A 121,945-nucleotide genomic window follows, 5' to 3' on the forward strand; every position below is an offset into this window, starting at 1 on the left:
TCGTTTCTATATTCTCATGTTCATTATGATTTTGCCATGCATAAATAATGTAATTTGCTTTCAGTATAATTTTGTGCTTTATTTTTACTCGATATAACAAAATTTATTTTTTTTAAAATGGCATTTCGTGTTTGGACTCGAGAAAATCGTGCCCTAACTTACTAAGTCTCGATTCTCTCGATAAATCTAAATGTACGAATCTTTCTAAACTCAAATTTTAGATGACCTCGGGATTAAAAATCACGTCCTAACTTACTGGTCGCGATCTCATTTTTAAATCCGAGATGGCTAAAATATCTTTTAAATAAGCATTTTTCATTCGCGTATCGAGAATTTGAGATATTGTATGCTAACTTACTGGATATGATTCTCTTCCTCGATTAACGTGAAATATATTTCTTTTTCCAAAAATTTTCATTTTAATACAAGGATCGTATTTTTAATTCTTTCAAATTCTCAATTTTCGACATCAAGACATTAGGTAATCAACTAGGTACCAATTTCTGGGCGTTACGAGGGTGCAAATCCTTCCTCGTGCGTAACCGACTCCCGAACCCATTTTCTAAATTTCGTAGACCAAAACCGTTGTTTTAATAAAATCAAATTATTTATTAAAAACAACCTTTTTCCAAGGTGACCCAATCACACCTCAAAAAGGATTGGTGGCGACTCCCTTTTTCATTTTCAAAACCCAAGTCGATCTTGTTTTTCGATCAAAAAAATGGTGTCAACAGCTTGGCGACTCCACTGGGGAGACCGATAAGAGGGTCAAGCCACGTGGTAATTACTTTTTGTCTTTTGTCAAAAATTGAAAATTCGGTTTAAAATTATGATCCTTTCATCACATTTTATCTGTCTTTATCATAATCATCATCAGTGGGGTTTATAATTGCTCTGTTTGTTTAAATTTTGGTATCTTTCCGTATTGCATTGCATGTCCGTTGGTCACACCTTTTTAAGTGGGAGTGAGAAGCTACGCCTTCGTGAGGTTTTCACCTCCGCATGGGATAGTGAATCGCTTTCGGGATATATCCGTACCTATGTCTTCGTGAGATTTTCATCTCCGCATGGCCATAGGGAAATGTATCCCCCTGAATCGAACTCGGTCCGTATGAGCCTATAATGGGTGAGGATCGAGGAATCTGCTGGTTCAGGTACCCTACTTTAGAACCAAACCACATGTAATGAGCCATAGGAACTGACCTAGGTAGAGCTACTCCAAATTTTAGTGCTTACCTAAATGAATGTTGTATTTATTGTCGCTTATTTTAAATCTTATTCTGTGTTTAATGCTAATTTACTTTGTTTGTGATTGCATGGCATCTTCATTCTAAAAGAGGTGTCGATTTACGTTCAGTTTCTTGGTAGAAAGCTTATCATGGAAAAGGGGTTTGTTGATAAAGTAGAGGATAATGCGGCTGTGCGAATATGGGCTGAAACGACACAGCGAGAGAAAGGCGATAGTCTTACCGAAGGGTATGTGTCAGAATTGTGGGATTTTAGTCGTATCAGTGTAATCCAGAATGACCTTCGAGAAATGAAAGAAGTCTGGGATCAATGGGATGTCGAGGCCAAGCAGCTGTTCTATTGTAACTACGGTGACCTACCTTATCTGCTTAGTGTCAAAGTGGACAAGTATTTATTCCGAGCCCTCGCTCAGTTTTGGAATCCTGCCTACAGTTGTTTCACTTTTGGGAAAGTAGATTTGACGCCTACTGTGGAGGAGTATACGACCTTGCTTCGGTGCCCAAAATTCAAGTCGACAAGGCTTATTCCAGAGCTGTCTGTGTCCCTCCGTTGTTAAAGAAATTAATGAACATCACTGGGATGAGCGAGCAGTGGGTCGCTGCCCGGATCCAACAAAAGGGCGACAGTAAATGTGTTCCTTAGAAAAGTTTGCGAGACTTGGTGCTTGTACATCCTGACTTAAAGAAAAGGGTCGATGTCTTCGCCTTAGGTATCTATGGACTAGTGGTTTTCCCCAAAGCTTTAGGACACATAGACGAGGCTGTATCTGATTTGTTTGATCGGCTTAGTAAAGGGGTTACACCGGTTCCGGCAATACTAGCTGAAACTTTTAGATCCTTGAATGCGTGTCGAAAAGCAGGGGAGGGAAGGTTTATTGGATGCGCGCAGCTCTTATTGGCATGGTTCCATAGCCACTTCTGGAAAGTCGAAAAGGTCTCTTATCGAGTATTCTCTGATAGCTACTCCCCTCTAGGAGAATTGGTGGCCACGCCAAGACGGGATGATATTTCAGAAGGAAAATGGATAGAGATACTCCAGAATCTCCAGGATGAAGATATTGAATGGAGGGCCCCTTGGTTAATTCCTGATGAGATATTGTACCGATGTGGAGATTTTGATTGGGTTCCGCTGCTCGGGATATGGGGAGCTATCGGATATGCTCCTCTACTCGTATCAAGACAGTACAGATCACGACAATTCATACCAGCGACGCAGGGGTTGGCCTATTGTGATTTTTCCTATAGGGAGGACAATTACAAGAAGAAGGTTCGAGAAATATCTAGTGCCTAGAACCAGACTCGTCGAATGAAGATTTTAGCCGTGGGTCCGACAATTACCCCCGAGTATAGTCAGTGGCGTGATCAAAGGATCAACGACAACATCCCGGCGCCAAATTCAGAAACTGCTCGATCTTTAGAGGAACACTTACAAGTTTTGCCTTCTGAGATAGAAATCATCAAACAAGAATTTAAAAAAAATGAGTTTAGAATTGGGGAAGAAGATAGAACAACTAGAGGAAGAAAAAATGCAGTTAGGACTGGATGTGGACATTCAAAGATTAGAGGCCGATAAATTGAAAAAAGGAAATAACAAAGTAGAAGAAGATTTGGACAGCCTGAAGACAGATTACAAGAAGTTGCATAGGTCGATAAGAGCTGCTGGCTTGGGTAAAACACCAGAACAATGGCGACAAGAAATTCAGGAGGAAAAGACGAAAGCTAATCAATGGGAAAAGAAATTCCAGGATACTCGGGCTCGAGAAGTCGCCTTGGGAAAGAGTCTACTAGTTTGCCAAGACGAGAAGACGGAGTTGAAGGTCCGGATAACTGAACTAGAAAGATCGCTTCACCAGTACTGTAATCGTAATGCTGCGGTTGAACTAAGGGCGAGCTTAGACAAAATTGAAGAATTAAAAGGACAAATAGGAGGGCTAGAGAATGCATTGCAAAGTAGTGAAATCCGGATAGAGCTTCTGGAAGAAAATAATGAGCAGTGGCAAAGACAATTCCGTCGGTCTCAAGAGCAGATTAGAGAAAGTGATTATATTATGGGAGAGGCGGTGGCTCAGGTGCGCGAAGTAGCTGATCATCTGCAGACTCTAGCGGTTCAGGCTGATCTATTAAGTTTGAAGTATGAGTCAGAGTCGGACAGGGGCCGAGAATTAGCTTGGCTTCTTAGAAAGGTTAAGGCTTTGAGTGTGAGGGCAAAGCCATATATGTAGTCTATTTTATGTAAAGAAACTCTTTATCTAGTAAAGTTTTCTAATGAAGTTGAATTAGAATCAGTGCCTCTTTTTCTTCGCATTCTTTTCATGCATTACATCACATCATATGCATTAATGACCATTAAAAAACCTAATCGAATAAAATCATTTCAGTTAACCTGGAAAACCAACAAAGTTACGGCACCCGAGCTAAGGCAAAAATTATGGACCAAAGGTTGGAGAAGCTAGAGCAACTTCAAAGAGAAATGCAAGACCAGTTGCAGGCGCAAATGAAAGAGCAAATAGAAAAGATTCAGCGTGACATGGTGCAAAAGATGGAGGAGTCCCAAAATGATCTGGTGGCTAAGATGACGCAATTATTGAAGGGAGTAGATAAGGGTAAAGGTCCTGTGATTGTTAGTGAAGAAGAAAACAATGGTGAACCACTTTATCCTCCAGGTTTCACGCCTCCGCATGCGCAAGTACAGACTGAGCTGCATCCGCGGAGACCCTCGGTGTCAGTTAGGCCCCAGCAGTTCCAAGGCGATGCTTCAATCCCAATGAATTTTCAACCCGGAGCGGGCCTTAATCCCGGTGATAGCCCGAATAATATTGCTGTCCCAGATCTTGACGAGATGGTTGAAAAGGACAAGGCGAAGGAGGAATTTCCAAAACAATTTGAGGAGAAATGGAAATGGATAGAAGAGAAGTTTAGGGCAATAGAAAGCATCGAAAGCTATGGAATAGATGCAAAGGATCTGAGCTTGGTTCCGGACTTGGTGCTCCCTTACAAATTTAAGATGCCGGAATTCGAGAAATACAACGGGACTAGTTGCCCAGGATCCCATATTACTATGTTCTGTAGAAGAATGACGGGGCATATTAATAATGATCAATTATTAATACATTACTTTCAGGAAAGTCTTACGGGAGCGGCGTCAAAGTGGTACAATCAGCTGAGCTGAGCTAAAATTGCTACTTGGAGGGATTTAGCACAGGCTTTCCTGAGACAATACAATCATGTCTCAGAAATGATGCCTGACAGGATAACTCTGCAAAATTTAGAGAAGAAATCGAACGAAAGCTTCAGACAATATGCGCAGAGGTGGCGAGAGGTGGCGGTTCAGGTGCAACCACCGCTTTTGGAAAAAGAGATGACGACGCTTTTTATTAATACTTTGAAAGCCCCGTTCATCACTCACATGTTGGGAAGCGCTTCAAAAAATTTCTCGGATATAATCATGAATGGTGAAATGATTGAGCATGCCATTAAAAGTGGAAAAATAGATGGAGGAGAAAATAATAGGAGGGCACCCCCGAGGAAAAGAGAAAATGAAGTGAATAATGTGAATACTTATGGTAGGTCAATTACCGTGAATCAACCAAAGAAAGTGGTTGCTAATCAACAGGGATCATCAAGACAAGAATCGGGAGCTAGGCAAACTACTGAAAAGCCCCAATTCACGCCAATCCCAATGTCATACAAGGAGTTGTATCAGACTTTATTCAATGCACATGTTGTTGCTCCTCGTTACTTGAGTCCCCTACAACCCCCGTATCCAAAATGGTATGATACGAACGCGCAATGTGATTATCATGCGGGAATTTCTGGGCACTCGATAGAAAATTGTACGGCCTTCAAGAAGGTAGTAGAAGGACTTATCAATTTAGGTGTTGTCAAACTTGACGACTCACCTAACGCAAAGAATCCGTTACCTAACCACGCAGATAAGGGGGTGAATATGGTTAGCGAAGGTACGGGAGAAGAAGTCAAGACTGACATTGCTGAAGTAAAAACTCCATTGAAACGGGTCTGGAAAGAAATGGCGAAAAGAGGGTTGGTTATTTCAGATTCTGAGGAAGGGCATGAGATGGGAAATTATTGTGAATTTCACCATAAAACAGGGCATGAAATCCAAGAATGTGAAGGATTCAAGGCTTTGGTTCAAAGCATGATGGATAACAAGGAGATGAGGTTTTACGAAGATGCGAAAGAAACGAGGAGCATATGCGCGACAGAGTTGGGAACAAAGGCTCCAAAAATAAATCATCCTGTGGTCATTATCTCACGCCCTAAGGGTAATGAGGTTAGGGCTCAGGTAACACCGAAAATTGTAATCCAGAAACCATCAAATTTCTCTTATAGGGATAACAAAATGGTGCCGTGGAATTACGGGTGTAATGTGACCATTTTGGGAAAAGAAGCAGAAAGAAATCAGGAAATAGGTTCTTACACGCGCAATGGAAAAAGATATGACGCTCAAGCAGAGTCGTCCAGGGAAGAGAATTGGAAGAAAGAACAGAGGAAAGGGAAAGCAGTAGAAGTTGAGTCATTGGTAAATGAACCAATAAAAGAAGAGGAGGCAAAGGAGTTTTTGAAGTTTTTGAAACACAGTGAATACAGTGTTGTGGAGCAACTGCACAAACAGCCAGCCCGCATTTCTGTATTAGCTTTACTCCTAAACTCAGAAGTACATCGGAATGCACTTTTAAAGGTGCTAAACGAAACATATGTGGCTGACGATATTTCGGTAAACAAGCTGGATCGGTTGATCAACAATATTGGTGCTGACAATTTTATCTTCTTCAATGATGATGAAATACCATCTGGAGGAAGAGGTTCTACTAAAGCCTTGCACGTTACTGTCCGATGCAAAGGGTACACACTCCCGGGGGCCTTGGTTGATAATGGATCTGCACTAAATGTATTGCCTTTGTCCACTCTTAGTCGATTACTAATAGACAGTTCGCACATGAAAGCATGCCAGAGCATAGTAAGGGCATTTGACGGAACAAAAAAGGAGGTTATGGGGAGAATTGAGGTACCATTAAGGATTGGCCCAGTCACCTATGAGGTGGATTTCTTGGTAATGGATATTAAACCCTCCTACAACTGTCTATTGGGGAGACCGTGGATACACTCAGCAGGGGCAGTACCTTCATCATTACATCAGAAGGTGAAGTTGGTATCGGAGGATCGGTTGGTAACAATAGATGCAGAGGAGGATATTATCGCAATGATGACTAGCGATGCACCTTATGTGGACATCAACGATGAGGCACTAGAATGTTCTTTTCGGTCGTTAGAGTTTGTGAACGCGATGTTTATTGCGGAGGGAAATAGAATTCCAGTACCGAAAATATCCAGGACCACTGAGATGGGATTGCGATTGATGGTAGGAAGAGGAGCCTTGCCCGGGAAAGGATTGGGAAAATATCTTCAGGGAAGGATTGAGGCACCAATGCCGAAGGAAAAGATTGATAGATTTGGTTTAGGGTACAAGCCAGACATGAAGTAGAAGAAGAAAGAAGTAGAGAAGAGACAGGAGAGAAGAAGGGCGCGTTTGAATGGACACGAAGCTAAGTGTGAGCCTTTAACCTTTCCCCACATATCTACATCTTTTGTGTCGGGAGGATTTATTCATTCTGAATGTGGAGTGTCCGGTAGCGGCGTGGGAGGAATGTTGGAAAACGTTTATACCAACGCCATAGAAGCAACGGAAAGGAGGGCCTTGTTGGAGATCTGCCCGTATGAGCCTGGAAGCGAGCTAAACAATTGGACTGCTGAAGAAATCCCTGTAGTCTTTAGGGCTTATTCAGAGTAATGCTCAAAACATTCCTGTTGTTTGTTGGCCTAGAAACGATATGAAATCTTTTGTGAAATAGGCATTGGGCCTAAGTATCATTATTTTAATGAAATACGTGTCTACGTTCATCTCGATCAGTCACTTTTTTTTCTTTTACATTTTTCATTTGGTTGATTGTCTTACAAATAATTCTTTCATTTGTAATTCTTTTGCACAAACATATTCATAAATTTATATATTCTTGGTATATTCTTTGATGTGCCCTCATAGGTCTTCAGATATCAATAACATGAGTGACGCTGCCTCAAACGCGGAGCCTATTTTTGAGCAAGAAGTGTGTTTAAAGGGATCCCGCGACTTTGAAAATGACGAAGATTATGATGCATCTCCGGACTTGTTAAGAATGGTGGAACAAGAGGATAATCATATCCTACCTCATAGGGAATCATTAGAAATAGTGAGTCTAGAGGATGGAAAGGAGGTGAAAATTGGAACTGAAATCACCGCAAAGACAAGGCAAGACCTCATTAATTTGCTCCGAGAGTTCAAAGATGTTTTCGCGTGGTCGTACCAAGATATGCCTGGGCTAAGTACTAACATTGTGGTGCATCGTCTGCCCATAAAGGAGGATTGTAAACCCGTTCAACAGAAGCTAAGGAGAATGAGACCTGATATTGTGTTGAAAATAAGAGAAGAAGTCAAAAGACAATTCGACGCTGGATTCTTACAAGAGGTCAAGTATTCGGATTCGGTAGCCAACATTGTCCCTGTTCCCAAAAAAGATGGAAAGGTACGAATGTGTGTGGATTATAGGGATTTGAACAAGGCTAGCCCAAAGGACAACTTTCCACTGCCTCACATTGATACTTTGGTAGATAACATGGCGGGCTATTCATTGTTTTCTTTCATGGATGGTTTCTCTGGATACAATCAAATAAAGATGCACCCTGGAGACATGAGGAAAACCACATTTATTACCTTATGGGGAACATTCTGTTACAAGGTAATGCCCTTCGGATTGAAGAATGCGGGAGCAACATATCAAAGAGCTATGGTGACTTTGTTTCACGACATGATGCACAAGGAGATCGAGGTCTATGTTGACGATATGATCGCGAAGTCTAGAACAGAAGAAGAGCATGTTCAGGTCTTGAAAAGGTTATTTTTGAGATTAAAGAAATTTCAGCTCAAGCTTAACCCGGCCAAATGCACGTTTGGAGCCAGATCAGGGAAGTTATTAGGCTTCATAGTTAGCAAAAAGGGGATCGAGGTTGACCCAGACAAAGTAAAGGCAATACGAGATTTACCTCCCCGCGCACTCAGAAGGAGGTTCGAGGTTTCCTAGGGAGGCTGAATTACATTGCTCGGTTCATCTCACAGCTGACAGAGAAATGTGATCCAGTATTCCGGCTCTTAAAGAAACATAATCCGGGTGAATGGGATGAAGAGTGTCAGATTGCTTTCGATAAGATAAAGCAGTACTTGGCTAATACCCCAGTCTTATCACCTCCAAGTCCAGATAGGCCATTGATATTGTATCTAACAGTGTTGGAGAATTCCATAGGATGCGTATTGGGCCAACATGATGAGACAGGAAAGAAAGAAAGGGCAATATACTACCTCAGTAAGAAATTTACTGATTGCGAGATGAGGTACTCATCAATTGAGAAGTTGTGTTGTGCTCTAATCTGGGCAACCCGAAGACTGAGGCAGTATATGTTGTACCACACGACTTGGCTGATTTCAAAGTTAGATCATTTAAAGTATGTGATGGAATCGACTACTTTGAACGGGAGAATGGCTAGATGGCAGATCTTGCTCTCAGAATTTGATATAGTATATGTCAGTCAGAAGGCCATAAAGGGAAGTGCAATAGCCGATTTCCTAGCTAGTAGAGCCTTGGAGGACTATGAATCTTTGAACTTCGATTTTCCAAACGAGGACTTGATGTATGTGGCGAATACTGAAGAAAATCCTCAAATGGATCGCGTATGGAAGTTAAATTTTGATGGAGCTTCAAATGCTACGGGTAATGGAGTTGGGGTAGTTTTGGTATCCCCAAGTGGAGATCATTATCCTGTTGCTAGCAAGTTGGACTTCGATTGTACAAATAACATGGCAGAATATGAGCATGTATTATGGGCATTCGTGCAGCCATTGAACGGAACATCAAAGTACTGAGAGTATACGGGGATTCAGCGTTGGTGATATACCAACTCAAAGGGGAGTGGGAGACTAGAGATCCTAAGCTAATCGGTTATAGAAAATTAGTTCTTGAATTGGCTGAGGAGTTTGACGATATCACCTTCTATTACCTTCCACGGGAGGAAAACCAAATGGCTGATGCTTTGGCTACTCTAGCTTCGATGATTCAGGTGAATAGACTTGATGCAATGAGGCCTGTTCAGATGAGTATCTCTGAGACCCCGGCTAATTGCTGCAATATTGAGGAGGAGGGAAAAGATGATTGTCCTTGGTATCAAAGTATCCTACAATATGTGAAAAATCAGGAATACCCTGATCAAGCAACAGAGAATGACAAAAGAACTCTGAGAAAGACAGCCATTGAATACGTCTTTGATGGAGAAGTGTTATATAAAAGAAGGAAGGATCAAGTACTGTTGAGATGTGTGGACGCTGTGGAAGCCAAGAAGATTTTAGAAGAAGTCCATGAGGGTATTTGTGGGACGCACGCCAGTGGTTTCACGATGGCCAGACAGATCATAAGATTTGGGTACTATTGGCCCACCATGGAAGGAGATTGTATTGATCATGCCAGGAAGTGCCACAAATGCCAAATTTACGGAGACAAAATACACGCACCTCCTTCACCTCTTCACGTCATGACCTCTCCTTGGCCGTTTTCCATGTGGGGTATGGATGTTATTGGGCCAATATCACCAAAGGCTTCTAATGGGCATCGCTTCATCTTCGTAGTAATTGATTACTTTACCAAGTGGGTGGAGGCTGCTTCATATGCAAATGTCACGAAAGCAGTAGTCAGCAAATTCTTGAAGAAGGAGATCATTTGTCGATATGGAATGCCTGAGAGGATCATATCCGACAATGCGATGAACTTGAATAATAGCACAATAGCTGAAGTTTGTAGCAAATTTAAAATTAAGCATCATAACTCATCGCCGTATCGTCCAAAATGAATTGTGCAGTGGAGGCGGCCAATAAAAACATTAAAAGAATTGTGGGGAAAATGACTGAGACCTACAAGGATTGGCATGAGAAATTATCATTTGCTCTCCTTGCCTATCGAACATCAGTTAGAACTTCTACTGGGGCAACGCCTTTTTCTCTGGTTTATGGAATGGAGGCAGTAATACCCATTGAAGTTGAAATCCCTTCTCTACGGGTGTTATCTGAGCTACAGTTGGATAAAGCTGATTGGATCCAATCTCGGTACGATCAGTTGAACCTAATCGAGGAAAAGAGGCTAAGAGCTATTCACCATGGGCAAATGTACCAGAAACGAATGATGCGAGCCTATAATAAAAAGGTTCGCCCCCGAGAATTTCGTGAAGGGGACTTGGTACTAAAAAAGATTCTTCCTATGCAAAGAGATTTTAGAGGAAAATGGATGCCAAATTGGGAAGGCCCTTATGTTGTAAAGAAGGCCTTTTCTGGTGGAGCTTTGATCCTATGCGAGATGGATGGCAAAAGTTTACCAAATCCTGTAAACGCAGACTCCGTCAAGAAGTACTTCACTTGAAAGAAAGGGGAACTAAAGTGAAAACCCGTGAAGGGCGCTTTGCTTCCTAAAAAACAAAACAAAAAAAAACAAAAAAAAAACAAAAAAACTTTGGAGAGGCTAAGGTGAAAACCCGTAAAGGGCACTTTGAGACCAAAGAGGGCTTAAGTCGAAAACCCGAAAAGGGCGACTCAAGTATTGGGCAGGATTGGAACATCAGGATTTGAGCGGATCAAATTTTGATCGGGGGATATGATGATCTTGCTTTACTTGAACCAACAAGAAAGGATATGCAACGTCTTGAAACATTGACAGAGTATTGCAGATCTCCTGAACACCTGTCAAACTCAGAAGGGTCTTCGGAAAGTTTGTACAGAGAAACTCAAGCTGCGATAACTGGGGCACCTAGTTCTTATGTGTATTCTTGAAAATACATTCTTTTATTTTATTTCTTCCTTTCTTTTTGTGAAAACACACATTCTCAATCCACTTCTTTGTTACCTTTCTTTCGCCATCTTTGATGTTTTATTTGAGTTATGATCAGAACCAACTTTATTCTTATCCATTGTTATGACCTTTTTGCAAACATGTTGCATTGGAATAATGATTAATGGACTAATAAAACGTTCACAAAGGAAGTTTTGCATATTACTCTGAAAAGTTCTAAATAATATAGGAACCTGAAACAGGACTATTGTTTAGAACACGCCAATTTTAAAGGTTGGAAATTTGAGAAGGAAGAGTCTAAGTTTGGACTTTCTCTTTGGATTTTGTCGTCAAATGCATTGATTGAACAAAATGACGAGATGTTATTTTAATGACAAAGCTAAATAAATAAGCAAGCAATGATTATCAGGCAATAGGAAGAGGTTACCTCGGAGAAGAGATCATTCATTTGCACATGAGTACGACACATTGAGAATGGTGTGGGGAGCTAGAACGATTCAGGTCATGTATCCTCGAATAGTGATAGGAGAAGAGTGAGGAAAAGCCACATATTTCTACCCTTGGATTACAGTGGGAGAATGATGGTACAAATTTTAGCACCCCAATGGATTAAACTTTGAGGTTCACAGTGGGGACAGTCTGGCTAAATGTTTCTTCAGAAAAAATCAGTCAAGCGAGAAGGCGTTGTAGCACGTCAGTCACAAAGCCTTAATAAACTTCGAGTAATGACAACCTGAGCAGGATCATTCTCGAAAAAATAAAATTTTACATCATGCAAACACCATTTACACACGTCTAGTTAGGAGCATTTGATTCATTTAGATCATGCCATCCTAATCATTAGGCATAATCAGGTTCATTACACAGGTCATCTTCCCTAGAGAACAGATCAATGAAGACATCAGATCCTGCTGACTGCGAAGCAGATCAAAGATAGAAGATCTTGCCTTCCTGCATCGATAACGAAGTAGATCGAAGAATTTCAGATCTTATCTCCCTGAGATTACAGCGGAGCAGATTGAAGATAGTAATCCTATCTCCCTGAGATTACAGTGGAGCGGATTAAAATAAGAGATCTTATCTCTCTGAAGTTACAGTAGAGTAGATCGCATCAGGTCTTATCTCCCTGAGATTACAGTGGAGCAGACCGAAAGATTTCAGATCTTATCTCCCTGAGATTACAGCGGAGCAGATTGAAGATAGTAATCATATCTCCCTGAGATTACAGTGGAGCAGATTAAAATAAGAGATCTTATCTATCTGAAGTTACAGTAGAGTAGATCGCATCAGGTCTTATCTCCCTGAGATTACAGTGGAGCAGACCGAAAGATTTCAGATCTTATCTCCCTGAGATTACAGCGGAGCAGATTGAAGATAGTAATCATATCTCCCTGAGATTACAGTGGAGCAGATTAAAATAAAGGATCTTATCTCTCTGAAGTTACAGTAGAGTAGATCACACCAGGTCCTATTTCCTTGAGATTACAGTGGAACAGACCGAAGAATTTCAGATCTTATCTCCCTGAGATTACAGCGGAGCAGATTGAAGCTAGTAATCCTATCTCCTTGAGATTATAGTGGAGCGGATTAAAATAAAGGATCTTATTTCTCTGAGGTTACAGTAGAGTAGATCGTTTCAGATCTTATCTCCCAAAGTGGAGCACATTGAAGATGGCAGATTTTACCTCCTTGTGATTACAGTGGAGTACATTGAAGCCAGTGATTCTATCTCCCCGACGTGGTGGAGTGGGCAGAAGCGCCAATGCCTATACCTCTGAAGTTGCAGTAGGTCAGATCAAATCTATCATAGCTAGTCTTATCTCTCTGACGTTACAGTGGAGTAGACTTAAACCACCAACCTCGTCCCCCTAAAGTTGCTGCGAAGAAGAAGGCTACAGGACGCATCTCTCTAAAATGCAGTGGACTGGAATGAAACTACTTGAAATGGAGAAGTACCAGAACAAGTCAAGACTCGGCGAGACCGGGCAAAATGGGCCTTTCTTAGTCTTTGCTCTGTTATCGTTACACGACAATGAGCAAAGAGGGGCAGCTGTTGCAGGCCCATTTACCCGGTGGCCCACTACCCGTTACAAGCCCAATTACAAAATAAACCAAACCCATCTAAAACCTAACCCAAAACCCGAGCCCAATTCCCCCCTAAAAACCCAACTAGGGTTTCAGAAAATGAAACCCTAGCCGAACCTAGCGCCGCATCCATCCCTCTGCTGTTTGCCTTGTCCCATCGCCACCCACCGTGCCTAGTTTCATCAACACCTGCAAAATGGCAGAAAAAGCCGGAGCACACAACAGATAGTGCAAAGAATACAACTAAAAAATATAATGTAAATTGGATATAAAAGCAAAACAATATCTCTATACATTGAAAAGGGAGCAGCGTTTTGAATGAAAAAAGAAAAACAGATCAAAAGGTTGACTCCAATCTATTCTTCTCTGTTCTTGTTTCTTGTTTACTTTACTCTTTATTTATTGTTTATTTTTATTTTTTTTCGCATTCGTTCAACAAAGAAAAAGGAATTGAAAGGGAGAGGAGAAAATACCTTACCGCTTCGACGGGCTGGTGTCGGAACCCCACCCTTATCGTCGTCGGATTCGAGCCGAAAGGGGCATCTCATCCCTTTTCCTTTTGGTCTTGCGGTTGAGAAGGCTTAGCCTTCGGGGACACAGCAAAGTTGGGAGGCTTAAAAGCCTTTCTCGCGCAACTCCGGCCATTGGCCATGGAGGCGGAGATGGCGGTCTGAGCTTAAGGGGTCGAGAGATGTAGGGGGGAGAGCATTCGGCTCTCAGTTCTCCTTTTTTTTATTTTTTTCTTGATTGCTCAGAAAATGAAATGGAGGCTGCCCGATTAGGGTTCTTCTTGGCCCTTGCTTGATGTGTGAAACGACGCCATTTGGAGTCTGATCAGTGGCTCCAAAACGGCGTCGTATTGAGCTCTGACCCGCGCGGTGACCCGACCCAGGGGAAGGATCCGCGTGTTTTTTTTAAATGGGATATTTGTGCGCGCAGTCCCTCCGACTTTGTAGCGCGTTGCAATCTGGTCCTATTTCGCTATTTCCTATTTTTCAATGTAGCCCCAGAATTCTGTTTTTGTTCTAATTTGACCCTATGCTGCACTGCGTTTTGGGGCTTCAGGGCATTTACCATTTTGGTCCCCCTTTTTTTCACGCGTATTACATCTTGATCCGTTATTCTGTTTTATTTTTGATTTCAGCCCTGAGGTTTCGTTCCCGTTTTGAATTAGTCCCATTGTTATTATTATTACTGTTATTATTATTACCTATTTATTTATATTGATTTTATTTAAACTTCCGGTACATATATATATTTTATATTTTACAACTTATGTACCTATATATATATCTATACACACATTTTCATTTTCATAAATACATACATATTTATATATAATCTTTATAGTCTAAAATACACCCTTTTTTATTTGTTTATTTTCGCATATACATACACATTTTCAATATATTTTTAGTATGTATATAAATTAACGTATTTATTTGTATACATATGTATATTTCATTAGTTTTAAACTTTTGTTTGTACATATATACTTTTTCTTTTTTTTACAATATATATACACTTACTTTTTATATGTATTCCTTTATCTTCGTATTCCATAGTTTTATACACCTATATGTACATATTTTTACATATACGCATATTTATTTATCTTATATAAAATATACTCTATATATTTTGTTAATTCATGTATACACATATCTTAGTTCATGTCTATATACATCTTTTATACTTAATCGTATTTGCTATTTATTTATTTCATTTTTGTTATTATTTTGAATGAATGATTTAACTTTATTCGTTTTTTATTTTGTTATTTTGTATGTTGTAAGTTTGATCGTTCATATTGATTGCTATAGCTTGCATCGTTTCTATATTCTCATGTTCATTATGATTTTGCCATGCATAAATAATGTAATTTGCTTTCAGTATAATTTTGTGCTTTATTTTTACTCGATATAACAAAATTTATTTTTTTAAAATGGCATTTCGTGTTTGGACTCGAGAAAATCGTGCCCTAACTTACTAAGTCTCGATTCTCTCGATAAATCTAAATGTACGAATCTTTCTAAACTCAAATTTTAGATGACCTCGGGATTAAAAATCACGTCCTAACTTACTGGTCGCGATCTCATTTTTAAATCCGAGATGGCTAAAATATCTTTTAAATAAGCATTTTTCATTCGCGTATCGAGAATTTGAGATATTGTATGCTAACTTACTGGATATGATTCTCTTCCTCGATTAACGTGAAATATATTTCTTTTTCCAAAAATTTTCATTTTAATACAAGGATCGTATTTTTAATTCTTTCAAATTCTCAATTTTCGACATCAAGACATTAGGTAATCAACTAGGTACCAATTTCTGGGCGTTACGAGGGTGCAAATCCTTCCTCGTGCGTAACCGACTCCCGAACCCATTTTCTAAATTTCGTAGACCAAAACCGTTGTTTTAATAAAATCAAATTATTTATTAAAAACAACCTTTTTCCAAGGTGACCCAATCACACCTCAAAAAGGATTGGTGGCGACTCCCTTTTTCATTTTCAAAACTCAAGTCGATCCTGTTTTTCGATCAAAAAAATGGTGTCAACAAAATGGATCAATTTTATTCATATGCTTTTAAAAATGAATCAAGTCAGGCTAAATTGTAATGGACTAATGAGACACTGGTACTACAAGATACTAGAGTTCAACTCGAAAAAAATTTGAACTCGATTCGGTAATTACTGAGCTGAGCTCGAGCTATAGGTCAAGCTGAATTTGAACTTAATAATATTTTACTCGAATAGCTCACAAGCCTTATTCAACTTTTCATATTTTTATATTATCAAATTAAATTATCGTCCTTAATATATTATTAACCTAAGCTTAATTATCAAGCCGAGCTCAAGTTTGAGCTTGAGTACAAAAATTGGTAAACAAGCTTAATTGAGCTCCAACTCGAGTAACTCGATTACATCTCGAGTCAAGCTCAAGCTTAAAAATAGATGTTTGATCGAGCTCAAGCCAATTATTGAACTATGAATTTTGAGTCCAGCTTGAACTTAGCAATATTCAGGCTTTGCTCAACTCGATTACACCTTTAGACATAACTTTTTTAGTTGTAGTTCAACTTCAAGTAAAAGATTCTGTTTGTAGAATATAAAAAAAAGCTTTCAAGATATTAGCTTTGTTAAAACTAAATGACATTCTTTAAATGTTTAGCGACAAATTTAGCTCCTAAAGTTTACATGTCTTGTCAAAATGGTCCTAATTGTATTTTTTACTTTATTTTACCATCAACTTTTATTCTTTTTTTTAACAGATTTGATGAGAGTACCGTTAAAAAAGTTAACGGGATGATGTGGAATTTCATACATAGAATACTTTTAATGAGATGTAATTTATTACTTAAATAACGCAATAAGATAATTACATGTGGAAAATAATAAAATAAATAATTCATGAAGTTAAAAAAATTACTCTCAATTTAAAGAAATTAATGTAATTATCTAAAATAATGTTTCAAAATAAATGCAACCATTCAATATTTTCATTTTGGTTAATTAATTATCTTTTCGAAACCTCTCAGGAAACAAACATATGCATTCATTTTGAAACTTTTTTTAGATAATTACATTTATTTTCTTTAAATTAAGAGTTTTTTTTTTAAAATTTCATGTATGATTTATTTATTTTATTATTTTTTACATGTAATTATTTTATAGGGTTACCTAAATAATAAATTAAATCTCATTAAAAATATTCCACATTATCCCGTTAATTTTTTTAACGATACTTTCATCAAATCAGTTAAAGAAAACAGGTTTTTTTTTTAATTATACGAATAATACATTAAAGTATAAACACAAGTCCAAATCTTGCACTAATAGAATCGAACTATTACGGTATTACCGAGTACAAAAATATCTGAACACAAAGAAGCAAATTATTACACCACAAGTCTATGCAAATCACATTTCAAAAGTAATGTTCATATATAAAAATAAAAAAAATAAAAAAAATAGTGATAATTGTATGTTAATATATCAAAAGCAATTTTCACCATCAACTTCCCATTTACTGTGCAGTTGTTGAAAGGCAAGCAACTTTCTTCTTATTTAAGAGGTCCCTCTACTATGTTTCATAAGAGTCCCTCTACTATGTTGCTTGATTCTTCATTTTCTTGAAGTATTCGTATCTGATACCTGTGTTTAATACATATTAAGATATGACTACTAGTTTAATTACGAGGGTATAACCCTTCAAAGACCCTTAGAAAAAATATATTCTTATCAGACACATACCCGACTCCGAGTACCATTGAGTCCACTCTATAAAGGAGGAATGTTCACAGCTTTTCTGATCTCTCCTTGCCAGAAGTGCTTGAATTTCAGATGTTTGATTTTCTGTTTTATCAAACAACACCTTAGTCTATGCTCGATTCGAGAGCTTCCATCATGACATCCTTTTCCATGTAACTGTTGAGGCAGGATAGACATTCATACATGATCTTTGATTCCGGGTGTGAATTATCTTCTATGAAGAAAGGATGGATCCTCCGGTTGACCTCAATCCAACTACAACCCGGGTTCTTTTTCAGTCCTAGTTCCTTCATCTTCAATCTCACTTCGCGTACTTTGTTCCATTTCTTAGCAGAAGCATACATATTTGATAAAACGATATACGTAGATGAATCATCAGGATCTTTCTCGATAAGCAATCCTGCAATTTTTTCCCCTAGTTCTAAACACCGGTGCAAACGGCATGCGGACAATAGTGTGCTTAGCAACTCAACATCCTCTCTAGTTTCCTGGGTACTTTGGAGAATCTTGTATGCTTCATGTAATCGACCAGCACGTCCAAGAAGATCGATCAAGCATGAATAATGTTCTCGTTGCGGTTTAATATTATGTTCATTTATCATTTGATGGAAATAAGAACAGCCTTCATCAACCAATCCTCCATGGCTACAAGCAGATAAAACCGCAAGGAAAGTAACTCCATCCGATTTTGTATTGGATTTCTGCATTTTATCAAAAAGATTCAAAGCCTTGGAAGCTCGACCATGAGAACCGTAAGCAGTGATCATAGAAGTCCAAGACACAAGATCCTTCTCTGGTAAATCACGGAATATTCTGTATGCTTCATCTACGGCACCGCATTTTGCATACATGTCTAGTAGTGTTCCCATAACAACTTCATTTCTTTCCAACTTGTTCTCAATTATAGAACCATGTATCTCTTTCCCTTTTTCTAAAGCAGATAACTGAGAACAAGCGGCTAAGACACTACTATACGTTACTGCATCCAGTTTTACACCAGCTTTTACCATACTATCATAAATACCAAGAGCATCAAAGCATTTTCCAACGGAAACATACCCTGAGATCATAACATTCCACGATACTACATCTGTCTTTGGCATTAACTTAAAGACATTTTCAGCTAAATGAACATTTCCACATTTGAAGTATAAATCAATAAGGGAATTGTTAACAAAGATATCGGTTTCGATCATGTTTCGTATCATGTAACCATGTGTGAATTTCCCGTACCGAAGTTGGGCTGATCTCGAACAAGCCATTATGATGCTGCTTAAAGTAGTTAAAGAAGGTTCAATACCTTCCATATTCATCTTCTTAAAGAGTTCAATACAAGATTGGCTATTACCTATTGAACTATAACCAGCAATCATGGTATTCCAAGTGATCCCATTCACATCCTTTTTCGGTATTTGCTCGAAAACCTCTCTAGCTATCTCTATACAACCACATTTTCCATACATATCAACAAGAGCAGAGCCAAGGAAACCATCCAAACCAAGCCCCGTTTCGACCAATTCTCGATGAATCTTCTTCCCTCTTTCCACATCCATAAGTCTCGCACACGATGAGATAACAATCGTAAGCGTTACTAAATTTGGTTCGAATCCATCGTCTCTCATTTTCTCAAACAATTCCAACGCTTTTTCAGCTTTCCCGTCTTGATAATAACAAGAAATAACAGTGTTCCAACAAGCAACATCTCTCTCAGGCATTTCATCGAACACATGGGTAGCTTCCTCAAACATATTGCATTTTGCATACATGGCTACAACAGAGCTTCCAATAACAACATCAGACAAAAACCCAACTTTTATCAAATGGGTATGAATCATTTCACCATACCCAACAGCCCCCAATCCACCACAAGCTTTAAGCAAACTGGGATAAGTAAAACCATTAGGCTTCAACAAAGAGTATTTCCATAACTTATCGAAAAGCTTAACAGTTTCAACGAACATGAAACTCTTAGTGTAAGCAGCCATGAGAGTGTTCCATAAAGAAATGTCTGATGGGTTGTCGATGGTATCGAAAACACGGCCGGCCGAGCAGTGCAAATTGCAAGAGAAGTAAAAGGTGATGAGGGTTTTGCATAACGCAATGTTGTTGTGGAAGCCTGAAGTGACTATTTTCTGGTGAATGAGCTTACCCTTTATTAAGGACTTGCAGGTTTTTAAAAGGGATAATAATTTTACAGTGCCCATTTCAAAAGGGTGATTGAATTTTTATCATTGAAAACGAAGAGGGAGACGACTTAGTTTAAGCACTTAAAAGCTGGTGTTTTCGGCGGTTGAGGTGCAGATGGCTATGTTTTCCGGTGGTAGTTACTAGTTAGGGAATTTTGGGTTATGAGTGATTTTTGGTTCGAGATTTCAAGTGGAGTCATACATATTTAAATTATTTTAAGTTTGTTAATTGAAGGATTGATTTGGTGGTTGCTTGAATATAAATTTATAATTTTACACTTAATGGGTTTTGAGAATATTATTTTTGTCAATTCATCCGTTATTTTGTTGTCCTCTCTAAACATATGTATTAATTATATCGTCTAATCTTATTGAAGTAGGTCTTAATGGTGTGAATCACTATTGAGCAATCCTACTTCTATCCAGTTACTTGAATTTCTTAAATAGCCTTTTTACTATTTGTCTCAGGGATCGCTTTCTTCATGCCAAGACTCCATGCAATTTGGAGTCCATCCCGAATACCCCACAACTCCGCCATGGTCACTGAACAACACCCAATATTCATAGTAAACCCCACAATCCAAAAACCAGCAAAATCGCAAACAACTCCACCCACAATAGCAATCCCAAAATTCTAATACACAACACTATTCATATTCACTTTTATCCAACCATCCCCAAGTAATTTCCATTAAAAATCAACGTTCTTTAAACCGAACTAGTTAAACCATTAGTTCGATTAAAAATTATTAAAAATTAAAAAAAATTATTCAATTAGTTTATATCGATTTTCGATTCAACAGATTCAAAATCATCCTCTAGATAGATATCTCAACTAATTCCCGATCTAAACAATCCAATCAGATTCAAGAATCCTTACTTTAAATACCAATTTGAAACCCCCAAAAAAAAGGGCCAATATGAAAAATATGTAAAAAAAAAATCTCCTTCAAGAACCAAATTATGCTTTAATCCTATAATCAATTATATTATTATTGCTTTGTATTTATTATATTTATAAGGCTAAATGCTCAATTTAGCGTTTAATTTTTTAAGGGTTGCTTGTAGAAAGATCAAACTTTTACAAAAATGTTCAAATGAGCTTTTCACACATTTCAACTTAGTTTGTAGTAAAAATTAAGTGAATGTTGTCGTGTTTAGAACAGAACACATGATAATTAAAACAAATATTACTTGAAAAGAAAAAATAAATAAAAAAAACATAATTTAAGAACCTGATATATGGTACTTAAAAAACCTTTATTTGAGTAGATTTGAAAAGAATCGACCCTTATTTGATTATTTTAAATTTTTTGGTACATTTAAAAAATTTTAGTTGTCAATTTTGAAAATTTTGATTGAACAATTCTTAAAAAGTTAGGTCCCAATTTGCGCATTTAACCTCTTTATTTATAATATAATTAATATTTATTCTTCATAAAGAATAACAACTATGCTTTATTATTCAAGATTAGTTTTTTTATTATTTATAATATCTTCACAAAAATATTTGTTTAAATAAACAAATTCATTTAATTTAAACAAACTAGTATACATAATTTTAATTAAATAAATAAATACAAAAATAATTTTAAAATTTTTAATCAACATAACCAAATTCAAACAAACATGAACAAAAACCCGTTATTAGTTCAAGCTCGATTCATTTATGGCCGCTAAATATACTATACATACCATCAGCATAACTAAAATTATATAAACCCCAAAAAAATGAAAAACTTTCATTTTTCCCTGCAGATTTTAACTTGCTTATGAATTTACATGGCAAATTGCTTTCAACAAAAGCCAGAAAACCCTAATAAAAATTTACATTTTTTTTTGTCACCCCTCAAATCCAATCAAGTGGGAAAAAAATGATCCAAAAAAAAAATCCCAAACAAACTTTTCTAAGTATCTTCCTTTATACCATTATTGCTTCCCTTCAAACAACTCTTTGATCAACAATGGTGTTGTATGGTTTTTGATCAATCGAAATCCAGATATTGGGATCGGAATCTCAAAAAGACTATTGAATGTACAATCATATAGTTACTACTTTCATTGTGTTAATGAGCTAACTCCTCGCTCCGACACCGACACTAGACTTGTCGATTGTCCGGACATTGTATTGTTCGTATACTCTTGCTCTGTTCTCTGCCCACCATTGTTCCGCTTGTTTCTCACTGAACCGCTTACGACTGCATTCAAAGTTTTTACCAAACCGTTTAATTTTTCACCAAATTACAGCCAAACCCTCCAGTAAAAGTACTATGGAGGTCCTTGTACTAGGAGTCAGATTACATTCTGTCTCTCAGATTACATTCTGTCTCCTCTACTAAAAAATGAGCAAAATTAGTCCCTATACATTAGACCAAAAAGCAAACTGGTCCAATTAAAAATTTCATCCATCTCTACTGTTAAAAGTTGATCCATGTACGTTAACATGTCATGTGTTACTGTCTAGTTATTCTATCAGTCACGCCAGTTTTTAACAGTAGATTTGGATGAAAAATTTAACTAAAAAACGAGTTTGCTCTTTAATTTAACATATAGAGACTAATTTATTCATTTTTTTAGTAAAGGAGACAAAATGTAATCTGACTCCTAGTACAGGACCATCATGGTACTTTTATTCAAACCCCCATTATTCAGGATTATAGCTTGTCAATGCAATAATGTACCTGAATCGGACTCGTTTGAGATCCTTGGCACCACCTGGCAGTGAGGTAAGTGTTATATACACACCAGGTTCATCTTGCTCAACCCATTCACTCTCATTTCGAGGTTCGCTTTCTTTTGATCGGCCTCCACTTTTAGTAGCTGGTTCACTATGACATTGCTTGGTATGGCTTGTACTACGATTACCGGTGGTGTTGGACCCATTAGAAAGTAACTGGCCGCTTGATACATTTGAATCTGGTTCTTGGTACACTATTTGACCATTCGGTCTTTCAAGAGAAACACTAGAGGCATCATTGGAAGGAGGGCTAGAGCCAAACGAAGTAAACGAAGGCGACTTAATGTTCCGTGTGGCCCCAACAGGCAGTCTTTCAGCCATATCCTTTAACTGTTCGGCAAATCAAATATAATCTACATCAGTATAAAGACATGATGAATGTATTCGAAGTCTAACTAACCGACATGCCCGGTTTGTGACTAAAGGCAAGCAAAGAGCTTCAAACATTAATAAGAAGAACCAAAAGTATAAAAACCCAGAACATGGAAGACGGAAAAATTAAATCATCTTACTTGTGCAGTAAGCGACTTGATGACTTCCTTTGCTGCTTTGCATTTTGCAGTCTCCTCCTCTGCGATTGCAATCGCCTCTTTCAGCTGTTTGGTTGTCCTTTCCAGCTCGACTTCTTGAAGTTGTGCTTTACGTGTAAGATTATCGACCTGAGAGATAAAAGATTGGTGATGCTCAATAAAATAAAATCCTAAATAACCTTGCAAACAAGTAAAGAGCTTTGCTTTCTTTGCTAGACAAAGGAAACGAGTTAATCTTCTAAACCATAAAAATATCCGGCTGAAAATAACGCTTAGCATCTAGCATTGTAATAGGAAGCCAAATGTTGACTGTTGTTTTGAAGGAACTTGGAATTTACTACACCACATTGCAGAAGCACCATGCACTCACTTTAGACGAAATCCATTGTGAGAACTCATCGGTCAAGCAAAATGAGCATTTGAGAAATCCATGGATTTAAAAAGGAAAATGCAAGGAGCAATCACACGGAGCCTTTGTTAAACAAGCATATAAATAAATCTCCAGAAGTGTATTGGAAGTATGGAAGAGAAAATACCTGTGCTCTTAATCTAGTGACCTCTTGATTAAGGCCATCATTGGTCCTCTTAGCATCATCCACAACTATTTTAGGGGAGGTGAGACCTCCGAGTGTTGGGGTTGGTGTTGTTGAACGAGGAGGACTAGGCCGTCTTGATATTGGAGATGTCGCACGAGAAACGATTCTTGATCCAGGAACAGAAGCCGAGAAAAATTTCTTGGATGATCCAAATACCGGGTTAAAAGACTTAGAAATATTAAGTGCTCCCCTTTGAGAGCCTCCATTTGGAACTGGTGAGACACGACTACTATTAAATTCTAGCTTCTTGTTTTTCTTTGATCGGCTTTCCCCTTGCTTAAACGACTCCATTGATGAAAATCTAGCAAGTTGAGCACGAGATCTAGAATCCAACTTATCATCTTTATCAACAAATTCATTAGTCCCATGGTTTATGCTTCCTCTTCTACTTACAGAAGATTGTGATGATGCATCAGTTTCAATGGCTTTCCTCAGTCTATTAAAACAATTGTCACAGACACGATAAGGTTTGTTGGGGTTTGGAGCCATGGAAGCCTTAAGGCACTTCTTACTGCTGCATGCATGACAAAAGACTAGTCCACAATTATAACAATTGTGACGTTTTCTTTTGAAATTAAATGGGAGGCGACACCCAGAACACATTGATTGATCAACGCCTGAAGCCCATTTGTGGAGACAGATTGCTGCAGTGAAGTTCGTGCCACAAGCAATACTTTTGACTTGCTTGTCTTTCAGAGCTTCTACCAATGTTGGGGAGTTCTTATCATCAACATTCCCATGACCTAATCGACCATTTGCTCCCTTTCCCCAAGTATAAACTTCAGTTCTCGAAGTCAAAACTGCAACATGATAAGCACCACAAGAAATCTCCTCAACGAAACTCTTAGCAAGCTTTCCTTCAACACGGGTAGGAACTTTTCCATCAGCTTGTGGATTTCCTAGCTGCCCATAAACAGGACTTCCCATGGTGTAGACATGCCCTGATGTTGTAAGGGCAACTGTCAGACTGTGTCCACAGGCAACTTGACAAAAGTTTGGTTCAACAAGAGCAGCAACACAAGTAGGAACAAGTTTTGCTTCCTTATCGCCATGTCCAAGTCGACCTTTATCCCCATCTCCCCACGTAAATAGCTTCCCCGAGGAACAGTTGCTAGAACTTGAATTCCCAACCATGACTTCAACAACTGCAGCAGTATGCCACACTCCACAAGCTGCTCGGACAGTCCGGAGCCCTTTTAAGGATTCCACTTCCCTTGGTATTGAGACACTATTCCGATCTCCATGACCCAAAACACCAAATGTGCCATCACCAAAGGTAAACAATTGACCTGCAGAGGTTACAACAGCTGTATGCCAAGGGCCACAAGATATTGACGAGACATGTATGCCCTCCAAGGGCCCATTCACTCGTTTTGGCACCCAATGACTTACCTCATTTCCATGACCAAGAAGACCAAAATTATAAGTGCCATCACCCCAAGTGTACAAATCACCAGAAAGTGTTACAGCACAAGTGTGGTACTCACCGCATGCTACAAGCTCAATGTTAGTATTACTTAAGGCATCAATAAGCTTTGGCTGCAAAACATCAGAGTCTACACCATGCCCGAGCCGGCCTCCAGATTCCTCTCCCCAGGAGAAAACCTCCCCCTGCTTGGTTACCAAGGCTGCATGTCGACCACCACAGGCAATATTCTGAACATCAAGTACAACCGCAGATTCTAAAGCTTTAGGCAGTAAAGAACCCGTTTTGATACCGCAACTGCTAACTTTATCAAGTCCGCCACCCAAAACACCATCCCCAGTGCCTTCACCCCAAATGAAAACATCACCCAAGGCATCACCATCATCATGGCCAGATCCTTGGCTTGATGAACTAACTGCACTTGAAAGACTAACCCTAAAAGCATCCATTGCCATTGTCTTCATGTGGCCATGTACACTATCTGATCCTCCTGAAGACAAAGAATGAACTGAACCACTAGCGGACTCTGGAGGAAAGAAACCCTTGGGAGGAACAGCATATAATATTACATCTGAAAACGCCTTACCAAGACCATTCTTTGGAGGACTTTCATATGGACTATGAAGGCGAAGGTGATCTCCACCATCCTGCATTTTAAGTAGAAAAAGGTCTCAAATTCACAATCTTGTAGTGTTGAAAGCAGATTTTGTAGATAAAATAGAACCATACCTTCTGCAAGCTATCATTACTACCAAAAGGAGAATGTAAGGGTGAACTTCTTCGCGTGTATGTTCTAGGACTATTTACTTCAGAAGGAATGCCATCACTTCTTGATTCTGTTCTCCATTTTCTTTGATGACTGCGAGAGATTAATGCTTTTAAACCACTAAACCAGACTTCAGCTTCATCCTTGTCCTTGCAGATCTAGAATAATTTTATTAAGAAAATAAATCAATAAAACTTTGACCTGTCTGTATACGCTACTGGAGAGGAAAAATGCAAACAATAAATAACCAGATAAACGAGAAGTCATGATTAAAAAAGAAGAAGATTCTTACCAAATCCAGTGATCTGTCATTATATATCAGTGAAAAAGACTGGTACTCTTTCTCAGGCCGAGGATACCGCTGAAAGATAGGCTGAAAGAAATATAGACCATATTTATGAGTAATAGCAGAAAATTTAAAAAAAAAAATGAATATAGTCATCACAGTGTCACCAAGACAAGAGAATAAACAGAAGCCGCTATGGTCACAAAAATACACGCATAAGACCTAGAAATAAAAAGTACCAAGTATAGCATCACAGTTTCAAGGTTATAATTGTCTAAATTCTGCTATCCAAATCCAAGTGCCAAAGTAACATGATCATAGCTTTAAAAACAAAGAACATGCAAATCCACATCATCATAGTTTTAAGTTAAAGATCACTGTGATGCTTTTAAAGTGATTCGAGTGTAGTTGTAATGAAATGAGCAAGCAAAAAATTGGAGTGAAAAGGAAAAACATATATTAATCAACTCAAATTGCAACTTCATTCGAAACTGGTGAACAAGGAAAAACATATATTAACCACTTACAGTGCGCTGCCCGGATATGATTCTAGATACGTGACTTAGTTTAAGATGTTTCTCCTCTTTCCCTGATAACCATATTAAAACAGACTCATCCTGAAAAAATAACAATCAACAATTTAGGCATTTTTAAGGAAAACATAACTCATATTCAGCAGCACAATGACAAGTACATGATCGACGATGCATATATACAGGCAAGTGATGGCATCCCTAGCTTCACTTTTTATCTTACACAACTCTAATACACAACAAGTCAATAAGAAGTGAAAATGAGTTGTGATGGCAAGTGGACTGTGCTCTCACCATTTGAACGAGAGTGAGGAAGGCAAAGGAACGATAGAACAAAGTTATAGACAAATATAATGTGTTATCATGCAGAATAGTTTAAAGTTCATTCGAGTATAATTAGTTTGTGTTTCCCAAGTTGGCAATAAGAAATACAAATAGTCTTCTTACCGGCAGTTTTGAACTTGATTTCTCTCTATCTAATACAAATATCTCAGTCAGTTTCAACAACAAAGGAATAGCACCAAAGAGTTCTAAACAGTAAACAACATAAAGGGTTTCCAAGCAGAATAAATAACTAGTTTGAACTTCTCAGGTCAACACTATGAATAGTCTTATATCAGCAACTTTGAACCTGATTTTCCTCTATATACCAGTCATTCCATAATTCATCACTTACAATGGCTAAAAGTAAAAACTACTTTACAAATATTGTTCTTGGCGTGAATATTGTTTAAATCATTCTCACATTTTCAACACAGGCTAACCGAACATGAAACATATTAAAAGAAAATTTTTTTAGTATGTGACCTGAACATATGAAAAAACTTACATTCGAAAGGCGGAAGGGGCAAAATTTTGGCTTCCCTCTTCTTCCATACTTAAGCAGGCAAGCCCCTTTCTTTAAAGCAGTAATTGCCTGTCACAAAGAGTACCCAATAACCTTAGCAATATTTAGGACATTTGCAGGCAGGAAACATGATCATAGCTTCAAAATCAATTTACAGGTAGCATAATGATAAATTAATGAAAATATCCAAGGGATCATCTAATTGTTCAGAAAATACTCACTCTAATAGAAGGACAAAAAGAATTAACGGAAAGAAATTTTAGTGATTTCCGAAAAGGAAAATGCTGTGATAATATATTAAAAAGTTATTTCTGGTCCACCAGACACTTTTTCATCTGCAATAGTAGCACAAGCACATAGTGGTACATGGGATTGTAATTGTCATGGACTTGTTAAAAACCAGGCCATGTTTAGAAATGCTAGCATATCTGAAATGCAACTGCGTGTAACAATAAATGTCATATATATATATAGCATAATTAAAGGGTTAACCATGTATGAAGGGTGAAACAGAAAACACTAATCAACCAAGAAGAAGTATCATTACTCGAGTTGCATAACTATGTTGTGGACTAAAGTAAAGCAGCAAGTTGACATAAAGTAGCAGCATAATAAAATACATACAAATTTTAGCAGTCATGGAGCATATCGATATTTCCATTGATTTGTCGCAAGAGCAGATTTAGCTACATAGTGACCCAACTAGAAACTTATAATATCATGGAATCAACATAATACTAAGATCAGCTGGTTTCCCCTATTTATTTTCATTTCAAAGTCCAAAAGTTACAGTTATAAGCTGACTAATATTTTCTTTTTCTTTTTTTTTTTCCGGTATGATCAAGGTATCATTTATGTTTGTTTTACAGTCCATGAAGACAAATCCTTTCAGGTTTCGTGGATATCCCTCCCAACAATGTTACCTCTAGGGTTTGAACTTAAGATGACTAATATTATTAGCAAGACTTCATCACTCCACTATTATTTCTACTTGCTCCTACAGTTAAGCATAATCTATACAGACACAACAGGAATAGGCAAAAAATGTCAAAATATATGTGAACACAAATTATTAATCAAAATTTATATGAATATATATTATGACACAAGAAACTATAGGAATATTAACAGGTCTAGCATAATCTACTCGTATACATCACTCAACAATCATTAAGCAGCTCAATTACCTCCTAAAAAAAACCCCAAATGAAAGGCAATTTCAAACAATAATCACAAGGACAAAAAAATCAACAAATTCGATCCAACAAGTACAAATAAATCAGCAAAAAGAATAAGGAAAAAAGAATACCTGCTCTATGTCTCTTTCAACGGGGCCAGTTCTACTAAGATCGGAAGCCATCCTATCAGTTCTTAACATAAACCAAAACTACACTAAAAAATATTCTCCCCAAAAAAAATGGGATCCAAAAGAAAATTAAAATCCAGTTAAGAAATGTTAAGAACAAATTCATCCATTTTCAAAACCAAACCCTTCCATCCAAAAAAACCCTTTACTTTTCCGTCTTCACCATAGCTAAACACTAACTTCAACCTCACAAATCCCATCCAATCCCCAAATAATTTGGATTCCACCATTAAGAGAATTTCACTAGCCCCAAATCGTACTTTCACTTCTTATACCTCTTTTGAAGTTTCAATCATCGTAATCTAAAGTAAAAATGGAGAAAATTTTAGCTTTTCCGTATTGAAAGTAGCTAAAGAATGGGAATGAAGTGAGGGAAGTGAAGCGAAAATGGGTGTTTGGAAAGAGAGAAAATCTGGGAAAGCGTTGAGAAAACAAATGTTTTTAAGTAATAATATTTGATCTGATTAAAGAGTTAAGAGACAGAGAGACAGAGAGACAGAGAATAAAGAAATGAGAGAAGAAAAAAAGGTGAAAGAAAGAAAAAAAAAAAGGATAATGCAAATTGCAAAAAATACCCACAAAAAATTTTAATCTGAATTTCTTTATTTTAAGACGCTTTTTTTTCATTTATTTTCCTTTGCTTAACTTTGCAGTGAATAATTTTTTTAATTTTCTTTTTTCTGTTTGGTGACTCAGAAAGTTGTTAAACAAAAAAAAAAGTAGAAAAGACAGTGAAATGTAAATAGTAAAATCCTAGTCAAACTCTTCTTAATAGGAAAAAGTAAAAATATAATTAAAAAAGAGTTAATATAACATTATTTTGTGTAAAAAATATTTTTTTAATATAAATAAAGGGTTTTATTTGTAAATTAGCCCCTAAATCATATTTTAATTTTTAATTTGGTCCATAATTTTTTTTCAAAAGAAATAGTGGCTAAATTATCCCAATTTAGCCTCTTATTTTTTGTTTTGCCCAACGAAGATGTCAGCCTTCGGGCTGGTTATTGCTTGCCTTTTTTTCCTTCCCACCAAACATATTTTTCTTTGTTCTTATCATTCACTCCACATGCTTTCTCTCTTTTTAGTTTGCGGATCAATTTTGTGGGTACTTTATTGTTTTCACGAATTGTAATGGACAAATGACGGTGTTTGTTGTTCACTAAAACTTTATCAGCTACTAGTAGTTTTTCTAGAAAAGTGGGTGGTTCTTTGTCAGCTTCTTAATATGTTTCTGTTTTGTATTTCAGAATAATAAATTATTGCACGAGTCGATTTGGACTCGTGTTATCTTAAGTTTTATATTATTTTTGTTTGTTTTTCGATTGTTTAATAATAAGTCTTCAATTTTATAAGTTTTTGTCTGCTCTTTTAACACGTTTTTTAGTCTTGCTTTTGCATGTAATATTCCTTTTGCAAGTGATTTTAATGATGATTTTGTTGTCGTCCTCTCTAGTTTGGTGAATATTCGATTCTTTTGTCGATTTTTGTTCGTCACTTTAGATCATCTGGGGCTGATTTTCTTATCGTATTAAATGCTTGCAATCACTCCAAAAATGCCGTGCTTGAGTTGTGACAAAGTCAATTGTAACGTGTCATAATGTTCTATTATGCTAAGGCTAAAGCCTTTGTTGTGTTAATGGAGCTTGTCCTTCATCATCTATGACGAATGTTGTTATTGATTCTCATGAACTGCATGGTTCCATTCATTGAATGAATTAATGAATTTACCTTTCAAAAAAATTATCTCAATTTATAAAAAAAAAAATATAAGTCAATAATGATGTGACACATCATTTATTTTTATTCCACGTTGTACTTTTTTTTATAAAATGAGACAAAATTAATAATTTAAATATCACTTCTAAAAAAACTTTAGTAATCGATTTGAGACTTATGATATATAGTTCAAGCTCAATTTATGAATAAAGCCTACGTTAATTTTGGTTAAAATATGTAATTTTAAAATTTTAATTTTAAAATATCTTTTATTTAAAAATTCCAGTCTAACTATCGGTATTGTTAGTCAAATTTTGCTTACTATAAAGTTTGTTTACAAAATTTATAATAATTTGCTTCTGAAGTCGGTATGTTTGTGTAAATATTTTTATGATAAATTTTGACAAAAAATACTAATATTTACGAATTTTAAATTACAAATATAAAAATATTCAAATTTTAACTTTTAAATATATGGATCATATCACAAACATCATTCGAGTAAAGGGATTGATTGCCAAATTTAAACCATAAAATTTCACATTTTTCTTTATTTAATTCTATCAAATCTCTCCCTCCAATTGAAGTGTTGTATGATTGAAACCATATTTGAATCTTAAATTATTTAAGTTTGTGTAATTAGATTTAATTAAGTTTATTTATTTAATAAAAATTTGATTTATTATTTATATTTATATTTAAATCTATAATTTGCAATATTAATTAGTAAAATATAAAATTATTCAAATTAGGTATTAGATATTGAAATTCAGTTTACTAAATAATTTTGAATTACTCCATGCTCGAGAATACTAAGAGGAGGTGAATTGGTATTTTAAACTTGTTTGCAAATTTTTTTTAAATAATCACGAAAGGAAAAAAAAAAGTTAGGACAATTCAATTTATAATGAATTGGCCATAATTGCCTACCTCCACTATCTTGATATATTTTCGCCAAGAATTTCTCAATTCATTGTACTTGAATTATTACCTTTTAAGAAAAAAGTACAACATTTACGATCTTTATTTTTTTCACAAAGCTTAGATAAAACCTTTTCCCCCTAACTTTTTTAGCTAAACTAGAATCGTTCTTAGATTTTATGGTCCACTTTACAATTAGTGATATGAAAGAAAGTAAATGGAGAGACCTCTACAAGCAGTGGCAGAAGTAATAGAGACCCACGGCCCCCTAAAATGGTAAAATTTTAAATTAATAATGGTAAAATTGCACTTTGGCCCCCCAAGAATGATAAAAATTTATTTAACCCTTTAAATTTTATAAAAATATGGGCTATTAAAATGATGAAATTGTATTTTTATTATCGTAAAAATATATAATTTAATTCCGACCCCCCCAAAAAAAATTTTCTCATTCCACCACTGTCTACAAAGTACATCTTTACAAAAAATAAGCTCTGGAAGAAATGAAATGTGAGTGATAAAAGATCTAACAATAAGCTCCTAAATAAATATTTGAATACGTTTCTCTTAATCTTGATGCTTGGATATATCTCTCTTAAGTCTTGAAGTGTTTTTGTAGTGTATTTATATCAAAGAACAAGTTTGTAGACATTTATGACTATTGGGGATAAATTCTAGTCATTAGAAGTATCAATTTCCGAGTTAAAAATTGGCTCTGCACGTCATGTATTGAGACCTAGCAAGATGTCTCAAGACAACAGCCCCTGGAGCAGAAATTTGCATCGATATTTTATTCTCTCGAGACATATAATCGTATATCTCAAGACTTGCATATAAAAATCCCTTAAAAAAGATTTAAACATCTTACAACGCTTTGGTATTAACCCAAAAATACTTAGATAAATTAAAACACATATAAAACATATAAACTTGAGATATCAAACCTAATAACTCGAGTTTGATCTCACACTAATTTACTTAATTTGAATGTTTTTCACATTAAACATGACTAATTTTCATTTATTTTTATTTTCATGGATGGAATCTTTTAAATATATAAAAATTAAAAATATTCTTAAAAAATGGGAAGTTTAGTTATATTTTATATTAATATTAAAATCCCTAGTGTGAAAAAAGAAAGTCAAAGTTTAGTTATAACTAATTATTTATATATATATGTATAAAATATGCATGAATAAGATTTTCACCTAATTCTTAAATTCTATTTAAAACTATCAATTAATTTATTAAAATTTATTTAAATGTATAATTTATAAAATATAACACTATTTACTATTTCTTTTGGTATTCTTCATATCCATTCGTTTATGTTCGGGTTTCGTAGTGTTTCTTGTGTTCAATTTGTGATTATATTTTTGAATTACAACATATACATATATCCGATAATATCTATTTTTTATTTATATATTAACTTTTTTAGAAGCTACAATTATAATTATAAATACAATAATAGCAGTGAAAAAGATCAATTGAAATATTAAAATAAACATACAAGAAATTATACTATATCATAAAATTAAAAACAAAATTATGTGTTTAAAAACTTTTTTTAAACAATCTCATTATAGGTTCTGATCATATCTGCTTTTTTTATAAAATGTCTAGAACTACCTATAGTCTCTCCCCAATCCATAAATTGGACTATAATGTGCTTCAGCGCACTTGAATCCGCGTCCTCCTATATTAGTAACAATTCCCTTGTCAATCGAATTAAGACTCAATCGAATATTGTTTAAAAAGTTAAATCGATGAATATTGAAAAAAATTGTTTATGCAAATAACAAATTTGAATTTGATAACTATTTATATGTTTAATTATTGTTTAGTTTTATATTTGTATTTAAAAGTTATATAATAATAAATTTGAATATTTAGTAGGATAATTATATATTAAAATATCATAAATAATATTATTTAATTATCATTAAGATAAATATTGTTTATCTTAATATTTAAATTTGTTATCATTAGATTTTTAAAAATTATCATTATCATTATCATTTAATTTAAATTTAAATTTTGTTTAAAATTTCAGCAACTCACCTTCAAATTTCTAAATTGCATATTCATAAAATTCAATACTAAATTACAATAAAAAATATTTTAAATTGACATGAGAATTTTTTTTAAAATATTAAAAAAACAAAATTTTTAAAAAAATTTGGTGAAGAAGCATATGGCAATAAAAGGGTGGGTTGATTGAAGTTTGTCATATTCATCCATAATGGCTCACCTTTGTTTTTGCAGCCCCTATTTGATTGAGACCAACACCACCCCTCTTTTTGAATTGGAAAAAAGAAAAAAGTGAAAGGATGATAAAAAGAAATAGCCACACAAATTTTAAAAAATAAAAAAAAAGTTTTTTTATGAAAAAAATTGAACACAATATAAATACACGTAAAGATGTAGTCACGGATAAATATATAGGTCAATCTTCACCCTAATAGCGAGAATATGATCATATTTGTTTTTTTTTATACTAATACTTAGAACTATCCATAACCCTTACTTAATTTACAAATAAGAGGATAATCTATCTTTTGTTCTTTCTATTTCCTCTTATTTATTTCATTACTTTTCAATACAATATTAATAGTCACTAAAATAATGGGAGGACCCTAGCCCGTCATACCTTTTTTCTAATTAGTGTTTTCATAATCGAATTGAATCAGTAACCAACCAGTATGCTAATCCGAAATAAGGTAATAAATTAATTGAATCGAATTTTTATAATTTTTAATAATTTATTCAATTTGAATTGGATGAATCAATCAGACCAAATATCTATAATATGACCGGTTCAACTATCTACCTAATTTAAAAAAATTAATTAGGCTGATGATAAAATATTTAAAATTTAAATTGGCCCAACATGACAAGACTACTATTTAATAGATAAAATTAAATTTTATTTAAATTTAATTATATAAACATTAATGTAAAAAATCATTCAATAATGTCTTATAAATTTGAAGTAATAAAAGCTAATTTTCGAATTGACAAATAAATAGAAAATTACATCAAATTGAAAAGATCAAAAGCACTCCTCGCTTTATCTTGTTGAAAGATGCCCGAGACTTCATAAGGGATCAAATCAAAGGTTTGAAGGCTTGATTTTTACATAAGACCCAATTTGGCAACACGATCTGCAATTGTGTTATCTTGTTTAGGTATATGTAATAACCACCATTATCCTTCAATTTTCAAGAGTCGTTGTACATTTTAAAATAAAAAGACAAAAATTAGATAATGTATCGTCCTAAAACCCACAACAACCTTCTAAATTAAAAAACAAAAAAAGCCAAATTCCTATCCTTTCTTCGCACATACTCCAATAGAAATACAGACGAAATTCTTCTCTGATCCAAGCCATGAACAGATCCTTCCTATCAAAAGAGAGAAATACGCTTTGGAGACCATTTGGGCAATAAAATGTTTAGAGGGTATTGATAAATGTTTTCTTTTTTATCTTCAAAAAAAAGTTTGTATACTTTGAATTTATTTATGTTTGGTCCATTTCATAGCTTGATTTAGGGTTACTTTTTAATAAAAATATCATATGTCAATGCAAAATATATATATATATATATATATATGTGTGTGTGGTTATGAGATAAGGATTGGTCCCTTGAAAAGGGGAAAAATTATGTTTCTTTTTTAATTTTGTTATATAAGAAAAATGATGAAACCCTTCTTTTATAAAGGAACCAAAATTATTGAGTTGGTAAAACATCAATTTTATTATAATTTCCCTTTTCTCAAAGAGTAATTTTTTTTGATAAATTTTATTTTATTTTTTTAATTTTTAATAAATTTTAGTTATTAATATATTCGTATTTTATAATGATTAATTCTGATTATAAATATTTAGGTATATATTATTTGTACTTAAAATTATACATTTAACTTTTTTTTTAAAATACTAATCCATTTTCAATTTTGTCCAATAATATGAACAAATTTAAATTTAAAATTGATGAGTTGAAATTGAATTATAAATTTTAGAGAGGTGAATATATAAATTTATCATATATTAATTTATGTTTTTATCATTTATAAAATGATTAAATAGAATTTTTTTTTCTATTTTAGAGGAGTTAAAGTGTAATTCTACCTTATATTAACTTATAATTTTATCATTTATGAAAGGATTGAATTGTGTTTTTTTTTTTCATTTAAGGGTTGGATTCATCTCTGAATATATATTCATTTTTGAGCTTATGGTATCCGAAAGCTACAAAAGTCTCGGCTCAATCTAGAGTCCAACCATGCCAAACTCCATTTTTAGAGACAAACTCTCTCAATGGTTTTTTTTTTCATTTACGATACTTAAACTCAAGACCTTGATTAAAAGGTATCAAACTCTTTACCACTCAATCTAATTGACAATGGTACGTTATATATTATATATAATATAAAAAAAAGAGTAAAATGTACTCAAAATTGCTAAACTATTAGTAAGTTTACATTTTGGTTACTCAATTTAAAAAAGTTACAAATTGATGACTAAATTATTCAAAAAGTTTTATTTAATTCACCAAGTTATTAAGTATCAAATAGTTCAATGACGTAATGTCTAGAATTACTTATAACCCCTTTCAACTCATAGATCAGAGGATAATACACTTTAGCGCACTCAAACTCATGCATTCCTGCATTGACAATAATACCCTCGAGTTAAGACTCAATTGGCCAAATTTCAACATTTTATTTTATATAATATATATATCAATTCTTAAAAAAAAAAAAGCAAAAGGCAAAAGATATAGGAAAAAAAATCTAAATTATATTGTCCAACAATTAAGTTGGATGGTGTTGAATGAAGGGTTGAACACTTAATTTTTGTCCTTTTGAGGACAACCCCACGTTCTAAGCATGTTTTTTCTATGGACCACCCATGCAACTCAGTTTTAAAAGCGATTTGTCCTACAAATTTTGATAATTTTATTTACTTCGATTTAATCCAATTTGATAATAAAAATTCAATTTTGAAGATAGGGTGTAAAGATCGAATTGGAATGGTGAATTGCACCGATTGAATTGAAAATTGATAGATTATTTGATTCCATGTAATATATAAGCTCGAAAAGATGTTAAGGCGGATTTGGTAGAAACAAAGGCAATTCCAGTAGTACTGTGCCTTTGCTCGTCTCGAGGGTTTTTAATAAATATAATTTTTATTTCTACTTATAATTTCTCTCAACTCATAAATCGGAAAAAAAATATGCTTAATCACGGTTGAACTCATTTCATTCTAATTGTTGCTAGAACAAAGATGCCAACTGCGTTAAGACTTAATATAGAGTATTTGGATGAGGAAATTTAGGGCACTGCTTTATGTAGTGATTTTCGAATTGAAACATTGTAAAATGGATCTTTCCATGACGAGGGCAGCACTTAGGGGGGAGCAAATTTCGGTTAAAATCGAGAAAATCAACTCAATTGGTTTAGTTGGTTTTGGTTTGGCAGTTTATGCGGTTTTTTAGTTATGGATTTGATTTTGTTGATTGTTTCGATTAGTTATTGATGTTTAAAATTTCTAATTAACTCGATTGAAAAAATTACTTAATTTAATATATATTTAATTATTTAAAATATATTTATAATTTATAATGCATAAAATAAATACAATTTATTTAAGCCCGATAATTAAAGTCAATTAAATCGACTAACCTAAAGTCAGTTCAATTCTTGAACTTTAAGTTGATCAGGTCAAATTTTGTAAATTATGATCAATCAAGTCGATTTAATAAAAATTTAACCAAACCAATATAAAAAATCGAATGCTCACCCTTAGTGACACTTAGAGGCAACCACCTCCATGCAATCGGACTTCTCATATTAAAAAAATGAAATTTTGATCAACTCGATCGATTTGATAAATTAAACCGATTGATCTAAAAATCAAATTTTCGTTTTAATTTTTTAAGATTAATATAAGTAATTACAATATATACCTAATTTGTTTTAATATTTAAAAAACATTAAATAATTATTTTTTAGTAATGGGTTAGGTTGAAGAAAATTGAGATTGCAAAAATTTGCAGCATCATTGGTCATGTGGTAAAGTGTATTTAAAGGTTTTCCCTATTTTTGTCACATGGTTAAAGCTTGTTTTTTTGGACAAAAAAAATTAGGATAGTCGGTACCGTTTCGATATTGGTTGTTCTGGTCGTTTCGGTTCGTATGTATTGTTTCATTTTTAATTTATATTAAGTAGTTTATGTTTTGTTTCGGTTAAAATTTTAAAATATTTTAATTGTTTCAATTAATATTAATTTGTGCCGTTGTGTACTGGCCCGTGTTGATAGATATAATATTTTAATATTTTAAACTAAATTTTATTTTTTTTAATTTTCACAATTTTAAAATTGAGGTATATTTTGCATGTATATTTCATATATGAAAAATATTTTTATAAATAACGATAAATATGGAATTGTACGCTAATATTAAATACGTAACGTTACAATACTAACTGGGGTAAACTATACCCAAGGTTATCAAACTACTAGTAAGTTTACGTTATGGTCGCTCAACTTCAAAAAATGATAAAATGGTCATTAAACTATTCGAAAGTTCTCATTTAAGTCATTGGATTATTAAAATCGTTGTTATATAACCTTCTTTGTTCGTACCACTTGCACCAATTGAAAGCTCTCATTCCCTTTTCTTCTACAGTTCAATTTTTTTTCATAAAATAACTTTGAATGTCACAAATTTGCAAACCAAAATTCAAAAAACTTTCTTCTTTGATCACCGTTACTAACCGTCAAATCAACTTGGATCTAAGGTATGTTATTTTATTCATCAATAAGTACTAATCTACCGCACTGATCGTCGAATCATAGCTTGGACTAGTCGAACTTCTTTTAAAAAAGAAAAACTTAACAGCCTAGTGAGTTAAATAAAAGCTTTTGAATAGTTAGTGACTTAATTCGAATAATTCAATGATCATTTTATAATTTTTTGAAGTCGAGTAACCAAAATATAAATTTACTAATAATTTAGTAACCTTAGTCCTATTAAATACCTCAAAAAAAATTCATAAAGAAATTATTTTAGGTAATTTATGTATACAATTTCTCTTTTGACAAAAGAATTCAAAGAAAATAATTAAATTACCTTAATAAGTAGGTGAACATTGATTCTTAATTATGCCCAATTGGACAATTGGGTTTATTTGGACAAACAAAGAAACAGACGGTAGGATTTTCAATTGGGTATGTTTGGGGAAAACCCAAAAAGTTTTTTTTTCTTAAGTCATTTTCGATAAATCGAAAATAGAAAACACGGGTTACTATATCATTTGGTACTTAAATTTAGTTTTAATGTTCAATTTGGTACTTAATTTTTTTTGTTTCAATTTGATACTTAAGTTTGGGTTCAATATTCAATTTGGTACCCAGACCAAATGGTATCATATGGACCAATGATGTTTGACACGCTTGCTCTAGTAAAAACAAATTAGGTATTTAATTGGGACAAAAAAAGTCAAGTATCAATTAAAAAAAATAAAGTACCAAAATGAACATTAAAATTAAACTTAAGTACAAAATTGGGACAAAAAACTTAGGTACTAAATTGAACATTGAGCCAAACTTGTGTATCCCTAAAAAAATATTATAAAGCTTCAAAATATAAACTAATTGAATATTGAAAAATTAAGGGTTTAAAAAATTAAACATAAAATATAATTGAATTGTTTAATAAATCTAAATTTTAAATTATGAAAAATAGTTAATTTAGATTTTTTTTCTTTATTGAAAAGGGACAATGTAACTTTTGCCCCTGAACTTGGCAAGTAAGTTCACATTGGCCCCTGATTTTTTTCTGATCCACTTTGACATGTAACTTTTGGCCATTGAACTTAGCAAGTAGGTCCACATTGGCCCCTGAATTTGACAATTAGATTCATTTTGGTACTTGTACTTTTTTTTTAGTTTTTTTTAACTCTTAAACTTGACAATTAGATCCATTTTGATCCCTGAATTTAAAAAATCTAAAAGTTTGATGATGTTACACTCTGAGTTTGGAAAATAAAAAGATTTTAGATGATGATGCAATCTAATCTCAGAATGTCATATTCAATGTTCTAATAACCGAATTGATGGTTAAACAGGTTAGACTACCAGTTCTTAATTCAACCACTTTAATGAGTTCGACCATTGGACCAACAATAATTAAATAATTAATTAAGAATTCATATAAACCCAATTTTACTTGGCTTTTAAGATTTTTATGATTTTTTGGCTTTTAAGATTTTTATAATTTTTTAATTATTTATTTAATTATTGTTGGTCCGACAATCGAACTAGTTAAATCAAGAATTAGTGGTCTAATTTATTCAACCATCAGTTCGGTTATTAAAATATTGAATATAACACTCTAAAATTGTACCACGTCATTATTTTAATTTTATTTTTATTTTTCACGTAATAATTTTAATTTTATTTTTATTTTTCACGTAATGATGCGATACTCTTAGAGTTTTTAAATTCAGGGATCAAAATGCCAAGTTTAAGTGCCAATATTTACATTATTTTAAAGTAAAATCTTGGTAATAGGATGTTAAAAAAATAAAATAAATTGAAAATATTAAAAACCTCATATCTTGCAATGTGAAGATGGGGATTTGTACATATATTAACAGCTGAGCAAATATACAAAATACAACCAACAAAATTGCTCTCTCAGCCTAATGTACAAAAACTCCATATGGCGATTTTTACAGGCCTCCGAGGGGTCGATATAATCCCTACCCTTTTCTCTACGAACCAGTCGGCCATACACGTTGTGTCAACCCGAGGATGAACTAGTGTCTGCGGTTTCATCTTCACTGAAGCTTGATGGTACATCCATGGAAGGTCTATAGCTGAAACATGTCAACACAGTCCAAAAATGTGGATGATGAATACAAGGTAATAAAAATTGATCGACTGGGGCAAGGTAAAAATGTATAACACGCTGACCTTTTAGTCGGATTCATTGACAGAGGGGATCTCGGTCGCGGGAAATCAACATTGACTTGCTTGGCAACCTTTGAGATACAAAAATATCAGTGCATGATATGCGTATTTGACCCAAAGCAAGGGCGAAGCCAAAAAGTTTTTCTTGGGGATGACCAAAATTAAGTTGTATGTTTTTAAGGGAGTTAAAATGTAATTTCACAATTTTAATAGCTCTTTATAATTTTTAAAGGACGAAATCAAAATTTTATCATTTTGGGGGGCCAAAGTATAATTTTACCTTTTACTAAATTAAAATCTTATAGAACTTAAAGAGTCAAAAGTGAAATTTTACATTTTAGGGGACCGGGGACCCTGCCAGCCCCTGGTGCCGCCCCTGACCCAAAGTCGACTAAAAGCTTGAACTTACTCTCGATTCGTTTGTTGGATCGGTTTTTACTCCTACAGGATGCTCCTTTTTTGGCCTCCGTTGTCCACCAAGTTTCTCCACCTGAGTAAAGAAAATGAATTTTCAAGCCAAAACATTCACGGCACAAAACTGTTGAAAGACGAAGCATATGTGAGGAGAAATACCTTTGCCATCCTTGCACCCGGGCACTCAATGCATCCACGTTTAGAATTTGAAGTTTTAGATGGGATTTTGTTCTTCGGGGCCTTATACGTACGATTATCATCGTCATGCAAACAAGTCTTTTCTTGTTCATTAACAAGTTTCCCAACACTGGGGCCAGGATGGTTAGTGAAAGAATCTGGTCTCATCCTTTCAACAGCAAGCTTAGAGCTCACCTTACTTCGTTTGCAATTGATGGTACCGGCATTTTCGGCCAAACTTCTGTGGATATCCGATGAAGAGTTCTGGCCCGGGAATGAGTTAAAATGGGACTTGTATAATTGATGACGAGATTTCTTGTTCTGTCTTTCGAGCCCGTACACAGGTTTGAAGGTTGCATTCTCCATATAAGGATCCTGAGAACTTGTCTTTGAATTATGTACTTCATTTACCTACAAGGGCATTAGATGAACAAAACGCCATATCATAAGACTCTTGACAGGATTTGAATATGACACATTAACATCATAGTTATTTCAAATACCGATTGAACCGGTAAAAATGAACTCTTCCTAGTTGTCAACACCGTTTAGCATGGCCATATTGTTACAGAATATAATGTAAATATAGTTTGCATATCCACTACATACATCAAAACATGAAAAAAATGCATCCAAGAGTCAACTTACAACATTAGGATTTGGCTGCTTCATAGCTCCAGAGATACGAGGAGAACGGGGCTGTTGGGGATGATCTCCAACATCTACTGGCTCTGATGACGCAAACACGAGATTCAAATATTCATAATTCTATAAAAATTGTGAATATAGCAAACAGATTTCGGTATTGGACTAACCACTGACCGCCTTGCTACTCGGGAATTCAAATGCACCATTAGGAAGTGAATCGAAATCAGTAGCAAGTAACGGACCATCTTCTATATAATACCTCCCGAGCTGCCTCTTGACAGCAAGAATAGCAGGATTTTCACTCTCACCCTTAAGCTTCAAATATCCCGATGGCTTAAAAACCGTGTTTTTAGTCGTCCTCGGGTTTATCTGTGTAATGGTTCCGTTTTGTCCCAGTTTAGTTTCATAAGGACCCCGATTTTCGGAAAAACGCATATCTTGTAAAGACGAACTACTTTCAGAAGATGTATCTTCCATACAAGCATCGTATGGATTTTGATGATTCCTACGGTCATATACGTGATCAGTAGCTAGAAACTCTTGGCTAGAAATCCTTCCACTTTCAACCTCCCTCAGATCGATATTCCTATAATCCCGTTCCTTGATACTACCAGAAGAATCTTGCCGGAGTCCACTACCACGATCCTGAATAATGCCACTAGAATGATCCAATCGCCTGTTAACATATTCATCTCTCTTTTTGTCTTTTAACCTTCTGTGACAAAACCAACTAGATATTTGCTTTTCAGTCAACCCTACTTGAAGTGCGATTTGTGCTTTCATTTCATCAGAAGGAAACCGAAGCTCTGAAAAAACACCCGAAACTCTATTTTAAACATAATGGATGAATAAATTTAAATAAGATGAGAAATGAAGAACTACATAATACCTTTGTAGAATTTCTCCAGAGCCATAACCTGAGCCGGTGTCTTTACGGTTCGTTTCTTATTCACATCTAGAGAAACTTTATTCTCTTCGGTCTGCACTTCACCTGAATTGAAAACGAGTGCATAGAAATAGAAAAAAAAAAGTAATAGATTCAATAACATTAAGCATAATATGAGAAGAAGTACAATGTATACTAGCCAACTACATAAAATAGCATAAAAGCGAGAACAAGGGCAATTCAGATTAACGAAAAGTAAAACAAAAACCTCATGTAAACTACTCCGAATCAGACGAACAATTTCACAATATTCCTTCTGCCATTTTAAACACCCATACTAAAACAGAACGAAAAATTGATATCTTCATTCTTAGATTCTTTCATATCATTATTATAGCTCCCTGAATGTAACATACAGAAGAAGTACAATGTATACTAGCCAACTACATAAAATAGCATAAAAGCGAGAACAAGGGCAATTCAGATTAACGAAAAGTAAAACAAAAACCTCATGTAAACTACTCCGAATCAGACGAACAATTTCACAATATTCCTTCTGCCATTTTAAACACCCATACTAAAACAGAACGAAAAATTGATATCTTCATTCTTAGATTCTTTCATATCATTATTATAGCTCCCTGAATGTAACATACAGAAAATAATACAACTAAACCTACGACCAAATACATGATCTTATGACCTTTCACGAAATTGCTGTTAGCTAGCATCTTCCCCATTAGAGAACTCTTGCAGTTCTCGTCCTGAATTCCAGAAAATGAACCAAATGAACAAATTCATGGATCAGTTGTCGGATTAGTGAGGTATACAGAACATCTCAAAATCCATCAACTGAACATATTCGTGTAAATTTTCAGACTTTTGCATAAAACCCTTAATCTGGATTACGCTCGAAACCTAAAACATGATTCAAAGACGATGTCATTCTTGATACAATCACCTATCCATACAAAAACAATCTAAGGTAACATGCAACAATTCAAAACGAATAGGCGGGTCATAGCACGAATAACTCTAGAAGGCCGCACTTTATCTTTCTCTCGAACTAATCTCTCACGTTCGAGAGAAATAACCAATGGAAACACGTAGCATTTTAAGCACAAGCATCGATAGTCCAAGCCTCTTGGATCCGGCTGTCCGTCAACCTCGAATATCAAAAAGAAAGAAAGATCGACATCTTCATTCTTAGATTCTTTCATATCATTATTATAGCTCCCTGCAATCTAACATACAGAAAATAATACGACTTAAACTTCCAACTAATACAAGATCTTATACACAATCTTCCCCATTAGATAACTTCTGCATTACCAAGAAACCACATGCATTCGTCCCATCTTCCAGTGAACCAAATGAAAAAATTCATGGATTGGTTGTCGGATTAGTGAAGTATTCGAAATATCTCTAATCCATCAACCGAACGTATTAGCGTAAATTTTCAGACGTTCACATAAAAACCCTTTATCAGGATTACCCTTGAAACCTAGAACACGATTCAAAGACGATGCCATTCATTGATACAATCACCTATCAATACAACAAACAATCTAAGGTTCATGATCTAATGGCACTTCCAATTTACAACATGCAACAATTAGAACAGAATACCGCGTATTTTCCTCGAATAACTTAATAAAAACAAGAGCTGCCATGTAGAATAACATCTAATCATAAGAAATTAAGATTATAAACAACATTTCTAAAGGAAATATTCAACCATGATAATAATATTTGAAGAACAAATGAATTATTACAAGAATAAATCTCACCTCCAAAACAAAATTAAATAATTGATAAAATAAAATCCAAGCAAATAAAGACAAAAAATAACTAAAAAATATATAAAAAAATCATAGTTTCTTTTTTAAATGCTGGAAAAAAAAATAGATCATCGCTAGAATTTTTATACTCCATTTTCTATTGAACCAACAAATATCAAAATTTCTCAGTGCATGCAACTTTTAAACACCAAAAAACTCAAAATTAAAAAACCCAAATCTCAAAAAAAAAAAAACTTTGATCTAAGCTTTGAGGAACTAAAGCATTTACCTTCCATGGGTTCTGAATTTTTCCCCTATTTTTTTTACTGGGTACCCCTTTGTTTTTTGTTTTTCCTTCAATATTTGGTCCTTTGATTCGATTTCAAAAAGGGAACCACCATTTCAGCGAATTCAAAATCTGGGTTTTCAATTTTGCAATTCTATCTTAGTTTTAAACATCATTTCAAGAGATGGAAAGAGAGAGGTGAATAGAAAGATTCTGATTGGAAAAATGAAAAGAACGAAGAAGAAGAAGAAGAAGAAAAAGAAGGGAAGTGTTTGTTTGTTTTTGGGGTGTTTTTTTTATATTTATTTTCTTGTTCATTTCCATTTTGTTTTCGATTATTTGAAGAATTTAACGGTTGTAGTTTTGTTTTGGTTTTGGATTTAATTAAAAACCCAGATTTGGCTTTTGGCTTTTCTTTTTTCCTTTTTCCTTTTTCCTTTTTCAATGATTTGTCCATTCTTTTTTTAGTCACCATTTTCTTCCCCAGAAAAATCAAATTTTGTTTACCAGTAGGGGTCAAAAGATTAGAAGTCTAATTTTGCTACTATTCCCTTTACTTTTCAAATATTTAAAATTTAGTATCTCCTTCAATTATGTAATTGATAACCCTGTTTAATTGGAAACCCTTGCACGAGAAGTCAGCTTGCATTTTAACTTCTTCACTAAAAAATAAATAAATTAACACGTTAGATGAAAGAGTAAATTTGTTCTTTCTATTAAAATTTGCATCCATTTGTTAATGACCTAAAAAATTTTACCCATTTCTACTATTAAAAACTAGTCTTTATATGTCAACACGAGGAGTATGCACGTGCCATTGGTTATTCTATCAAGCATGCCAGTTTTTAACAGTAGAAATTAATGAAATTTTTAATAGAAATGATCAATTTACTCTTTAATCCAATGTTCAAGAACTAATTTACTTATCTTTTTTAGTAGAATAAGCAAAATGCATTGTAACACTTAGTATAAGGACCTCCAGGATATTTTGACCCATCAATCGATTTTCATTCTACATCTCTAAAATAATATTAAACGATCTTATAATCCCGTATTCAAAGAAAAAAGGAAGTCCTTTTTTTATCCATTATTTGTGTTTTTTTTTGTCTAATGTCATATCTAAATTTGCTAAAAGTTATACATTTTTGTATCAAGAAGTAATTGTGTTAACATTTTAGTGTTTTGTTTGAGATGTTGATATGATGAAAGTTAATTGCTAATATTATAGGTTCGAATTTTTCATGATTTTATTAATAGAATAAATTTAGTGTTAATTGTGGATTTATTTATTTATTTGTGTTTAATTTGTTAAATATAATCTAATGGTTATGTGTGTTTTAGTTTTATGGTTAATTTTAGGGAAAAGTACATCAACAGTCACTGAACACTGATTAAAATAACATTTCAGCCACTAAACTTTTAAAAGTGACAAATCAATTACAAACGTTTACGAAAAGTGACAAACAAGTCACTCGAGCCCATTTTTTGTTACAAATGTAATCAAGAGTTGACGTGACCTTTTAAGGTGCCACGTTGGACATGACCTAATGTCCGTATCAAATGCTTTTATCAGTTTATAAGGATTACCAACTAAATAGAGGAACCCTAGCTGGAAGAAGGAGAAGAAAAAAAATGGAGATACCCACTGTAATTTTGATGTGCTACGATGGAAACTCAGCCAATTTAAGGACTTATTGGTCCAATGACAACCCAAGTAGGAAGTTTTTTGGGTGCAAGAAGTATGGGAGTGGGTTTCAAAATGCATGTCATTTTTTTGCCTAGGTTGATCCACCGTTGATGCTCCGCTCACGATTCATGTTGTTGGGTCTTTTGAAAAAAGTCAGAACAATGGAGGATGCAAGGAGGGAGAGAAAAATATGATTGATGATGTTGTTTTCTGTAATTTTGTTGTGCTACTCGTTACAATTGATAGAACACCTTCGGTTGGTTCTCTTCTATTAACCATTCCGACAATGTTGAAAATTTGCATAATGATTTCCCAATTTCGAATAATTTCAATCCCTTCTCCAATGATTCCCTTAAAATTTCAATCGTTTTTCTTTTTCTCCTAAACGATTTTTTTTATTTAACCAAATTGTTTTGTCTTGTCAGTTTCTTCTCATGCTTTAATTTTTTTTTTTTGCACATTAAGTGTAACACCCCTTACCCGTATCCAACACCGGAATAGGGTACGAGGCATTACCAAAACACATACACTTGTAAACATATTTAACCGAGTTATAAAATTTCATCAAAATTAAAACTTTCAAAATAATTAACATGTTTCTATAACTTTTCACAATATATCCTCAAAATATTATAATCATAATAATTAGGGCTTGCGAGACCCGATACATACTCATGCAATTTAATGCTTCATTTCCATTTCATTCAATTCGCAATTTCTCATGCTCATAATTTAAATCATATCACTAGAAATTTCCATTTAATTCACATACAATTCAATGACATCAAATTCAAAACTAATACGTATTTACCATTTAACTCAATGTTTATTGATTATACCATTCAATAACACATTTATGAAATTCTCAATTTAGCAATGAAAATATCACTTTAGTTTGAATAACAACATCGTCCTGATATAAATACACTACCACTTATCCATTTACTTTAATTCTTTTGGGTCCATTTGTCACTTACCATCCTTAATCAAATTAGGGAACGGTCACGGAAAATTGAGTACTTCACTTTCACTTTGCCATAGTATAACTATGGTCTTACGTATGATCACTTATCACTTGTCCCTGATCAGATAAGTGTAGCCACCTATCACTTTGTTTCTTGATCAGATAAGTGTAGCCACTTATCACTTTGTCTCTTGATCAGATAAGTGTAGCTAAAGCTATCACTTATCACTTTTCACTTGTCACTTGATCAGATAAGTGTAGCCGAAGCTATCACTTATCACTTTGTCACTTGATCAGATAAGTATAGCCGAAGCTATTACTTATCACTTTCCACTTGTCACTTGATCAGATAAGTGTAGCTAAAGCTACCACTTATCACTTTGTCACTTGATCAGAAGTACTCAAATCCGGCGTTCCGCTCAATTTGATCATTTATTCATATATCAGGCTTACCAACATGTGTTAATTCATAAACCATTCATGGTATTATTTCATGCCAAATCATTTACTGAATATACCATACACACATACTATGAAACTTTATTTTCACACATGAGCTTAAACCATGACCAATAATGCACAAAAATAAGCATCATTCATATTTCATCGTTTATGAGTTATAATCAAACATATGACCATTTATACACGAATCATTCATATATTTCCCAATTTTCCTCCTCCTCCTCTCCATTCCACATCCTTAATGTGTATAACACACTTAAACAACATTAACCATAATTTCAATATTCACTAACATGTATATTCAAAGCTGTTTATCCGAGTCAGAGTCACTAAATTATTTTTATCTGGAGCTACAGAGCTCCAAATTAAGATCCGTTAATTTTTCCTGAAACTAGACTCACATATCTTCATACCATAAAATTTTCATAATTTTTGGTTCAGTCAAATAGTACAGTTTATTCTTTAAAGTTTCCCCTGTTTCGCTGTCTGACAGTTCCGACCACTCTTCACTAAAAATTAATTATCTCATTGTACAGAATTCGGATGATGTTTTAGCTTGTTTCTTATAAAAATAGACTCATTAAGGATTCTAACCATATAAACTATAACTCATAATCATTTTTGTACAATTTTTAATGATTTTCCAAAGTCAGAACAGGGGAACCCGAATTCATTCTGACCTTGTCTCACAAAATCTATTATATCTCATGATTTATAATTCCATTGCTCACATCATTTCTTTTATAAGAAACTAGACTCAATAAGCTTTAGTTTCATATTTTATTCATCCTCTAATTCAATCTCTACAATTTTTGGTGATTTTTCAAAGTTACACTACTGCTGCTGTCCAAAACTGCTTTAGTGCAAAATGTTGATTTCTATTTTACCCCAAATTTCACAGTTTATACAATTCGGTCCTTTCTCAATTAACCCCTCAATTAATCTAATTTTCTCAATTAGTACTTTACTAGACATTATAAGTTGTTACACAACTATTGAAATTCAGAATTTCCACATATAACTCTATCTTCAAACTCTTTTACTATTAGGTCCCAAACATTCACTTTCTATTCAATTCTTTCAATAAAATCAGCATATGAACAATTTAAAGCTCTAATTTCATGCTAAATCATCATATACTTCCAGCACATATTCATATCAACTTTCAACTTCTTTCATAAAATCAAAAACTAATGGATTTAACAAGTGGGCCTAGTTGTAAAAGTCATAAAAATACAAAATTTCAAGAAATAGTCAAGAATTGAACTTACTTGTAATAAAAATATGAAGAACCAGCTTGAAGAAGCCCTTCCATGGTGTTTTAGCTGATGAGAATTCAGAAAAATGAAGAGAAATCTGGATAATTCCACTTGGGTCCTAACTTTATTAAGCAAAATTTGTAATTTTCCAATTTTGCCCTTAATTCTCCTTACTTTCTTGCTGATTTCATGCCTCTGCCGTCCAGCCCAAATAGACCTTGGGTCTATTTGCCTTTTAAGCCCTCTTCCTTTTATCATTTAAGCTATTTAATCATTTCCCAAAATTTTGCATTTGTTACAATTTAGTCCTTTTTGTTCAATTAATTATCGGAACTTTAAAATTTCTTAACGAAACTTTAATACTAACTTTTTAACACTCCATAAATATTTATAAAAATATTTATGGCTCAGTTTAAAATCCCCGAGGTCTTGATACCTCATTTCGATTCTAATTATTTTAATATTTATTTCTAGTGCACTATTCACTATTTCAAAAATTTTCCTAACTTCATATTTAACTTATACTTACTAAATTAATAATATTTTCTACCCATTTGTCGAATTTAGTGATCTCGAATCACCGTTCCGACACCTCTGAAAATTCAAGCCATTACATTTTTTTTTCGTCGGATTTGTGGTCCCGAAACCACTGTTCCGACTAAGCCTAAAATCGGGCTATTACATTAAGTTAATTTTTTTCGAATCACACGTTGAAAATTAATTACCCATTAAATGAACTTTTAGCCATGTCCAACATGGCACCCTAACAGGTTACATCAATTGTCCCATTAGGCTTGTAATAGAAAATGGGCTTGAGTGATTGATTTGTCACTTTTCGAAAAAGTTAGTAATTGATTTGTCATTTTTAAAAGTTTAATGACTAAAATGTTATTTTAATTAAAGTTTAGTGACTAAAGATTTACTTTTTCCTTAATTTCATGAAAATTAATTGCATGATAGACAAGAATTTCAAATCATTCTTCATATATCCAAATCTATAAAATTCCAAATTCTCTTTATTTATATATAAAATCAGAATTGATTGGTGGATTCAGATATTCGAATCCATATCCACATTCGTTATTTGGATAATCAATGCAGATTTAAATAATAGATATCTGAAACAATTATTTTCATCTGTCTGAATATGCAATAAACAATATTTTTTTTGAATAAAACTCGCCGGTATTATTATTGCACGGCTCAAGGCAACAGAAACGTCTGAAAAGATAGGCATTAGAAGAAAAAGGAAACAGCTGTCTAAGCAGGTAATAAATGAACTCCTAGAAAGCAGAAAGATAACATCTTGAGCCAAACCTCTTCATCTTCAAAATATCAGCCAAGCCTCTCTCCAAAAATTGAAAATCGGAGCCGAGTAAAGGAGAGAGCAAAAGCTTTGAACACCACGTTGGGGATTCATCGAACCTTCTCCAATTTCAAAGCCACCAAGGGGAACCCTAGAGACTCTGGAACCATGCCAATCTGTCTGCCGTCACAATCTTTTTCACCGATTCAGGAACGCCATTACCCCATCCACCACAAATCTGTCTTCTCCGGCCTTCCAATGCAAGAGTATAGGCTGCTCCGTTAACCATTCGGGGCACAAACAGGTAAGATACCTCATCAAAACTCAACCCCATTTTGCAAATATGTTGAGTAATAGGCCTAAGAACCGATTTGTCTTCCCCTCCCTTCTTAATGCTCTTGATAACTGACAATGAGTCACCTTCTACTAGCAGACGCCGAATGCCCATCTCAGCCGCGTAGACAATATTTTTAAAATTCAAGTTCAAATATATATTCTTAATCTAAATTGTGACCCCACATGGGTAGACAGTAGAGTTGTTCATAGTTCGAACAAAGCTCGGTTTCAAAAAAAATTTTATGCCCAAACTTTTTTTTAGGTCTACTCAACTTGTCTAAAAAGTTCATTTTAATATTCAAAAATTAATAAAGTATTCAAAAAATATATTTTTAATTGATATTTTATATATTTATAACTAATTTTAAATTTTAAAAATATTTTTTATTATTTAAATTGAAATCAAACCAAGTTGAACTCCCTTATCCAATCCAAGCTCAAGTTGAGTCGGGCCTATCGAGTTGGATGGACTACCCTACCCTTAAATAAGTTTGGTAGGCAACTATATAAGGCCAACCCTACCCATTGGGCCTCACTATACATTTTTTTTATTTGGATTTAAAATAAAATAAAATTTAAATATTCATTTATCATTAAAAATTAATAATTCAAATGGGAATCCAAACGGAATGGATTTTCAGTTTTCTTGATTTAGAGATAAGATTGTGGTTCTTATATGGGCCCATAATCCATACTCACGGCCCATTTAAACACAATATATATATATTCATGTACTTTATGTCTGATCAAATTAAAAAATTAAATATAAAATATTATAAATTTTAAAAAATAACAAAGTAAAGCCGAGCCTTGACTCATTTTTCAAACGAATTTATTTTTTTTCCTCAAATTCATTTTTCAAATTTAATATTTTTTCAACGAAGACTTCCCAATAAGACATTTTTATTTCTATTTTTGTAATTCTTCCATTTTGTTTGGAATTGGACATTTTTTACATATTGTATAAAATACAAAATTCCCAGATCTGGCATGACAGTCCGTGACTGACCACTGCTCTACAGACCAATCAAGCACTGACACGTTTTGTTCTATTAAACATACTTTCACTGACAATTTTCGTAGGCTTCCCTTTTTGCAGTAAATCCAATGCTACTTCTTACATCTTACTGTCCTCAAACTCGCCCACTTGCACGCGCCAAACTTTTTCCTTTTAAGGTAAATATACTCTTTTGCGCCTAAGTTGGCATTAATGTTCAATTTGGTACATTTATTTTTCAAATTAATAAAGAATTTAACTTTGGTCACACGTATAATCACAACATTAATATTTCCTGTCAATTGTAATAATTGGTGCGATAATAAATTTAGCCATTGATGTTTTATATATTTCATGTAGATATTGATAGAATTTGTAAACGTTACGGGATAGATTTGTTAAATCAACACCAAATGTTGATTGCTATAATTAAAATTTTAAACATTGATTTTTTTATATTATGTGTAAATATTGTGAGCTAAATTTATTAAATGAGATTAAATTGACAAAATGTGTAAACTTCGAGAACTAAACTTATTATCATACCAACAAAAAAATGGACAATTGACAAAAAAATCGTTAAACATTGTGACTAATTACCCTTAATCGTTCTCTTTTAAAAATTGATAGAAATTAAATTGCACTCATTATCATACTCAGGAGCGTAGTTGTGAGGCTGGTCAGGGCCTTGGTCCCTACTAAAATAAAAAAAAACTTCTAATCTATTAAAAAGGTGAAATTATATTTTTACTATCATAAAAATTAAATTTAATTTAATTTCGGCCACTTTAAAAAAAAATTCTAGCTTTGTCCCCTAATCATAACAACAACAAAAAATGTACAATTGACAAAAAAAATTTAAAGATTGTGGTTAATTACCCTTAATTATTCAATTTAAAAAATCGAAAGAACTTAAGATGCACTTTTTTTTATTTAAAAGGATCAAATATTTCAAAATTAAAATTACGAAGCACAGAAGAGGTAATTTACCTAATTAAAAATTAAGAAGATGACAAAGCAGGAGCACGTGTAAAAAGTGGGATCAAATAGCGAGTGAGATTGAAAGTAAAAGAGAAAAAAAGAAGGTTAGTACGGTAAAGAAAGACAAAGACAGTGAGAAGAAGAAAGATCTCGCGGGTTTTATGAACCGGTGTGTCATCTTCGTTGGGCTCGAGGTAATAAACCCAACCAATCTCTTTGTAGGGACAAAAAAAACCGAACCATATTAACCTCTACATGTGAACCCTAGAAAAACCTATTATTTCCCTATAAACCCCCTATTCTACATTTTTTTTTCCCAACTTAGATCTGTGCTGTAATACAATATCACCACGGCTCTTCTACTTTTCCTCCCCCACTTTCTCTTCTAAACGCGTGTCTTACCACACTCTCACTATCAGATACAACTGGTTCGAGTCGAATTTGAATTATCACGTGTTCCTATTAATAATATTGTCTTCAAAAGTCGAAGCTTGAGTTTAAATAATGATCAAATCGTTTGTTCAAGCATCAATTTTTTGTGGTTCACTTAAGGGCTAGTTTAATATTTTGTTCGAATAACTGATTCGATTCGATCTGGTTTCAACGACACTAATTTTTATTAAGGTCACTGAATTATTTGAATTAAATATTCCAATGTTGGAATTTGGGTCAATTAATAATTATTGAATTGAATTCGATTTTTTTTTAAATTAATAAATATAAATCTTTTATATGATAGGGGAGTTGTCTCTTTTGTGGAAGAAAGAGGGTGGTTGGGGTGTTGTTTGTTGTAGGGAAACTATGCCCATGACTATGGAAATTTATATATGTATATATAATAAATATGAAGAAATGAAGAAGAATGGGTTTTTTACATTAATGATACAGAAAATAATAATAATTATGAAAATGGAATAGATTACAAATTATTTTTATGAGAATAAAACATTTTAAATTGTAAAGGTCGATGTCCCTATTATGTTAAGCGACATCACTTATAAAAAATAATATTTTAATAAATATAAATAAATAAAATAATATTTTGATTATAAAAGGGTGCTGTAAACAAATAGTAACCCCTTGTTTAAATGTCACCTTTAATTTTTTTAAAGGTATAATAAGATATTTGGTCTTCAAATTTTACAAAAAGAATTAATTTAGTCTTTTATTTAATTTTTTGTGTTTTTTTATCAAATTATTCTAAAATTGCTGGAAAAATTAACGTTTTTTTAACTTTGAAGACATGACATACATATAAATTACAACTTGGATGAAATGTCAACGTTTAATTAATTTTTTAAAATTTTATAAATAAATTATGCATGTTAACCACGTGGCAATCTATGTGTATGTTACATCACTTAAGTTACCAAATGTTAATTTTTCTATTTATTTGGGGTGATTTGACAAAAATGTAAGTTTAATGGTTAAAAAAGACGAAAAATTAAATAAATGACTAAAATAATTTTTTTAAGTTGGAGGATCAAATATGTTATTATGTATTTAAAAATAAAAAATTACAAGTAACAATATCCTTTTTATAATTAAAATATTGTTTAGTATTGTTTATTTATTTTTATTAAAATATTTTTCTATGGGTGACGCCACTTAATACGATATCAATTTATACATTTCAAAATAACTCATTCTCGTAAATAATTTAATTTCTAGTGTAAATAAATTTTTAAAAGAAACAAGAAGAATGTAGCAAATCCCTAGAAAATGAAAATGGATGGACATAAACAAAATATTCTTTTATATCTGGATTCTGCAATATTTCTTACACATTAAAGAATATTTAAATACAAATATATGATATAAATATGTCTTTTCTTTTTTTCAAAATTTTATATATTTGAAATGAAATCCTCGAAATAACATAGTCGTAAAATTATTTGTTGAAAATAATGGTCAGAATTGATGAAATGACTTGATTGATATAATATCGATATTTTAATAATTTAGTTTAGAATTGTTGGAGCTGTATAACTCAAATTTATGTTAAATAAATAATACAGTGATAAAATTAGGGGGCTAAGGCTGAACAAGTGAAATCTATATAGAATTATATTTCTTCCATTTGATATTAATTAGAATAAGGTATTCCAACCGTACTATACTGCTTTTATTTGACATTGATTAAAATAAAGTTTCAATTTTTAAATAGATGTAGTCGAAACTTATCTTGTATTATTTGAATTCAACATTTGTAAATTTTCTTCTCCTCTACCCACGTAAAAATGTCTGTGTGTGTTTTTTTACTTTATTTTTTTTTTGTTTTGCGATCATTCTATTGCCATTAATGACTTTAGTTTTAACAATAATCTTTTTAAATTCGGATATAGTAAAAGTACAATGGAAGCTTTTGTATTAAGAGTTAAATTGCATTTTGTCCCTTCTACTCAAAAAATAAACAAATTAGCTTTTATACATTAAATCAGAAAATAAACTAGGCATTATGTTAAAATTTACGTCTATTTTTAATATTAAAAACTAATCTTTATACGACAACATAAGGTACATATAATATGTCACGTGAAATTGTCTAGTTATTTCGTCAGCCACACTAATTTTTAATAGTAGAAATGACGAATTTTTAACAAAAAAGGGTTGATGCACATAAATTAATATGTTCATATTTTAAGTAAAATAGTCAAACCGCGATCTAACTCTTAAAATGTGATAAAATACTATGTTATAACCTTTATTTAACTCTTAAATAGAATAATAAACGAGCTTCAATGTATTTAAATTTATATCGCCGATACTAATAATAATACCGATATCAATAAATTATAAGCAAAATTGATGAAAGATGGGGGATAAAGGGATTTGATTAAAATTTTAAATTTTATTTCAATGGATTTGATTTATTGGAAACTGTTTAATGGTCAACGGTGGAAAGAAGATGGAACGTTTGATGAGATATTTTGTTTGACATTTTGGAATTAATGTGTGATGTGATTGCCCCAATCAAACCATACCAGCTGGACTCCATCCATCTTTTGAAATATCTTCTTTCTTTCATGAAATCACAATGTTTAACACCTTGGCATTTGAAGGATTATTTACAAACATCAAAGATACCCTATCAGGGGTATGTTTGAATTTTTCTTTCTAAGGACTTATATTAAATTTTATATATTTATAAGAGTTGAAATACAATTTTATTGTTACGATATTTTTATAGTTTTTTAAAAAAATTAAATTAAAGATTTATTATATTTCGAGAAGTTAAATTGTAATTTTATGATATATTAACTTATAATTTTACCGGTTTAGTAGAATTTAAAGAACCATTTTTTATTTTAAGGAAGTTTTGTCTCTTCGTTAGAGGTTTTCATGAGTTGAATAACCTGCTTAACCTACTTTGAGCTAAATTTGAATTTATATTTTTTTATCTCATGTCGACTCAATTTAATCTGTTTTGTTATTTAGAAATATAATTTTTAACAGTCCCATTATCTATTCTAATAATATCTGACTCTTTTTAACACAATACTTAAAGCTATTCAAAACTGCTCTTTAACTCATAAACAGAAAGATAAAGTGTTTCAGTACACTCGAACCCCCCAGTTATTTGTGCGAATTTGAATGAATCTAAGTTAAAAAAATTAAAATCGAATCTAACCAAGTTAAAGAATCCTCTCGATTTCAGATAGGGTTCTGATCATATCTGTTATTTAATCTCTCTCCAGTCTGTAAATATCTATAAATAGGAGGATAATGCGTTACATTGTACTCAAACCCACATCTTTTTATATTGATAACAATATCCATACTAATTTAACTATGACTCAACCAGCAACTAATTATTAATTTAAATATTAATTATACAATTATATCAACCTCATCAATTTAATTTAATTTGGAATCACTCATCTATGTTCAAGAAATGGGTTTCCATGTTTAAATGTTTTGGTATTAATAAAGATGTGGGTTGATAATGTCATCATCAAATATTTTTGGAATTTCACTCTATTTATGTGTAGTCTATTTGAAGATGTGACATTCTTTGATGAAGTTTAAATGATTAATTAGGGTGCTTTTGTTTAATTAATATAATAATCATGTGATAATTGGACATATGTTTTGAATTAACTTAATTAAAACATGACACAATGGGTTTGTATTAAGTTAATTAAGACATGATTTGACATGTTTAAACTTCAGTGTGGAAAAAATGATTTCCTTAGGTTTTATTATGTGACCCACGTGCTCTTAAAGTTGATGAAATAAATAGATGGTGTTGATTAATTAACTAGCAATAATCTAATTTAAATCATAAGCTCACCTAATCTTAAGAATATATTGAAATTACGAATCATTAGGATAGTAATTACACCTCATCATAATTACCACGTGTTTAATTAATAAAGTTTATCGTGATGAATTATAAATATGTAATTTTCTCGATCATTAAACCCTCAGTGAGAATTTGATTAAATAATTGGGATACTACAATTACAATTAATTCAATGAGATTTACTAATTGTAATAGATACACAAACATCGTCGATTGATGGTGGATTTGGATGGGATGAATTTACTTGCAGATAGTATAAAAACAATAGTGGTAGTTATATTAGACATTGTAGGAATAATGTAGCGTGAGAAAAAAATTAAATTAAACGCGCTGCATCCTACTGCCCATCCAAACTCACCCTAAGTCTTAGTTTGATTGGTATGAGCATTGTTGTCAGTATAAGAGGGCGTGAATTTGAGTGTGCTGAAACGCATTATCTTCTTATCTATAAGTTGAAAAAGGATTATGAATAATTTTAAGTATTTTGTTAAAATATTAAACCAATATAATTTTAATTATTTGTTTGAAAAAGGATGGGTCCCCAACAATATTTTAGGGAGCAACATAGAAGCTTATCATTTGATTAAGCAATTTCCAAGTCTTTCTTAATTATAAGCACACCCTCTCTCACCGATAATTTAATTCTCACCTGTAACTCAAATCAATGGCATTCTTTTAGCATGAGATTTGCAATCTCTTTGCATCATTACACAAATGTTATCCTAATCTTAAGCAAGAATTAATACAATCATGTCAACTTTTTAACAATCTTTTGCCATTTTTTTTTCTTTTATTTTTTAAATCTTCAAATTAAAGATACAAGCATTCATTTTTCCATTTAAGTGTTTTCATGTAACAAATAATTATATTTTGGGTGGGTTTAGATAAGCGGTGGAGTATGATGCGGTGCGTTTAGTTTATTTTTTATCTCGCGCTACAGTATCGTTACAATATTTAATCTCATCACCACAACTGTTTTTACACTAACCGCAGCTAAACGCACTGTCCATCCAAACCTACCATTATGTTTTAATCACAAAGTAAAATATCAACATTGTATCGATTAAGTTATTTTACTTGAAATAATAAAATCTGAGCCACTCGATAAATTTTAAGTCGATATACCCTAAATAGACTCGATTTAAAAATAAAAACACATAAAGGTGGTGAGGTGAGTAGATTCCTTTTATTATTATCATCGTGGATATGGAACGATGAGTGTTCTTAATTACCCTGCCTTACCCCACTTAATAAAAATACTACTTTACCCTTGTATATAAAGATATGCTATAGAAACAACTTTAATTTTTTTCGTAAAAAATAATAATGATTTTCAAGATTTCACATCCACAATAAAACAAGAAAGGTGACGAGGCAAAGTATGTTTAATAATATAGCGATGATAGATTTTGCAACATCTGCCTCCACTTCATCTCCATTAGCATCTTCACTTTCATCAACTTAGCTGTATGCTTAGATATTGAATATAAAATCAAACACGATATTAAGCATATTCAAAACACGTGAATTAAAATTTAACCATTATAGTTAAATAGTTAATCAGATCTTAATTCAAATGATATTGTTGGCAATAACACGTGTATTTTTTATCTAAAAATAGGATTATGGGTAATTTTTTTTAATTAAAGTTATGGGTAGTTGTATATTTTATATAAAAATATATATTGTTGAGTAATATAAAAGAATAGATAGGAAAAAATGATTCCTTGTGGGTTGAATGATAAGACATGAGCAAATAATAAAATAAGTAGCATTGGTGTAATGCTTTTTCAAATGGCTTAGAAAAGGAAAACACACTTAAATGTGGAAGAGGCTTTAAAAATAAGTGCTTTCACACACTGAGAGAGAGAGAGAGAGAGAGAGAGAGGGGGCGTGCTTTCAAAAAGATAGACTTCGGCACACGGTGTGCCTACGTAGTGCGTAAATTGGACGGTGTAAAACGCATAAATATTTTAAATTTTATGTCACAACTTATTTTTTATTTTCGTATTCGTTTTACGGTTTACATTCTACTTTTAATAATATTCTATTTAAGTTCTGAATTTATGTTTTTTATCTATTGTGAGTAGAGTGTGCTTTATTATTATTAATGATAAAAAACCGGAATTTGATGAATTTTGACTCAATTCGATATTTTAGAATCATATTTTTTTATTAAATTTTGGATTTGGGGAGTCGAGTCAGGTGAAATTAAAAAAAAAAGTCGGGATGGGTCGAGACAAGATTTAGGTAAATCTGTCTTGTCTTGAAATACTTACAAAAATACTCTTGATATATACATATAATTAAGTTTTAAGTCTAAACTAAAAAATAATAATATTATTTGCTTCAAAATAATAAAAAAAACTAAATAATTAAACTAAATTCAGGTTAGTTTGAAGTTGAGTTAGATTGATCAAGCTTCAGGTTAGGATTGAGGTTGGGTCGGCAAAAATCTACCCCACCCCATTGTCATTCCTATTTACCAATAGAATTGTGCATGGGTTGGGCCGGGCCAAGTTCAATTAAAAATTTAGGCTCGTTTCCTAGGCCTAGGCTTGACCCAGCCCAACCATATTAATTTTTATATAGTTTAAAAATATATATAATACATCAAAAATACTAAAAATATCAAAATAAATATTTCCCAACAAATTGAAAATAAATTTTAAAAAAAATGTATACTTAAATAACACTAAGATAGATGCAATTTAACAAGTAAATGCCTCTAAAATAATAATAAAATTAATAATAATATAAGTTTTATACAATATCCAAATAATAACAACAAAATAATAGCAACATAATAGTAAAATTGTAACAAAATAGGGATAAAACAACAAGAGAATAATATTAAAAAACAAAAAAGAGTTTTTTTTGTCATTTAGTGAATTCGGGCTGGGCTAAAAATGCCTTATCCGAGGCCAGACTAATTTTTTAAACGGGCCTTATTTTTTTGTCTAAGCCCATTTTTCGGGCATATATTTTTGCCTAACCCTCCCACATTTCAGGCGGCCTTCAAGCCAGGCTAAATGGTCCAACCTATGAACAATTCTATTTATCACTGCACTCAATACTTGTAGATGGTAAAGGTTAATATGTGGTGTATCGAAAATAAAACATTTTAATTTTGCAAATATTGTCATATTCTATATTTCACTAGAGGTATGTTTCACTCTTTTGCTTGTAATTCGATTTAAGTGTAATTGCTTGCAATTACATTGTGATAGCATGTTTGGGTAATTATTATAATTGATAAGTCCTATCAAATTCTAATTTTTAGGGAGAGGGTGAGAATTGAAGTAATTACTTAGATAATTACTCTAAAATTTAATTTTAAAAAACTTATTCTTATAAAAGTTAAAAAATAGATCATAAGCACGAGCACGTATAAGTGTTTGGGATGATTGTGGTCAAATATAAATCCTAAAAAATTATATTATAAAAATAAATTATGTATTTTATAAAGATAAAAAAAAATTCTAAAGTTAGGGCTAGAAAGTTTAGTATAAAAATAAACATTCTAAAGTTATGACAAAATATTATACTATTTATAAGTAATGTTACGAAAGTTTTGGACAATTTATAATTTGATTATAAATTTTATATTATTTTAATTTATTTTGCATATTATAAAAATGGATATAAACTGACATAAGTCTTTCTCCAAATTAAGTTTATATAAGTTTTTATAATTAAAACTATACTTTATTTGAATCGTGAACTCAAATATTATAAATCTAATGCTAATTATGTAAATATAAAATGTTTTATTGCACCATATCGTGGGGTATGGTATCATTTGAGAGAATGGTGCGAGACACAACCACCATAGACAACTCACACTCTTTAATTCGAGACATTTGTTGTTCTAAAAAAAATCTCTCATATTAATATCACTTTTATATAGCATGAAAAATAAAGTTGTATCGTACTTGTATTGTGTATGTTTCATAACTTCAATCATAGGTGGAATTGAAATGATCTATATTTCGAATAGCATAGAAAATCTTATACCACACACATATTATCATACTTGTACTGTTATGTTCACTCACTATTTTCACATAATATTGATAAAAAGTCACGTTATTTTAATTAACGAATTTAATAGTTTTGAGTTAAAATTAAAATTTAAAAAATCGAAAAGCATAAAAACTTTGAAAAAAATAAATTCAAGAATAAAGACTAAATTCAACATTTATGTACAAATATTTTTGCATCAAACCGATGATTGAACTAATTAAACTAATAATTTATCAGTTGGATCGAAACCCAATTTTAGTGTTTTAAAAATAATTTATGATAATTTTTTTGTGTGGGTAAAATAATTTGTTGTTACTAGCAAAATAGTTTTGGGTAGTTAATGAGCGTGGAATACACGCTCCAGTAGGTGAGAAGCAAAAGGCCACGGTCCCAAGCTCTATGTTTTTTTTTTTAGTTGAAAGAGGAGTCTAACGCGCGACGGAAAGGACTGTGTGAGAATAACGCATGTAAAGGTTGTATCGAATCAAATCGGTTGATTAGAAATTGATTAAAATATCGATTCGAATAAAAAATTTAAATTGATTGGATTACAAATTGATATAGTTTGGATAAAAATAGGTTGAATTAATGGTTGAACCGTTTTTAATATTTTTATAAAATTTTTAATTATTTATTTAATTGAACTATTCACATATTAGTGACCTAATTGGTTTAACCATTAATCCAATTTTAAAAACCTTATTTGAATCAAATTTTAATTTCAGAATTGTCATTATTAGGAGAACTTTACTTGAATACCGCTTTCGACCCAAAGAAGACTAACCTTAATATACAAAAGGTACGAGGATACGAACAATTAATTTGGTATACATTATCAATTAATCGAATGATGACAAATAGTAAAATAAATTAAATCTTTTACTTCTAATTAGATCAAATTATTTGATTCATTGACGATGCATAAAATTATATACTTAATATAATAAATATCGACTCATTTGATATATTGATAATAAGAAATTTGTTTTAATACCATTACTTTTTTTATCACTTAACTATAAAAAATTACAAAATAATCAATTAATTATTCAATTTTATCTTTTTTATCATTTAATTATATTAAATTTTTAAATATTTTCATTTTTACGTGACTAAAAAAAATAATTGAATGATCATTTTATAATTTTTTATAATTATATAAAATAAGTATAATTAGGTGATCTCCACTTCAATTTATCCAGTTACGATACGTTTAACTTATTTTTTACAGATAAACTTACCTGTATTATAATCTAAAAAAAATCAACTTAAAATACAAAAATGATTGTTACTTGTAGAAAAACCCAAAGGAAGAAGAAAAGAATTGAGAAGTGCAGAGTTGAAAAGATGGCATAAAATGACAAAAACTAGAGGACAAAAACTCCTTCCTACTTTATTTATTTTTTCTCCTTCTTCTATAGTAAGTAGTAGTGATTATTGGAGAGAGAGTCAGAGAATCAAAAAAAAAAAAAAAGAAAAGAAAAAAGAAAGCAAGAAATAATGAAAGATAGTGAGAGTGAGTGAAAGAGAAAGAAATAAGATTGAAAAGAAACCCAAATTCATTTTCACTTTCTATCAAAGGAAAAAAAGAAGAAGAGAAGAAAAAGACGATGATGGAGAAGAAGAGAGATAACAGAAAAAGAATAATAGAGATAAAGAACATTAGAAAACAGGAAAAGGGTTGTTTATAATTGGCTTTATATATGTGTGTTTATATATACATACATACACTGAGCTTTTTTAGGTTTTTGTTTTGTTTTGTTTTGCTTTGCTTTGTTATATATTGTAAGATTGCAGCAGTTGCAGAAGAAGTATCTGCAAATTTTGCTGTTTTTCATTCTCAAAAATCTAATCTTTGTGACAGTATCTCTCATCAAAACACACTCTTTCAGTACCAAGTTGATTTGCTTGCAGAAGCTAAAGATATAAATATATACATATATGTATGTGTGTATATGTGTGTGTGTATATAAACACTGCTTGCTGCACTAATTGGAAAGGCACCCAACAAACAAGATCTCTCTTTCTTTTCTCTCTTTCCAAAAACCCTTTCTTTTATATCTTCAGCTACAAATTCAGAGATTTTTTTGACCCCACTTTTCCTCTTCTTCTACCTTATATAACACCCACATAGATATCTATGTATGTTTTATGGTAAGAATTTTTTTTCTTTTATTACAAAGGAAGGAATATATATTTTTGTTATTTTTTTGTTGTTGCCATTGTGGCTACCACAAGAGGGCAGCTACCGTCAGATACAGGAGGAGCCTTTGCAGATTGGGCGACATCATCGTCCACAGCAATTCGAGCTGGCCCCGATGATTTATTATCACTCGGTTTCAATCCCAACGCCGCTTCTACGGCGGCGACTGCGGCGGCTCCGGCTCAATGGCCTCCTTCTGCTCGTCCGATCAACTATGGACTTGCTGGTCCTGAGATGGGGATGGTTGGTCTACGGGACTTTGTCGTCGTTGCTCCTGCTGCTTCTTTTAACCATCATCATCATCATCACCATCATCATCATACTCAAGATCCCATCATGGTGAATGAACAAATCAACGGTCCGAGTTCCGCCGCCGCCGCTGCCACCGCACTAGGTGTCGGTGTTATCCCACTCCTAACAGCGTCTCCTTGTTTACCTCCACAAAATGTGGAAGACACTGGTAAGTTCAGTGGGATGCAACTATGGCAGAACCAAAGTTCTTCGCATTATCTTAAAAAACCAGCTTCCCTCCTTGATAATAATCCCTCCATGATGGCTGGTGACGGCGGTGGAATGGGTGGAGGTAGCGGTGGTTCTGGTTCTAGTTCAGGGGCAACATGTCAAGATTGTGGGAATCAAGCTAAAAAAGATTGCACCCATAGAAGGTGTAGAACATGTTGTAAAAGTCGAGGCTTTGATTGCCCTACTCACGTTAAAAGTACATGGGTACCCGCTGCTCGGAGAAGAGAACGTCAGCTCATGTCGGCCGCCGCTACAACCGCTGGAGCTGGCTCATCGGGGTCTACTTCCGGTGCTAAAAAACCAAGGCTTGTAACCTCACAAACCACCACCACTTCACATACATCAACTTCAAATACTACCCCTCCTCGAAGCTTTGATACAAGCTCGAGCCACCAAGGTTTTGTTTAGTTCTTTAGTATTATTTTCGATATAAATTTTTGATATAAATCAACAAAATTATTCTTTTGTAGGGTTTCTAAATACTTATGTGGATGCATTGTGCAGATGTTGGTTTTAAAGAGACATTGCCAGGGCAAGTCCGTGCGCCTGCGGTGTTCAAATGCGTACGAGTAACGGCAGTGGAGGGCGGTGAAGACGAGTACGCATATCAAGCCGTCGTTAAGATCGGTGGACATGTGTTCAAAGGGTTTCTTTATGATCAAGGAGTTGAAGGAAGAGATGGATTTCCAAATATATCTGAATTGCATTTAGGTGGTGGTGGAAGAAATGCTGGGTCTTCTTCATCACCTGTTCTCGATCCTTCAGACGTTTATGCCGCTACTGGTGGTGGATTTCTCGGTGGTGGTTTGGGTTATGGTAATCCAATAAACTGAGTTTTGAAAAAAAAAAACTCGTGAAGATGATGCATTGTAGTCTATTCTTCGTAAGATTTTTGGTACATTCTTGCTATTGTAGAACTCTTGAATCTCATATATATATATATATATAGTGGTCTCAAAAAGGGTTAATTTATGTTCTTTTTATCAAATTCCGAATTTCGAATCGAAGATAACATAGGTAAGAAGAAGAAATTAATGTTTGTTCATTGTAATGTGCTTTTTTTATCATCAAATTATGACATTGTGTTAAGTGTATTTATGTAACTATTTATGCTGGTTTTTTTTTTCACTTGATTCCGATTGATTCAGCCGGTATAGTTTTGTTGTTCCGGTTTGTAATGAAGCATGAAGTAAATGTGGAATTTGTGATTGTTGTCGTCGTCGTCTCAATGCTGCTGTTTTTTTGGACTTTTTAGTTTTGAGTAGTTGTTTTTTGGCCCCATCATTCATTGATATAGATCGATGTCGCTATCAGAAATCTGTGGACAAATCTGCAATTTTGCATGCATTCATGAATTCTTCCTAGTATGACAAAATCATCTCTACCAATGTTTACACCCTCAGCCCGATTCTTGTATGTTATGTTCTATAGATGCTGAATCCCAAACCCATTGCTCTACCAGTGTACCGTGTGACATTGATTCATGAACACATCGGGTCTTTGCATTTCTTTTGTATGAGAAAAGTGTGCAATAATTTACTTGTTTGCAGGTTTTCTTCAAGATGTTTTGCAGGTCACTTGTGAAAATCGGGACTGTCGATGTGGGAATCGCGTTTGGCTTCTAACGATAAGGTATTCTGTAAGATGCTGCAAATTTATCCGTATTCTATCATCTTATGCATCATTGTTGACTAATGCGGATCAAAATAAAGCTGCAGGCATGCTTCTAAGGGTACTTAAATCATCATGTGAATTGCTTTGTCATTCTATCTTTATATATTTACTCGTATTTATGTATCGTATCTGTATCAGGAAACTGATTAATGGCATGTTTGATCCGTTCTTACCGCTCAAAGTTGCATTGCATTGTCGATTTTCCGGCTTTGCCTTGTAGATGATGAAGTTTTGATGTTTGATGATCAATAAGTTGTAATCATGCTTAATATTCCTTGGAGTCTATTCCGGTTAGTATATTCGATCGTCCCATGCCGAAAGCAGCTAGAAATGCTCGTTCGTTTGTTGTTTGTTTTTGTTTTCGTGCAGTGATAATATCCGTATCCGACATTATCGTGATCCTGGCTGCGAATTTTCTCGAGCTTCGATATAATTTCAAACAAAATCTCTGTATGAACACTTCATACATGATCAAATGGTGTTTGGAAATTTTTACTTCAACTATGGAAAAAATAAACATGGTTGATGTTTGTTTAGGGGTTAATTTTGGAGAATTTGAATTTTATTTTATTTTAATCTTTTGGTATTCACTAGTTAGATCGTGGATCGGGTCTTAATTAAATTTAGAGTGGATCTAGTAGTTTGGGTCACCGATTAATACCTTTATATTTTCTATTTTGCAAAGGCATGCACAAAATTGTTTTGATTTCAATTAAAGAAAAATAAATATAAAATATTGGGAAGTTGGATAAAAAATTAGAATGTGTAGAAAATTATAATTTTTTTTTATGTAAAAATAGAATGTTGGTAACGACAACATATAAGAAAAAATAGAATATATAGATGTTATGTGAAAGGTTTTACGAGAAAAAAATTATGGGTAGAAGAAAAAAAATTTATTATGTTAAAATTAAATTAATACAATGAGTATAGATTCTGTATTATACATTTAGAAAATTTTATTCTAATTAATATATTTAATAGAAGTAGTAAGTTTGAAACATTTTATTTAAATTAATATTAAACAGAGAAAATAAATATTTGTACAGATTTTTTTTTGCGTATCTTATATGCACTGCGGGGGTCTCCGGCCCTTGCATCTCCGGTTGCGACTTGTATTTTATTTTAATAAAAATTTGAGTCACAATTTTAAACATTTAATGTGGTTGTAATTTTGTCCTTTCATGATAACTTCATTCTCGCTTAGAGTTAGATACAATTTTTTTCACTTTATAAATAGAAAGATAAAGTGTTTTATCTTATAAATAGAAAGATAATGCGTTTCAGCGCATTCGAATTCATATTTTTTTAAATTAATAATAATATTTATGTCAATCGAATTAAGAGTTAAATATTTTCTTAAAAAATTATAATTTAATTTCCCTCCTTACCCAATAATAAAAAAAATCATAGTGAAACTTTTGACATATAGGTCCAAAACTCTATCGATTGTAACCACATAGGTCTAAAGCTACTATAACACAATCAATCATTTTCATACTTCAAACATAATTAAAAAATGCATTAACTGAGGTAGGTTCTATATAATTGAACACCACACATTTACTAGCTACTACTATATCTATACCTATATCTATCTATCTATCTATATATATATTCTACATCTATTATAATGATCAATTTTCATGGCTATTTCTCAAATAATTTCTCTTTTTTTACTTCATCTTCTTCTTCCCTTAGCCTCCATTTCCCTATCACAATCAAGCCACCAGCTGGTAATAAACACAATTTCAATTTTCTCGTATATATATATATATATACTATATTATGAATTTGTCACCTTTGGGTTGTTTGAAAATTGGTTGAGAATAATGATCATAGCCATTGTTGTTGCAGATATGTGAAGTTGGAACTGGGAATGGCGGTTCGATCGGTGGAACTTCACCGTTACCGGCGTCGTTATCAAAGCTATTGATTAAGGGAGGAACTGTGGTGAATGCTCATCGGCAGGAGAGAGCTGATGTTTATGTAGAGGATGGTATTATTGTTGCTGTTAAGCCTAATATCAAGGTTAGTCCATGTTTCATTTCTTACAATTTAGTCCTTTTATTATGTTAAAAATTTGAGATTTAATCCTTATACTTTAATTTGGCTTAATTTGGTTTTTGTATTTTTATAATGATAGTAAATCAAAATTAATAACACTATTAATTGTTACACTGTTTTTTGTTTTACATGTTAACCGAATGCTCAAGGTTATTTTTAAAAATATTCCACGTTACTTTAACAATAGCAATTACAATTAACAATGTTATCAAATCAGACGTATTAATAACACTATAAAAGTAGATGGATTAAATTATGACAAATTAAAGTAGGAGATTAAGTTCCAAAATTCAGCATTATAGAGAGACTAAAACTATAATTTGTATTATTTGACTACTAACACTAAATTAAGGAGTCCGAACTATTGAAATTGAACGATAGTTGAAAAATAATTTTTATGACATTTTTGATATAGCAAGTGATACACTTTGAACTTATTTAATTTTTTTAATAGTATATGGATTAAATTGATCCGTTTAATAATAGAGGGACGACTAGAGACCTCCCAAGTATTTTAACCAAATTTAAATATTAGTTTTTTTTATACATAATATACATTTTAAACATGTTTTGGTAGGTTGGTGATGAGGTTACGGTACTTGATGCCACAGGAAGATATGTAATGCCAGGTTATAATTTATAATTATGATTTATACGATTATTTAAGTGTGTTCTATAGTTTCATAAATGTACCGTGACATCGATAGGAGGTATTGATCCTCATACGCACCTAGATGCGGAGTTTATGGGGACAGTGGCGGTCGATGACTTCTTTAGTGGTCAGGCCGCTGCGCTAGCCGGTGGAACAACGATGCATATCGACTTTGTCCACCCTGTTAATGGTAGTTTAATGTCCGGGTTCGAAGCTTATGAAAAGAAAGCAAGCAAATCTTGTATGGATTACGGTTTTCATATGGTGATTCGACATTGGGATGAATCTGTTTCGAAAGAAATGGAAATAATGGTTAAGGAAAAGGGTAAGCTTTTCAATTAATGATTGAAATTTGTGTCATTTGATTTTCAACATTAATGAATTCCACGTAAAATTTGTGTTTTATTTTTTCTTTTTTAATTGTTTTCACGATTGTTGTTAACAATTTCGTAGGCATAAAGTCTTTCAAGTTTTTCATGGCGTACAAGGGAACATTCATGGTCGACGACGCGGTTCTATTACGAGGGATGAAGAGGTGTAAGTCTTTAGGTGCATTGGCTATGGTTCATGCCGAAAACGGCGATGCTGTGTTCGAAGGGCAAAAAAGAATGATCGAGCGCGGTATTACCGGTCCAGAAGGTCATGCCCTTTCTAGACCTCCGATGGTAGTGACTTAAAACGCAACCACAACTGCAATTTAAACATCCTTACACATGCTTTCTTTTGGTTGATATATTGTAATTTCGAGGTAGCTAGAAGCCGAGGCAACCGGGAGGGCGATTCGTTTGGCGAGTTTCGTGAACACGCCGCTATATGTCGTTCATGTGATGAGCATTGATGCTATGGAAGAAATAGCTAAAGCTCGAAAAACAGGTTTTTATTTCACTTTTAATATTTTATCGAACGAGTCTCGGATACAAATATGTATCTGAAACGAGCCCCATTTTTTTTTTCTTTTTCGTTTTTACAGGGCAAAAGGTTATAGGAGAGCCTGTGGTTTCTGGATTGGTCCTTGATGATTCTAAGCTCTGGGACCCTGATTTCATAACTGCAGCAAAGCAAGTCCCTTTCCTAATTATTTTAGTATTTCGAGTTGTTACATTAGAATGGTGATTACAATCAAGTGAAATTTTATCATGTACTAATTTATTCCAGGATTTCAGGTATGTTATGAGTCCACCTATCAGAGAATCCGGACATAACAAGGCTTTACAGGCTGCCCTTTCAACTGGAGTTTTGCAGGTATGTTAATTTTTTTCAACTATTTATTTTTCTTTTTCCTACACATATTTATATTTGAAATATACTCGTATTAAACACATATCGGTGTTTGCACTACTGGAAGCTTGTAGGAACTGATCATTGTACCTTTAATTCTTCACAAAAAGCTTTCGGCATCGACGATTTTCGAAAAATTCCGAATGGTGTCAATGGTAAAATGCAAAAAAGGTTTTTGTATTTTAATTTCCTTCGTATTTCGGAATGGTTGTTATTGTGCTCTTTTCGTGATTGTTTGTTGTGGTATAACTCTATATCAATGGGGGCGAATTTAAGGGTATGAGCCGTGCACAACAGCTTTTTAGTTTCAGTGTCTTAGAGAATTATATATGAGATTCTTCGTTTTTAAGGATTTAGGTTGATTGAAACAAATTTAAAGTGAATTCAATGCCTAAAGCCACACTGTTTGCGAGGCTAAAGTCTAGTTTAGTGACAATTTCTCCACCCAACAAATGTAAAATTGAAATTCTTTTACTGTATCAAAAATGATAAACTTATAAATTAATAAATGATAAAATTATATTTGACTTATAAAAAATCTATAATTCAATTATGATCCCGTAAAAGAATTTTTATATTCGCCCTTGCTTATAAACACCTCTATTCTTCATTCAGAATTATGATTGATTCACTCTATACTTACCAAACTTTTACTCTTCTTATTGGAATTAGGGATTGAGGAGAGGATGCACCTTGTTTGGGATACAATGGTGGTGAGCTATAATCCAAACTTTAAGTTATTATACGTACATACATACAAATATTAAGGGGAGTCGACTCATTTTGAAGAAATCTTCAAAGTGTCGTTCGCTAGTTAGTTGATCAGTCCTCTAACAGTATAAGGTATTGTCTCTTAGGAAATTGTCTCCCTTGCTCTATACCACTTGGGTTACGTGTAGTCAAGGCACTCCAAGCTTTGTGAAGCAGACCCTTAGGGGAGTTGCTCACGACATGCTAGCTCTTAGCAAAGCACGGGAGACAACCCTCGTCGACAATACCTTCGATTGTTGAGGACTGGTCAACTGCCTAATAAACGACATTTCGAGCACTCCTCCAGAAAGATCCACCCCCCTCAACACACACACTCTCGGCCTATGTACGGTGAGGAGCTCTCGGCTTTGTGAACCAGGCCATCATGACAATTGCTCACAGTATGTTAGCTCTCAACAGAGCACGGGAGACAATACCTTAAACTGTTGGGAGACCAGTTGATTGCCTAATGAACGGCACTTTGAAGATTTTTCTGGAAAAAGTTGAACCCCCAACATACATACACACATGCAAGCAAGCGTGTACACACATGTAGTCTGTTCTCACCTCGAGCATTTTTACAGGAATCAGGCCAAATTTCTGTCACTGATTTTGTCCGGATAACAAGTACTGAATGGTAATGATTTTTCATCTTCGAACAATTTCCCTTCATAGACAACCTTTGTGTCTATTTGTTGTCATGTTTCAATAACTTGCAGTGCTAGGATCTTCAACATCTATCCAAGAAAAGGAGCAATTCTTGTTGGATCCGATGCAGATATCATTATATTTAACCCTAATTCGAGCTTCGAAATAAATCCAAGATCTCATCATTCGAGAACCAATACGAATGTATACGAAGGTAGAAAAGGAAAGGTATAATTTTCATTTTTATACCCTTATTAGCCAGATTACAAGCGTTTTAAACACTAATATTTCGAGATAATTATAAGGGATAATATAAATATTGGCCCCTAACCTGACAACTAGGTTTATTTTGGTACTTGTACATTTTTTTTATACACTTTGGTATTTTAACTTGAAAATATTAAAGTTTAATGATATGACATTCTGAGATTATGTCACATAATTACTTAAAAATTAAAAAAAATTATATATATTTTTAAGTATTGATGTGGTACAATCTTAAAATGTCACATACAATATTCTAAAAACTAAATTAGTGATTGAACTAGTTTGATCAATGATTTTCAATTCAATTGATTTGATCGGTTCAATTAGTAAACCAACAATAAATAGTTAAATAATTAAAATTTTATAAAAAATAAAAAATGAAACCGGTTTAACCTGTTCAACTATTAGTTTTTGTCTCAATTTTTTTATTAGTTTTGAGCATTTTTTAATTCAATCAGTTCAACCTCTTTGTTTGGACCAATATATCTGTTGGTTCTCGAACGATCTAATCAATCTGACTGACCAGTCCAATCATGTTTCAAGAATACTGGTCATATCATTAAATCTTGATGGAATCTAAATTCAAGGATCAAAATAGATCTAGCTACTAAGTTTATGTACCAAAATGAACCAAAAAAATAGTATATGTACCAAAGTGGACTTGTTTGCCAAGTTCAAAGGTCAAAAATTATATTATTACTAAATATAAATTTGGGTTTGGAATTTTTCAGGGAAAAGTTGAGGTAACAATTTCTAGAGGAAGAATTGTTTGGAAAGATGATGAATTGAAAGTTGCACCTGGTTCCGGGAAGTATATACCAATGCCTCCTTTCGGTTTTCTTTTCGACGGAATCGAAAAAATCGATGCTAAGCTTGTTTCTTCCTTCAAAGCTCCGGTACATAGGTTTAAATCCGATGTTTAAACTCGATTAGGCTCTCAATTTTTCATATTTGACTTCGAACTCGAGTATATATATGTATTGAAATTATAAAAAAAAATTCGATTACATTCGCGAGCTACTCGAGATATTTGCTCCCTACAATCCAATTGCACATGCAAATAATGATATTTACATGGCAATTCAATAAAAAAAAAAAACAAACCCTTTTTGATTTGTTTGTTCCCCAACAGATGAAGGCCAATTAATTTAGCAATCCCAGAAATTTAGTTGTCTTGTCGTGCCAAATCAATGTCTGAAATTTGGAGAATTTCATTGCCAAAAGCAGCAAAGAATGAAAGCAAATATCTTCTTTCTCTTCTGCATTGTAATAGATATCAATTTAGATATTCGAATTCGGCTCGAAAAAAAAAATTATATGCAGTTGAATTTGAGTAGTTTGAGTTTCGAATTTACGGAGACAAACAACCTTATGTTTTTTTTGGTAAGGTTGTTGTTGATGTGGTAATGAAACAGTGATGAAATCGTCGTCGTTTCCTAAGCTACGCCAATCACCACTCATTTGTCGTTTCTGGTTGGCTCGAGCTTTCAAGAACACCGTTGAGTAGTCCATCGATCCGGTAGATTTCCGATCACACCCTCTGAATTCGGGGGCGGGCATCCACGCATAGTTCTGTTGGTTTCGAAAATAATCAAATGTCATTAGATTTTTGAGCTCATTTTTTACTAGATAAACGGGTAGTAACCAAATGACTTAAATAGCGATAATCGAGATCTTACGGTGACTGCAGAATCTTGGTTGTTATTGTCGGCTTGTTGGTGAGGCTGCGGCGGTTGAGGTGATGAATCGGCTGTAAAATCGCGGTGGTTTCCAAGACTACGCAAAACATCAGATTTTTGTTGCTTCCTGTTGGCTCGAGCTTGTGAGAAAACCATGGAGTAGTTTGTAGCACCAGGAGGTTGTTTGTCCCAGCCACCAAATTCGGGAACCGACATCCACTTCTTGTTCTGTCCATTTTAGAATAACTTACAAACATTATTAAGGGTTTAAGTAATTTTGGATTTTGTTCATTTCGAGTTTTAGGTCGATTTGGGTTTGAATTTCATCCACTAAAAAAATATTAAATTTGTTTTTATATGTTAAATCAAAAAGTAAATTAGTTATTTCTGTTAAAAATTTTATTCATTTGTACTATTAAAATCTAACGAGATTGATAAAAAAATCAGACTGTAATATGTGGTATGCCACATGTACCTCATTATGATGTACATAAACTAGTTTTTAACGTAAAAGCGGATAGAAGGACCAATTTGCTCTTTGATTTAACGAACATTGACTAATTTACTCATTTTATGAGTAGAGAGTGTAAAATATAATCCGACTCTTAGGACAAGGGCTTCCATCGTACTTTTACCGTCGAATCAATTTGGTTTTTATAATTTTGGGGTTAATTTTAAGTTTACCTCATTTTTATTAGTTGTCATTTTGGATTTGGGTTTTTAAGTTTAAGGTCCAAGTTTTTCTAGTCACATTATTACGAGTTCAAGAAATTTTGGATTTTGTTTATTTTAGGTTTGGGTCATTTTGAGTTTGAATTGTTTCAGGTTTAGGTCACTTTGGATTTGGATTAGTTCAAATTTGGGTTGTGCCAATTTTGGTTGTTGACTGTTTATAATCAAAATGGGTTGAGTTGGATTTGAGTTAGGACTAACCAAATTGAGTTTTTGAATTTGGGTAAAATTTGACATAGTTATGTTAATTCATTCATATATACATGTAAATATAATTTTGTTGCTATACCAAATCGAACTTAAGTTGGGCTTCGAGAAGCGGTTTTTTATTAGGGGTGGAGATAAAATTATAAAATCTAGAGCTGAAAGTTAAAAATATTGTATTAAATGACTGTTGTAGCTATATAAATGGACCATGGATGATTTAGGATGAAAATTGAAATCTTACCATCCCGGGATCATCGTTGTCTTGCCAACGGGGTGACGACGCAGCGATGAAATCCTTCTCGTTTCCTAGGCTACGACTAACATCTTTCTTCTGTTGCTTCTTGTTGGCCCGAGCTTGCAATTCCGAATTAAACTATACAAATGAACATTCTCACACACGTGAATACATGTATATATGTAAATTAATTGAGTTTTTTTTATTAGGTAAACGAGTTTAGTTGAGCATAATCAAATGACTGAATAATTTCGCTTTTATCTCAAATCGAGCTTAATATTAAATTTTAAGACGATTATTTGGTTAGATCCCTAAGAAAATAACATGATAAATTAGTGGATGATTTAGGATGGAAAATGAAAATCTTACCGCGACAAAATCATTGTGGTCTTGTCGTTGAAGCGGTTGAGGAAGTAATGAAGCAGCGATGAAATCTTGCTCGTTTCCTAGGCTTTGTGTCTTTTGTTGCTTATCATTGACCTGATACCGAGCCGAATTTAAGTATTTTAATGTTAGTCTCAAATGATTATTAAGCATAATCGAGTTTTTAAATATATTTAAATATTTTAAATTAATATTGAAAAAAATAATCTGAACTTGAAAACAAATAATCAACTAGTACTAAATTAATTGATGATTTAGGATGGAAAATGAAAATCTTACGGTGACAAAATCTTCATGGTCTCGTCGTCGAGGATGACGAGGAGGTAATGAAGCAGCGACGAAATCTTGCTCATTTCCAAGGCTTTTCGTCTTTTGTTGCTTCCCCTTGGCCTAATATTGAGTCGAATTTAATTATCTTAATGTCTGACTCAAATAATTATTAAGCTTAATCGAGTTTTTTTAATATATTTTATTTTTAATTAATACTGAAAAAAATAATTCATACTTGAGTACAAATAATTTAACTTGAAGTTAATCATAAAATTAGGTTAAAATTTATAATTAGTCCCAATATTTTACTCATCAATTTGTGAATTTAGTCCTTGTACTTCGTTGGTTTATAAATTGAAAGACCCTAACCTAAATTTTTCTTTCCCCTTTTCACAAGGACTAAATATGTAATTTGAACAAAATATGGGGATTAATTATACAAAATTGACCTAAAAATTAAAATTGTATTTGACCCTGATTAAATAAGCTAAAATCAATTGAATTCATACCAACTTTTGAGCAAAGAACATATCATCAAAGCATGAACTAGAAGTGTTGATATGTAGGTGAACTGATAGATGAAAATGCAAAGAAAAAAATCTTACAAAGACAGAATCTTGGGTGTCTTGTTGTAATGAATCCGCAGTTAAATCGAGTTCGTTTCCGAGACTACGCCAAACATCAGCCTCTCGTTTCTTTCTGTTGAGTCGAGCTTGTGAAAACTCCATGGAATAGTTGGTAGATCCTGGAGGGTTACGTTCCCACCCTCCGAACTCCGGAATTGTTATCCATTCATTCTTCTGCCGGTTTCGAAACGAACTCGGAAATTAGGGATCAAAATTAAAATTTAAAATTTTGGAAGGATCTAAATGCAATTTGGCCAACCTTTTTAGCTAACAGTAACTATAGTTAAGAAGAGCAAGAGGGGATTTCGTCCCCTCAAAATTTTTGGAAATGGTTATTAAACCTTTCAAAATTTTACTTAAGCTAACAAAAATATTGGGAAATTCCAATTAAACCTTATAAAGGTTTTGAAAATTTTAATCAAATCCTTTAATTTTTTTAAAAATTCTCATTAAAATTTTCAGAAAATTTTTAAAAAATTAGTTAAACCACCTTTTTTTTAAAAAAAATTCTCATTAAACTCTAAATATTTTTTTAAAAAATTAATTAGACCCCAAAACTTAATGTCATGTTCTGCCATCGGAAACACCCTTAAAATTCGATTAATGAATAGGTTAAAATTCTTAAAAACTAGAGCTGTGTTATCAAATTGTCAATTAAAAAACACCATTTTTTTAGAAAAATTAAACAATTATTGATTAATTATAAAAATTGCAGAAAAAATAAATTAAAACGAAAAAAGAAAGAAAGATATAAAGGTTTATTACCTCTATTAGGTTGGACATGGATTGTAGGAGCAAGGATTAAAATTACCAAAGATGATAATTAATTAACCAAGGAATTGAAGGTTTGAAACCCAGTTAAATTAAAAATAAATTAGAACAATTTTCAGTTATAAATTGATGGTAATTAAACAATATATTATCTGTGGAGGGGATGCCTAAATTAACTTACTGTTTTTACTAACAAAACCAATAAAAAAAATTAATTTATTAACTCTTAATACCATTAAGAATATAAATCTATTGTTGTATTTTTTGCTATTGTTTGAAAAAAAAATGAAAGTTGTGGGTATTTTTAGATTTGTTCAAAAATTAGTTTATGTTAGAGTTGTGTGACCTAAATTCATGTTAAAGAACTAATATAATGGTAAAATTAGGGGATGTATGGAGGGTTTAAGGCTAATGGCCAAAACTCCTCTATTTTTTACTTTGATTAGAATAAGGTTTTTCAACCTTTAAACTTTAAAGAGATGTAGTCGAAATTTCTCTTGTATTATTCGATTCCCAACATTAGTGAATTTCTTCTTATTTGCCCATGACTTTTTTCCCCCAAAGGGCTTCTACATAAAATTTGTGTGTTTTATTTTTTTGACAGGAAAAACAAGAATTTCATTGACTGCAACACTATAAATAAGAGGAGAAAACAAGCGAGATGTAACACCCTAAAATTTTTTATTTTGAAAGTGTAAAATTATGTTAAGTAATTTGTATTAGTTTAGTGACTAAGTGTTAGTTATGTGTGTTTGAGGTCCTGTGATTAAATATCTTCCGTTGATTTTTTATTAATTTTGTTCCAATATTTGATTTTGAATATCTAGCTTATCTATTATTTTTTAATCTCTCTCCCTATACCTTGCTTCTCTTTCTTTTCATGTTAGTTTCCTTGTTACTGCCAAAATTCTTCCTATTGTTCTTTTTCAAATTTTCCATTCAATTACTACAAAAATTTCCTCCCTCTTCTGCAGTGATTTTCTATTTTGGTTTAATCCCTCTTCCTTGCTCATCTTTGTTGCCGCCATTTTGACTTGGAGTTCTCCTTTGTCATCGAGCCATTCCGTTTTTGCTTCAACCCATTGTAAGTTTCCTCTATTTATTTTCCTTAAGTGTTATTATGCGAAGTATGTGGGTTGATTGTGGGATTTCGGTTTAACTAATTTTGGATCTGTTTAGGTGAAAATCTTGAGACGAACTTTCCTCCGACGTTTAGTGAGCCTTAAGAGCTGTTGTTCTATTGGGTAAGTAATTGAATGCCTCAAAGAGGCTAGTTCTTGGTGTTAAGGTCGAATGTTTAATGCTTGTGGCCAAATTATGATTGGATTTTGGGGTATTGATGCTAATTATTTCTGTTGAAACCATTTTATTTCGATTTAAAAAAAAAGGTGAATTGACTTTTTGGAAAGCGAAAAAAATGGAGTCGCCACCGACCTTTTTTTGAGGTGTAATCGGATCACCTTGAAGTTGATCATTTTAATAAAACATTTGATTTATTAAAACAATAAATTTTAGGTCTACGAAAATTGAGAGAAAGGGTTCGGGAGTCGGTTACGCACGAGGAAGGGTTAGCACCCCCGTAACGCCCAAAATTGGTACCAAACCGATTAAATAACTGTCCTTGTGTCTAAGATTTAAAATGTTTTTGAAATGAGGTTCCTTTTTTATTACATTTGAATAAAATCTTCTTGTTTCAGAGGAATACAGCACCACATCCAGCACAGTAGGATGCAATCCTTCATACCCTCGAAACGCGATAGATTTCGACTTCCAAAAATTCATAATTTGGAAATTACAAAAGGATGTTCAACTATTTAGTCCAACGAAAAATCGAAACCCAGCACAGTAGGGCATGATTCCTTGAATTTCCAAATGTTGAACATTGCCTCGCTTTAGAAAACACGAATGAAATTCTAAAGGGATATTCGATTATTTTGCGCAAACGAGAAGTTGCAACCCAGCACGATAGGGCACGATTCCCCGAATTGCCAAACATCGAACATTTCCTTTGTTTTAAAAAGTTTTTAGAAAACATGAACGAAATTCTAAAGATACATTCGATTATTTTGGGCAAACGAGAAATTGCAACCCAGCACGATAGGGCACGATTCCCCGAATTGCTAAATATCGAACATCATCTCCGTTTTAAAGAATTTTTAAACAAATAATTATAAAACCGGCTTGAAATACACTAATTTAGCTTGAAATAAAAGGGAATAATTAGTTTTAAAGAATTAGAAGTTATAAAGTGACATTTGTAAATCGGTAATAAAAACGGGATAATATACATGAACATAATAGATGCATTAATATAAAATAAAATAAAAGTCGAGAATAACAAAATTAGCAAACAAGCGAAATAATCACAGATCAAAAATAACAAAAAGTAAAGTAAAAACTTAAGTAGATGATATATACGTAAATAAATAAATAACACAAACAATGATAAAAAATAATAATAATACTAATAATAATGCAATGATAGTAAGAAAGAAAAAAAAAGGTGATAACAATAATATGTCAAATAATAAAAATTAATAATAATAATAAATATAGTGATGATAATAGTAGAATATACAATATATAGTATTAGAGGTAAAATACATAATACATACATATTAAAAGTAATCATAATAAAAAACTATTAATAACTATATAAATAGATATATAGTAGTTGCATATACATGGTATTGTTTTTAAAAAAAAAACATAAGATAGTATGAGAAATAAAAATGTATAAATGATATAGTATTAAGGTATATGCATAACAATAAAAATAAAATATTAACAGATATATACACGTAACATAAAAAATGTATCCGTATTAAAAAAAATACATAATAAGAATGCAATTTTTGAAATATTTACATAGTATAAACGTGCTAAAAAAATAATAAAAAAGGATATTAATGATTTTACATAGATATATACATATATATTAAAATGAACAAATGATAATACTCAAAGCATGTACACAATATATATAATATATGAAAAATATATATATAATATTTATAAAAATATATATATGGTATAATATTAATATGTATTCATAATATGGGGTATGATGTAATATTTAAATGTGTATACATAAAATATATATTAGGAATAATAATAATAAAGACAACTATATGAATATATATAAAATATATAAGTATTAATTAAAACTAAAATGTCTAAATAATAATAAAATATGTTAACAACAATAATACGAAAGTAGTAAATAGAATAAAATAAAAATAAAAATGGTAAAAAAATAATGCAGAAACCATATTAAATCTAAAAGGACTAAATTCGAAACAAATAGGAAGTTTTGGGGCCAATTAAAAAGAGATATGACAAAAGGGACCCAGATGAATGCGCGAGTGACCAAGGAGGACTGAAATGGAAATAAACCCACTCGTCCAAAACGCATCATTTGATTAGGGACCCAGATGAAACGACAACGAAATTCCAAGGGTGAAATTAAAAACAAATCAAAAGGAATGGGACCACATCAAAACCGGCTTCAAAAGTGGAGGGTTTGAGGGCGCAAATAGACCCTCAGTCCAAAAACACGCAGATCCTAGGCGATTTTCGGGTCGGAGTCTGTGTCATGTGTTAAACGGCGCCGTTTTAGTCATTAAGTGTTTGCCCCAAAACGACGCCGTACGGAGAAGCTATAAAAGCAAAAAAATTTTGAAAAAAATTCATTTCCTCCGAGTTCAAAAAAAATGAGAGAGAGAGATTGTTTTTCTCTCTGGGCAAATCCCAGAATCGACCAAAAGGGGCCGGCAAATCTCGCCGTTGCTCCGCCGTGCATGGTGGCTGGAAATCGCCAAAGGTAAAATTTTTTACTCTTTTTTTTTTATTTTTTAGATCTAATATATATATGTGTTTATTGTTTTAGCAGATTAAGATTGGAATATGTATAAACAGATGCGGAAGAGACAAATGAAAAGAAAGATGAAAAAGAAAAAAAAGAAACCTTTGCTTCTGTCCTTTTTCTTATTTGCAATTTGAGTGACTATTTTTGAAGTCTCTTGATGATATTTCTCTTTGTGTTTTAATGAAAAACTACCCCCAAAAAAAAACCTCCTCACAATCTCCTTCCTTCGGCTTTTATAAAGCCATTACATACATTTTTCTATCATTTTTATTATTGTTTGCGTGTCTATCTTGCAGGAGTAGTTGCAGCGGTGCTGAGTAGGTGTTGGCAGACGTCGGTGGTGGATGGGACAAGGGCAGACCTAGGTGCAGCGCACCTAGGGTTTCTTTGACTGATTTTTTGAAGAAAAATGTGGGCTTGGTGGGCTAGGGTTTGAGTTTATTGGGTCTGTTTTTGGGTGTTGGGTAAATGGGTTTTTTGGGTTTGTGGGCTTTGGGGTTATATTGGGCCCGGGCAAGGATTGGGTTGTACAATTTCATTTTGAATGCTGGTTTTAGGGTTTGGAAGTGTGCCGTATCATTGTTTTCCAGAAATGTTAGGTGTGTAACAATATTCTTGAAAAATCAATGGATGACGCGAAGCAAAAAAACTCACTGTCGACGCCACATGGTCGTGTGCCAGACTGTGTGAGCCACACGACAGTGTTCTTAACCATGTGCCAAGCCATGTGGACTCATTTTCAGTAAAATTTAGTTAGGGTCGTATTTGAATGCGTTTCGAGGTTAGCTACTTCGCAGGGTCTGTAGTGTGATATGTATGACTGGTATATGAAATCTACTGTACTGATATTTTATGTGTAACATCTGAAAGCATGTCAGTAATTAATTCAGCATTTGATCTGTAAATTTGGGAAATCTAAATAGGTATGATTCATTTGTGTGCATCTGAGTATGTATTATGTTTCAGCATGTGCATTGGGGTTGGATAATTATGTGACGAAGGAAGTGTTGGCTCTAATGGCCTAAATTCAAGGTTATCGGAACAATGGTTTCGTAACCATAGATCCGATTTAAAGAGAAATTTATTTCAATATTTTTGCTTGAAAATTGATATGATAGGAAAATCGTATGAAAATATTGATAGAAAAATTTTACCAATTTAGTGATTAGATAGAAAAAGAAATTATTGAAGAAATTGGGTAAAAACGGGGAATTGAGACCTCTATCTCATAAAACCGAGTAAAAATAATTTTATAAATATTTATGAAATGTTATTAATGTGGTATTAAAATTTCGTTAGGAAATTTTAATGTTTGGGTAGTCAATTAAATGAAAAGGACTAAATTGTAATAGGTGTAAAAGTTGCTAGAGTGATTAAATAGCTTAAGAGTCTAATGAGAAAGGATTTAAAAGGCAATTAGACCCAAAAGTTATTTGGGCTGGACGGAAAGGGTATGAAATCAGCAGAAAAATTGATAAATTAAGGGTAAAATTAGAATATTGCAAAATTAACTAAATAAAGCTAGGACTAAATAGGAAATATCTAGATTTCTCTTCATTTCTCTTCAATTCCAGCAGCTAAAAACTCCATAGGAGGGTTCTCTAAGCTGATATTTCATAATTTTTGCACCAAGTGAGTTAATCCTTGCCTTTTTCTTGTATTTTTTGTGTTTCTAAGACTTTTACAACTAGGTCCTACTATTAAATTCATTAGTTTTTGATTTCATGGATGAAATTTAAAGTCACCATGGTTCAGTGCTGTAAGTTTACGATGAAATAGAATTAAATTAAAGCTTTAATTTGTTTATGAGATGATTTTATTAGGTAATTTCAATAGAAATTGATTTTTAAGACCTAATTGTGAAAATGCTTGGAATTAAAGTCTATTGCTGAAATTCTGATTCCTAAATGTTGTAAACTAGTTTAAGGTGATAGAATAAAATGTTAATTGAGAAAAATCAGCTCAATTGAGAGGCTAATTGAGTAGGGACGAAATTATCATTTATTAAAAGCTTAAGGGAAAAATGGTAATAAACAGCTTGCACAAAAACAGTTTGGACAGCAGCAGTAGACTAACTTTGAAAAATCACCATAAATTTTAGAAATCGAATTAGAAGATGAAAAAAATATGGAATTAAAGCTTATTGAGTCTAGTTTCTCATAGAAGAATAGTGTAAGCAATGGATGTGTAAATTTTGAGATATAATGAATTTTGTGAGACAAGGTCAGAATGAATTCGGGTTCCCCTGTTCTGACTTTGAAAAATCATAAAAAAATTTAAGAAAAACAATTATGGGCTTAAATTTATATGTTTAGAATCTTTAATGAGTCTATTTTTAATAGAAACAAACGAGAACATTATTTGAATTCTGTATGAAGAGATAATTAATTTTTAGTGAAGAAGGGTTAGAACTGTCGACAGCAGAACAGGGGTGACTTTAAAGAATAAAATGTACTTATTGGCTAAACTAAAAATTCTGAAAATTTTATGGTAAAAATATATATGAGTCTAGTTTCAGGGAAAATTAACGGATCTTAATTTGGAGTCCCGTAGCTCAAGTTATAAATAATTTAGTGACTATGACTCAAGTAGACAGCTTTGAATGAACTATAAATAATAGTTGAATTATAGAGAATGTTGCATATGAACATGAAATGTATTAAATTGATAATTAAATTTATTTATTTAGATCCGGAAGATTCAAATACGAAACTAGATCGAGGAAAGGAAAAAGTTCGGGATTAGTAGATTTTTATTGTTTACAAACAAGTATCAAGGTAAGTTCATGTAACTTGAATTATATTCTTAAATGCTTGAAATGCATGTTTTTGATGTGAATATGATTTGAATGTTCATTATATGGAAATTTATGAAACATTGATATATTTGATAAAATGGGAAGAAATCACGTTTGAATGAAAGGAAAATTCGATGGATCTCTGAAAAGGAATTGACGGTAAAAAGGATCTAGCCCGGACGGGTGATCCTATCCTGATATAGCCATCCCGAAGAATATGTGTAAAATGGATTTAGCCCGGACGGGTAATCCGAATTAGGGTCTGAATTTAGCCTGAACTGGTAATTCAGATCCAAGCTCATTAGAGTAATTGTCGTTGCAGAGGATTTAGCCTGGACTGGTAATCCCGCTGCAAGGTTGAGGTTCGCGGGAGTGTGCTCTCTGAAATGGATATGTGCGCACATGAATATGAATTGACGGACCCGGAATTGTACAATAAATGTGTACCTCTGAAAATCCATCGAAATTCCGATAAATTCAACGGGATAAATATGGAAAAATAACAAGGAAATGGAAATCATGGTATTGACGAGCTCATCAATCATGGTATATATATTATTGATACATGGAAATTATTGTACTAACTTGAATGTTGAGTTTGTGCATGTTAGGGTAATAATGCATTGAATGGATATATGAATGTTTATTATATTGTATTGAAAATATTAGGTAAGTATAATTCTTGTTACATGAGCTTACTAAGCACAAAGTACTTACCCCGTTTCCTTTTTCCCTGTTTTGTAGTGTTAAGAGCTCGGAGGTCGGATTTGGTCGGAGACACATCACACAGTCAACCTCAAGATTTCGGTATATAAAGAAACTTTATTTTGGAAATCAATGGCATGTATAAGCTAACAAAGTAAATGTTAACGTCAAATGAATGTAAAGTTAGCCATTAGTATGGTTAACAAACCTGGTTTTAGATATGTGATGACGTTATCTTATAAATATGCATGAATTTATCTTGAAAATATGTTGAATTGATTTGGTTGATGTGGATTGGTCTCGATTTAATATTGTAAGGAAGGTTAGATATTTATAAAGGGGCTATATTAAATATAAAAAAAAATTAATTCGTAAACTCCGGTAATGCCCCGTACCCTACTCTGGCAATGAATACGAGTAGGGGTATTACATTTATTGATATCAGAGCTACAGTTTAGCCGGTTCTAGGACCGATGTAGCAAATACGGGATTAGCTATACATGCCATTTAAATTATTATTGATAGTGTGATATCTCCTGACCATTTAAAATGTGTTTTTCTTATAGTAATATCATCTGACCGAGCTCAATCTGAGGAAGCTAGGAGTCATGCTCCGGCTTCAGTACAAAGAGAAGAAACTAGAAGTAGAAGACCCGAGACAGAGGGTCGAGGGGAGGAGGCAAAAACAGCCTTCTTTCAAATGATGAATGAATGGTTTAATCAATACTTAAGAACTAACCCTGTAGTGCAGCAAGTTCAAGCTCCCCCTCATGCTCCTCCACCGGTTCCCGAGATCCCACAAGGTACAGGTACTGAATCTGTCAGAAAAGGGAAAGCTCTAGTAGATAAAATTCGAAAATATGGGGCCGAAGAATTTCGAGCAGCAGTTGATGATGATTCCGAATGGGCTGAATTCTGGTTTGAAAACACTACTCGGGTTCTGGAGGAATTATCTTGTACACCAAAAGAATGTCTGAAATGTTCCGTCTCACTGCTAAAAGACACAGCTTACCATTGGTGGAATACTAAACCTTCAGTTGTTCCGAAAGAAGAAATTACATGGGAATTCTTTCAGACCGAGTTCAGAAAAAAATATATCAGCCAGAGGTTTCTCGATCAAAAAAGAAAAGAATTTCTTGAGTTGAAACAGGGTAACAGATCAGTATCTGAATATGAAAGAGAATTTGTTCGATTGAGTAAATATGCTCGAGAATGGGTACAGTCAGAAGCTGAAATGTGCAAACGATTCGAAGAAGGGTTAAATAAAGACATTAAACTACTGATCGGAATTCTTGAAATTCGAGAGTTTGCTATATTGGCAGAGAGAGCTTATAAAGTAGAAGAATTGAGCAAAGAAAAGAAACAGGCTGAGAGGGAAACTCAAATTTTTAGTAAAAGACCGATGGGAAAATCCCAGTTTTCTACTTCAAAGAAATTGAAGAAGTATCAGGATCGTTCTACTTCAGCCATTGGGTATTTGGGCAAAGAGCGAGGTTCTTAACGCACTAATCCAATGCCTTCTACTCCATCAGTGACCAGTGTTGGCAGTGTTGGCACTCCTAAACCGAGATGCCAGTACTGTAATAAAGCTCATTTTCGTGAATGTTGATTAAAGAGCGGGGCTTGTTACCGATGTGGTTTTTTTGACCATTTCCTCAGAGATTGTCCAGAAAGGGGTGAAAAAGAAGCTGAACAGATATCGAAGCTGAGTAATCCAGTTTCGAGAGGTAGACCACCTCAACCATCCGGTAATGTCAGTGGTAGTCGAGGAGCTACAAAAGATACTGCAGGTAGGCCTGAGGCACGAGCACTTGCTAGGACATATGCCATTCGTGCCAGAGAAGATGCCTAAACACCCGATGTTATTACTGGTACATTTTCTTTACTTGATACTGATATTACTGCATTGATTGATCCTGGTTCTACGCATTTATATATATGTGTTAAACTTGCAATTATTAAAAATTTATCTGTTGAACCTACTGAATTTGTGGTTAAAGTCTCGAACCCCCTGGGCTAGTTTGTGTTGGTGGATAAAATTTGTAAAAATTGTCCAATAATGGTAAGAGGTTATTGTTTCTCGGCTGATTTGATGTTACTGCCATTTGATGAATTTGACGTGATATTGGGCATGGATTGGTTAACCCAGCATGATGCGGTAATAAATTGTAGACAAAAATATATTGTGCTAAAATGTCAGAATGGTGAGTTGTTCCGGGTTAAATCTGATCAGACAAAGGGGTTATCTGATATGATTTCGGTAATGGCAGCACAGAGGTATGTCAAAAAAGGGTATGATGCTTATTTGGCTCATGTACTTGACACCAAAGTATCTGAGTAAAAAATACAGGCAGTTCCAGTGGTATGTGAATTTTCTGATGTGTTTCTGTAATGGCCCAAATTTGAGGTTATTGGAACAGTGGTTTCGGGACCACAAATCCGATGAGAAAAAATTTTTTTTTCTTATATTTTTATGGTCTACAATTTCACAAAATGATGTAGTGAAAATTTCGTTCGAAAATTTCGACGTTTGGGCACTCAATTTAGTCAAAAGGACTAAATTGTAAAAAGTGCAAAAGTTGAGTTCTACATGTTAGAGGTGTCCAATTGTTATGAAACTTTAAATTGGAGGTCCTTATATGGTAATTATACCATTGGTAACTTGGTAGACAAAAATGGACATGAGATAAGTGAAATAGAAAATTTTTAAGTTAGGGGCAATTTGGTAATCTAGTAATTAAAATGAATTAAAAGGGAAAAAGATGGCAAAAATCATCATCTTCTTCATTAGGACGAAATCAGCAAGGGGGGAAGCCATAGTTAGGGTTTTCAAGCTTCCAAGCTCCATAGTAAGTGATCCCAAGTCCCGTTTTTAATGTTTTTTACGTTTTTGGAGTCCCGGTAGCTTAATTTAGCTTATTCTAGCAATAATTTAACCTAGGGTTTTTGGAAAAATACCCATAGGTGAAAAGTGTTTATTTTGATGTTTTATGATAGAATATGAAGCTAGAAATTATGTTAAACAACTTTTGCTAAGCGATTTTAAGTGAAAACGAGTAAAACGACATAATCGGTAAAAATACCTAATGTTCATAAGTAAATGTTAGAGTGGGAATTTGATGTTGCCATAGAAGGGAAAAATGTTCAGAATGTTATAAAACATAAGAATAAGAGATGAAGTTTAATTTCCGAGCCTTGGGGCAAAAATGTAATTATGTAAAAGTTTAGGGGCAAAATTGTAATTTTGAAAAAGTTAGAGTCGAGGGCTGTTTTGATGAATGTGATTATTAAATAAGTTAAATTTACTATTTTAGATCAAGAAGTACGAAACTCGAGGTTAGACAAAGGGAAGAATAAAGTTGAAGACTAAGTTGGTGAATTTGGCTATAATTGGTACCGAGGTAAGTTTACGGTAAATAAATGCAATATTTCAATATTTATTATCAATGCTGTTATTTTCCAGCAACTATGAATTTATTTTATGAATTTATTTGATGATGATCTAAGCATGAAATGATAGAGAATTAAAATTAAAAAGTCCCGTTGATACATAAGGATGGTACTGGATACGAATGTCATGACATTTGGGTAAAGAGGTCCCATGTAAGACCATGTCTGGGACATGGCATCGGCACCGAGATGAGAGGTCCCATGTAAGACCATGTCTGGGACATGGCGTTGGCACCGAGATGAGAGGTCCCCTATAAGACCATGTCTGGGACATGGCATGGGCACCAACATGAGAACATCCCATGTAAGACCATGTCTGGGACATGGCTTTGGCATGTTATTATCAGAAGAGACCCGAGTATCCTTATTATTCCAATGTAGCTCAACGGGCTTGTAAATGAATCATGTTCATGAAAGTTCAGTTTAAAGCATAAATGGCAAGCTCAGGTAAGTTGTGAGACTTAAGAACTTATTATACTATCAATTGATGTTCAACGATGCAGCAAGGATTGAGTAAGTTATGCACACAAGTATTCTAAGTAAACAAGTAAGAGAACTAGTATGAGATTAACTAAAGAGTAAACTAGAGATATAGACATTGAGTTTAATTATTTAAGTTAAATATTGTTATTTATTTGCTAGTAAACTTACTAAGCTTTATGCTTACTTCTTTTATTTCTCTTTCTCTTATAGTATTGCAAAGCTACTTCAAGGATCCTAAAGAAGTCGGAGATCGTCCACACTATCAACTACAACTGCTCGGTATTTTATATCGAAACACGTTTGAGTTATGGCATGTATAGGGATTTAGTTATTTTGTATGTTTGTAATGATGATTTTGCTAATGAGTGATGTGTAAGTATTTGATGATGTATGGTCATTAAAATGGTTAAGGATGAAGGTGTTTGTTGTTATGAAAGATTAGGTGATAAATTATGCATGGAAATCATGAAAGGATTAAATTTTGCAAAGAAACAGAATTCAGGCAGCACAGTGACGTGAATTTGAAAAATCACCCAAGATAGTATAAAATGAATTAGAGGGTGAATGATATATGGAATTAAATCTTGTTGAGTCTATTTTCATGGAAAAATAACGGTGTAGAAAAAGGAAATTTATATTTTAAGATATGTGAATTTTAGTAAGATAGGGTCAGAACTGTTTTTGGAGTCCCCTGTTCTGAGTTTAGAAAATAGTTACAAATTGTACAAAAATGGTTATGAGTTGAAATTTACATGCTTAGATTCCTTAATGAGTCTATTTTCTGTAGAAACAAGTAAGAACTTCATATGAAAATCCTACAGTGAGAAAACTTATTTTTAGTAACAAGAGGTCAGAATAGTCGAATGGTGAAACAGGGGAGACTTTAACTAATAAACTGTACTAATTGGCTGAACCAAAAATTCTAAAAATTTTATGGTGAGTAGATATATGAGTCTAGTTTCAGAGAAAATTTACGGAATTAAATTTCAAGTTCTGTAGCTCAAGTTATAATTAATTTAGCAACTGCTGCGTGATTGGACAGATTTGCTGTAAATAGTGAAATAAATTTTCAAACCTAGTTTTTATGCTCCGAATTGGTAAGATAAGCTAAGTAATGCCTCGTGCTCGACTCCGGAAACGGTCTCGGGTAAGGGGTGTTACTGTTTCCAGAGGAATTACCAGGATTGCCACCAGAAAGAGAAGTGGAATTTTCTATAGATTTGATTCCGGGAACTACTCCGATCTCCATAGCTCCATATCGTATGGCTCCTACAGAATTAAAGGAGTTAAAGACACAGTTGCAAGAACTTGTTGACAGGGGTTTTGTCCGACCGAGTCATTCACCTTGGGGTGCTCCGGTTCTGTTTGTGAAAAAGAAATATGGGTCTTTGAGATTGTGTATCGACTACCGGCAGCTTAATAAAGTAACCATAAAGAATAAGTACCCGTTACCCCGGATTGATGATTTATTTGATCAGCTGAAAGGTGCTACTATGTTTTCAAAGATTGATCTTCGATCAGGTTATTATTAGTTACGAGTAAAGGAGTCAGATGTACCAAAAACAACCTTTAGAACCAGGTACGGGCATTATGAGTTTTTAGTTATGCCGTTTGGGCTAACTAATGCACCTGCAGTATTCATGGATTTGATGAACTGGATATTCAGACCGTACTTAGACAGATTTGTAGTAGTATTCATTGATGATATTTTAGTTTATTCTCGGGATGAAGAAGAACATGCAGAACATTTGAGAATTGTGTTGCAAATTCTACGAGAGAAGCAGTTATATGCTAAATTCAGTAAATGTGAATTTTGGCTTCGAGAAGTGGGTTTCTTGGACAAATTGTATCTGCCGAAGGCATCAGGGTAGATCCAAGTAAAATATCAGCTATTGTCAATTGGAATCCACCGAAGAATGTATCTGAAGTTAGAAGTTTCTTGGGTTTAGCTGGTTATTATCGGAGATTTGTACAGGGATTCTCTATGATAGCTTCTCCAATGACTCGATTATTGCAGAAAGATGTGAAGTTCGAGTGGACTGATGAATGTCAACAAAGTTTCAATTGATTGAAAGACCTATTAACGAAAGCACCTGTATTAGTGCAGCCTGAACCGGATAAGGAATTTGTTATTTACAGTGATGCCTCATTAAATGGTTTAGGTTGTGTTTTGATGCAAGAAGGTAAAGTAATAGCCTATGCTTCAAGACAACTTAAACCACATGAAAGAAATTACCCAGTACATGATCTTGAATTAGCTGCTATTGTATTTGCGCTGAAGATATGACGGCATTACTTGTACGGTGAGAAATGTCATATTTATACTGATCATAAAAGCTTGAAATATTTGATGACACAGAAAGATTTGAATTTGAGACAGCGCAGGTGGCTTGAACTGATAAAGGACTATGATTTGATTATTGATTACCATCCGGGTAAGGCTAATGTTGTAGCTGATGCTTTGAGCCAGAAATCTCTGTTTGCTTTACGAGCTATGAATACCCGGTTATTATTGATTGATGATGGTTCAATCCTAGCAGAATTATGAGCTAAACCGACATTTTTACAGCAAATATGTGAAGCTCAGAAGAATGGTGAGAAGTTACAAGTTAAACGGGCACAGTGTGAGTCAGGTAATGATTCTGAATTTCAGATTGGTTCTGATGGTTGTTTATTATTCAGAGGTAGGGTATGTGTACCTCAGAATTCAGAGCTCATACAGAAGATTCTACGCGAGGCTCAAGCGGTATTATGTCTGTACATCCGGGGAGTAATAAAATGTATAATGATCTGAAAAAGATGTACTTGTGGTCGGGAATGAAACGTGATATCTCTGAGTTTGTATCAAGGTGTTTAATATGTCAACAAGTTAAAGCTGAACATCAGGTACCTTCGGCGTTACTTCAGCCAATTACTATACCAGAATGGAAATGGGAAAGAATCACTTTGGATTTTGTATCGGGGCTACCTTTGTCTCCGAGGAAAAAAGATGCTATTTGGGTGATTGTTGACCGATTAACAAAGTCAGCTCACTTTATTCTGGTACGTATGGATTATTCTTTAGATAAACTAGCTGAACTGTACATATCTGAGATTGTCAGGCTACATGGAGTGCCTGTCTCCATTATATCAGATAGAGATCCCCGATTTACGTCTCGTTTCTGGGACAAATTGCAAGAAGCCTTGGGTACTCAGTTGTATTTCAGCACTGCATTTCATCCTCAGACAGATGGTCAATCTGAGCGTGTAATTCAAGTATTGGAAGATATGCTCCGTTGTTGTATACTAGAGTTTGAAGGTAATTGGGAGAGGTATCTACCTTTGATTGAATTTGCTTACAATAACAGTTATCAGTCTAGTATTAAAATGGCTCCGTATGAAGCATTGTATGGTAGAAAATGTAGAACACCGTTATATTGGACAGAGCTTAGTGAAAGGAAGATACATGAGGTTGATTTGATCCTGGAAATAGAAGAAAAAGTAAAGGTTATTCGGGATAGTCTAAAAGCAGCTTCCGATCGTCAAAAATCATATGCCGATCTTAAACGAAAAGAGATTGAATTTCAAGTCGGTGACAAGGTATTTCTGAAAGTGTCTCCTTAGAAGAAAGTCCTCCGATTCTGTCGAAAGGGTAAATTGAGTCCAAGATTTATCGGGCCTTATGAAATCATTGAAAGAATTGGACCGGTCGCTTATCGATTGGCATTACCACCGGAACTTGATAGAATCCACAATGTTTTTCATGTATCTATGTTACGATGATATCGATCAGATCCTTCACATGTTATTTCTCCGACAGAAGTAGAGATTCAACTGGATATGACTTACAGTGAAGAACCGGTCAAGATATTGGCGCGGAAGACAAAAGAGCTTAGAAATAAAAAGATAAATTTGGTGAATGTATTGTGGCAAAAGCACGGGATTGAGGAAGCGACATGGGAACCGGAGGAGGCAATGAGGAAACAATACCCAAACCTCTTTACTAGTAAGATTTTCGAGGACGAAAATCCTTAAAGGGGGGGAGAGTTGTAATGGCCTAAATTCAAGGTTATCGGAACAATGGTTTCGTAACCATAGATCCGATTTAAAGATAAATTTATTTCAATATTTTTACTTGAAAATTGATATGATAGGAAAATCGTATGAAAATATTGATAGAAAAATTTTACCAATTTAGTGATTAGATAGAAAAAGAAATTATTGAAGAAATTGGGTAAAAACAAGGTATCGAGACCTCTATCTCGTAAAACCGAGTAAAAAATAATTTTATAAATATTTATGAAATTTTATTAATTTGGTATTAAAATTTCGTTAGGAAATTTTAATGTTTGGGTAGTCAATTAAATGAAAAGGACTAAATTGTAATAGGTGTAAAAGTTGCTAGAGTGATTAAATAGCTTAAGAGTCTAATGAGAAAGGATTTAAAAGGCAATTAGACCCAAAAGTTATTTGGGCTGGACGGAAAGGGTATGAAATCAGCAGAAAAATTGATAAATTAAGGGTAAAATTAGAATATTGCAAAATTAACTAAATAAAGCTAGGACTAAATAGGAAATATCTAGATTTCTCTTCATTTCTCTTCAATTCCAGCAGCTAAAAACGCCATAGGAGGGTTCTCTAAGCTGATATTTCATAATTTTTGCACCAAGTGAGTTAATCCTTGCCTTTTTCTTGTAATTTTATGTGTTTCTAAGACTTTTACAACTAGGTCCTACTATTAAATTCATTAGTTTTTGATTTCATGGATGAAATTGAAAGTCACCATGGTTGAGTTCTGTAATTTTATGATGAAATAGAATTAAATTAAAGCTTTAATTTGTTTATGAGATGATTTTATTAGGTAATTTCAATAGAAATTGATTTTTAGGACCTAATTGTGAACATGCTTGGAATTAAAGTCTATTGCTGAAATTCTGATTCCTAAAGGTTGTAAACTAGTTTAAGGTGATAGAATAAAATGTTAATTGAGAAAAATCAGCTCAATTGAGAGGCTAATTGAGTAGGGACGAAATTATCATTTATTAAAAGGTTAAGGGAAAAATGGTAATAAACAAACTTGCACAAAAACAGTTTGGACAGCAGCAGTAGACTAATTTTGAAAAATCACCATAAATTTTAGAAATCGAATTAGAATATGAAAAAAATATAGAATTAAAGCTTATTGAGTCTAGTTTCTCATAGAAGAAATAGTGTAAGCAATGGATTTGTAAATTTTGAGATATAATGAATTTTGTGAGACAAGGTCAGAATGAATTCTGGTTCCCCTGTTCTGACTTTGAAAAATCATAAAAAAATTTAAGAAAAACAATTATGGGCTTAAATTTATATTTCTAGAATCCTTAATGAGTCTATTTTTAATAGAAACAAACGAGAACATTATTTGAATTTTGTATGAAGAGATAATTAATTTTTAGTGAAGAAGGGTCAGAACTGTCGACAGCAGAACAGGGGTGACTTTAAAGAATAAACTGTACTTATTGGCTAAACCAAAAATTATGAAAATTTTATGGTAAAAATATATATGAGTCCAGTTTCAGGGAAAATTAACGGATCTCAATTTGGAGTTCCGTAGCTCAAGTTATAAATAATTTAATGACTATGACTCAAATAGACAGCTTTGAATGAACTATAAATAATAGTTGAATTATAGAGAATGTTGCATATGAACATGAAATGTATTAAATTGATAATTAAATTTATTTATTTAGATCCGGAAGATTCAAATACGAAGCTAGATCGAGGAAAGGAAAAAGTTCGGGATTAGTAGATTTTTATTGTTTACAAACAAGTATCAAGGTAAGTTCATGTAACTTGAATTATATTCTTAAATGCTTGAAATGCATGTTTTTGATATGAATATGATTTGAATGTTCATTATATGGAAATTTATGAAACATTGATATATTTGATAAAATGGGAAGAAATCCCGTTTGAATGAAAGGAAAATTCGATGGATCTTTGAAAAGGAATTGACGGTAAAAAGGATCTAGCCCGAACGGGTGATCCTATCCTGATATAGCCCTCCCGAAGAATATGTGTAAAATGGATTTAGCCCGGACGGGTAATCCGAATTAGGGTCTGAATTTAGCCTGGATTGGTAATTCAGATCCAAGCTCATTAGAGTAATTTCCGTTGCAGGGGATTTAGCCTGGACTGGTAATCCCGACAATACTCTATGAGTTTATATTGCAAGGGATTTAGCCTGGACTGGTAATCCCGCTGCAAGGTTGAGGTTCGCGGGAGTGTGCTCTCTGAAATGGATATGTGCGCACATGAATATGAATTGACGGACCCGGAATTGTGCAATAAATGTGTACCTCTGAAAATCCATCGAAATTTCGATAAATTCAACGGGATAAATATGGAAAAATAACAAAGAAATAGAAATCATGGTATTGACGAGCTCATCAATCATGGTATATATATTATTGATACATGGAAATTATTGTACTAACTTGAATGTTGAGTTTGTGCATGTTAGGGTAATAATGCATTGAATGGATATATGAATGTTTATTATATTGTATTGAAAATATTAGGTAAGTATAATTCTTGTTACATGAGCTTACTAAGTACAAAGTGCTTACCCCGTTTCCTTTTTCCCTGTTTTGTAGTGTTAAGAGCTCAGAGGTCGGATTTGGTCGGAGACACATCACACTGTCAACCTCAGGATTTCGGTATATAAAGAAACTTTATTTTGGAAATCAATGGCATGTATAAGCTAACAAAGTAAATGTTAATGTGAAATGAATGTAAAGTTAGCCATTAGTATGGTTAACAAACCTGGTTTTAGATATGTGATGACGTTATCTTATAAATATGCATGAATTTATCTTGAAAATATGTTGAATTGATTTGGTTGATGTGGATTGGTCTCGATTCAATATTCTAGGGAAGGTTAGATATTTATAAAGGGGCTATATTGAATATAAAAAAAAATTTAATTCATAAACTCCGATAATGCCTTGTACCCTATTCCGGCAATGAATATGGGTAGGGGTATTACATTGGTAGTTTAATGATTTGTCTTATTTGGTGGTTTAACAACATATCTGTTCTAGCAGCTTGATTGCAATTCTGGTAGCTTGACCACACTTATTTGATTTTGGCGAATTACTGCATTATTTCTGGTAGTCTTGACTGCACATTTCTGTATAGTGACAAATGATCACTTATTTAGTGTGTGGGGTTGGATGGGTATTTATTACCCTAATTAGTGTGTAGAGATGGACGGAGACGGTGTGTAGCAAATAAGGGTAGGATTTGTATTTGATATGTGAAATATGTTGGATCGCATGTTATGCCATGCCATTTGTATCTGATATGTGAAATATGTTGCGTTGCATAAAATTGTCATGCCATTTGTATCTGTTCAGTTATGGAATTCTGTTTGACTATCTAATATCTGTTATATGCTTGAGAGCTGAGTTGCACATCAAACTTTGTTAGGTCACCCTATATATATATTTATTTTATCTTCTCAAGTAATCAATAAACTTAGGACTGAGCGGTGTGCGGAAGCTCGGATTGGATTCTCAATTAATAAAATGAGACGATTTATGTTTTTAAATTTAACTCTAGACTTGTTGGACTATTTAAATATTTTCGACGTTATTTTTATGTTTCTTTTTTGGGTTTTCTACTGGATTATGCTTTTAATAAATTGCAAAAGTATTCATTTTCACATTTTGAAATCATGCTTTACAAATTAATGACTTTGAAACTTCCATTGTGAAACTAAGTAACAAATTAACCGTCTTTTGTTAAGTAAATAAGACCTACATGTATTTTTCTGAAAAATTGCCAGAGATTTGTCAAAATTGACATTTTTCGAAAAACACACATTTCTAGTTCAAAATTTGGAATTTAAAACAAGTTCATGTAATTCCTCAAGACTCGACCGTAACGTTTAAGTCGGGTTTAGAGCGTTACAAGAGAAACTAAACCCAAGCCGTCGGGCTTACCCAATACACCTAACCTAGCTCCCCTCATTCTCACATGGACCATTAGAACAATCGGCAACTAAAATATCCTAGATAGAAAACAGACAACACACAAATTCAGGGTAGTTTGTATAACGTAAAGCTGCTCGCATCGGAGTGAGAGTAGCTTTATTAGAACTCAGGGTAGTTACGATATATGTAACGAAAGTTACATTGTTTCTATTTTAACATAATTAATGGACGAGATTGTTCTGGATACCTTTGGGATATGATAGTAAATGTTATATAATGACATGTAATTACAGAGTAATTAATATATATGTGGTCCAAGTGAGAGATTGTTGAAAAATATGGACATCACATATATAATAATAGTAATTACATGTTACTGTTTACTATCATAAAAGATTAACCCAAATTAAAAGTAATCTAATTGGTTAAGGTTTATTGGGCTTTAGTTATTAAATGAAGTGGGGGACAAATATGTGTAGAAACTCTAACAACTAATTTCTAATTGATGATGGATTGATTGGAAATTAGGGTTAATGTGCAAAAATTATATATTAGGGTTGTGGTTCCCAAATTATACATCTGTAACTTTTCTAATATCCCTCTTTAGAAAAGAGAGAGCCACATTTTTTGAATTACTTGTGTGCTAATTTGGAAGATTAAAACCATAAGATCTAAAGATTTCAAGAAATTGATGGATTCAGGTATGCTTCCACATCTAGTTTTGTTCTTGATTGATTCTTGATGATTTGACATAATAGATCTTGATTTGTTGAGTTTTATATTAGATCTTGTTTTACCGTTCTAACAAAAGAAACAAGAGAAATTCAATTTGTAAATTCAGAATTTATAAAAGTATGGATAAAAGCTAAATCTTCTAACCAATGATTTTTTTTTACACAATTACAAAATGTTAATAAAGTAAACCAATCAAATTTCACAATCCTTAAGTTACCATAAAAAGTTGTTTCTTTCCCCTTCTTTTCCCTTTAGCCATCTTCTCATTAACCAAATCCTCTCCCAATTTTCCATTTGTATTGTGCAAATTTATGCATGCATATTTTCACATCCAAATCCATTCCATTTCCATTGTGAGCCCTTCCCAAATGAATGTTCATAGTGATTTTCGCCCCTAATTCGAATTGTCGAACATTACATCATCGCGCCGCTTCTTTGGGTTCGCTTCAGGGTTTCCTCTTCTCATCATTGCCACAAATTCATCATAGTTTATCTTTCCATCCTGCAAATAATTTACGAATTCTTTTTTATGTAAGTTAAACCCTTTTCTATTAAGAAAATGGAATATGTATGCATGTATGTGTATTGCTTACATTGTCGTTGTCGACTTCAGAAATGATTTCCTTGATGTCTTTGCCATCATGCATACCATACTCACGGAGAGCTTGTTCTAGCTCTTCTATTGTGATGTACCTAAATGTAAACATATCGATAGCAATAAGTATTGCGATCAATTACAATAAATATCAATAGATCATAAAACAGTGATCGTATCATTGTGTTTTGACTATCGTTACCCGCTATTGTCTTTGTCGAAGTGTTGGAAGGCACGGTACAGATGTTCTTCCCGATCCATTCGATTCATATGCATGGTGGCCGTTATGAACTCTTCGTAATCTATAGTTCCGTTACTATCCGCATCCGCCTTTTGTTATAATAAAGAAAAAAGAATGGAGGAGTTAGAAAAAAAAAACACCATATATATAGTTAGAAGGGGCTTGGCCGCTCAAATATTTGAAAATTTTAACTAGGTCCCTTCAAAATTTTAAAAAATTCTAAATAAACCTTCAAATAGTTTAAAAAATTTTAATTAAACCCTCAAATTTTTTGAAAATTCTCATTAATCCTCTCAAAATTGTAACATTTTTAATTAAACCCTAGTCCGTTTGGAAATTCTTATTAAACTCCTAAAATTTTTGAAATCTTTAATTAGACCCCTGAAAATTTTAAAAATTTTAAGTAAGCCCCAAAACTCCGCTACCATATAAAGTTGCACTATTGAATAATTGGAAACAGAACTTACTGCTTCCATTAATTGTTTGACTTCATATTCAGTTAGCTTCGTTCCTTGCTTCGCAAGCCCTTGCTTCAATTCTTCGAGCGTTATCGTGCCGCTGTTATCGGAATCTATGGTCTTGAACATCTCCTTCAACCCCTGGATTTCTTCCTCCGATAAACATCCTGCAATGACCTGCAACAACAACAATTTCTTGGTTTCATACAATAATATGGACCTATCTTAACCTTTTAACCAATGGGGTGTGTTTTCAATGAGGGGTTTTAATTAATTTTACCCTTAAAGCAACTTTCTTGAAATTGTTCATTGCTTTGAACTGTTTGAGCCTGCCTAAGACTGCATTGTCAAGAGGAATATCAGGTGCTTCACCATCCTCTTTAATCCATGGATGATCTGTTGGGTGGCCATACATTTACTCTGTCAGATTTTTTTCGATTGAGTCGTATTTTTCACAGTCAATATTATGTTCGGTTAGTAGATAATTAGGTTAAAAAAGGGCATATACTTACTTAGAACTTGTTGTGCTGTTAACCTTTGCTTGGGATCCAAGTTTAACATTTTGGTAATAAGATCCTTTGCTTGAGGTGAAATTGCAGGCCATGGATCACTTTTGAAATCGATTTCCCCACGTAAAATTGCACTGAAGATCCCATTTTCGGATTCTATCATAAAATAATTGTCTTAGTTTTCAGGGTTCAATGTATATATATATACACAGCATAATATATATATACACAGCATATTGAGTACCTAATTGAGTTAGTATCACGAGTAAATCAAGTATCAATTTAATTTGAGTGTTTTCTATCTATATATTACGTCCTTAATTGAGTTGGTGTCATGCATCAATCGGGCATAAATTCAATTTGAAAATGATTAAAATACTCTTTTATATACAAAGTAAATTACATTATTACGAAGGTGTTTTCTATACTATAAATTAAATCTCTAACTGAGTTGGTGTCACGATTCAATCGAGCACTAACTCAATCTAAAAAAGACTAAAATACATTTATTCTATACAAAGTAAGTTACATTATTACGAGGGTATTTTTATGTTTTTAAAATATTTTTAGGGGTGTAGGCATAAATTTTTCTTATGGGGCTAGAAGTAAATTATAAATATTTGAGGGTGACAAAATGAAAATTTACCATTATACTAACTTATATTTTCTAAAGTGGTTCTAAAACAATTCTACTTATTTTTTTAGGAGGGGCAAGGCCACTGCCGACCCTTTTAGTTTCGCCATGAATTTTTTTCACCCACATCATGAACGTGCCATACTCTTATATATATATATATGTATGTGTATGTATATGTATATGTTATTTAGTTACCTGCCCAAAAGGGAGGAAAACCACTTAGAAGAATGTACAACATAACACCAATACTCCATATATCAGCTTCTGGTCCATATTTCCTCTTCAATACTTCTGGTGCAATATAATATGCGCTACCAACAATGTCCTTAAATACATCACCTGTTCCGAAGGCACCGAGTTAAAAGAAACCGAAAATCAACCCCAACTTGAAAATTTTAACAAGATTATGTTTTTACCTGGCTTGTAAAAGAGTGATAGACCAAAATCCGTAGCTTTGAGTGGTGAATTTTCCTCTTGGTTCAACAACAAGAAATTTTCAGGCTTGAGGTCCCTATGGAAAACCCCCATAGAATGGCAAGTATGGACGATTTGAACAATGATTCTAAGCAAAGAAGCGGCCGCACGTTCACTGTAATGGCCTTTAGCAATGATCCTATCGAAAAGTTCACCACCGGCACATAGTTCCATCACCAAATGTACCGAATGTTTGTCTTCGTAAGCTCCTTTGAGTTCCACGACATTAGGTTGTCCCGTCAAATGGTGCATGATTTGAACTTCTCTACGAACATCTTCGATATCTTCTTTGTTAACGAGTTTCCTTTTGGCTATCGTCTTGCACGCGAATTGCTCGCCAGTTACCTTATGGGTACACAAATAGGTAACCCCAAATTGTCCCCTACCCAATTCTTTTCCAATGGTGTAAGTGTTTCTCACATCTTCCATAGGACGGCATAACACGGTTCCAATTGGGTTAGGCTTGGGAGTAGGCTTAGGAGAAGCTTCCTCAGATGGTGAAGCCGGCGGTTGTGTCGGTGAGGCTTTCGAGAAACTTTCGTTACGGGAACAAATGCTAACGTTACCATTGTTTTCGGGGGAGGCGACGCCTAATTCGTTTGTCAGACTTTCGGGGTTGCCTCGAGAGCAACAATTCCCCATGTATGGTGGGGAAGATGAAGCACTCGAGACAAAAGAAAGGGTGATGAGGGAAGGGATTAAACTTAAACAAGATAAAGAATTATTGAAATTTTGATTGGGGTTGAAAGGGAAAACAAGTAAAAATAAGAAAAAATAGTTTGTGAAATTTAGTAATACAACAGCTTGATTTGGGGTGTACAATTTTTTTATGGTATTGATAGTGAGGGATTTTAGGATTTTTGACTATGTTTGAAAATCCAACATGTTTTATGGACAAGGTCCTGAGGATTTTTAGGACAAATATTGAGAAAAAAAAAAACATATTTCTCATCATATGATCTGTGACTTCTATTAATGACGGAGCTATTCTAGGGGTGTATTCTCCGTTACGGTAGAAAATGGGTTAAAAATGTCTTTTCACCATAGATATAATAAAGAACAATTGGTTTTTGCAGTTAAAATTGCATTTCTACCCAAACACAAAGTTGGGATTTTGGGCATATTTACTTTTGGTTTTTGCGTTTAAAAAGTGAAAAATACCCTTATTTATATTAATTATTTAAAAAGTATATAAAAAATTAGATTAATTTATATTGTATATAATTATATATAATTATTTAAATATTATTTATTATGTTTAATTTTTTTAAAATATTTAATATATCATCAAATTTACAAATAATTTATGTTTATTACTTAAAATGTATTTAAAATTTATATTTCATATATCATATATCATTATATTAAATTATTTAAATATCATACAACTTAATTAATTTTTTACTTTCTACTATCATGTCTAAAAATGATATTTTAACTTTCAACCGTAATTTTTGGCAACAATGGAGAGCACTAAAGAGTAACAAATACACTTTTTTGTAGCACATTTCTACTATACTTTTCAAAAGTATTTTTTTTTTCTAAGAACACTTTTCAACTGCAAAAGCAATGGAGAACCAACCTTAAGAGTTGGCTATCGTCTTGCTAATACAATTTTCTCTGTACATAATTCTATCGGTGAATGTACCTGATGTGCCCTTAGTGTAGTATTTCAGTCTATGTATACTTGTAATTTTTTCAAATAGATTGATTAATAAAACAAAATCATGAATTACATTTATATACTTTATATGATTGTCCTTGTAGAGGCCCAATTTAGCCCGGGCCTATAAACCCAAAATAATAATAAAAAAACAAAAATAAGTAAAAGTCTAAATATTATTAACAGTCCATCAGTCTAAATATCAAAAACCAGCCCAAAACATTTACATTAACCCAAGTAGCCCAAAACTTAAACAAACTTCAACCAACTAGGAACCCTAGCAACAAGGAGCCCCGCAACCCTAGCCTCCAGCGTGCCTCCGTACGACCCCCTGCACGCCTCCGTACGCCACCCTAGCGCCTCCACGTCGCCTTTCGTACCTGCAAGAAAACAAAAGGGACAACAGCAAAACAGAGACAAAAAAAGGAGCAGATTTTTGTATTCTTTTTCTTTTTTCCTTTATTTTTGCTTTTGGCTACAAAAGCCAAAGAAAGGGAATGTAATGAACACACGCACACAACACAACAGAAAAAAAAATCAATACAAAAAAAAAGCTTGAAAAGAAAAAAGTTTCCACAAGGTGATTTTAATCTCGTTTTTCTTTCGATTTAGTTTCTGTTTTCTTTGATTTATCTACCGCATAAAAAAAACGAATAAAGGGGAGGGCAAACCAAATACAAAGAAATGAATTTTGTTTAAAGAAAAAGAGAGAGGGGAATTTGGGATTAGGGATCTTAATATATATAGATGAAAATTTGAAATCAAAGTTGCAATCAAAGTTGAAAAGAGATCTCAAGGCTGAAAGATCATCCATCCAGGCTTGAACACACCAGTTTGCGGAGGTGAATCGGCAATTGAAGTGGGGGATTTGGGATTAGGGATTAGGGATTTGCTTCATTTTCTGAAAAAGAGGCAGAGTGCCATTCAAACTTTTTTTTCCTTTCTTTCTTTTAGGTTTAGTTACTAATAAAACGGCGCTGTTTAGCCTTTGGAATCTTGGTGCCGAAACGGCACAGTTTTGTGTTAACTCTCGAACCGACCCAACCCCGGGGAAGGATCTGCGCGTTTAGTTGTTAAAGGGATAATTGCGCAATTCGTCCCCCCCTTTCGCGCTACCACATGATTGGGCCCAATTCGAATTCATTTTATTCTTAATTTTTTCCGGAAATTCGTGTGTCGTCTCAAATTAGTCCGAGCTTAAGCGTTTCGTTTTGGAGTTGGGACCATTTGCATTTTTAATCCTCGGCCATTTGAGCGCATTGCGCTTTGGTCATTTCAACGGTTTATTCTATTTGTTAATTATCTCTTTTAATTTGCTTTTATTTCAATTAAGTTTTTTCTCATTTTAATTTGTATAGTGCATTATTTTTTTAAAATTCGTTTAGCATTCATCTTTTATTTTTTTTGTATACATTTTAAAATTACTTTGATAATTTACTTTGTTTTTTTTTATTTTTTAATTATAAAACTATTATTTTAAAATTACCTTGTATATCATATTGTTTTTAAAATTTTGTATAATATTTAATTTAAATTAATCTTATATTAATACATATATGATTTATGACAAAATTAGTTTTATTTTATATATATTATTAGTTCCATGTTATTTTACATATATAATTTCTTTTAAATCTATTTATTTGTATTTCCTTTCAAAATTATTAAGTATATAGTTTATTCTCTAAAAAATGTGTTTTAATATTTCTTTGTTATTTAAGATTATTTCATATATATATTGTTTTATTATATATTGATCTGTTATTCTGTCATGTATATTGTTTATTCTTTATTTTTATTATATCATCATTATATATTGTTTACATTGATTTTTATTATTATATGTATATCATCACCTTTAAATAGTTATGTCTTGTTTTTAAAATATTTTTGTATGTCATTTGCTCCAAATTTCTTCTTTTACAATATTTATTTTAATCTTCATTTACATATTCTTAGTTTTGTTTTATATACGTAAATCATTTCAAACCTTAACATGTATAGTTCATTTTTTAAAATTTTCATTATTAGTGGTTTTTGGACTGTTGCACATTATATTGACTCCTATTATCCATATTGTTTTGTATATTATGTATTGTTTTTTAGTTTTCATTTCATTTCATACCTAACTGCTGCATATTGTTTACTCTTCATTTGTATTATCGTTTTAATTGTTATTAATCTATGTTTGGAAATTTGTTATATTTATCTCTAATCTGTCTCTTTGATTGGTCATATCCTTAATTTTCACTATTTTGATTACCAATGTTGGATGTGAGCTCATTGTTATTGTATGCTTGTAAATTTGTTCCTTTATTTTCATGACTATAATATTGACACTCATTAGAAAGATATATTATTCGTGTATATTGTCTCATATTCACAATTTTGCCTTTTGTTCTTTTTCAACCTTTCATTTTAAAGTTAATTATTCCCCTTTATTTCAAAGTGAAATTAATGCATTTTAAGCCAGTTTTATGATTATTCATTTAAAAATTCTTTAAAATGAAGGCAATGTTCGATGTTTGGCAATTCGGGAAATCGTGCCCTATCGTGCTGGGTTGCAATTTCCCGTTTGTTCAAAGTAATCGAATATTCCTTTGGAATTTCACTCGTGTCTTTAAAAATTCTTTAAAACGAAGGAAATGTTCGATGCTTGGCAATTCGGGGAATCGTGCCCTATCGTGATGGGTTACAGTTTTCCATTTGTTCAAAATAATCGAACATCCCTTTTGAATTTCACTCATATTTTCTAAATTCTAAAACAATGCAATGTTCAATGTTTAGAAATTCGAGCAATCGTGCCCTACCGTGCTGGGTTTCGACTTTACGTTGGACTAAAGAATTGGGCTTCCTTTTGTAATTTTCAATGTATAAACTTTCAGAAGTCAAAACCTATCACGTTTTTGAGGGTATAAAGGATCGTGTCCTATCGTGCTGGATGTGATGCTGTATTCCTCCGAAACAAGAGAATTTTGACGACCAACTTGAGCCATTCAAAAGCTTCAAAAGGAGCCATGTTTCAAAAATAGCTTTAAAACTTAGACATAAGGACAGTACTTAATCAATTTGGTGCCAATTTTGGGCGTAGTGAGGGTGCTAATCCTTCCTCATACTAACCGACTCCCGAACCCAATTTCTCATATTTTTGTAGGCCAAAATCGATTTTAATAAAACAAAGTGTTTTATTAGGTGACCCAATCACACCTAAATAAAAGATTGGTGGCGACTCCACAATTTATTTTAAAGTCGATCCCCACTAATTTTTAAATTTAAAAAAATGGTTTCGACAGTCCTCATATGCTTTTTGCACGTAAAGTAAAATAAAAACAAATGTTATTCACTGATTGTGTAATGTTTAAACTAATATTAAGCGTAATTACTAGGTCAGATCATAATATGAAAATATAACTTATATTAGTAGATGAACCTAAACATGTCCTTAGCCTAATCAGAAATGAGCAAACCGATTGAAAAATTAATTTCGTTTATCAAGTCCAATTTAGGAGATGCTTTGTCTTTGGCATCAGAGCGGATGAATCCCAGAAGATAGAGACATAGATGTGACTGACTGGACTAATAACACATCAAACTGGACCCAAGAAGAATAGATCCTAAATCCGTTTATAGATTTATTTACTTGTGAACGTTCATAGTGTGGTATACATTAATCCTGATTGGATATAGTGGAATCCATAGCTTGAGACTTGAGTAAATGATATCCTCTCATGATATCCTCTCATTGGCATTACATGGTTGATGAAAAGTAAACGTGGTCATGAGTCGTTCGTCTTTATGTGAATAACTTGATTACTATTTGATAGTAATTGACATTTCATGAAGGAAGATATATTAGTTGCCATGAGATAAAATAAGATCATATTGAGAGAATTAAAAGTCTAATCATGTTTACCATTATCTTATGTTTATTTAATTGACATTTCATGAAGGAAGATATATTAGTTGCCATGAGATATAATAGTAATTGAAATTGGGATAATATAATTTTTACCCCTCATAATTTAAGTCTATTTTTGATGCTGTACCTTTTTAATATATTGTATTACTTTCATAATATAATCTATGCCACTATATATTTTTGGTAGTTATGCCACCCTTCTTGCATTTTTTCAATTTTGGTCCTTATATTACGTTTGAATTTAAAATTTAATCCTTATACTTTATTTTTTACACGATTTGGTACCTTAATGTTTATAATTTCATTAGTTATTTATATAAAAAGACATGCCCCTTTTTTTTGCCTTATAAGATAATGGTAAACAGTATAATTTCATTAGTACATGTAATAGCCTAAATTTTCAGTGCTGTCGGAATAGTGATTCGAGATCACTAAATTCGACAAATGAGTAGAAAATATTAATAATTTAGTGAATATAAGTTAAGTGTGAAGTTAGAAAAATTTTTGAAATAGCGAATAGTGTACTAGAAATAAAAATTTTAAAAAAATTAAATTAGAATCGGAAACGAGATATCGAGAGTTTGAAAATTTTTAAAACGAGCCATAAATATTTTTATAAATATTTATGGAGTGTTAATAAGTTAGTATTAAAGTTTCGTCAAGAAATTTTAAAGTTTCGATAGTTAATTGAATAAAAAGGATTAAATTGTAACAAATGTAAAATTATAGGAAATGATTAAATAGCTTAAATGATAAAAGAAAGAGGGTTTAAAAGGAAAATAGACCCAAGGTCTATTTGGGCTGGACGGCAAGGTGCATGAAATCAGCGGGAAAATTGACGAATTAAGGGCAAAATTGGAATATTGTAAAATTTACTTAATAAACTAGGACTAAAGTGGAATTATCTAGAATTCTCATTATTTTTCTGCATTCTCATCAGAAAAAACACCATTTAAGGGTTTTCTTAAGCTGGTTTTTCATATTTTTACTGCAAGTAAGTTCAATTCTTGATTATTTCTTGAAATTTTTGTGTTTTTATGACTTTTACAACTAGGTCCACTTGTTGAATTCATTAGTTTTTGATTCTATGAAAGAAATTGAAAGTTGATATGAATATGTGCTGGAATTATATGATGATTTAGCATGGAATTAGAGTTTTAAATTGTTTATATGCTGATTTTATTGAAAGAATTGAATAGAAAGTGAATGTTTGGGATCTAAAGGTGAAAAAGTTTGAAGTTAGGGTTTTATGTGGAAATTCTGAATTTAAATAATTGTGAAATAACTTATAATGTTAAGGTAAAGCATTAATTGGGAAGAATTAGCTTCATTGAGGGATTAATTGAGCAAGGACTGAATTGTATAAACTGTGAAATTTGGGGCAAAAATCGAAATCAACATTTGCACTAAAACAGTTTTGGACAGTAGCAGTAGTCTAACTTTGAAAAATCACTATAAATTGTAGAAATCGAATTAGAAGATGAAAAAAATATGAAATTAAAGCTTATTGAGTCTAGTTTCTCATAGAAGAAACGATGTAAGTAACGGAATTGTAGATCATGAGATATAATAGATTTTGTGAGACAATGTCAGAATGATTTCGGGATCCCCTGTTCTGACTTTGAAAAATCATAAAAAATTGGAGAAACATAATTAGGGGCTTAAATTTATATTTTTAAAATCCTTAATGAGTCTATTTTCAATAGAAACAAACATGGAAATCATCCGAATTCTGTATGAAGAGATAATTAATTTTTAGTGAAAAAGGGTCGGAATTGTCAGACAGCAGAACAGGGGTGACTTTAAAGAATAAACTGTACTTATTGGCTAAACCAAAAATTCTAAAAATTTTATGATAAGAAGATATATGAGTCTAGTTTCAGATAAAATTAGCGGATCCTAATTTGGAGTTCTGTAACTAAAGATAAAAATAATCTAGTGACTATGACACCGATGGACAACATTGGAATATACATAAGTAAACAGTTAAATTATAGATAATATTACTTATAAGCGGGTTGAAGATGAAGTCAATACTGAAAAATGAATGATTTTACAATAATAGATTGAGAACCCGAAGCAAGTCGAGGAAAAGAAAAAGTAGCTGATTAGTCCCTGAATTTTCACAAATTTTACAAATCGACCCAGGTAAGTTCATATGGTTGAAGTTTAATGATTATATGTTAATTTTCTGAATTATATAATGTATGATGACATATATTTATTGATGAATAGAAAATAAAATAACAACCTGAAAATCGAATAAATGATCAAATTGAGTGGAATGTCGGATTTGAGTACTTCTGATCAGTGACAAGTGATAAGTGGTAGCCTCAGCTACACTTATCTGATCAGTGATAAGTGACAAATGATAAGTGGTAGCTTAGCTACTTTTATCTGATCAGTGACAAGTGATAAGTGATAAGTGGTAGCTTTAGCTACACTTATCTGATCAGTGACAAGTGATAAATGTGATCAGTGTAAGACCGTGGCAGGACTATGATTTTAAAAAGTGATAAGTGATCATATGCAAGACCATAGTTATACTATGGCAAAGTGAAAGTGAAGTACTCAATTTTCCTTTACTATTCCCTAATTTGGTTAAAGAATGATATATGACAAATGGGCCCAAAAGAATTAATGGAAATGGATAAGTGGTAGTGAGTTTATATAGGGAACTCACCAATGACTGTGATTGACAGGTGAACTTAATAATTGTGTATATAGTATAAGTGTATAAATATTTGGTAAGATTTATGTTTTATGCCTACGAACTTACTAAGCTTTTATAAGCTTATTTGAGTGTATTCAATGTCTCTTGTAGATTGACGTGGAAGTATACGGAGGATCGGATCAACACAGAGGATCACACTATCCAGATTATCTCCGGTAGCTTTTGTAAATTTCCTTTTTGATTTATATGGCATGTATAAGGCTTGGTGATTATATAAATATTAAGACTTGTTTAATGAATATACATTAAAGTAAAGAATGATGAGTAAGTTAAATAGTATAATTATAATAGAAGTATAATTTTGTATTAAATTGATTGAAATGAATTGGTTGGTTGGATTGGTCTCGGTTTTAAAAATTGCAGGGAAGGTTAGATATTTATAAAGGGTTTATATTGAGCAAAAAAAAAACACTTTGGGATTTTGCGAAAAATTCCCTATGGTTTCGATTTAATTCTAGTCTGGTCTCGAAGTATGTTTTGGGCTTTGGAGGCCCATCTAAAGGACACCGTGACATGTTTTAGTAAATAAATAGTATTTAACTCGTATTAACGGAAAATTAATTCGGTAAACTCCGGTAATGCCTCCTACCCTATTCCGGCGATGAATACGGGTAAGGGGTGTTACAGGGATGACAAACCCTAGTAGTATTAACTAGGATTGTCTCCCCTTATACTCCTAGATAGACTAGGAGTTCGTTTTTCTAGTTGAAAAAAACTTCTACAATTCAATAAGGGTTCTACATTTTATCCATATAAATAGATGACATTGATAAAGCTATTTACACAACTTTAAGATATTGTTACTCTTTCTGAAAATAGAGAGAATTTATTCTCAATTGTTAAATCTATTTTCTGGAGTAACAATTTTTTTCGGTTTCTATTTAAGAAGAGATTTTTCGTTTTCACACTTAAATAAAGAAAACTATTTCCAGTTCTATATTTTGATTCGAATCGTTTGAGTTCACACTCGAAACAGTTCGTGGTACGAGAATAGCGTAGAAGACCGTTTGGTTGAAAACCAGGAACGGCAAGGATTCGTTTATCTGAAAACATATGTACAAATTCAGTTTAGGATTTATTGCTATAAATATCACAAACTGACTCAATTTTTAAAATTTTAATTTTCCGTTGTGCAAGAAAACCATTTTCAAATTAGATTTTTTCCAATACTTGAAAGGTCCCTCTATTACAGAGGCTCAATCAAATTAGTTTCTCTATTATTAAATGAATCAATTTAGTCCTTGTACTATTAAAAAGAATAAAATAAGACCAAATTGAATTAGAATTAACGCTTATAGTTTAAAGTCTTTATAGAGTAGATATTTTTAAAGTCTTTATAGCTCTGTGAATGAATTTTTTTTTCTTTTAAATTATACTGCAAACGAAAAATAATAATTTTTGTAAAGCCCAAAATCTGCCCGGGCCTATACCAACAAAATAACCCAAATAATAAACCCAAAATTAACAGTCCATTTACAAACTCAAGCCCAAACCCAAATAAAAAACCTAGCCCAGGAAACTAAAATTTTAGCAGCAGAAAACCTTGGTTTTTCTTTGCGCCGCATGCCTCCTCGCCCACCACTCCCAGCGTCGCGTGCTCTGCCAGGCACCTCCTCGCATGCTCGCCGCCACCGTTCGCCTATCACTAGCCCTTCACGCGCGTCAGACCTCCTGCAAGAACAAAGAACAGTCCAAACAACAAAACGACAAAAGAAGAAATTTAATTTCTTTTTTTAAATCGGCTATAAAAGGCCGAATGAAACGATTGTATTCTTCTTCTACTTTTTTACGAATACACAGATATTGAAATCAAATAAAATCAAGATAAAAGAAAAGGTTGATTTTGAATTGTTTTCTTCGTTTCTTTGTCATTTCTTTCTTTTTTCTGATTTTGTTCATTTGTTTTATTTCTTTATTTTTTATTTTTTGCAAATCCATTCTAAATAACTAATAACAATCGAAAGCGAAATAAAAGGGAAGGGATCTCACCGGAAGCGGTCTTGGTTCCGTCGTCGGAGGGTCTCTCCTCCGTCGTCCAAGTCGGGCTAAGAGGCCGAGAACCTCCTTTATTTTCACTTCTCGCGGGTTGAGAGAGCTTGGCTCTCAAGGACGCCGTAACAGGGGTTGAAGGGCCCATCGTTTTCCGTCGTCGGTCGTTGGCTAAGGCGGCGGCGCGACCATTTCGTTACCAGAGACCATAGGTCAGAGGTGTGGGGAGTGTTGAGAGATTGTGATTTTTTTTTACTTTGAATGGCTGAAGGAGTAAAAAAACTTTAGTTTTTGTAAAGAAAGTGGAGCGGCGCTGTTTGATGGGGGATTTGTGCATTCTATGCCCTAATGGGTAATTTATGAAATTAGTCCCTCCATCTTGCGCTAAAGTGCAATCTGACCTTTTTATTTTTTTTTCGATTTGGACTGCGAATTCTGTGTCTGCTTCAATCGGGTCCTTTGACCATGTGTGCCCCTTTGCACTGAAACGCTGCGCACAAGGGTCTTGGGATATTTTCTCCTTCACTCCCTGATGTTTTTAGCACGTTGCGAATCAATCCCTCGTCCCATCTTTTATTTATTTTTAATTATCCCCTTTATTTTATTTCTGGTTTCAATCATGCCCTTGACCTTTTAGCTTTTTTTTTATATATATATTCTTTAAAACTGTTTCTTTTATTATTTAGAATTTTTATATACATTCAAATTATTTTAAAATCAATTAGTATTCATCTCAAATTTTATATTTTATTTATTTCAAATATATATATATGCACATTATTTACTTTAGTTCACTGCTTTGTTTTTTTAAAAAAATTTCTTTACCCTATTTTTTACGTACTTATTTTAAGCTTTTATATGATATAAATTTTTTTAGCCATTTATCTCTAGTGCATAATATATTATTTTATCTTATACATATTAGAATGCATTATATACACTAATTATTCTAAAATTATTTTGTACCTTTTCAACTATGCTATTTGTTTTTATGTTTTGCCTATTATCCATTTTTAAATTTTTCTTATTTCACGCTTCTATATGTACATACATGTTACTTATTTTAAAATTTTACCATACGTAGTATTTTAAAATTATTTTGTATATATATATATATTTTATATATTTCTTTGTCACATTACTTGTCCAAATTTTATTTATTATGTTTTAAGGACTGTCCTACATTTTATTTGTTCTAATTTGTCTTATGCTATTCATGTTGAAATTGTTATATGCTACTTAATTCATTCGTCTTTTAATACTAGTATTCAAATAATGTGTTTGAGTGTGTATTGTCATTGTGTGTACCATAATTAGTTTACTCGTATTTTCATATTATTGTCATACATTTGTGTAATTATCCATGTATCATTATTCCATGTTTATTATTATATTGTTATTTCACGTCATCATATTGTAAATTAAACCCCACATGGTTATCCAACTTAGATTGCTTTATCATCCTTTTTTCTAAATAAGATAAATGCTTACTTCGATTATCCTACTCATTATCATTCAAATTTTTTCCTAAATAAGGCAATGTTTTGCGTTGGGAAAATCGAGAAAACGTGCCCTAACGTGCTGGGTTACGATTTCTTATTCGACCAAAATAGCAAAATATCTTTTTAAATTTCCAAACACATAAAATTTTGAAAATAAGGGCAGTATTCTATATTTAGAAAATTCGAGAAATCGTGCCCTAACTTACTGGGCTTCGATTTTTCTCGTTGATTCTAAATAACTGAATATCCTTTAAAAATTAAAATAAATGAGGTTTAAATAAAAAGTGAAATGCAAACTTACTCTCAAAATATGAAATGTCGGGTCCTAACTTACTGGGTGTGACTTCTTGTTACTTCGAGATAAGGAGGCATTTTCCATTTTTATTTATTTTCAAGTAATTTTAAAAATAACACACATAAAGAAGGATCGTATTTTTAAATTCTTTAAAGTTCTCAATTTTCGACACCAAGACATTAAGTAATCAACTAGGTACCAATTTTGGGCGTTACGAGGGTGCTAATCCTTCCTCGTACGTAATCGACTCCCGAACCCATTTTTCTGAATTCGTGGACCAAACTTGTTGTTTTAATAAAATTAAATCGTTTATTAAAAACAACCACTTTTCAAGGTGATCCGATCACACCTCATCAAAAAGGATTGGTGGCGACTCCCGTTTTCATTTTTATTTTCAAAATCCAAGTCGACCCCGTTTTCATCCAAAAAATGGTGTCAACAATTTTCAAGACACTTTTTATATAATAAATGTTAACTGTTACAAATTAGATTTATTCGATTCGTTTTATTAGTATAAAAAACTAAATTAATCTATTTAATAAAAAAAACTAATTTAATTCAATCCTATAATACAAAACATCCCAAATACTAAAAATGTGAACATTGATCAAATGATCAATGTGATGCATGGACTTTAGTTTTGTGCAATTGAATATATGATGTACAGGCCAATTTTGGGCCTAGCCCAATACCCAAAACCAACACCAGCCCGAAATAGCCTAGCCCGATAAGCCCAAGTCTCCAAATTTTTTGGAAAGCCAGAAACCCTAAGGTTTCTGGCGCCGTTGCCCATACCCTGCTCCACTATGGTGGCCCCTTACCCCCCTCGTCCACCGCGCCCACGACCTGCAACAGAGACAGAAACAACAGCAAAAGCAGCATGCGAGGAATGGGGGCAAAGAATAAACAAAACAGAAACGAAAAACAAGAGAAATGAATCGGCTTTAAAAAGCCAAAATCAAGAACAACAGAGGACCTTTTTTTTTCTCTTTTTTTCTCTCTTCGGGAGTTTTTCCTTTCATTTTTCAATTGTAGTATTACTTAAGTATACAAGTAATAAAAGCAGATCGAAGTAAGAAAGACCAAAAACAGAAAAGGCAGAGATCTAAGGTCCCTTTTTTATTCCAAAAACTCATCTATTAGATATTTTTTTTACATAGCATAGGTTTAGAAAAAGGAAATAGCAAAAAAATAAAAAATTTTACCACGCGGTGGCCGGCGCCGGCGCCGGCGAGCCTCCAGCGGCCGTCCGGTGACCCCCCCTTCGCCGGAAATCGCTCCGGGCTCCCCTCTCCTCTCTCCCTTTTCTTTTTTTTTCTCCCTCAGCCTTACAAATGATTTTTTTTGAAATTTTTTGACTTTTATAGGGGGTCAAAACGCACCGTTTTGGACCCCCAGTTTAAACAAATAAAACGACGTCGTTTTGAACGCGGGTCGGGTCGACCCGACCCGCACCAGGGAGGATCCGCGTGTTTTTCTTTGGAAGGGCTAATTGCACTTTTAGCCCTTCCGCTTTTTCGGGAGTTTACAATCAAGCTTTTCTTTATTTTTAATCTGGCTCCATGGTTTCGCCCCGAATTCATTCTGGTCCCCCATGCTGCGCAGCGTTTTAATACTTGGGTTTATTGCGCTTTTGACCCTCCAAGTTGCACGCGCGTTACAATCAAGTCCCTTTTCTTTGTTTTCATTTTAAATTGGCCCTACAACTTCGTTTTTAATTCGATTTTAATCCTTTTTTCGTTTATTTTTGTATTTTTATCAAATATCCTTGTTATTTTTATATTATTAGTATTATTAGTATTACTATTATTATAACTATGTACTAGTGTATATTTTTATTACGTATGTGTATACACATATATTTTTGTATTTAACGTTTTTCATTTCACTTTATTTTAATATTTTATTAATTTTATGTACGTCTCTTTTATATTCCAATGTTATTATTATTATTATTATTATTATTAGTTTATGCTTTGTTATATATCTATATATTTATAATATGTATATATACGTACTTATACATACTTAAATATATTTTTTCACATTTCATAATTTTTATACACTTACATATATTTATGCATATTTTACATCATGTACATACTTATATATTTTACACTCTTAAAAATGCTTTTTGTATATTTCACATATTTTATAATTCACATACATATATTTTATATTATCATGATGTGTAAATATATAAATACACATTTACATTTTTTTAGTATTTACCGATTTCATATATGTGTACATACTTATCTATGTTTTCATATTCTTAATTTATATGCATTTCTTATCTTATGGCTTAAAATTATATGCATATACATTTTACATAATTGTATTTATTGTCATTATTGTTAGTTGTTGTTTGTTTATTCATGTACACATGTGCTTTTTCTAAAATGTTAGTCCTATTTATTTATTTGTATGCTTTGTAATCGCCTCGTCATTTCATTTTGCCTATTGTATTGTTGTTACTCACTTTACTTTGCTCACCTTGTTGTATTCGTTATTGTTTTGTCAAGCATCGACACTAAACACCAAAAGGAAAATTTTCCTAAATAAGGCAATATTCGCGTTTGGAAAATCGAGAAAACGTGCCCTAACGTGCTGGGTTTCGATTTCTTGTTCGACCAAATAGCCAAATATCCTTTTAAACTTTAAATAAGGCAATATTTCGCGTTTGGAAAATCGAGGAAACGAGCCCTAACGTGCTGGGTTTCGATTTCTCGTTCGACTAAACAGCCAAATATCCTCTTAAAGCTTCAAAATATGGTTTCATTAAACTATAAGGTGATCTTGGTTTCGATGGTTTAGGGTATCGTGTCCTAATGTGCTAGATGTGATATTCCTCGGAACAAGAGAATCTTATATTTCAATTCACGTTATCAGAGTTTTCTTTTAAGGATCGCATTTTTAAAACCCTTCAAATTTTCAATTTTCGACACTAAGACACTAATTAATCAACTAGGTACCAATTTTGGGCGTATCGAGGGTGCTAATCCTTCCTCGTGCGTAACCGACTCCCGAACCCGTTTTTTTAAATTTCATAGACCAAAATCTTTGTTTTAATAAAATTAAATCGTTTATTGAAAACAACCACTTTTCAAGGTGACCCGATCACACCTCGTCAAAAAGGATCGGTGGCGACTCCCGTTTTCATTCTTTTTTTTAATCCAAGTTGACCCCGTTTTCATCCAAAAATGGTGTCAACAGCTTGGCGACTCCACTGGGGATGTAAGAGAGTCAAGCCACGTGTTGATTATTTCTTGTCTTTTGTCGAAAGTTGAAAATTCGATTTAAATTACGATCCTCTCATCTTTGTTTTGAGTTACATTTTTATCGTGTTCTGTATTTTATTTTATACCTCCGCACATTCCATTGCATGACCGTTGGTCACACCTTTTAAGTGGGAGTGAGAAACTACGCCTTCGTGAGGTTTTCACCTCCGCATGGGATAGTGAATCGCTTCCGGGATACATCGTACCTATGTCTTCGTGAGATTTTCATCTCCGCATAGCCATAGGGAAATGTATTCCCCTGAACTGAACTCGGTCCATATGAGCCTATAATGGGTGAGGATCGAGGAATCTGCTGGTTCAGGTACCCTCACTTTAGAACCAAACCACATATAGCGAGCCATAAGAACCCACCGAGATAGAGCTATTCTAGACCCTAGTGCTTACCGAATAGATGCTTTATTTATTATTGTTTATTTTAAATCCTAGATCTAATTTGCTTTGTTTGTGATTGCATGGCATTTTCATTTCAAAAGAGGTGTCGATTCACGTTCAGTATAGATAGAAAGCTTATCATGGAAAAAATGTTTCTTGATAAAGTAGAAGACAATGCAGCTGTACGATTATGGCTGAGACGATGTGGAGAGAGAAGGGCGATAGTCTTGCAGAAGGGTACGTATCAGAGTTATGGGACTTCACCCGTATCAGCGTAGTCCAAAATGATCTGCGAGAAATGAAGGAAATATGGGATCAATGGGACGACGGGACCAAGCAGATGTTTTACTGTGATTACGGGGACTTGCCTCACCTACTTGGTGTCAAAGTGGACAAGCATTTATTCCGAGCCCTAGCCCAGTTTTGGAATCCTGTTACAGTTGTTTCACTTTTGGAAAAGTGGACTTGGTGCCCACCGTGGAAGAATATACGACCTTGCTTCGGTGTCCAAAGATTCAAATTGACAAAGCCTATTCTAGAGCTGCTAGTGTCCCGACATTATTAAAAAAATTGATGAGCATTACAGGGATGAGCGAACAGTGGGTCGCTGCCCGGATCCAACAGAAAGGAGACAGTAAATGCGTTCCTTGGAAAAGCTTGCGAGATTTAGTATTAGCACACACTGATGTGAAGAAAAGAGTGGATGTCTTCGCTCTAGGTATCTATGGTTTGGTAATTTTCCCTAGAGCTTTAGGGCACGTAGATGAGGCCGTCTCTGATTTGTTCGATCGGCTTAGTAAGGGAGTCACGCCCATCCCGGCAATCTTAGCAGAAACCTTCAGATCTCTAAGCGCATGTCGAAGAGCAGGGGAGGGAAGGTTCATCGGATGCGCACAGCTACTATTGGTGTGGTTCCATAGTCACTTTTGGAAGGTGGAAAATGTCTCTTATCGAGTCTTCTCAGAAGGTTATTCCCCGTTGAAGGAACAAGTTGCTACACCAAGACGAGACGACATCACGGAAGAGAAGTGGATGACGATTCTCCAAAATCTTCAGGAGGATGACGTTGAATGGAAAGCTCCTTGGATGGTACCCGACGAGATCCTGTATCGATGTGGTGACTTCGACTGGGTCCCTTTACTCAGAATTTGGGGAGCTATCGGTTATGCCCTTTACTCGTATTAAGACAATATAGATCGAGACAGTTCATACCAGCAACACAAGGGTTGGCTCAATGTGAGTTTTCTTATAAGGATGAAAACTACAAGAGAAAAACTCGAGAAATATCTAACGCTTGGAAACAGGTTCACCGAATGAAAAGATTTACCATAGGAGCGATGGCAACTTCAGAATATTATGGGTGGTGGAATAAAAGAGTCAATGACAACATCCCTAAGCCAAGGGAAGATTGCGTTCAGTCTATAGAAGAGCATCTACAAGTAGTTCCGTCAGAATTAGAGATCATCAAACGAGACTTTGAGAAAAGAAATTCTGAGTTGGGAAAGAGGATAGAACAGTTAGAAGAAGAAAGAGTGCACTTGGGATTAGACATCGATATCCACAAGCTAGAAGCCGAGAAATTAAGGAAGGGAAAGAACAAAGCTGAAGAGGATTTGGATAGTCTAAAAACAGATTACAAGAAGCTGCGATTGTCGATGAGAACTGTCGGTCTGGGCAAAACGTCAGAGCAGTGGCGACAAGAGATCAATGAGGAAAAGAATAGGGCCGATCAGTGGGAAAAGAAATTTCAAGATGCTCGAGCTCGAGAAAACGCTTTGGAAAGGAGTTTGTTAGAGTGCCGAAATGAGAAGACAAGGTTGAAGGCCAAGGTGGCAGAGCTAGAAAAGTCACTTCACTCGTACCGTAGTCGCAACTCCATGATCGAATTAAGAGCAAGCTTAATAAGATCGAAGAACTGAAGGAAAAGGTAGAGGAGCTTGAGGACGCTTACACATTCTGAGCTACGAATGGAGATTCTTGAGAGGAGTAATGATCAATGGCAAGAGCAATTCCATCATTCTCAAAGGCAGATTAAGAAGAGATTACGTTATGGGCGAAGCGTGACTCAAGTGCGGGAAGTGGCTGATCATCTGCAAACATTAGCAGTTCAGGCCGATGTATTGAGTTTAAAATATGAGTCAGAATCAAGCCGAGGTCGAGATTTAGCTTGGCTTCTTAGGAAGGTTAAGGCCTTGGGTATAAAGGCGAGCCGTATATGTAATTTATTTTATGTAAAGAAATTTGCTTTCTAGTTGAGTTTTCTAATGAAATTGAATTCGAATCAATGCCTCTTTTTGCATTCATCTCATACATTTGCATTACATCATATGCAGTAAGTTTCATAAAATGACCCTAATAAAATTAAATTATGACAGTTACCCTGGAAACCAACAAAAATCTAATCAAATATCACTACGGTACTCGTCGCCAAACAAAAATAATGGATCAAAGGTTGGAAAGATTGGAACAGTTGCAACGAGAGATGCAAGATCAGATGCATGAACGACTGGAAAAAATCCAGCAAGACATGTTAGAATCCCAGAACACTGTGATGAACCAATTAAAGCAGTTATTGGCTGGAGGAAATAACAAAGGAAAAGACCCGTAGTCGATGCGGGAGAAGATCACGATGACCCTATTTATCCTCCAGGTTTCACCCCAACTAACATTCAAGCACAACCAGAGGTGTACCCACAGAGGGTACCAGTTACCATTAGACCTCAATATCTGGCTGGTGCCTCGGTACCATGATTTTCAAATAGGCTCGGGTTCTAATCCCGGGGATAATCCCACTAATCCTGTGGTCCCGGACCTCGATGACGTGGTAGAAACAGAAAAAACAAGAATGAACCTGCCAAAACAGCTGGAGGACCGATGTAGATGGTTAGAGGAAAAATTTAGAGTCATGGAGAACATCGACTATCATCGCGGGGTTGACGCCAAGGATCTGAGTTTGGTCCCTGATTTAGTACTCCCACCTAAGTTCAAAATGCCGGAATTCGAAAAATATAATGGGACTAGTTGTCCTGAAGCTCATATAACTATGTTCTGTCGAAGAATGACAGGATACGTCAACAATGATCAATGTTAATCCACTGCTTCCAGGACAGTTTGATCGGATCTGCAGCCAAATGGTACAACCAACTGAGTCGTGCTAAAGTTAGTTCATGGAGAGACTTGGCGCAAGCTTTTATGAAGCAATACAGTCATGTAACGGATATAACACCCGATCGAATTACGTTACAAAACATGGAGAAAAAGCCTAGCGAGAATTTCAGGCAGTACGCCCAACGATGGAGAGAAGTGGCAACACAAGTCCAGCCACCCCTTTTGGAAAAAGAGGTCACCATGTTGTTTATCAACACTTTGAAAGCCCCGTTCATCAACCACATGTTGGGGAGTGCTACCAAGAGCTTCTCGGATATGGTAATGTCCGGTGAAATGATTGAGAATGCGGTAAGGAGCGGTAAGATTGACACGGGGGAAAACTTCAAAAGCCAGCCCCAAGGAAAAAGGAGGGCGAAGTAAACAACGTAAGCACGTATAGCAAGAGCCATTCAAAACCGATTACTGTTGGCCCTCCAAAAATGATAACCACTAGTCACCAAGCCCCCTCGAGGCAGGAACCCAACACAAGGCCCAACACAAGGACCAACACAGAGAGACTTCAGTTCACGCCCATTCCAATAACATACGGGGAACTGTATCAGAAGTTATTTGATGCACACATAGTATCTCCATTTTATCTCGAGCCCATGCAACCTCCATATCCCAAATGGTATGACACGAACGCCCAATGTGAATACCATGCAGGGATACCAGGACACTCAATTGAGAACTGTACTGGGTTTAAAAAGGCGGTGGAAAGGTTCATTAAGATGGGGATTGTGAAGTTTGATGACCCATTAGGACCCAACGTAGCAGCGAATCCGTTACCCAACCATGCTGACAAAGGGGTAAACGCAATAATCGAAGGTGAGAAAAAGAGAATCAAAACCGACATTGCAGAGATAAAAACCCCATTGAGTTGGGTCTGGAGACAAATGTAGAAGGAGGTCTCATCAAACAATATCAAAAGAAAGGCCCGAGGAACGAAGACGTACTGCGAGTTTCATGCTGAAGAAGACCATGACATTCGAAACTGCACTGAATTCGAGGCCTGGTGCAAAATCTGATGGACAACAAAGAGCTAGAATTTATGAAGAGATCAAAGGACTTGAAAATGGAGAAGTTTATGCCTCGGAGGAGGGGTCTACGGGAAAGGCCCCAAATCACCCAGTGGTGATTATTTCAAGGCCAACGAGTACAGGATCTGGAATACAACTGGCGCCAAGGGTCATAATCCAAAAACCTGTAGCCTTCCCTTACAAGGATAGCAAAAAGGTTCCTTGGAATTACGACTGCAATGTGATGATCACGGGAGAGGAGAACCCGATAAATGCTTCAGAAGAGGCTAATGACGCAGGTTTCTATACGCGTAGTGGAAAACGTTACGACCTGGGAAATACAAAAAGGGAGCTTATAAAAGGAAAAGCCTTAGCGGTTGAACAAAATAAAATGAAGACGATCGGAACTGAACCGCAAATTAACACACCGGTGACTGAAAATGAGGCTAGAGAATTCCTAAAATTCTTGAAGCATAGCGAGTATAGCGTGGTGGAACAATTGCATAAGCAACCCGCTCGCATCTCAGTGCTCGAGTTACTTCTAAGTTCAGAGATACATCGTAATGCGTTGGTAAAAGTGCTAAATGAGACCTATGTCGCTAAAGATATCTCAGTGAACAAATTGGATCGCCTGGTTAACAATATAAATGCCGATAATTTCATCTTCTTCAACGATGATGAGATCCCGCCAGGTGGTATGGGATCTACCAAGGCCTTGCACATCACTGCCCGTTGCAAGGGGTGTATACTACCGGCGGTACTCGTGGACAATGGATCGGCCCTGAATGTTTTACCCCTGTCCACATTAAACAGGTTACCTGTGGATAGTTCTCACATGAAATCATGTCAAAATATAGTGAGAGCATTTGATGGTACTGAGAGAAAAGTGATGGGAAGAATCGAGATACCTCTATTGATTGGTCCAAATACATACGAGGTGGACTTTTGGTAATGGATATTAAGCCATCTTACAATTGCCTATTGGGGAGGCCTTGGATCCATTCTGCAGGAGCTGTACCATCGTCACTTCACCAAAAGTTAAAATTGGTGATGGAGGGTCGATTGGTGACTATAGATGCAGAAGAAGACATCATTGCATCAGTCACCGATGATATGCCATACATAGAGGCCGATAGTGAAGCATAGAATGTTCATTCCGATCATTGCAATTCGTAAATGCCACATTTGTCATCGAGATGAGCAAAATCCCAGAGCCTAAGATATCCAAAGCTACGTCAATGAGCTTACAGCTAACGATGGGAAAGGGAGCATTGCCTGGAAGAGGATTGGAAAATACCTCCAGGGAAGGGTGGAGTACGATCCTAGTTAACAAACAGGACCGTTATGGTTTGGGATATAAGCCTAATGCGAGGGAAAGGAGGAAAGAGATGAGAAAAAGCAAGAAAGAGAAGAGCACATTGGGCGGGATAGAAGTCAAGTGGGACCGATGACCTTTCCCCATATATCTAAGACTTTTGTTTCAAGGGGAATTGTCTACCCTGAAGAGAAGGAGAGGTTACAGAAGGAAGGATTGAGAGGTTGGACATCAATGCCATATCCGCGGAAGAAAGGGTGGAAAGGAATTATCGGGCATTCGTCCTTACGAACCTGGAAGTGTTTTGAATAACTGGACTGCAGAAGAGATCCTGTAACATTTAGAACTAATTCAGAGTAATATTCAGAACACTTGTTGCCCTAAGCCTGGGGGTGATAAGAATCTTTTGTAAAAGGCACATGTCCAAAATCTAATTTCAGTGAAAACTTATCATTCAGTTTCATCTTGAGCAAATATTCTTTCATTCTTTTCATTCCCTTTATAATCATAGTATGCATACAAGTATTCTTAGATTCTTTATTTGGGCCTCCATTTGTTCCAATAACAGGTCTTCAGATATCAACGAGATGAGCGATTCTGTTACTAATTCAGAGTCTCTATTGAGCAAGATATGAGTATAGATAATCCTCAAGATTTTGAAGGTGACCAAGACAGCGTTTTATCTCCGGATTTGTTAAGAATGATGGAAGAAGAAGAAAAACAAATTCTACCCTATAAGGAATCAGTAGAAGTCGTGATCTTAGAAGAGGGCAGAGAGGTAAAAGTTGGCGCTTGCATTGCCAAGGAAACAAGGCGAGACCTTGTTGAGTTGCTTCAAGAATTAAAGATGTCTTCGCATGGTCCTACCAAGATATGCCAGGTTTAAGTACTGATATTGTGGTGCACCGATTGCCTATAAAGGAAGAATGCAAACCAGTCCAACAAAAGCTTCGAAGGATGAGGCCTGATGTCTTGCTAAAAATAAAGGAAGAAGTCAAGAAGCATTCGATGCGGTTTCTTACAGGTGGTCAAGTACTCAAATGGGTAGCCAATATAGTCCCTGTTCTAAGAAAGATGGGAAGGTGCGAATGTGTGTGGACTACAGAGACTTGAACAAAGCCAGCCCAAAAGATAATTTCCCACTGCCTCATATCGATACCTTGGTAGACAACACGGCGATACTCACTGTTCTCTTTCATGGATGTTTCTCCGGGTACAACCAAATTAAGATGCTTTCTGAAGACAAGGAAAAGACCACATTCATAACGATGTGGGGGACGTTTTGTTATAAAGTGATGCTTTTGGATTGAAAATGCGGAGCACATATCAGAGAGCCATGGTAGCATATTCATGATATGATGCATAAAGAGATAGAAGTTTATGTTGATGACATGATCGCAAATCCAGAACAGAAAGGGAACACGTGCAAGTTCTGAGAAAACTGTTCTGAGTTAAGGAAGTTCCAGCTAAAACTAACCAGCCAAGTGTACTTCGGGGCTAGATCAGGAAACTGCTAGGATCTTAGTCAGCGAAAAGGGAATTGAAATTGACCCAGACAAAGTTAAGGCATACAAGAAACTCGCAAGTACTCAAAAAAGTTCGGGCCGGAGATGAATTACATCGTCGATCATTCACATAATGAGAAATTGACCCATCCCTCTTAGACACAATCCAGGTGTATGGGATGAGGAGTGCCAGGAAACTTTCGAAAGAGTTAAACATTACTTGTCCAACGCCCCAGTATGATGCCACCTTGCCCTGACAAACCACTAATACTATACTTGGCAGTATTTGAGAATCCATGGGGTGCGTGCTCGGCCAACATGATGAGTCGGACGAAAAGAAAGAGCGATCTAT

General features: G+C 33.6%; 7 protein-coding genes and 1 long non-coding RNA gene across 16 annotated transcripts; 3 read left to right on the forward strand and 5 right to left on the reverse strand.

Moving 5' to 3' along the window:
• Nucleotides 1–17,081: 17,081 nt before the first annotated feature.
• Nucleotides 17,082–19,931, reverse strand: LOC107938359 (pentatricopeptide repeat-containing protein At5g27110). Its single transcript, XM_016871485.2, has 2 exons — nucleotides 17,526–19,931; nucleotides 17,082–17,426 (listed from the first exon to the last, which is right to left on the reverse strand). The coding sequence occupies exon 1, from the start codon at nucleotides 19,745–19,747 to the stop codon at nucleotides 17,648–17,650; it is 2,100 nt and encodes a 699-aa protein (XP_016726974.2). The 5' UTR covers nucleotides 19,748–19,931; the 3' UTR covers nucleotides 17,082–17,426; nucleotides 17,526–17,647.
• Nucleotides 19,932–21,461: 1,530 nt separating this feature from the next.
• Nucleotides 21,462–29,390, reverse strand: LOC107938375 (PH, RCC1 and FYVE domains-containing protein 1). 2 transcript variants are annotated; one of them, XM_016871500.2, is made up of 10 exons: nucleotides 28,760–29,390; nucleotides 27,433–27,519; nucleotides 26,598–26,687; nucleotides 26,077–26,157; nucleotides 25,748–25,942; nucleotides 25,605–25,665; nucleotides 23,533–25,508; nucleotides 22,979–23,125; nucleotides 22,411–22,796; nucleotides 21,462–21,927 (listed from the first exon to the last, which is right to left on the reverse strand). In XM_016871500.2, exons 1-10 carry the CDS (start codon nucleotides 28,826–28,828, stop codon nucleotides 21,804–21,806), a joined length of 3,216 nt encoding a protein of 1,071 aa, XP_016726989.2. In that variant the 5' UTR covers nucleotides 28,829–29,390; the 3' UTR covers nucleotides 21,462–21,803. The 2 variants fall into 2 exon arrangements, with proteins under 2 accessions (XP_016726989.2, XP_016726987.2); XM_016871498.2 differs by having other exon boundaries at nucleotides 23,533–25,665.
• A 10,655-nt stretch (nucleotides 29,391–40,045) lies between these two features.
• LOC107938390 (uncharacterized) lies at nucleotides 40,046–45,365 on the reverse strand. 4 transcript variants are annotated; one of them, XM_016871522.2, is made up of 8 exons: nucleotides 44,639–45,365; nucleotides 42,572–42,673; nucleotides 41,850–42,488; nucleotides 41,683–41,765; nucleotides 41,017–41,445; nucleotides 40,853–40,933; nucleotides 40,447–40,514; nucleotides 40,046–40,349 (listed from the first exon to the last, which is right to left on the reverse strand). In XM_016871522.2, the coding sequence occupies exons 1-8, from the start codon at nucleotides 44,643–44,645 to the stop codon at nucleotides 40,274–40,276; spliced, it is 1,485 nt and encodes a 494-aa protein (XP_016727011.1). In that variant the 5' UTR covers nucleotides 44,646–45,365; the 3' UTR covers nucleotides 40,046–40,273. The 4 variants fall into 4 exon arrangements, with proteins under 4 accessions (XP_016727011.1, XP_016727009.1, XP_040931451.1 ...); XM_016871520.2 differs by having other exon boundaries at nucleotides 42,572–43,812; nucleotides 44,639–44,948; XM_041075517.1 differs by lacking the exon at nucleotides 44,639–45,365 and adding an exon at nucleotides 42,999–44,607 and having other exon boundaries at nucleotides 42,572–42,758.
• A 4,708-nt stretch (nucleotides 45,366–50,073) lies between these two features.
• Nucleotides 50,074–52,102, forward strand: LOC107938361 (uncharacterized). Its single transcript, XR_001694877.2, has 2 exons — nucleotides 50,074–50,617; nucleotides 51,749–52,102. It is a non-coding gene; the product is annotated as an uncharacterized lncRNA (long non-coding RNA).
• Nucleotides 52,103–62,402: 10,300 nt separating this feature from the next.
• On the forward strand, nucleotides 62,403–65,934 carry LOC107938388 (protein LATERAL ROOT PRIMORDIUM 1). Of its 4 annotated transcripts, none has more exons than XR_005900017.1 (4): nucleotides 62,403–64,081; nucleotides 64,189–64,579; nucleotides 65,235–65,316; nucleotides 65,497–65,627. XR_005900017.1 is itself a non-coding variant. In XM_016871515.2 (4 exons), exons 1-4 carry the CDS (start codon nucleotides 63,397–63,399, stop codon nucleotides 65,506–65,508), a joined length of 1,191 nt encoding a protein of 396 aa, XP_016727004.1. In that variant the 5' UTR covers nucleotides 62,403–63,396; the 3' UTR covers nucleotides 65,509–65,934. The 4 variants fall into 4 exon arrangements, 2 of the variants coding, with proteins under 2 accessions (XP_016727004.1, XP_016727005.1); XM_016871515.2 differs by having other exon boundaries at nucleotides 64,189–64,500; nucleotides 65,235–65,416; nucleotides 65,497–65,934; XM_016871516.2 differs by having other exon boundaries at nucleotides 64,189–64,500; nucleotides 65,497–65,934.
• Nucleotides 65,935–66,907: 973 nt separating this feature from the next.
• LOC107938386 (dihydropyrimidinase) lies at nucleotides 66,908–72,027 on the forward strand. Of its 2 annotated transcripts, XM_016871512.2 has the most exons (13): nucleotides 66,908–67,094; nucleotides 67,216–67,389; nucleotides 68,003–68,054; nucleotides 68,133–68,402; nucleotides 68,531–68,742; nucleotides 68,830–68,950; nucleotides 69,048–69,135; nucleotides 69,241–69,319; nucleotides 69,423–69,510; nucleotides 70,028–70,068; nucleotides 70,690–70,742; nucleotides 70,825–70,981; nucleotides 71,752–72,027. In XM_016871512.2, exons 1-13 carry the CDS (start codon nucleotides 67,005–67,007, stop codon nucleotides 71,941–71,943), a joined length of 1,617 nt encoding a protein of 538 aa, XP_016727001.1. In that variant the 5' UTR covers nucleotides 66,908–67,004; the 3' UTR covers nucleotides 71,944–72,027. The 2 variants fall into 2 exon arrangements, with proteins under 2 accessions (XP_016727001.1, XP_016727003.1); XM_016871514.2 differs by lacking the exon at nucleotides 68,133–68,402 and having other exon boundaries at nucleotides 66,939–67,094.
• A 20-nt stretch (nucleotides 72,028–72,047) lies between these two features.
• LOC107938389 (uncharacterized) lies at nucleotides 72,048–76,011 on the reverse strand. The gene is made up of 8 exons (XM_016871518.2): nucleotides 75,919–76,011; nucleotides 75,133–75,327; nucleotides 74,537–74,647; nucleotides 74,243–74,353; nucleotides 73,880–74,011; nucleotides 72,700–72,927; nucleotides 72,389–72,592; nucleotides 72,048–72,279 (listed from the first exon to the last, which is right to left on the reverse strand). Exons 1-8 carry the CDS (start codon nucleotides 75,934–75,936, stop codon nucleotides 72,232–72,234), a joined length of 1,047 nt encoding a protein of 348 aa, XP_016727007.1. The 5' UTR covers nucleotides 75,937–76,011; the 3' UTR covers nucleotides 72,048–72,231.
• Nucleotides 76,012–96,010: 19,999 nt separating this feature from the next.
• LOC107938362 (calcium-dependent protein kinase 34) lies at nucleotides 96,011–99,592 on the reverse strand. The gene is made up of 8 exons (XM_016871488.2): nucleotides 98,774–99,592; nucleotides 98,553–98,696; nucleotides 97,724–97,876; nucleotides 97,492–97,607; nucleotides 97,221–97,388; nucleotides 96,715–96,842; nucleotides 96,511–96,610; nucleotides 96,011–96,419 (listed from the first exon to the last, which is right to left on the reverse strand). The coding sequence occupies exons 1-8, from the start codon at nucleotides 99,471–99,473 to the stop codon at nucleotides 96,312–96,314; spliced, it is 1,617 nt and encodes a 538-aa protein (XP_016726977.1). The 5' UTR covers nucleotides 99,474–99,592; the 3' UTR covers nucleotides 96,011–96,311.
• Nucleotides 99,593–121,945: the final 22,353 nt, after the last annotated feature.

This window comes from Gossypium hirsutum, chromosome A08 (assembly GCF_007990345.1).
Source record: "Gossypium hirsutum isolate 1008001.06 chromosome A08, Gossypium_hirsutum_v2.1, whole genome shotgun sequence".
Lineage (NCBI taxonomy): Eukaryota > Viridiplantae > Streptophyta > Magnoliopsida > Malvales > Malvaceae > Gossypium > Gossypium hirsutum.

Coding starts and splice junctions, on each gene's coding strand:
- LOC107938375 (XM_016871498.2), bottom strand. CDS start 28,828: ATGTTAAGAACTGATAGGATGGCTTCCGATCTTAGTAGAACTGGCCCC. Junction 26,688..27,432: donor GCCCCTTCCGCCTTTCGAAT/GTAAGTTTTTTC, acceptor TTATTTTTTCAG/GATGAGTCTGTTTTAATATG. Junction 25,666..25,747: donor GTAATGATAGCTTGCAGAAG/GTATGGTTCTAT, acceptor CTTAAAATGCAG/GATGGTGGAGATCACCTTCG.
- LOC107938359 (XM_016871485.2), bottom strand. CDS start 19,747: ATGGGCACTGTAAAATTATTATCCCTTTTAAAAACCTGCAAGTCCTTA.
- LOC107938388 (XM_016871515.2), top strand. CDS start 63,397: ATGGGGATGGTTGGTCTACGGGACTTTGTCGTCGTTGCTCCTGCTGCT. Junction 64,082..64,188: donor TACAAGCTCGAGCCACCAAG/GTTTTGTTTAGT, acceptor TGCATTGTGCAG/ATGTTGGTTTTAAAGAGACA. Junction 64,501..65,234: donor CGGTGGTGGTTTGGGTTATG/GTAATCCAATAA, acceptor ACTTGTTTGCAG/GTTTTCTTCAAGATGTTTTG.
- LOC107938390 (XM_016871520.2), bottom strand. CDS start 42,731: ATGTTATTGAATCTATTACTTTTTTTTTTCTATTTCTATGCACTCGTT. Junction 42,489..42,571: donor TCTGGAGAAATTCTACAAAG/GTATTATGTAGT, acceptor GTGTTTTTTCAG/AGCTTCGGTTTCCTTCTGAT. Junction 41,446..41,682: donor AGCAGCCAAATCCTAATGTT/GTAAGTTGACTC, acceptor ATGCCCTTGTAG/GTAAATGAAGTACATAATTC.
- LOC107938389 (XM_016871518.2), bottom strand. Junction 74,354..74,536: donor ACCATGAAGATTTTGTCACC/GTAAGATTTTCA, acceptor GCTCGGTATCAG/GTCAATGATAAGCAACAAAA. Junction 72,593..72,699: donor ACCAAGATTCTGCAGTCACC/GTAAGATCTCGA, acceptor CGAAACCAACAG/AACTATGCGTGGATGCCCGC.
- LOC107938362 (XM_016871488.2), bottom strand. CDS start 99,473: ATGGGGAATTGTTGCTCTCGAGGCAACCCCGAAAGTCTGACAAACGAA. Junction 97,608..97,723: donor AACAGCACAACAAGTTCTAA/GTAAGTATATGC, acceptor GCCACCCAACAG/ATCATCCATGGATTAAAGAG. Junction 97,389..97,491: donor TCAAGAAAGTTGCTTTAAGG/GTAAAATTAATT, acceptor TTGTTGTTGCAG/GTCATTGCAGGATGTTTATC.
- LOC107938386 (XM_016871512.2), top strand. CDS start 67,005: ATGGCTATTTCTCAAATAATTTCTCTTTTTTTACTTCATCTTCTTCTT. Junction 68,403..68,530: donor AATAATGGTTAAGGAAAAGG/GTAAGCTTTTCA, acceptor ACAATTTCGTAG/GCATAAAGTCTTTCAAGTTT. Junction 69,511..70,027: donor AATTCCGAATGGTGTCAATG/GTAAAATGCAAA, acceptor TATTGGAATTAG/GGATTGAGGAGAGGATGCAC.